This window comes from Varroa jacobsoni, unplaced genomic scaffold, assembly GCF_002532875.2.
Source record: "Varroa jacobsoni isolate VJ856 unplaced genomic scaffold, vjacob_1.0 contig00228, whole genome shotgun sequence".
Classification (NCBI taxonomy): Eukaryota; Metazoa; Arthropoda; class Arachnida; order Mesostigmata; family Varroidae; genus Varroa; species Varroa jacobsoni.
This window is the reverse complement of record NW_019214432.1, coordinates 3,238-136,896: the sequence shown is the minus strand read 5'-3', so window position 1 is coordinate 136,896 and position 133,659 is coordinate 3,238. Positions and strand designations below refer to the sequence as shown.

At 39.7% G+C, this 133,659-nt stretch overlaps 8 protein-coding genes and 1 long non-coding RNA gene across 27 annotated transcripts; 6 read left to right on the top strand and 3 right to left on the bottom strand.

The window, feature by feature from the left end:
* Positions 1 to 12,049: 12,049 nt before the first annotated feature.
* LOC111270976 (glycogen synthase kinase-3-like) lies at positions 12,050 to 20,974 on the top strand. Of its 8 annotated transcripts, none has more exons than XM_086972726.1 (8): positions 12,050 to 12,699; positions 17,002 to 17,034; positions 17,520 to 17,623; positions 18,660 to 18,782; positions 19,031 to 19,195; positions 19,373 to 19,563; positions 19,840 to 20,017; positions 20,107 to 20,215. In XM_086972726.1, the coding sequence occupies exons 3-7, from the start codon at positions 17,540 to 17,542 to the stop codon at positions 19,961 to 19,963; spliced, it is 687 nt and encodes a 228-aa protein (XP_086828852.1). In that variant the 5' UTR covers positions 12,050 to 12,699; positions 17,002 to 17,034; positions 17,520 to 17,539; the 3' UTR covers positions 19,964 to 20,017; positions 20,107 to 20,215. The 8 variants fall into 8 exon arrangements, with proteins under 8 accessions (XP_086828852.1, XP_086828849.1, XP_086828851.1 ...); XM_086972723.1 differs by having other exon boundaries at positions 17,002 to 17,092; XM_086972727.1 differs by lacking the exons at positions 12,050 to 12,699; positions 17,002 to 17,034; positions 19,840 to 20,017 and adding exons at positions 15,897 to 16,733; positions 20,663 to 20,731; positions 20,903 to 20,974 and having other exon boundaries at positions 19,373 to 19,547.
* Positions 13,926 to 15,736, bottom strand: LOC111270977 (uncharacterized). Its single transcript, XR_002686575.2, has 2 exons — positions 15,482 to 15,736; positions 13,926 to 15,175 (listed from the first exon to the last, which is right to left on the bottom strand). It is a non-coding gene; the product is annotated as an uncharacterized LOC111270977 (long non-coding RNA).
* A 2,165-nt stretch (positions 20,975 to 23,139) lies between the features above and the next one.
* ktub (Tub domain-containing protein ktub) lies at positions 23,140 to 25,444 on the top strand. The gene has a single exon (XM_022851472.2). The coding sequence runs from the start codon at positions 23,959 to 23,961 to the stop codon at positions 25,345 to 25,347; it is 1,389 nt and encodes a 462-aa protein (XP_022707207.1). The 5' UTR covers positions 23,140 to 23,958; the 3' UTR covers positions 25,348 to 25,444.
* Positions 25,445 to 36,845: 11,401 nt separating this feature from the next.
* Positions 36,846 to 53,199, top strand: LOC111270970 (uncharacterized). Of its 6 annotated transcripts, none has more exons than XM_086972715.1 (22): positions 36,846 to 36,942; positions 38,118 to 38,231; positions 38,398 to 38,583; positions 38,783 to 38,911; positions 40,067 to 40,201; positions 40,490 to 40,624; positions 41,496 to 41,657; positions 42,036 to 42,359; positions 44,307 to 44,420; positions 45,729 to 45,851; positions 46,957 to 47,172; positions 47,436 to 47,658; positions 47,905 to 47,999; positions 48,172 to 48,315; positions 49,138 to 49,337; positions 49,558 to 49,760; positions 50,418 to 50,644; positions 51,093 to 51,326; positions 51,723 to 51,820; positions 52,166 to 52,463; positions 52,611 to 52,772; positions 53,093 to 53,199. In XM_086972715.1, exons 1-20 carry the CDS (start codon positions 36,931 to 36,933, stop codon positions 52,359 to 52,361), a joined length of 3,270 nt encoding a protein of 1,089 aa, XP_086828841.1. In that variant the 5' UTR covers positions 36,846 to 36,930; the 3' UTR covers positions 52,362 to 52,463; positions 52,611 to 52,772; positions 53,093 to 53,199. The 6 variants fall into 6 exon arrangements, with proteins under 6 accessions (XP_086828841.1, XP_086828844.1, XP_086828843.1 ...); XM_086972718.1 differs by lacking the exon at positions 36,846 to 36,942 and adding an exon at positions 36,955 to 37,218 and having other exon boundaries at positions 52,166 to 52,293; positions 52,611 to 52,725; XM_086972717.1 differs by lacking the exon at positions 36,846 to 36,942 and adding an exon at positions 36,955 to 37,218 and having other exon boundaries at positions 52,166 to 52,293; positions 52,611 to 52,732.
* A 5,053-nt stretch (positions 53,200 to 58,252) lies between these two features.
* Positions 58,253 to 67,936, bottom strand: LOC111270968 (uncharacterized). Of its 4 annotated transcripts, none has more exons than XM_022851467.2 (13): positions 67,818 to 67,936; positions 65,245 to 65,504; positions 64,816 to 64,938; positions 64,186 to 64,554; positions 63,560 to 63,786; positions 62,308 to 62,549; positions 61,770 to 61,870; positions 61,427 to 61,551; positions 60,940 to 61,062; positions 60,512 to 60,647; positions 59,924 to 60,073; positions 59,539 to 59,652; positions 58,253 to 59,373 (listed from the first exon to the last, which is right to left on the bottom strand). In XM_022851467.2, exons 2-13 carry the CDS (start codon positions 65,452 to 65,454, stop codon positions 59,167 to 59,169), a joined length of 2,127 nt encoding a protein of 708 aa, XP_022707202.1. In that variant the 5' UTR covers positions 65,455 to 65,504; positions 67,818 to 67,936; the 3' UTR covers positions 58,253 to 59,166. The 4 variants fall into 4 exon arrangements, with proteins under 4 accessions (XP_022707202.1, XP_022707201.1, XP_022707200.1 ...); XM_022851466.2 differs by having other exon boundaries at positions 65,245 to 65,538; positions 67,823 to 67,935; XM_022851465.2 differs by having other exon boundaries at positions 65,245 to 65,538; positions 67,818 to 67,924.
* Positions 67,937 to 68,209: 273 nt separating this feature from the next.
* Positions 68,210 to 75,567, top strand: Hip14 (palmitoyltransferase Hip14). The gene is made up of 4 exons (XM_022851470.2): positions 68,210 to 68,383; positions 71,122 to 71,241; positions 71,423 to 71,575; positions 71,867 to 75,567. Exons 1-4 carry the CDS (start codon positions 68,366 to 68,368, stop codon positions 73,292 to 73,294), a joined length of 1,719 nt encoding a protein of 572 aa, XP_022707205.1. The 5' UTR covers positions 68,210 to 68,365; the 3' UTR covers positions 73,295 to 75,567.
* A 3,929-nt stretch (positions 75,568 to 79,496) lies between these two features.
* LOC111270965 (uncharacterized) lies at positions 79,497 to 88,416 on the top strand. 3 transcript variants are annotated; one of them, XM_022851462.2, is made up of 6 exons: positions 79,497 to 79,903; positions 81,371 to 81,475; positions 82,240 to 82,315; positions 82,534 to 82,902; positions 83,155 to 83,237; positions 83,682 to 88,416. In XM_022851462.2, the coding sequence occupies exons 1-6, from the start codon at positions 79,875 to 79,877 to the stop codon at positions 87,124 to 87,126; spliced, it is 4,107 nt and encodes a 1,368-aa protein (XP_022707197.1). In that variant the 5' UTR covers positions 79,497 to 79,874; the 3' UTR covers positions 87,127 to 88,416. The 3 variants fall into 3 exon arrangements, with proteins under 3 accessions (XP_022707197.1, XP_022707195.1, XP_086828846.1); XM_022851460.2 differs by having other exon boundaries at positions 82,237 to 82,315; XM_086972720.1 differs by having other exon boundaries at positions 79,498 to 79,903; positions 82,237 to 82,270.
* Positions 88,417 to 89,486: 1,070 nt separating this feature from the next.
* On the bottom strand, positions 89,487 to 121,432 carry LOC111270966 (uncharacterized). 2 transcript variants are annotated; one of them, XM_086972721.1, is made up of 2 exons: positions 121,142 to 121,410; positions 89,487 to 92,784 (listed from the first exon to the last, which is right to left on the bottom strand). In XM_086972721.1, the coding sequence occupies exon 2, from the start codon at positions 92,183 to 92,185 to the stop codon at positions 90,410 to 90,412; it is 1,776 nt and encodes a 591-aa protein (XP_086828847.1). In that variant the 5' UTR covers positions 92,186 to 92,784; positions 121,142 to 121,410; the 3' UTR covers positions 89,487 to 90,409. The 2 variants fall into 2 exon arrangements, 1 of the variants encoding a protein (XP_086828847.1); XR_015315136.1 differs by lacking the exon at positions 89,487 to 92,784 and adding an exon at positions 116,601 to 116,973 and having other exon boundaries at positions 121,142 to 121,432.
* On the top strand, positions 101,923 to 131,683 carry LOC111270967 (uncharacterized). Its single transcript, XM_022851464.2, has 3 exons — positions 101,923 to 103,058; positions 107,695 to 107,835; positions 129,876 to 131,683. Exons 1-3 carry the CDS (start codon positions 102,777 to 102,779, stop codon positions 130,068 to 130,070), a joined length of 618 nt encoding a protein of 205 aa, XP_022707199.1. The 5' UTR covers positions 101,923 to 102,776; the 3' UTR covers positions 130,071 to 131,683.
* The last annotated feature ends 1,976 nt before the right edge of the window (positions 131,684 to 133,659 follow it).

Below are 133,659 nucleotides of genomic sequence, written 5' to 3'. Positions count from 1 at the left end.
TACTCCCGAAAATACCCAGCACTTTTGAAAGCACACATCTTTTCCTGTCCATAGCAAACGCGCATTATAATTAGCGGTCATAATGTCGAGCATTTCTTATCCTACCGAAAATTGAACTAGTTAAAAATTTCGCCTTTTCCTTTAAGTCTGCCAAAACACTTGGTCGTATCGATAAAATTGTTCATTGCAGCCTTCTACACTCGAAACTTGTTCCAGGTTTTCGTTAATTTCACATTTGCGTGGTAGCAAATGACAGAACAACACTCAGCTTTACGCAGATACAGTTCCTAAGTAATTCAACTTTAAAGTTGAAGAATTACAAAAAAAAAAAATAGAACTAGTTATTTTTAGGCAGATGAGTGATTAAAATTGACATTGAACGGTATGCAGATTCTAATTTACAGGGGCAAATCTTTACGTGCTCCATCAAGGTAGTATTCCTCATATAATTGTCGTTTACTTCCCTAAGTGATATGACTGAGCAGGGATTTTTACGAACTACAATCTTCGGCACCATAATATATAAGCTACACATTAAGATATGTTTTGCTTTCTACCATACATCAGCCATTAGTGTGGACTGAGCTCGAGTTTTAAAACGCTCTGTATGTCCATAGACGTAACCATTATAAATCAAAAAAAAAAAAGTGAGAAGATCCTTAAGGAATAACCTTAGAGACCGACAAACTTAGCTGAAGCTCTGTTAGGCATATCCACATTGCCGTATTGCCACGCGTCCAGTAGTTTACAAATAGGCAAAGAATAAACTCGGAAGCATAAAATATGACTTATTTGCCATAAAATTGCAACAGTTGTTTAAACACGTTAGCGAAACAGCTGATGCTAGTTCGCGCCGAGTCACAATCATATTCCTGTTTAAGGCCTCACAAGTTACTCAGGCATTCATAAATTCATTTAGAAAGGCTTCTTGAATTGTAGATTCAGTGTACTCTTCATCAGTTATCAATTTTCTAAGGGGCTTTGATTGAGCTCATACGGAATATCTGATTCGATTGAAATATCAGTAAGTGACCGCCGTTGTCAAAACTGTGAGCAGTTTCCGACTTCCCTCGACAGTATTCTACCCCAAAACGGACCGATGTTCAAAAACGTCTTTACGCGTCTGGTCGATACACGGAAAGACGATGAAGAGATTCCTTACGTTCGATTGTCTGGGTTGATTTTAACTGTCAGACTGATAGGCCCGGCAGGTTCTGAAGTGCGTCGAAGTCTCAGCAGTCGAAAGCTACCAGTGTTAACTGAACGCCAATTAAATCTTTCTGGGTTCCATACTGCTTGGACTTAGATCTCCTAGCTTTGGGTCCTAAGCATAAGTAAGCTCGAGAATATTCTGATATGAAGCCCAAATCGCCTATTTTCAAGTTCTCTTGGCTCTTGTGCCATTTTTACCTTTGAACGAGACAATCTAGTAGAGACTGGCGCTGAAGATCCTTGGAAGAAAATCAAGCGTCAATTGACCAAGTCAATATGCGAATTGGTCATCTCGTGTTAGTTACAACTATAAATTTTGCCACAGAAAATGGCACATTGGAAGTTATTTCAAAACGAAGAAACTCCTACCACCAATAAACGTTTTTCATAAAAGCGTAAGATCCAATCTAGATATGTTCAGGCTGTTGTTCCTCTGCCATTGTTGCTAACAGCCGGATAGGTTATTAAAAACCGTAGTTCTGACAATATGCTACTCACCTTTTACACTTCTTTTTGTGCGTTCTATTTAGAGTTCGGCCCGTGTCTAATTATAGAAATCATTATAAATATTTCTTGAAGCATTCTTACACGAGCTTGATTTATTTATGTATAAAGATGGTCACTGAATAGTAAGCAGGCGAAGCCAAAGGTTTAGATTCAAAACATTAAACATTGTTCTAATTTCCACAGCTGTATGTTGTAGATTTGTGTGGCAATAGCAAAGAGTATGGTATAAGCTTTGGATATGATTGTCTTTCTCATTGAAGTATCACACAGTGTTATCACATAGCTAATCTGATGAAGAACTTTCGAAACCCTGCAGTTCTGTTATAATACAAGGCTTACACGAAGACGCGGAACAAATTCGATTTTTTCGATAGGTCGTATGATTCTTTGTCCCCACCTCGTTCATTGCGATATAAACAGTTCTCTTCGGTGGTCTATGGCAGAAAAATAGATTTTCGACCAACATTAAATGTCTTTTAATGTTCCACGAGGGCGCGCTGATCGATAAGACGCTTGGTATAAGCACTTGATTTGATCGAGATCAAATTTTTTGCGCCTCTGTCAAAGAAAGCAATGGTTCCGAGCCGTCCGCCGGTGACAGAATGGTTTTACGAACCGAAGATCCTACAAAGCTCAGCGTTTATTTCAAAATGATTGAGTTAAAGGAACAGCTCAAGATGCAAATAGATGTCAGCTAAAGATATCTTGCTGAGCAAATTTAATATTCTTTGAAATGTAATGGGCTAAAGATTCACATATATTCTAATGTTTTAACGCTAAATTTGGTTGAAGATTGTAAAATACAAACAGGAAGCGTTAGTTCCCCGTCCTGAACAGTCGGGATCGGCATCATTCTAATACAAAGTTAACGTTTCTATGAGTTGTAGTGAAGTCATTTTTACTCTGCAACCCGATTTTTTTCCAGAAGTTTGTTCAAACCTACATATATATCAGATGTTTTCAAAAGTAAGAAGAACGTCATTAAATAATAAATTAAGTAAAGAAATTCCATATTTTTAGTAAATGACTCATTTTACATGGCTATGTATCTATAAGCTCGGAACTTTTTAGCTGTCCTCGTGTGTTCAGGAACGTTATAAGTTCGCGTATTGGACAATAAACAATTATGGTACCCAAAAATTGGTTGTATTCTATAATATCAATGACTAACATTGTGATTGGTACTGATTGCATTACATATATACGACTAGAGGGCCGCAGTCACATGTCATCTTGAACAATACACATTTATTTCATAATGGCTCTTTTTTCCAAAACCGAAGATAGCTCTGATCAAAAATCATGGCTACCACGCTCTATCGCACAATGGTCCCATTATCAAGTAAAATTGTAGAATGCTCCGAGACAGTAAATAGTAGTAAAATACATTTTTATTCAAACCTTCAATTAGGTTGATAATTATAATAAGATAATGGCACACATGAGCGCAACAAATATGCTACCCTGGTACTACCAATACTATTAGCTCTTGGTAAATCATAGTTCTGAGCTTAACTAAATTTCGAAATTTTCGATAAACTGTTGTCTCCCTTTTTCTGCTACGTGGAATGGGTGACTAAACGCCCTACCGCAACTTCACATGTAGCCTATATGCCGCTGCTCGTTGTAAGTGTCGGTCAACCACCTCAGCAGGTTACTGATGGCGCTCTTTTTTCTGAGCACGTGTCGCCTATTTATCCTTATCTGAAAATACTTTTTATCTCTTATAACAACCCATTGGCCTGATGCGTGTTTGCTGAGCGATTTATATTGTTCTAAAGATCGGAAATGTGAGAAAATAAATGCATAACGTCCACGAATGGGAACTGCCTTCAGTGTCGCAACAGAGTTATCTCCGAAAAAAAAAAAGTCATCAGAGAGCTAAATTGTTGCCCCTAGAATCACAGCGACACCAGACTATTTGGCAGCACATTCGCTTTCTTGTCTCGAACAACAAAAAACTAAAAACAAAATAGGGGCAATCGTCAAATTATACGCAGCAACAGGACAACAGCTGGCCTGACAATAATAACAAGCTAGAAAGTGCAAACATTCGCTAACTCGACCGTAGCAATGCGAATCTGTCCAGCAAGAGGAAAATTAAAACCAACTTTAGAAATTAGACCAGTGATAATTTTATATCCGTATATATGTGCCGAAATGGTAAGTTTTGATGAAATCGGGCGACCGGCTGCCTGTCTCATCATTGATCGAAACGGGCTTAACGTACGTACGACAGAACAATATCATTTGGTATCATTTATATAATAGGAAAATTTTTTTACTGTCGGGGGGACGATGCCTAGGTAACTTATTCCCTACGATTTCCGGAGAAAGCCTTTCGTATTAATTGCTGATTTAATGGGTAGGTAAGAGCATGAAATGCTCCTAATTTGGTAGTTCTACACATTTTGCCGACGCATGCAAATGTTTAGACAAGATAATTGCAAAAACAGTTCGGCTTATACTTTCCAAAAGTAGCTAACATTATACATTTTTCTTTCTCTGATTTTATATTAGTTTATTGATTAATTGTTCGTTACTATTCGGTGAGCAGAATATTATAGGCCTAGAAGTACACATCAGGACATGCGCTTGTTCAGGCTCATGTGTTTATTTCAGGCAGCGGTAACACGTCTTGTCGAATCTCGAGGCCTCATTATTCACAAGGCACGATTGAGGTGTACGTTGAATCTGCCTTGCATTCTGTAACCGCTTCAGATTTGTAGGTTCTCTTCATTCTTGGCTGGCAGCATCCTGAACTGAACATAACGTGATTTACGTACCCGGCGTTACGCTTTTCCGAGCGTCAAATAATTGATTCTGGCCGCTCGATACTTTCGACACTGGCCAATAGCAACGTTGATAGCCTGCGTAGAGGTTTTAATTATGTCGGTTCAGGCCGAAACAGAGAAAGGTTACTGCGGCCAGGTTCTCCCAAACACATAAGTGAGCGAACTGTGTTAGCTTAACCTTGTCAGAGTGTGTGTGTTATTGTTAACGAGCTATTACTTGAAAAGGAAAATGTTATCGGAAGGGTTGCTGAATCCGCAAACTAACTAAACTAGAGAAACAGGATTCGTAATAGTATTCAATAAGTAAGGTCGTTTTATATTTTTCTATAATAGCGTTTTACTCGAAGCAAAGGTTAATTCGCTTGGAAATGATTTTTTCTTTAGTAAGATACATAGTCTTCGACCGAATATCCTTTCTGAAGTGATACTCTATCGAAGTGTGTTACAGGCACATTCTTTCATTGACAATAAGAGGCTAACGTTATTATGCCGTCAATTACTGAATTATGTAATCAATCAATTAGTTCTTTTTTTTTTTTTTTTTTGTTAATTTTATTACAGTTATGTTGAACAACCAAACATTTTATTACTATAATATTGTACTATACCTATAATTAAGCTTCTTCGCAGACGATTCGCCCCTGGCCATGTATGTATAAACGCTAATAACAGTAATCATAATAACAACCACTATATCGAGTTACCGTGATTGGTTATGCTACGTTAGCCAAACGTCACTAGGGAAACACCCAGGGCTTTAGCCACTGGTAGGTTAGGTCCTCGGTCTACGAAGTTTCAAGGTCGCAGCTTGTCGGCGGGCCGATGAAACATAGACGCCGATAGATAATGTACAGGCCTCTAATAGAACAGTAAATGGTGAAAAATGAAGGGAGAGACGCTGATGCTTTTTGTAAACTAAGCGAAAATAGTCTCAGCTTCATTTATAAGTATAGCCACCGTAGAGAATCGATAAAATCTTGGAGGTTCGTAGTTAACATTCTTTCCTTTCATTACCTTCAACTTATTGAACAAAAGCTAAAACCTAGGCATAAACACTTTTATATAGTTGGTCATTTGGATTCTTGTGATGGCATCTTTTTAATTTGGCTCGCGTGTGCAGGTGGCCAAAAATGTATTTACAACGCGTGCGTCGCCCACGTTCGCAACTAAGAATAGCTTTGTTAGCTTCAAAAAGACACCCCATCGCTCACAGATGGTTAACATTTGACTCAGTTAAAAATCAAGATTCTATGTTTAGCAGCATTTGCTATTGAATAGCATGTCTATACAATATTTTTTAGGCTTATGTCGAGAGCAGGCATCGTTGTGCCGTCATAAACCGACGCAGCTAGTCAAGGTGCCGAAGAAAAAAGGTGTGTTCAAGCTACATATTCCTAATACAAGGCCGGTAAAACCATGGCTATACTTCAGCAGACTCCTAACAGGTTAATGATAATCTTCCTAGTCAATTTTCGGATGGACATTTCCTTTACATCATTGCTTATCTTAGCTACAGTATGAGGAGTCCTTGATTGCTGTCGAACCTATATTTTTATTATAAGAAAGTATTTTCAAGTTCCCTGCCAGCGTACCGTTTCAATGTTCTACTGAAATATTTAGTGCAGGACACTTATGAATCAACACAGGTTTTCGAAGCGCTTTGTAAGCAAAACAGATTGCAGAAAAGACGCGTAACACTATAAATAGCTGAATCACAGCATAGGCTAATCGGTGTGCCTGATAGACTGTTTGATTTAATAATAAGGTGTTGCTTCTGAACAAACGAACCGCTCTTTCCTTCGCCAGCATGGAATCGGCCCTCGGCCTACGTTTCGGCGACGTAGTTCAAATCACCAATTGATCGAAATGACGTCCAACAGGCGTAAGCATGTGGCAAACCAGAAACAGCCTCGTCTTTCGAATTGGACCTATTCTTTATTGCTAAATAGTTCTACAATGTAACGCAATGATCTTTTTAGTATCAGTGATCGGCCTGAAGCTGTCAGGCTTGACGAAACTACTTCAAAAAAAATTCACCAGAATGTCTCTTATCGCTTTTTCACCGGTAATTTGAAGGAATTGGCGAAAAGATATCCGAGCAGGCCAAGAATCAAAAACGGACCCTATCGTCAGGATCATCGCAACGGTTAGCTAAAATACTGCGGCAGATAAAAACCGTCACGGAGAATTCTAGATTAGCTTGTCCCGTTGAAAGCCAGTGCACAGGCAGAGTCGTATAAAGACAGTCACGATTTTATCATTAAAGCTCAGAGCGTTGCAGCAGCTTGATTGCGTAATGTAATATAGTATATAGATTGTAATGTAAACGCAAAAAAGACTGTTGTTCTTAACTGTATCGTTCTGCATTAGAATATAACACACGATTTTCTGCATGGTAACGGTTCCATGTCGGTGCCTATACTTTAATTAGATTAATAAATTTTGTCATGTGTACCTAAACGTTTATTTTGACATCTTACTTTCGATTCAAGCAAGACTCGAAGAAATACTCTAGGAATCTTCTCGAGGGTGTATCAAAAATACATAATCTGAAAAAATACAGATCGGTATTCCAAATCGAACATTAAAAATCAACAACAATTTCAACCGCAAAAATCCCACGTAGTATATGGTGTCCTGCAGCACTGCATAAGACTATTAGATACATTGGCAATTTTAGGTTACTTTTACAGGTTGTTCGGACGACCTTGCCGATAGATGAAAAAACCTATAATAATTAACAACACTTTTATCCATGCATCGGATGTGTACGGATGACGGTCACTCGGGTTTATTTGAAATCAGTCCCTGTAACAGCTAATTCGCCGCAATGGGATCTGCACACAGAGGAATAGTCATGTCCTAAAAGTGGCTTGATGCCTCTGTGAATCCGTCGGGACGCCATTTTATCTATTTGAGTTTTTTTTTTAAAGTTCTCACGCAAATATTTACTAGCCGTAGTAACGTTAAAAAATATAGTTCTTTTGACGTATTTATATTATAGTTTGACCGTTTAGTAAAATGATCATCCAGTAATTTCCAGCAAATCGCGAACTTCAATTGATGATCTTTAATGAGTTTCTCTTAACATCTTTGTTAAGATGACCATTTTCGTGCACTTCAAATAGCGTAACAGACATAAAATACGGTGACGTCTTTAAGAAATTAGGAACTTATGATGCTATATGAATATAATGGTCCAAGTTCTTTTTGGTAATATTAAAACTGAAATTTTACTATATGTCACTTTCTTTCGTTGCTTAAAGGGGTAAAAACCCGTCAATGATTATCGCGGTTATGATCTAGTATTCAATTTGACTTGTCCGGAGTGACGGATCGCCGAAGCCCAGACCACGCGTGTATACACACATACGGACGACCGAGTTCCGCTCATAAAATAAACTGATTGCTATTATCTAATATATTTATTATAGGGAAAGCCTAGTGAATGAGTAGTACTTCTAGTACCACTAATAATAACAATTGTAACCGTCCGCAGCCTTTACATTCTTAGCCGGCCCAGGTGTGGTAGGGTTCTCTGGCCAGCAGCTGGACAAAACCTCTGGCGAAAAGAAAAAAACGTTTTCTTTCATGGCCGATAGCTTGTCCTACTGTTCAGGTTCAATGTTATTTGCCTTCGATCAAGAGATCCGACTTCTGATGAGTTTGTAAAGCAAGGTTGCTACACTAACGGCCGCCCAGGAGGCGCTGTAAGCAGTATCGCAAAGTAAGAACGACCTGTGAATATCATAGCAAAGGCCATCGTTCTGTGAGCTGTTGTGCATAAAACGTGATCGATTTAAGTGAAGTCTGGTAATAGAGAGAGGCCGGAGGTACTATGAAAGAGACTAGTTCATTAAGAACCGCTTTCATTTTACCAAACTAATATATGGATAAAGCTGATAACATTGGGCCTTTCAGGTGGAACATGGTATTTTAGCTTTTTCAACGCTGACAGGTGACTATGTGTAGAAATATAGCATGTTTTAGAGTCATCTAAAAATCACAGAGAAAAGTTTGAACCTTATTAAGATTTTAATATGGCTACATATGAGATTAATTTACGTAAAGGCGCGAACCCGGTCATTCCAAAATTTTTTGTCGGGGCCATCATGATATTCAAGGCCGGACGCACGAAAAATGATTCAATGGTCAACATTTTCTTTTTCATTCGTATATAAAATAAGCGGCCGCTCATGGGGGGGGGGGGGTAGTAGTAGAATCTAGAGAGATTTGTTTTAAAATAAATGTTTTGCCACTGTGACTGTTATGATGATAAAGGTCATCAGCTTTTTAGTCCTAATACTCGAAGATCGGTGCCTAACTGGGCACAAAAATTCGCTAAAATTGAAGGGAGCCTTTGCTATCAATTATCACAAAGGTTCGTAAATTCTTCGTATCCGTAAATTTGCTCGAAGCATCTCTATAAATAGTAACCATCCTGGCGTACTATTTCTGAGAAGTAGCGAGTTCAATTAAATGTTTTTGCATCTACTACTAGAACTTAAAAGTTTAGTTTTCTCATTCGATTATAAGGCACTTGATATTCAGCTATATTTCACGTTTATTCTAAAGCGAAACTAAAAATATTGCCTATAAACTAGCCATATTGTAAATATGGCTTATCTAAACTGATTCGTATCTGCATTCAGAAAAAAATCGCTGATTTTATTTTTAAAAAAAAAAACCTAAAAATTAAATTATTTGTGTTCCTGTTGGACACAAAAAAAATGTTATTGTTTTATTAGAAGTGAAGATTAAATTTACTTCAATTTCTATTCGTCTATTTATTCTTCACCGCAAAGGCAAAACTTCTTAAGCGATAATTATTTTTTCGCGATTGTATCGGATACAGTTCAGAGCGCCACGACCCTAAGCCATGATTTAAATTGTATCGTATAGTTAGTTCATACATGGGCAACAGTAAAGCGATACGGTTTTCTTGTTTCCGATTAGAAAACTAATAGCGTCTGCAATATAATAACTAATCAGATTTAAAAATTTGCCGAAACTTTATTTATCAAATCAGACGCCGTTTGTGATCAGACGAAGGTACAATGTAGCAAGGTTTTTTCGTCGGAGTCAAAAGTATAGTTGAAGGCACGCAAGCTACCGTAACATCTGGGTTCGAACCCGGGCATAGATACACGATTCCTGTCACACAGGGAATCAGCCGTTTGATGGAACACCTAACGGCGATACCGCACGAAACACAGATGCTACTGTAATGCGTGTCGTCCGCTGTAGTAAATGCCTTCTTGATGCTTGATTGAAATGCGTCTTGATGGATACGATTCGGTAGGGTAGTCAACGATTACATGTGCAATATCTCATGTCAAAGGTGATTTCTTCGTATTGCTGCATCGAATGTAGGACCGATAAGGTGGCCAACGTTTTTCTACTCTCTCTCTCTCTCTCTCTCTCAACTTTCAATGGATGTTGCCAGCGCTCGTAGTCATGGTCGACACCGATCTGTTTAACAGAATTAACTGTTGGTTTTAGCCCAAACACACTGTTTATGGGTTTAATGCCTTTGCTTTGGACTGTATTGCACAAAATTAGAAAAAAGACGCTTATTGGACTGTTCCTCGCTTAGAGAAATAAACTATGATGATGACTATGTTTAAACTAAGGAGCCAGTGTTGTCCGCTGCATACAGTTATACATGTGCAGCCTGCTGTTACGCTCGAAAATAGAAACAAAGTCATCCAGTGAGCGGGCACATCATCAAAGTTCTGCCTAATTAGCACAATCAATTTTCATGCCTTCTCTTTCGAAGGATGTAAACTGGTTACATTACGGTAGAATTGGGGGAGAACTGTCAAACATGATAGCTTGCACCGTAAATGTGGGCACAAACTGTCACAGTGACTGGGCTGATGATGCAGACCCGCAGATCTCTGCTCTGTTGCCTAAGCTGCTACAAAAGCAAAGGGACTTAGGTGGGGCGCATCTAGGAGTACGAAGCAAATATCAATGGTTAAGCGGCGGAATGTCGTCAGTTGCGTACGGTTTCGATGTATTTGCTGCTGTAGGTTCTATGAGGGGCCTCGCTTGGAGAACAGATGAGATGAAAGAATAGTTACCACTTTATACATACACTGCAGTTGCTTGTTTTCGTATTTTAGACTGATACGATTAAGGCGAAAAGGTACCAAAAAGGAAAAGGAACATTTTTAGGTTAATTTCGAATGTATTTTTTATCTGAATGATTTTTTTCAAGATTTATACTAAAAGAAGTACCCAACAATCAACGGGGCATCGCGTCTAACAGAATTTGCCGATTATCATTATTCTCAGACTCAGGTATGGAGTAACGTTTTGGATGGAAGCATATTCCTTTTATTGCCATCAAAACCTTTATTCGAATTGATATCGTTCAAAACTTTGTCTATCGCAGTATTTAGTTGTTGTAATTTGGGCCTCTCATCGAGAAATGCGTATGCTATAATAATAAGCTGTGTTGTTTTCTTCACAATTAGGCCCTCTCTGCTGAGAAGCCTATATTTCCAGACGATAAAGGTAACCTACTAGGAGTTCCATTGAAGTGGCCGAGTTGGACATCATTTTCACGGAGCAGTACCAGTCAACTCTACCTAAAAATAGATCATTTTTCCTATAAAGATATCGGTGACACTAGCACTATTAGGAGAATAGGACTCACTAGCCATGGTATTACAATACCCTCATTTTTGGATGTTACATAGGACGCCTCAAACCTCTACACTTCACTGTACGACATTGGCAAAATTTACTTCATATTTCAATTGTGATGACATTATATAATATGTCTTAAATAATAATAAAATGCAATTGGGTGAGTTTATGTTCGTTGCGTATTCACTGAAATCAAAGTTGTCTTATGTGGCTACGGTGATACAAGGCAGGATGTGACAAAACATTGCTAGCTGCTGCTACTAAGTTCTATAAATCTCTCTACATTACACTCGTTTTCTTAGAACGAAGTTCCTATGATTACTAGGTAAATCAAAAGTGTTTATGTGGGCTTTTTTTTGTCAACTTTAGTATACAATAGTAGTATTGAAGGAAAACTTCAACTGAAAGCTTACGATTCAATTTTGTCCCTAAAAATAACACGGTACCCTAATCTCAGTTTGCGGTTAGAATATTAAGAACTTCCTTTCCATGTTAAAGAGCCTATTCAAAGTAACGTAGAAGTTTAATTTATCTTGCTATTACGTGCCCTTGTATTCTTGAGCATTTTTACATTTCTTCGCCTAGTAACCTTCATTAATAGATCTATTTCACAAACTGAATGGCCATAAAGAGGAGTTTATCGCTACCTTAAATTAGTAGGTCACTACCTCAACCCTATCAAATTGTCCCATCCCTATCAGTATGGAACAGCATTAACCGTTTAATTAAAACTAAACTCATCAACCTGAGACGAGATCGTCTGCGCGTCGACACACGTTACTTCGTGTTGGGATCGTCGTCCGAAGCAATGCCTAATTATAACGATAGCAGCAGACCTGGAGCTCGGAACATATAAATTCATCGATTGTCCCTATTTGCTATCGAAATTTCCCTCAGTGAAAATAAGCCTCATAATAAGTGCTTTCTAAGCATCCGGAGTCGTCTGCCTCTGGCAGCGTCGGTGTTGGTGCTGCCTTAGTAGCACACTTTCAATACTGCGCGTACTGGTCCGCCTTGCTCTGTACGTTATTTATCCATTTATGGAACGATGCGTCATAGCGTCGTGAACCGACGGGGACGCTGTACTTTGTTTGTAAACAGCTGTTTCTCGTCCTCATCATTTGACTCATTGCCATAGAACAAGACGGGGCTTCGGCGACGACTGCAGTTACGATGGCAGTGCCGTGGATGGACAAGCCAGAACGTCGACATGCACGAATAAGTTATCTGTCTAGCGCGTTCGCTAAGCGTTAGAGGATTCTGCCACACACAGATCCAAGATTATCAGTTTATCAGTTCGAAGTGATCGTCTATTGTGGTTGTTATGGAAGAAGAGAGATAAACCACCTCATGGCTAAAAAAAGGTTGACACTCTTCGAAGGTCATTCTAGCTACAAACGATGTTATTGTTATTACTACAGGAATGAACAAGGCGCGGCAGAAAAGGAGACAGACGTAGGAAAGAATACATATGACATTTACTTCGATGCAGTCATAAAGGCGTAACTGGGGTGCCGACACAGCGTAGGTGCGTGGATTATGTTGTCAGCATTGTAAACTTCTTTGGCGTGGTCTATATGCTTCATTTCATGTATAAAGTAAGAAAGTTTTTGTTTATAAAGGAAGCGAACGATCTCAATCGTCAACTAAATGAAGCCGTCACTGTGTATTTAGACATAAAGGCATAAAGCACTCTCTAGGCGCATCATGTGTATGAATATCAACTAAATACGGAAGTGTGTATTTTAGCTAAGCTTTAGAACAAATGATTCTAAAAGGAACGAACAGTCCTTCTGACGAGACACGAGTGAAGTAAACAATGGCTTCGGACTTGTATGTAGACACATACTAAGAAAAAAGTGGCAGTATTTTTATTTGGATAACGTTGCAGTTAGATCTTTTCTTAAAAGAAGGCCATTACGTTGTTCAAAAACAAGATATATCAGGACATGCATCTGGGTTTTGGCCGATATTTGATTTAAGGCTAAAAACAATTATCTTTTTTCAAGTAAAAGACCCTCGCTAGCACTACATCTAAAAGAAAATTAAATATCTGTACAGTATTTACGAAGGTAACATATAGTCAATAATAACAGTCATCTGAAGCTAAAGAGAGACGACTGGCTTTACACAACCAAGTTGATGGATTCATTTACTGTTGTCCAATAATCTGAAAGGAAGTGTTTATGTAGAACCACAAATAGGCTCTGAAATAGTTCAGGTCCTGCAAAGAAGAAACAGATCAAGCAGCACCGCACGGAAGACCTATCATCTACATGTGTCTAATCGCGAAGCGTCCGATTGACTTACCGCATTGATTAGCGTCTATATTTCCACAATGTAGCAATCAATATTCGTTCTATTCTACCAGAAACAAATTAAGTTCGTTTAATTTATGAGTACCTCGTTAGTTTTCGCGTCATCAGTTGAATATGTTGTATTTCTTATCGTGATAAGAGAGATTATGTATGGCCTATTTGTCCAAACATTAATCTTTATATAGCAGTATGTATAATATGAATTGAAATATACGTGTTTCTAAAAATGAAAAACCAAAATTAAGTAGAATTTCTATTAAAAGATTCACTTGTTAAGTAATGAAAAGATATATACTCAATATTATTTGAATTTAATTGAGTATGTTCCTTTAAATATAACTTGCTTTTAGCCCTCTGCGTTCGTGCGAAGTATATGTGATTAAAAATAGATAAAAACCTCTAACTTCTAACCTGTAGAAGAAAATTCCAGAACATGAAAAGTTCGGCCTCGGGCTCAGTTTCGGCAATTTATTTATTAACTGAAATAAGCAACTTATTTCATATATTTATGTGTTTTTCATTTTCCTATCTTTGTTACTAACCTATTTTTTAAGTTCAGAGTTCTATGCTCTATGACTTTAATGATGGTTTACCGTACTAAGGAGTGGTAACGTTGGCACCACGCCATATCCGACGATGCCTCTTTGGTTGTCCTAGAATAAAACAACTTGTCTCCTAATGATTTTCTTTATGTGTTAGTCGATGCACGTACTTGGCCTGCTCACGAGAGCAGGTCTGTCCGATCGATTACGTTGCGAACTAGTTTTGATGTATATCGTGCAGAATACGTTTTGTATACCTTCCAACCAATGTGATGATCGATTAAAGCCAACCTCCACAACACCCCACCGAATAACTACCACTTCTTGAAGTAACGTTATATGCTAGTAAAAGCAAGTAATGGCTTACTTCGGTCGCATGCTGTTCTCTATACTACGATTGCTAGTACTTTATTGTTCCGTCTACTCCAAGCGTGTTGTTGGGTTACAAGCTATATAGCGGTACCGCGCCGTAACTAATGGCCGTGACCAGCTCTCTAGAGTTTCGAAGGGTTGCTAATAAGCAAGGACACCGGCCTCCACTAGGCCCAAGCAAAGGACGGCCAGGGGAAAACTGAAGTACATACATGCGGCTGCTTTTACTCATTGCCTTACTAATAGCCTTCTCTCGTTTCATATCTCTCAGTGATATTTTAGGCTGTTCTAAATATGTGTGATAATAATAGGAATAGTTTTTATGTACAAATTCAGGAAACACGACGATACGGACTAAGTCGTGTTACATACTGGTCAGTTGCTTGAGTTCGATTTAATGCGAAAGTACAGTTCTTATCGTTTCGAAAACATATTTTAGCAGAATTGAAACCTTAAGTTACCAGTTAATTGATCTTTAACACAAGAACCACTCGGACCGTTTTTTTTTGAAAATCTTACCATTTCGGGAAAGTCTTATCCAGGACAATGACGGAAGAACAAGGATGTTTCTAATTTTTGAAGCTGCTGACTAGCCCCTCTCTCTATTTTCGGGTTATTGGCGGCAATTGTTTTTGGCGCGTGTCATGCGACATCCCGATGGCAGTGACACTTTAGGCGTCGCAGCCAAACTGATACGTCGCAAGAAACCGGTAGGAGGTTCACAGTTTGCTCTGGATCTATCGACCTTTCTAGGTGTAGGTCGTGATCTAGGCTGGAACAAAGTGCAATACGTTTTGTGTGCGATAGACTAAATGTCGGACTACGACAGTAAACTGTTTTGCTATCACTAGTATACACATATATATCTAAGGGTCTGGATTCAAGTATCTATTCTGTGCGCTTTTAAGATTATCGTTTGCCCATGAATACAGATGCACAATTAAGTGAAAAGATACAAAACGTACGGGTCTATGCGAGCTTGCACTGATTCTTCTCATACATTAATTTAAACGTTGGCTATATAGCGTCGATCAATTTAACATGACGCCAAATCAAGTTTATCTTATAGAGATAGTACCTGAATAATGACGAATGATCAATTCGCACGAACTAGGCAAGTACGAGATTGAATCCTAAAATTGGGCAGATTATCGTGTAAGGTGATCGCATTGGTCCATTTGGTTTTTGGATACGGCTTCTTTTTCTCCTCGGTCCTTCCTGATTGCTTATATAGGGCTCCCAATCGTGGTACGACCTTAAGGCAATCCTAAAGAGGCTGCACCAAGGACTTCCATAACAAGAACAGCTGAGAGTCGTCAGCTATGGAGAGAGACCTCTTTGTGTTTACGAGACGGACGTTGTTTCCCTAAATGAATAGAGTGCGACTGTCATCACGTCTACAGATCCTTTAGGTTCAATTCTATATTACCACCATTTCCGATCGGTTAACTGGCGGTAGATATGCATTAAGAATTCAAAAGATGTAACCGACGTTAACGCTAGCTCGAAAGATTACCCAAACACTTGTAACACACATTGTCAGTACGTCTGTAATTGTGCGTCCTGCTGTGATAATTCTACTGAATACCGGAGTCTTGCACACTGCGACCTACCCTCGGTTTCAAAAGTTCGCTTAACTTTTTAGGACATATACAATAATATTGTCGGTAGCGTTTATGATTATGTGAAATTAACCCGCTCTAAAAACATTATGATGACATTAAAAAAAGCCATATCTTTATTGTATTAGTCTGACCTTCCGTTGGTCTTCCGTGTATGATTTGGTTTCACTTCTTTACAACTGCCCTTGACGTTGCAGGATTGCTGGGTAATTTCCAGTAATCTTTATTGATGCTTGGGTTTGTTATCGATTTTCGTGAGCCCTTTACCGTCTCGCTTGCCAGGCAACTATAGTTTCAGAACGTAAAAAAATAAAAGCCCACACTTAAGCGGAATTAACATTTTCTAACTCACTCGATTTTTTTGTATCTTTTATTCATATCGTTTTTAAAGATCACTATATAATTTGCTTAGACGGTATTGAACGATAAATAGTAGCAGATCTGTCAAATGCTCCATGCTTAATTCTGACGAGCTGATCCACTCTGGCCGAATCAGAGCAACCGCTGTCATAAACTATTAAAAAACCATAGGTCACGAACAATACAAGTATGATAACATTAGTTTCTCCGTTACTTTAATATGGTGCTGTGACAGTAGACCTAACATAGAAGTTTGAAGTAAGCTAATTATGGTAGCTTTGGGGATAATCTCGTAGTTAAACTCGACGCGGATATCTCCAAGCGTGGACAAAAACGAAATCATGACTGGTATGTACCAACGCCTCTAAATGCAGATTGTTTGCGGCAGGTTTGACCTGTATTGCTGATATCCGTTTATGTGCAGAGTGGGGCACTTAAGGACACCCCAGACCTTTCTTGTAGGAGAGAACCGCTTTAGAAAGCAACGTTTGTCGATCTGGCCTCTGATTTAGCCTAAACTACCTGAACAGCCGGGCCGTTAGTCATCGCTTTTCGGTCTTGATTGAACCATTGTTTCCCCTGTCAGGCTATATAAAAGCACTTTTTGGTCTCACAGGTGCATTTCCAACAGAGGAATAAGGAGTGCAACGTACGAAGATACGCACGCCTATGGCAATACGCTTAGACACTACACAGTATCGAAATAGGTCAGCTGCGCTAATTTGTTATATACTTGGCCATTTTGAAGCGAACGCCGGTACATAGACAACAAATAAAAACATCATACCGCTTCCACTGATCGTTTAGTCTTAATTTTTATTTAGAAATTTTTGAAATTCGGCATTTCATTGAAAAAGCTGGTCAAGTGACGTAACGAATTGCAATAATGTTGACTAGTTTTACCTTATTACTGACAATCGCACGGTGTGCCCTAATCGTGTGAACATCTTTATTCAACTTAGGAAATACATCCAACTAAGCGGACTTGAAGTGTAAACGATAGCTATGTTTTGAGTTATTGATTTACGGATTAATGCCATCCAATTTTAACTTAATCTCTTAGAATCTCAAGTACGTATACGAGAAAAACATGAAATTAAACACATTTTAAGTGTATGGATGAATTGCTTCTAGAAAATGCAGACGTTGTTAACATGGAGGAAAGCGGATGGAAAGAGGTCGTAGTTAAAAAAAATCCCGGAGGTGAACAAGTAAGGTTGAAGTTTTGTTTTCAGAAGGTAAGTAGCAATAATATTCGCTTAAGTTACCAGGCGGATGTTCGTTCTTATGCTAACCGGTGCCTATAAATATAAGGCGTTATTGGGACAGATTAAAAGTAGGCCAACGATCTATGGATGTTTGTGCTGCGTGTAGTGTTAAAAACTGCTAGGAGAGAAGCGCTGTTCTCAAGGTTTGATATCCACCTGCGTAGCGTAGACGGAAAATATCATTGAGGGATTTTTTTTGAGCAGTTTACTAGAGAAACGCCGTTGTTTTTAACGATGCTATTGCCGAACCCACAAATCTGATCACCGGCTCAGTTGACTACCTTCAGAAATTGCTGATGTACCTACTAGCATAAAGACGGGATCAGTTATGCAAAGGCGAAGTTTCGAACACATTCTTCGAACTTTATTAAAATCAAGTTTTCTTAGACGTCCGGGATCCTTGGGGCGGCTATTCACTGGAGCCAAGTCGTATAGGTTTCACTAAGAAAAACTAGTTGAAGATTAGAACTATCCTTGGTATTATTTTTTCTTTTTATTGTAAAATATTTTGTTGGGGCAGAAAAAGACAAAGCGATAGTTAAAAAGTGATCACTGGTTAACTGTTTGCATATCTCAAAGTTGATAAGCTATTACAATGTCTGTTGCTACCAACTGTCGCTAAAGTCACATCTTCCCTTTGTCTAAAGCTTTTTTTTTTTCTATATCAGTTATTTCAATAAGGATTTGTGCTCATTTTGGCGCATAACCAGCAGATAGCCTTTCCTATTAACAGTTTTCCTATTAATCACAATAGATTTCTCCGAGCTCAACGTTTTGCTCCAACCTACATAATCCAATCTAAAAGAGCATATTCGGAGCGGTGGGGGTGGTTGTTTGGTTTGGTGATACGTTGAACCAGGTAGGCTTAACTTAAGATAGTCATACCCCAATGCTATGTTTACGACTCGTGTACTAATCTAAACGGGTGGTACATTGTTCTGTGGCAATATATTATGCTACTAAAGTTATAAAATAATTTCGATTCTCCGCTAACGTTCTCTGCCAGATTTTAGGACGTGGGACGTTTGGTTCCGTAAGTCGTATACAGACATCAGACGGGGAAATTTTAGCCTTGAAGTCACAGGATATCGACCAAAATTTCATTTCGCGAGAACTCGAAGTTTTAAAGGTATGTTTTATTAGCAGATCTGTTGCGCGAGCAACTATTAATATTAACTGAACATATTAAATTTTCTTTTAATAAAATGCATTTTACGGCAAACATATTAACAGTTGTTTTTCTGAAAGTTAATTCGACCAGCGTCGTTCAGCGGTCCCCATTGACAGGCGAACGAAACTCACATTGGCCCACTTCACATATCGCTCAGTAGACATTTTTAAATGATGTAGAGTAGTTATATGATTATTCCTTGACAGATGATGGACCATCCGAATATCGTGCACCTCAAATACTACTATCTTGAAACTGGTGACGACGTTTTAAAGTTGCACCTCATAATGAACTACATCCAAGAAACATTGCATCGCATTCTCGTGCAATTTCGAAAACGTGCCAAACTGATCCCGCCGGTTTTTATCAAGGTACGTCGTATCGACCCTATACACCGCCTCCAGTATTATTCTGTTCAATTGGCGAAAATCAGCACATCGTGCGTGCACGTATTTCTAGCGTGCTTCTGAGCTGATTTCAATTCGACCCTTTCCTCGTTTACCATTCACTTATTACATGCAATTGCTGTTGTTTTGAGGCGGCTGCAGGTCATCATGCACCAGTTTCTTCGAGCCATTAAATATCTGCACGTCCGAAACATTGCTCATCGGGATCTGAAGCCGTCGAACGTGCTCGTCAATGTTGAAACGGGCCGAGTAAAATTGTGCGATTTCGGTTCTGCCAAAAAGCTCAACTCCAACGAGACGCATATCGCCTACATATGTACGAGGCACTATAGGTATCGAGGAAGAAGGAGTATAACCAACGCTTTTTGACGACAGACTTCTATTAATGATACCGATAGCAGACTTTTTTTTCAGTTAACAACATATCTAGTCCTGGTAACTCATTCGTATCCACAAGTTCAGCGATGCAAATATCAAGTTATTGCTTTTGCCTTACATGACATCTGGTGGCAAAAGCAATGTTAGTCGTTCCACTTGACTAGAAACGTTGCATTTACTGTACATAGCTGAGGTTCTATGCTAAACAAATGGTTTTCGATATATTCTAGAGCGCCCGAGCTAGTCATGGGCTGCACGTCATACACAACGAAAGGTGGACATTTGGTCAGCGGGGCTCATTGTCGCAGAGATGTTTTTGTTACATCCGGTATTCTGTGGAGAGTCGAACCTTGATCAACTTACTGAAATGATCCGAATGCTCGGCACGCCAACCAGGAAAGAGATTAGGTCTGTCGATTTTCAGAAGCTTAAAAACCATATCGGTTTTATAATCTAATCTGATCAGTGGTCATAGCGGGCTGATTGTGCCATTTCAGGGCTCTTCATCCGGCCTTTCCTTCTGGGCTGCCGAAGAAGGAGCCGCTCAGCTGGACAGAGATTCTCGAGCACAAAGTCGAGCCGCAAGCGCTCATCTTGATTTCAATGGTACATTACAAACCATCTTTAATTTTAGGCCGGCCTGTGTTACATTCTTATATTGAAGTTACTAGAGGTGAAACTTCTTAGCACTGCCCGGTGCATCCTTTTATAGCTTGTAACTTAATTTTTGATTATGTCCGTATGCACTGTCGAACTTTGATTTGACTGTTCACTATAGACTATAGAAGAGGTTGAATGGCCGAACATCGATATAATGCGTGCTTCTTATCTGTGTGTTAAACGAAAGAAACGAAGAAGATTTCAAACTAATTCTTATGATACCCATTTTGCAGTTCCTGATCTTTCAGTCTTCTGCTCTGGTTTTTGATTGAGTACTAGCCAGATGCCACTGTGAGATTAACATATCCTGTAATTTGTCTTGCCATTTTAGTACGGTTGGACTACTTACTTACTATGATTCCCATGTCACCTGCGTTGCTTGTTCTTTTTCAGATGGTCCGATACAATCCAACAGAAAGGCTCGATGCTTGGGAAGCTCTGTCCTACAGCTTTTTCAATGAGGTTGGCAGTCTTTATCTTGTACGGGGTATTTCCACGTATAGGAATCGTTGGTTATTGCTATGTTGCGTTAGTGTCTATCAAGTCACCTGCAGGGACCGTGTTTGTCCTGTCACTTAATAATAACTTCATCAATATGTTATATAAGTTAAGTAACAAATGGTATAATTTCAGATCCGCACGAACCGATGCCGCCTACCCTCTGGCAGTTTTGCCACCCCGCTAAATGACTTCACCCCGGAGGAGCTAACGTATATTCCGAGGATAAAGGAACTATTCGATAGATCCGAACCTATCAATATCGCTTTCCAGCACACGAACCCTGTCGCGCAAGCAAATTAGACACGTTGTGCACGTTCGAAGCCATTGGTCCACCAAAGATTTGCCGATCGCCGCTGTGTTCGGCTCACTTATGTTGCTTGTTAGCCGCAGTGGCCCATATTGTAAATTGAAATAGCAGAAATGATATCGCCGATATAAACAAATGAACCATGGTTTTTACCTGCTACACAAATCAGACGGAAAGGTTTACGTTCGCTTACATGAAAATATACGTGACTGAAGTGTAGTTTTATTCATTAACGTTTCCAGCATATTGTGATGATGAATGCTAATTAAAGTAGAAATAAAATACTTGCATTTGAACAAAGAACGCCAGCTGTTTAGAAGCGACTGGGCGGAAACCTGAACAATTCGTCTCAAATGCCGGACAAAAGTTTAACGCGTCTAAAGACTTTGGGTAGACTGTCATATCGTCCGGCGCACGTTCGTTATTATCGATATTTAGTATATCTAACGCTTCCCCTTTTACGGTTGAGCACTGTCTCGCGGAGCTCTCAAACCGGGTACAAAAAGCCGTATTGATCTATTATTATCTCTGCCTTTCATCTGTCGCCGAGGGAACGACGGGAAGGGGGCATTTTATTATGTATGCACGCAGCATCGACTCATACAAATCTGTTTGGTTGATCCAGTAATCGCAAATGTATTGCCTGCAACAATTCCTGAATTATGTCGCAGCCCGGAATTGTTTCAAAAATGCCCATCGATCATATTTTCTCTATATAGTTTGCTCAGGTTGATAAACATAATATCGTTATCGTAGTTTGATACTGAGATGTTGACAAATCCGCATGATGTATGTCGTCACCCGATGTGACCTGCCAGACGGCCCATCTAGACACTTGGTCGCCGTTATATAGCAGGTTCGTAACTAGATGCAACAAACGTATATATATATATGTCTACTATAGACTACACGCTTTAAGTGTCCAGAGAAAAGACAACAAATATATATATATATATATATATAAGTATAAGGTATAAAGAGCGAGTGTTAAACTTCTACATCGCGCATCCTTGACCAACCTGTCGGCGGGATTGCCGGCGCTTCCCATACTATAGTTTAGCAGACGTGAAAATGATAACCGTAGACATTTCAAGCAAGCAGATAGCTAGCACAGGTTGAATTAAAATGCATATCGTATTTGCTTAGTTCAGTTGTCCTGTTGGTCGCAGGCCACCCGACCCAGTAGCAGCAGCTTGTGAGAATTCAAACCATATCCGCAAGCTGATAGTATGGGCCTAAAGAGCATCGGACCATCACCGCCAGCACTGCCACTGTACTGCCTCGACAGGACATGTGAAGTATCTGATCCAACTCCATTGGGTCGAAATCGGCTTTCGGTGTATAAACTGCATTAGCAGCTAAAAGCGCGCCTTGTTACAGATCCGATTGTACGATATTGAGAATCTTGCAGCAATCAACTGCGTCCGAAATACTTCTTTCCACTGCCGTTGTTCTCGTGCTGGCTTTCCTACGGCCGTTACGAAATGTACACCTGTAGTCTGTCTACTATAGACTACACGCTTTAAGTGTCCAGAGAAAAGACAACAGAACTGTTTTCTCTAGTCCGTATCCAATCCATCTAACCCCGTCCATGAGCGAAGATCTAAAGCGACTCCAAGGATACCGACTTCAGCTACTATTGCTAATAGTCTAATATGTGCTTCTGCCGGTGGCGCTCGGCGTGCTATATCCACATACTTCGCTGAAACGTCGACTGAAGGCCGACTCGAACCTTTCGAGAAGGACCATTCTAGAACAATGCTTATTACCGTTCTCTGTTCGACGAAGGCACCGTGTGACCTACTCCACGCGGCCAGCTTTGGAGAAACTAATATTACCATTCAGTGCATGCAGTAGTGATAATGGTACAATTTCGCCGATAGCTGATGCAATGCAGGCACTCGCACAATAGACGCGCTTGCCTTGCCTAATAGCTAGCCTAAGCCGTATATATCTTAACGTGGATGTTGTATAAAACACGAGTTGTCAGTCGACGGATTACTGGCCACCAGCGGCACGGTGGATCTATAAGCATCGACCATAGGCACATCGTGGCCATGGTAACGCCACGCGGATAACACGACGATCCCAACAGTGCATTTACCAGCCGCGCTTCACGGAGCACGAGTCTTGTAGAGAGGGAGTGGATCGCAATAACTAGCTACCTACAGCTTACATCGGTGCCTGCAGGAAAACCTATGCGGTGACGCTGCCAACTAGGCTAAAATTCGACAGAGTGATCGGAAGCGATTGTCGTAGCTGGCATACCGTCGCTCCGCCGCATCGAACCGTGCTCGCGGCGGGCTCTCGTCTACGGCGAGGACACAGCACTCACAGAGCAGACAAACCCACTGAACTACGCTCACTGGACAGCTGATCAACGACACGGAGCGACGCCGACAAACGGAGTGAGCCAACTCGACTGCTGCAACAAAATTCGATACCAATTCGATGCTGATGCAACTGCTCCTTCAAAGTCGGTGATTTGGCTTTTGACATTAACTGTATCTGCTAAATCGGCTGACCGTAGCAGCATTTATGCATTGGATTTTGCCGGAATTGGAGAGTGCATGCGTTAATTGTAGTAGTAGTAGTAGTAGTAGTACAAAACCTAGCGTTTTATGAGTGGTGCAATTCTGCAAAGTAGCAGAACTGCTGTGCAAAGAAAACAATCGCTCTCCTTGTTTTTGTGTTCCGCTTCGTTTCGATACCGCGTATACGTTGTTGCCGGTGTTTCCATTGTCTCGTGGCGTATTAGCCCTTCTTCTTAATGAAGTAAGCAAGTAAATAGGTGTGACTGATAAATGGTAGTGTCGTGACCCGATACATCATCACTGCCTCGATCACTTGTCGGAGTCGGTTCTTCTGAGTCAGCACCGCAATGGACCTTGAAAAGCCTGAACAGCCACAGCTTCCTATGTGGTCACGAGCGTTTAGCTCGACAACGGAATGGAGCTTGCATGTGGATAAAGGTGCTAGTCAGGTCGGACAGGATCCAGGCCGACCAAAAACTGGCTCTGGGGATAAGTTTCAGAGACAACGTGAGCTGCTCGAACAAAAACAAAAGCAAAAACGCTTGCAGAGTGCGACCCTCATCAAGGCCACTGATGGTAGGCGACGACCAATGTCAAGTATGCTGGAACGGCACGCATACGACGGACCCCTCAGGGAAGCTTCTGGTAAAGATGTCGACGAACTCGATTCGGACGGTCAGTGTAAAACAGATGTCAAAACACCAAAAAAACAAAAACAGCCACTAATTTTGGCGAGCAAACCTAAAGAGTTAGAACTTGATCGAAACAGGAATTCGCCAGAAGAAGAAGTTCTCGAGAACCGGCCAGTAACTCATAATCCCTGGAGGAGATCATCGTCGGTGCTATCTCTGGATACACCTTCGGAATGTCGAATGGCGCAGGTCCACGACGCGGCAGGTACAAACATGCTGATGCCGGGTGACTCACAGGCATTTGAACGAGAAGATATTGGTACACTTGAAGAAATACTGCTTAAAAGCACGTTCGACTTCGTTCATGCCCCTTGCCCCAAGGGAGTGACTGTGAAATGTCGCATTACTCGTGACAAAAAAGGTGTTGATCGAGGACTTTACCCTACTTACTATTTGCATCTGGAACGAGCTGACAAGAAGCTCTTCCTGTTAGCTGGCCGCAAACGAAAGAAAAGTGCTACATCAAATTATCTCATATCAGTGGATCCGACAGATCTATCGCGAAATGGCGAGTCGTTTATAGGCAAACTCCGCTCAAACCTTTTCGGCACATCTTTCACTGTATTCGACGGAGGAGATAATCCGAAAAGAAGCTCGCATAAGGACCACGCCCGAAGTGAAATCGCAGCCGTCGTCTACGACACGAACGTGTTGGGTTTTAAGGGACCTCGGAAAATGACCGTGCTAATACCGATCGTCGACGAAGCGACGGAACGTAATAGCGTTCGGCCGACGTCGGACAGTGAAAGTCTGATTGAACGCTTCAAGACTGGACGCCTAGAAAATGTGCTCCGTTTAAGCAACAAGCAACCGGTATGGAACGAGGATACGCAAAGTTACGTGCTCAACTTTCATGGACGGGTCACCCAAGCGTCGGTGAAGAATTTCCAGCTGGTGCACGACAAGGACGTGGAAACGATTATAATGCAGTTCGGACGGGTGACGGAAGACCACTTCTCAATGGACTACAGCTATCCACTGTGCGCTCTGCAGGCGTTTGCCATAGCACTAAGTTCGTTTGACTCGAAACTTGCGTGCGAGTAGTGAGTGCCAACATGACTTGGAAGGGCAGGCAAGCTTCATGTTGACTGATTAGGTAGTCACAAAAACAAAAATGTTTTCAACGATATTATTATACAAAGACACAGATAAGAAGATATAGATTGACACATGACAAAGTGAGGCCTTGTCTATGATTATTTCGGTCCTGAAAATAAAAAAAATTCTGTTTTTACAGAAACGCGAGTTTACTTACAAAACTCAACATAACGTACAGAGAGCAACTGAAGCAAGAGAAGGATTTTGATAAGAATAGAAACACTTAAATTGCTTTTTTCATTTCATTTAGAGGACCTGTATGAGGGTCGAATACGGCAAACGGAAAAATGCAGCAGCCATTGCATCATAGTGTAAGGATACATTATCCTTGTGGGGGGAGGGGGGGGGTCCTAATTGATTTCCTGGATTCTGATATTAGTAAGCACTAAGCGACAGCGTTAGGAAGACGTAACGTTGAACAGTCGAAGAAATATTGGCCATTTTTAAGGCAAAAGTGTTTTAATTTCTTCTTTACATTCTAAGATAACATAGCTTAACGAAATATGCATTATTTGAGCAACGACCTTCTGCCGTTTTCCTGGTAACACTCTATCTTTGTATATCTTTGTAGAACCCCTGTGAATTCTGGGCGAAAAAACAGTGATAAACGATTTTTGCCTACTTTCGTTGAAACCAGATGAGCACCCCTGCAGGGACCGAAACAGGTGATAGTCTGATAACGCTAGCTGGACGCATTTAAAATTTCCATCGAATTCCTATTAATTTTTGGCGTTTAAAAAAATGGCTAAAGATGTATCGGGTCTGGAATTGTCGTGGTTAAACGTGACGCACTGTTCATTCGTTGATTCACATGAATTATTTTCAATAGTTTGTTGTGATCTTGTTACCTATCGACGGTAAAGGTCTGAGTCTATGGGTTTGCCAGACGGCAGCCACTGATAATACGCTTTCAAACCCACATACACAGCATTATTGCCTTTTTTGACGTCCGTCTGAACCTTACCAAAGAAATACTTAATAATATTTATCATAATCTGTCATTAGCCTTCAGAAATGCGTGACTTCACTACGCTGCATTAAAGATGGAAATATGATTGGGTAAGTAATCCTGTATCAATTCGTCTGCTGCTAGTTAGACATCTGACGTTTTTTTTCGGACGAAGATGGTGACAAAATCTTCGGACTTCCGTTAATCATATCCATAAGTCGACCCGGCTCCACTTTCGCAATATTTGGTCAAGTTTTTTTTTCTCTAATTAATCAGTTACTACGAAAAGCGTTATCCGCCGAGAAATCTCCATAACCGAAGCCGCAGAATTCTCTTTGTTGTGAGAGGAAACAAATTTTTATAGATCACTTATTTTCAAGGCGCTTTAGCTTACGTCTGAGTAACGGTACTCCAACAAGTCTAGCATAGGCCATATTCCAGCTTTTAAACAACACCAGCGCCGTGGAGCCTTCAAAGCGATCCTACTAGAAAAACGAATCGTACTTTTTCTAGCAGGATCGCTTCGTACATCTGAGAAGCGAACCTACGATACGCAAGATTTCTTCCTAGGTTACCCAAAAAAAGTTAGCCTAAATAAATTCACAAGCGTGATAGAGATATCGATAACATTTTTCTTTGTGAAAGCACCGCCGTGAATCTAAGCGACCTAGTAGACTTACTTAAATATATTGAAGCTGTTCGTAGCTGATTCATTGAACAATCGCATGGCTTCTTTGGAACGAACTGCGAGAGGCTCCGAATGAGACCATGGGTCATATAATGCGCCTGCTGTACCTTCGTCAATCGCGGTCTTAAATCAAAAGCTTACTCAGTGCACACAAATATATCTTGACCGTAATTGCTCGTACGTATCTACCGCAAGTTCGACTCTCTTGAAGGTTATATATAATGTAATTGCCCAGCCTTTGCTGTATACGTCAGCATTCGAAAGCACAAGTCTCTCATGGATGTATGTTCAAGTTCCACGGACTCAATCTATAATTATCGACCACTGCCATAGGCTACCGAACTGCCTTTTTATCCGGCAGCCTTTAAGAATAGTTCTGACTTGGTTTGTGTGACCGCTTTGGTCTATCGTAAACGTGCTGCCATATTTCGTTAGACCTTTAGTACGACTGTATGACAACAACAACAACAACTTCATTTTATTGCTCATATAGAATGCATGAGCCGTATAGAGGTATGGTGGACTGCGACAGTTCCTGCACCTGTCCTGTAAACGCAATACTTTTTAGTAAGCGTAGCGGATAGTTGGCCAGGGCGGCAGTAAACGCACCAGGAAGCCTCGTCAAACACTGCCCCGAACGGATGATGTAGAATGATAAGCTCTATTGTAGGCCTTCAGGATAAGGTAATATGGAAGACGTATTTCCAATGAATTTCGTTACTACGTAATGCATTTTGTTGTTAACAAAAGGTACTTATTTCTATTCGATTTTCGAAAAGATACACACGACGTTATAATTTTTCACGCTCGTCATATTGTCTCAGTGACACATATAATTGCCCATCTCAAACGAAATTCCCGAAGGCAGACGCTACCAGTTATTTCATCGAATTCTGACTGTAACCGATCTGCGTTTGGTGGTGCTGTATTGTTGAGTAACGCAAGTTAATATTGTAATACTGTTTAGTTTCAAGGTTCGAAGATCAATACCAAGTTTATCTTAAGTTAGCTATAGAATGAAATTACTATTCAGCTGACCTGGACCGTGTACGACTTACGCAGATGGGTAGCCTCAATAGACGCACAGTAAACCCTAGAAGACGTAATTCGGCAAGGACATTCATTGGAATTGCCGTTGAGATGTACTCGAAACGCCGTTCGCAATTAGGTACGATTGGCCTGATCTGAAACACGAACCTTACGACGACTAACAAACAATATATATACTGAGTATATATATTAAACCGATAGTATACCGAGTTAAGTTGAAACTTTTTTCATATGTTCCGAATTTCAGCTATCAGATATCTCCGTCTGATTTCTAACTGATTACTTATCCCTTTCCGTTTAAGATAACACGTCATGTAGATAAATTAACTGTCCCATACCCCCCTCGGCTTGGGCTATTTTAACTCTGGATACCGTGGTTTTACCCGGCTACTGCCGTAACGTCGTGCTACTGCATTATTCAGCTAGATTAAGTTAAGTAATTCTTCGAATTACTACTGTTTGTATAATCATTTTTACCGCAAAAAAAAAAACAAATTATTTCTTTTCCCGTTGCAGAACATATTCTTAGAAACAGCTTTCGGAAATCATATGGACTGGTTGGTACCAACCTCATTAAACTGCGTATCGCTAATTTAATGATATTTTCGAAGATCAGACGTACACTCACGATTTGCTGCCGTTGACAAACTTCAAACAAGTGTTGGTGCTCAGACATAAATGGAGTAAGCACTTTACTAATGCAACAGCTTGTGGACCTCAATATCATCTGCTGCGTCTGTGCGTATCATATGAACCGCTCTGTCTCTCGACGTTAGAAACGGTATCGCTATAAGATACATCCGGGTTCTTGATTGGCATCTAGCTGTGAAACGGGGTCAGTCTACAAAATTAATGCCAGTTCATGACTTATATAAGGCACCCTCCGTTCGATAAATTGAGCGGCACATCGCTAAATGGGCATCGCACTACAAAACAGGAAATAACTCTTTCCTGTCAATGCTGTATATATCGGGGGCGTTTGAGCGAAACCCTAGCTGGGGTAAAGTGAGCGAACAAGAAGCACGTCTCAGAGAAAATGTATCGCCCCGATAAGAAAATTCAACATATATCGACAAGTGAGTTTCTCTCAACATTGTTTACAGTACAAAATGAATTATGTTAAATACACAAATTTTTCGAAAGAGGCTTATTTTCAGGGGCATTCATAATCATAGCATGTGCTCACGTAAAGTAGGTTGCTGGCTGTAGCCAATCCGTCGGTTGCAGGAAACATGCTGAAGACTCCGAAAACACAATCAAATATATTATATACAGCCTTATTACATTATTATTATTATTATTATAAAAGCAAGGAGATAATTTCGAAGTCGAGTTGCGACCTAGGTAGATTTGTGCACTTTTTTTCGACACGAAGAAGTTTAGGAACGTATACATATACGTTCGTTAATCTAACTAGGTAAATTCGAGCTAGAAAAATTTATACGATACACGCGATGAATAGGCTTGATCGAATTTTATCGTACTGTATCTTCCATGGGGTGTATGTAATGCAGCCTCCTTCCGGTGCTAACGTCGTCTACGAGGTACGTAGAACATGACAACAAGATGAGGCCACCAAGAGGTTCCGTAGGCAAAATTGAAGGAAGTATAGCATAGGCAGCTAGAATCGCGAAGTATTAGACTCTGAGAGAAACTAACAAAGATTCAACTCTCGAAAAGTCAGCCTCCAATATTACATGCGTACATTATGTGTTTGACTGCGCCTAGATTGATCGAAAAAAACTTATACAAAATATTGTGGTAAAAGTTTTTCTCAAGATCTTAACTTGATAAAGGCCTATTTTCTATAAGCATGTGCAAACCCGATCAGTCTTTTTAATCTAAGCTTCTTTAAAAAAGCTTTGAATCTGCTTAAGGAGGAGTAGGATGCTCGAGCTTGCTTTGATACCTGTGAAATCGAGTTTGATTTGATCGCGAATTTCATCTAAATATTAGAAAAAAAAATGCAGATCACTGCCATTTTAGACCCGGATTTTTTTTTCTAATTTTAGGCTACAGTTCATGTGCTACAGGAATGTTATAGATCGCGTAGTTACCGAAATCGCAAAATTGGTAGCCTGGTCAATTAGACGGCTGGAAGTTCATCGATTTTCAGTGAAAGCCGAAGTGGTCAGCGCCAATGAAGTGTACGCGTTAAAAGGCTACCATTACGCCTAAGAGTTACAACGTTTCATTATGTACTAATCATAATTTATAAACAAGGAATATAGAAACACAACTACGGAAGGGGCACTTGTGCATACTTTCAAGCATCTTCCACTCCTGAGCCTGAATTCAAGTCGGTATTAATAGGAAGCGCTAAATTAGTTGGTAGTAACTAAGGTGTATCTTCCACTGGGCACTTGGTACCAAATATTACACGAATCATGTTGGTGCGGCTGCTATCGGGCTTAAAATACTGTTGTAGATCTAAAAACGTAATAGTTTTGTAAATCAATAAAGGAGGAGAGAATTACAAAAAGTGAATATTTATTTACATTTTTAAAACCCAAATAAACCTCATGTTTTAGATAATAAACCCAAACATCCTCATGTTTTAGATTCGACGCACGCAAAATCTATACTGAAAATTATTGGCATATTTATTGAGACATATTAAATCATCAGTAACACGTCCGGATGCCCTGAAGATTTGGGTGCAGTACTAAACATGGGGGACCGCCGAATAATAAAGTAAGCAACTTGACTCCTTTTACCTTGCTTTTTTTTTTATCTCATTTGAATTAAATCAGATTGCTAAGTTCAACGGCCATCAAAGACAAATCGACTCCTTATAATATCGCACGTAAAAGGTGACTAATCAACATTAAATCACTTAGAATTGACAACAGATTGATTACTAAGCTTTGTTGAAAGTACAAAATGAGACAAATAGGATTTTCCCACAAACCCTAACATTATTTTATGTTTAGCGGGTCTGCTTTAGGCCATTACGGTCTCGGCGGGTAATCAAGTCTGATAATGCTAATAGTGATTTCTAATCAATCAATCCTTACAACCTACCTAGTTAATTGTTTTGAACTATAACAAGCGCTTCCTTTGTGCTCAGGTATGTTGGTTTCCAGTTCTGGCTTTGGCAAAAGGCCAATAAGGCCAAAAATGGTCCGCACTGCTTTGCTACAGGGACCGAGCGACCGTTACAGTGAGCATCATTAGAAACTACCGTCCGAGTCGAACTCTTGAGTACCGCTTTCTCTTAAGTCTTATTCGAATGAGTGGTTGCGGTCAATTGCTGCAGTCGCTGCCCTCAGCGACTAGCTGATCGCCCCCGGGGCGATCGGGGTCGAGTTACACGAAAGTTCAATATCTTCTATTGACCTTTGTCGCAGGCGTCGACTGGTAGGATTCTCATAGCCGTTAATGATCTATAGAGGTAGTAGGTTCGTTTCAGTAGGAATGTAAGTCTCATTATACCGGCCACTAGCTGGAATAAATACGCAAACTCCTCGTAGACTAGTAGCCATAACAGCTTCATATCTTGTTTAAACTTTACTCTTCGTTGGGTTTCGTCCACAGCGTTGTAGGCCAACCATTGCACCCGCGACTACAAATGAAAATCTGGCGAAGGGTAGCACTCTGTTGAAAGAAAGCTAGAAACGCTTTATGCTACAAAGCTAACGAAATTATCGGATACAAACAGTATTGATTAAGTAGGAATATTTCGTCGGAGGGTCTATTCCATTAGCAGGGTTATGGTAGCGAACGGATTCTAGCATTGCTAGATGGATGGCTTTGAATCAACCGGACGTAGTTGCAAAGATAAACGAAGTCATTTAAGATGACCATTTGCTTATCTCTAGTTCTCAAATATAGTCTCGGTAATGGCGAGGTGGGTAACCTGTTTACTTGCTAAACTTAAGGGACGCATGGTGCTCTGGGTTTGAATTCGAGTTTCGTTCGTGCCGACAGCCAGTCGTTTGACGGAATGTCTAATGCCAGCACCGGACGTACAACTCAAAATATTTAAATCTCTGGGATAGAATCTATATTGTTTGACTGGTCAATAACCTATACGTATGTTAATAATGGCTATTTATCAATAACATTTTACTAGAGCTTTCGATACATGCAGGTGGTTTTCGTGATTCGCTATGTAGATACGACCATGGTCACCTCACCTCGTGATCGTAGTTCTCTTATAAGAACAAAAACTTTGTTCTCATAAATAACTCTAATTTTTATAACATTTTTTGCACTTACGGATTTTTCTAACTTAGAGATTCATCACACCACAATTCCAAGTTCACTACCTATTTGTATCGATCAGGTTATAGCACCTTATTTTACAGGTGTTCCACAGAGATATCGCTGTTAGCTACGTGGCCACCGACGAATATATAAATTATAATACATACGAAAGAACAAAGCATTCAATGAATGAAACAGGCCTGTGCGGACACTGGTTATAACTAAAAGGCTATAATGAAGAAGTGCCGGACCGGTTTTAAAAAGATATCTGTTTTTTTGGGCGATATTTGACCGTGTTTCAAATAGATTTTTAAGTGTAGGTAACGGCTTATCTGTTTGACAATATTTTGTGTTGTGTTGTCCATATAAAGACTTAGATGCGGCAGGTTCTGTAGGCCCGACGTTCCGCCTTACCTTTGGAACAGGTTCTCTCAGTAGGAAGTTTCACTCGATTTAAATGTCGCTCCCGTAGTTCAAATTGATAGAAACATTTTCTAAAACTGAGTGTCTGTCAACGGCTAAGAAAGTGGCCTTTGACGGTTATTATCGTATCCGATGCTATGGGCAATAATAGTTTATGATTCCTCCTGAAGTGAGGTTGTATATAAACCCATTATATTACCCCTTTTCGTCAGAGTAAGACATTGTTGTGATTTCACAGTGCTAAACCTCTTTCGTCAATCCAGTGAAAATGGCGACCTTATACGCTACGCTACTAGTTTCCTTTGCTTCAACCGTACGTGTACAGAACTTTATCGCAGCCATAACTTCTATTGCAACTTACAGCCGAACTCCGACATTCTATGTCCAAAGCATAAATAGCGTTCAACGGTTAAAACAGCCCTATGCTGATATCAGCATCATTGATACTTATCGCGATTGCAAATAATCCCGTTTGTCAACAATATTTTACGATCTTGCTACTGCTAAAAGTATCACAGATAGCAGCCAAACCGATCGAAAAGGGGTTGTGTTCCCCACCACTTCCTGCATTCGTTCCATCCTTTCCCTACCGTTAGTGTTACGGCACCGTCGGATATGAAACACTCTACGAGTCGCCGACTCGTTGTCCGCATCATGCTTTCGATATTCTTCGATCATTATTCATACATTGTTATCAATTCCTTCATTCTCTCGTTTGCTTGCTGCATGACAATGGAAGGCGGGCAGGCGTAGGCCCCTAGGGCAGCACTTGCTGCCATGGTGCCAGAACCAGTTCGGGCTTTTGAAAAGCGGTATATTCGTTAGCGAGATTCAATATGTGAGCACTACTGGGTGCGAAATGGCGAAACGCGATGACTAAGTCTGCATTGAAACTCATGCAGGCTTGTGTTCTAAGAAATCGAATGTTGGCTAGGTCGGCCATGTGGACGAATGTTATGTTTCGTATCGCCACCATCATGTAAACGTAAATAGGCAGTGGACATTCCTATCAACAGAATCCATTCGATTCGTGAGCTTTAACCAGTTTAAAAAGGGGACGAACATTAAAGAAAGGGCATTGAGACAAATGGGAGAGACCGCAAAATATATGAAACGCCTCAACAGCTGTTCAGTCGCATAGGCACTGCTGAACCGCTGCAACAATGGGATCCCCTCTTTGTCTGAACTCCGCCATCAAAACATAGGTCTCGCAATGGGTCTTACACAGGCTTGAATGCCAGCCTGTAGCAGCCCTAACAAAGGCTTCGGATTTTGAGCTCGCTATTGAATTCGTCTAAAAGCCATCCACTGAGTAGAATGTACTTTGTTGTAACGGCATCCTGCACCAAGTCATTTCCCTGTTGAAGCGTGCGAATTAGGGGGCTGCTCATGACTGGCAGCACCGACAGCCAAACTACACGGATCATATCGTTGATGGTAAGCTATAGTAGATCTGTCCATCCTAACGTCCTGTCAGCTGTTGACCAGCATACAGGCACCTACCTAAGTCGTCGAAGCTTTGGTTTTCTAAGACTGATGAATACGTAAACTCAAAGGGCTATGGGTGTTACTAGCTCTGTTTCGTGGCCCTTCTGTCTATCTGCTAGTCAATTAGTTATCTAGTCATATCTATTCTACATAATAAATTTTTTTTGCAAGCAGTATCCTGTTTTTTAGGTTTATACTCGCGCTTGAATGCGCAAGACGCAAGACACCTGGAAATTTATACTATCAAACAGGATACCATCTAACGACAGTGGCGATCAATCTTTTAGTCTGACTACAATAAACAAAAATCTATGTATGGCTGGTTACATATAATGCGGGTCATTGACCACACTATCAATATAGTTAGTGTACTGCAGTTAAGCCGAGTATATTCAAAAGGACGGATAGGAAAATACGAGAATTTCTAAGTTTAAGATACAGTTCATTTAAGCGAGAATTCACCTTCAGGCTATCAAATGATCAAAGACTTATTGCCTCTTCATGACTTAACAAAGCTTCACCGTATTTATTTTTGGCTGGCCTCAGACGTATGTCAGCTCAATGTCGATTAGTTTGATAGAATCAGCGAGCTATATTTTTAGAGTTTCCAGCTAAGTGCGATAAGTATGATATTCTTATATCAAGAACTTGAAGATAATTGGTTAAACATAATAACTTTGCACAAGATCAAGGTCGACTATTTCGTGCATACAAACAAAGCTTCCAACATTGTGGAGTGTGACTTAGTCGGTATCGTCGAATTGCTAGCCTTCCTCACGTGATCAAGCGCATCGACCATTCCGTACAATATATAACAATACTGCTGAACATGCAGCAATCCTAAACAATAGAACTATAAAGAAGGATGCTTATTTCACAAAAAAATGTTCTTAAAACCCCTTCTTTGTTTACTGCACTCCTGTTTGGATGAAACTGTCGTTCAGTTAGCCTAACGGTCATATAGATTGCAAAGGCTTTAATGAAACACTGCAGGCTTAAGCTGACGAATTATAACGACTAAAAAATATAGATCCTCTCTAAAATTCATTCGGTCCTTCGAATCTGTACCTGACAGGGATGACGTGTTCTTCTTCTTCTTTTTCTTCTTCTCGTGTAAGAATCATAAACTATTGGTTGGGAACGCCTGGCCAGCAGGAAGTTCCCGCAGTTGGGCTTATGCATTTGCCACTGGCAATATTGGTTCCGCACGCTCCTACTTCTATTTAAAATGCGAGTACGAGTACTACTTTCTCTATAACGAAGGAGCAGTATAGAACTGGTTTCACCGAACCATTCAACAAAGATTTCAAGTAGAAGCTGTGCACTACATACACGAAAGGTGGTAGAGTTCCAAAAACGTGCTAGGCAATAACGGATTGCGTAACTCATAATTTATGTATTACCTCTAGTTTGCTCTATTGGCAAATCTCATTATGTTAAAAGTCAATCATAGATAGTACCTACAAATGACGAACATGTAAAGAATAAATGTAGATCTAGAATTGACTGGGGAGATAGACCCAATAATTTTTCGGTTTCGTAATAAATATCACTGGTTTCGGATAAGAAGTTTGAAACATTTAGCCATCTGATGCAAGGCCAATATCGTTTGGAAGGTAAAATCTGAAAACGTATTTATTTTGTGAGGGTGTGCAGATATAGAAGCTAACACTTATACATCAGAGCTTCATTGACTATGTAATTGCATTGATTTTCCGCCTTCAAGATTATACAATACAGTAGAATTAGTAAATCTATGGTTAATGCCAATTGTTTGTACCCTTTACAAATACCCTTTACCTTCGCCTCTGCAATACTCTGACAACAAAACTGAAATACCGTAAATATGGTTATTTGTTTTAAGATTATAGGCAATTGCAGATCCCAACTTTTATGCGTAATATATTGCGTACCGGCTTAAAGAATTAGTAGGATATTGCACTGGGACGGTCTTGCAAATGCTTATGCCACATAGAATTTTCGAAATACTGCCTCAGCGTGCCTCGTTCCCCAATAAACTCGCTTGCTTGATAAACAGAAAATGACTAGATCGAGAAAGACAAAATCATAATAGGAGTGAAAGAAACGGCTGTTAGTGATATGCTCGGTTTCCGGTCGAAGTACATAACCGTATCATATACAATTTTTTGACCGAGAAAAAGGAAATTTACCAAACTGGCTAGGTGCACCTCATGTTTTTTTTGTTTGTTACCTTAAGTCTTGTGTAAACGTAGGCTAGAGCCAATGCCCTACCTACTGTCCTGAAGACGTTTACGGTATTCGTCTACAAGTTAGGCCAGGTAGCACGATACACGAATACCGCATACATAAAGTAGTTGATTTGCCCTTCTCCATCAGCAGCGCAATGGTTTCAATATACCTATTATGACCCGCTAAAACGGTGATCTTTCATTTGTCTCAAAACGCCTTACGCTACGGTACGCCGCTCTCATTTGTAATAGAAATATATATATCAATTACAGAATAGGGTATCTCCGTAGAGCATGCCTAATGTACGTGAAGGCACAAAATGTTTATGAAACGAATCACAATTTCACTTCGCTACTATAGGAAATCCTTCAGCAGCTAACGAAAACAATAGCCAGTGCTGACGACAAGTACCAGAAATGTGGCCCTATAACGATTATCTCAGTAAACAACTAGGATAACGATAGTTAGAATGATTCTTTAAGTTACTGAGGCTGCCTATGAATTCTTTACAATGAAAAACGAGGTAAGTGAATTGATAACAGGGCGTTGGCACCATCATCGCGTACACGTTCTAGTTAGCCAAACCACAAAAGAACTTATGTACATCTACTGCATTGTTTATGCGTAGCATAAATGAAGATGCAGCGTTGAATCTGTGGCGTTCGAATGGCGTGTTTTCTGCCCTTGTTTTGTTGTCAGCTAATCAAATTACAAATATGAGACGCCATTGTCAACGAAGTCCCATAAATATTGGCAGGCAGCAAAAAGCTAATAAAGAATGGATATAAGTATCTCCGTGGTGAGTCCGTTCTTCTGATTATCGGTTGTCCTAATTAGAAAATGCCTTCTACTTTAGGTCCTTTGTGCACTGCTATAATTGAACGTATCTTGTGCAAAGTGGAACCCCTTTACCCTGAATATGGGCGTCTACGACCCCACTACCCTAGAGAGGAAAAAAATACCATAGTTATTACATTTTTTAACCTTATATGAGTATATATACCTCCATGATTACTGTATGGATATATATATATATATATATATATATATATATCTATACAGTAATAATTGACGTGCGTTCCTTATTTACTGGAGATGAGACTACGCGGAACGCCTACTCGCTTAGTCGCATAAAAATAAAGACTGGCATTTTTCGAAGAGTAATAACCATTCAACACAAACTAGAAAACATTAAGATTGAGGATGTGTAGAATACAATAAATATAGAAACCCCTGTTTATAGATTGTGCTTGTAAGCAGAGGCATCAGACAAGACGTGGCGTAGGCTTCCGACAATGGAAATATTGATAGGTTAAACATAGGATATGGCGAAGATAAGAGGGCGCAATTAGCTCAATCCTTAGCAGACGGTAATCCCACAGTAGCGGAAAGAATATAGTATAATACGTTCAATGAGAGTGACATTTTACAATGATTATAATATTGATTTTTATTAACTATCACTCGGGACGACGACACAATAAACAAGCCTACAAATATCCATTCAACTCAGAGGCCTTGACTTTTATAACAGAATGTCAATGAAAATGTAACTGAAGAGTATACCTACTTTACCCAATGAATCGCAAACACTTCTTATTATTGCACTGCATTACTATAAGGATGCGTATTCGTTGGACGCGAAGGCACGTTTGTCTCTAGATAAAGTTAAAGAGCAAACTGTTGGATAATTTACAGAAATCTGAAGATCCCAAGGCGCCTTTACGGAAAGCCGAAAATGCAAAGCGTGATTCAGGCAAAAGCAAAAAAAAGAAAAAAGCCAGGGACGCAAAACAGAAGCAACTTGAAGCGGTTCGTATTTCGGACACGTTTGTTTTTTGTTTTTGTTTCTTTCTACCAACAACATTTGTGTAATTAGTTAAGATATCCGTGTTATGGTGCTTGTCCAGATAACGATATATCATTGGTACGGATAAACGCTAAAGAGTTATCAAAAGGTGCGCTGCTTTACTTGTAGAAAATGGCAGATCCCAAGTTAGCACCCGGCAAAGACAAGACTGAAGACAAAACCAAGCCTAAAAAAGACAACGGACAATTTAAAAAATATGGTCATCTTGAGTTGGATGGATCGTTCACGGCACAGCAACCCAGAAACATCAAATTGGCAGCTGATGCACGGAAGATTGACATGTCAATTGAACAGGTTAGTGGATCGCTTCCTATGAGTTAGTGCGGGGAATTGATCCCAACTGTCAGATCGTTTTAAAATGGCTTCAAAAAAACACAGCGCCTATTCATGATATTAAATGTGGGAAATTATTGATACAATTTCAACATGGACATGTGAAAAGCGTAAATGAGAGAGACCTGGTTACCTTTAAAAACCGACTATTGAATTTCAGACGGCAGCAAATGTTGAGCTGGCAAGTCGTCCAAAACTTGATTCTCCAAAGCAGAAACCCCAGGCTAAGGATTTGGGAAAAATGCTGAGCAGTAACCTGAAGCAATTCAGGCAGAGAAAAGGAGAATTCGTACGTCCTTCCCACTTGTATCCAGTATATGTTAAGATTACTATATTATGGTTGTGAGATAAATCGTTTCGAAATAGATAACTATTAATTAATTATTAGTATGACTTCGCTCGGTGTTTGAGAGTTTACTTTCCCTTCTTTTAATTGTTGGTATATTCAAACGTGGCGAAATGATGGGCTATCGCATCGTTCGCCTCATGTTGAACTTGAATTGATGCTCTGAATTATAACAGCGCGTCTTCGAAATGTAGACTTTACATAGGCAAAAAGACCAATTTGTTACATGGATCGAAATAACAGAAACAGGCAAATCAGAGTGGAACGAGAAAAGTATGACTTCTCCAGTAAAATATTTATAGTACGACGTTGCCGTTCCTAATTTTTGCCTCGTTGATCGTGTGCTCCACATGCTTATATTGTTTGTAAATTGCAAATTTGTAAATTCACGAATATCAGACGAAGACACAGATAAGTCATACATAATACATGAGAACACCTTAGATTGTTTAGAGCACTACAATTTTATGCATTAGACGATTTGGATGTATACTTTCATTATATACTAAATTTAAAACAGGGTCATCACTTAACAAAAAAATAGTAAAATTGAATTTCCATTTCGAAACGTTTTTACCCTAGAAAAAAATACTGAAAAAACACGACGTCTTTAATGCTCCGAATAATATTTAACGAAATTTAAACGAGTAACAACCATAAAGTGTAAACGACTTAAAGGACCCAACATTAGTCAGTCAGATATACGATTAAAAAAATAGTAACTTTTAGCACATGTGCGTTTTCAAAGCTGTATGACTGCCCGAAAAGTTAGGGTAGTTATAAATACATTAGATTTAATGGACTTTTTTCATGAGCGGCAAGGCCGATCTCGTATATGGCAATAACCAAGTAGAGTGATAAGGGAAACGTACCGCTAACCAATGTTAGTTGAATCCGATGCATTTTGCGAAGACGAGGTTTTGCTGCTAATTACAAAGGGGTAAACAGCATAGCTTTGATATATACGATACAGCCTGGGCTCATATCCTATCCATGGATCGTTAAGTACGATAATTTTGAGAGAATTCTGAGATCACACGACCTTTGCTAAAGTGCAGACCATTGCTTAAATCTCAAAAGTTACCTCATACTTGGCAGATTAAACTTGAACCTGCGTCTAAAAGACTCAGCCATCAGGAATCACAAGGTCATCTTGACAGCAAGCCTGATCGAACGGAGATGCGATCTTCGACCTTAGGTTCAAACGGCGCAAGGAAAGAAGCAGTGGAAGTGGCAAGTTTATTTAGATTAAATTTTGTAAAAATGCCTGACAGATTGTTCATTTTAAAGTGCGTATAGTGTTCGCGTGAAAGTTTAGAGGGTAACGTATCTGCATGCTAATCTTAGAAATACATGGTAGTATAGGTTCGAATCCGTTTGTAAACACGTGGTTCGTTCCTTGCTGGGAGCCAGCTGTCTAATGGAATACATAACGGTCGGCTTAAGGCACGAAACGAAACGAAAGTACGTGTTTAAGGCGGTGTACCACGAGCGAAAAACGAAGGATTTATCGAATTTCAGGAACCCGCAGGTTCGAAACCGGTTTCGCAAAGGCTCATATCTCCAGTAGTGGCCTCCACTAATAAGCAAGAACAGCCAGATGATTCAGCTGGGAAGAAAAAAAAAGTTAAAGGACAACCGAAGTTGGAAGATCAGGTATGTCTAAGAAAATTTAGCAGAGAAAATGAGAAAGGGAGAGAGAACATCTGGGTTGCATTAAGCAAAATTGAGATCAACATTTATTTATCTATATCAAATAGACATTACACGTTGTGGCACGCAAGCTGTTCCAGAAAATGATTTGGGGTGCTTAAATGAGATCTTAAGTTCCTCCTAAGTTCTTAAAATGAAAAGGAGCAATCTTTTGCGAGGACTGTAGGTCTGTGATTCATTAATATGAATTAACACGTGACCATTGGAATTTTTAAATAAGACAGAAAGGTACAGATATATTTAAAACACTGGTTCTATTTCGTTCGAGTCTATTGCAAAGATGACAAGTTGCATACAGTTGTACCCAGTTGAAACTTCTCTATCCGCCCCAAATTTTCAGGACCATCGCGAAAAATACCTATTCATTCTATTTAAAGGGCTCAGAAACAGAAGAATTCGAGAGACTCAAAGATCAATATGTGATGTGGTCTAGGTTTAAAACCCTCACATCTTGTTTCGTGTTTGGGGAAAGCTATGTGAAAACCATATGCTTAAAAACAATAATGACAAACGTAGATGTCTGGAATATAAAATGTTTTGAATGATTTAGTATATTTGCACACGTCAAGTGCGATTCCATATATCTCCTTATGTGTATGTATATGAATATGGGATTGCAATTACGAAAAAAATTATAATCGTAGAATTTTTAAAATAACTAGAATTTCTCGTAGGTAGTTGGCTTCGTGTTTTCTCTGTGCAGAGTGTCAGATTTTCTTTCAGTTTTTAGTATTGGTAAACTTATTTCGTTTATCGGATTTCTTAAACATTGTTTCTTCTTTAATCCGTATTGTTGCAATTCTTTGAATTTCAGAAGATACCTATTCTACACCCAATTCAGCTGAGGTTTGGAATACCACCAAAACAAACCTTTGGAAAATCGCAGGTATCCAGCATATCTGCACAGAAGGAGGGTAGAATAGTTAATGGAAGTCCAACAAAAGAAAAAGCTAGTGATCAAAAACAAATACTTTCGGTAAGCTCTCGCATAGACAACATAGATTAAAAAGCCTTTTTAAACAGACAGGGTAACGATCCTGCCACTGATAAGTCTTACACAGAGCAATTAATGTAACTTTATGACGCAATTATAGTCGCAAATTAAGTGCTTTTTTTCTCTTTAGGATCGCGCACATCGAACCGAACTAGTTTTTGCGTTTGTTCCTTAGTTAGTAACTTCAGTTAGTCCAGTAAATATAGATGGCTTCATGAATCGAACTCTCGGAAAACCTCTAAGCAGAATAAATCTGTCTCGTATCCATAAACTTTTGTCCTTAAGACAAGATCGACAGAACTATTTTTTTCTTTCCTTAATCAAAGGTAAGTCTAAGAAGAAATGTTATTTTGTTTTCAGAAAACACCACATCCCAAAGAAGCTTCAGGCAAAGATTTAATCGAAAAGAAACGTGATATAAAAAAAGAGCGCGAGCCATTATTGAAGATTCTAGGACGAAATGAGGCTCAGCCAATTGGACCAATCGAAAATAACAAAGACATACAAGAGAAACAGCAACAGCAGCAGCAACAGCAACAACAACAGCAGCAACAACAACAGCAACAACAACAACAGCAACAACAACAACAACAACAACAACAAAAACAACAACAACAACAACAAAAACAACAACAGCAACAGCAACCGCAGCAGCAGCAGCAACAACGGATTCCATTGAAAACGGTATGCATTTGAGGATCAGTTAGCACTAACAAACCGGTAATGGATTGCAAAGGACTAAAGCAAACAACAGCGGATAATGTTTTTGAGAAATTATACAAATAGCTTCTTAAGAAAATAATCCAGCTCCGGTTTTAATGTTTCGGACTTCTGGCGTTTGCATACAGTCAGGGTAGAGCATTGTACAAATCTCTTCCCAAAACTGGCCTTCTAATTAAAGGTAGAGCTTTCCAACCTGGAATAAAATAGGACAAACATGGCCTTTAGTGATTCATATTTTATGAAGTGCTAGGATTGGTACTAATGTTTACGAATAGTATTACAATATGGTCAAGATTCGTTAATTTAACCAAACCGAATCCGGTCAAATATTGTTTGAAAAAATTGCGGGCAGTTGTGTTTATATGTAAAAGAAAACGTATCGGGAGCTACTATGGGCAAAATTTGTAAATAATATGAATACCGAGCATCGCCGGTGTATCTGGACTTCGATATAAAACGACTATTTACGAAATTTCAAACGAAAACCTGACTATCTTTGAACTCGTAAATATGATAGCCCTCTTTTTTGGTAATTCTACTTTTTTTTTTGTTTTTTTTTTGCAAAAATTTCCCTTTTTGGGAGAAAAATTGGAAACGGAAGGTCTACAAGGGATATCTAAAAGCTCGCTAGCCGTGTCAAAAATGTGACGAAATGTTCTTATCCTAAAGAGGAAAAAGAATTTTCCAACCAGGAACAATGAAATTTACATATATACGCATTTTGCAAGAATATCCTATAACTTAGCAAATTCAAACGGTTAGCTGCTTTCAATTGCAAACTCTTTTCTTAAAAAGAGTCTTCTCAAAGACTACTGGTTACTGAAATGAGAAAAAATAGAGCTGCGGTACAGCCCTCGAATAAATGACATAAGCTAATGACTAATTTAGGTTAAAGCCTGTAAACTTGGGAGCGGAGTTAAAACGAATCATGAATGAAGGACGACTAGGTTTCTTATTTTCTAGACACAAGGAATAAACGAAAAGTAGTTTAAATCTCACATCGATATAGTCATAAGGATCCCTTTAACGAAAAGGAGTAGCAGGAAAATCTACTATTTATAATAGAAAGAGGAGTCAAGCGTTAAAATAACTGTCAATAAGATAAAACTCCCGCAATAGAGCTGTGATCTAGCAACGAGGAGAGCTCGTCAATTTTAATACTTTTTTTTTTTAATAGATAACTTTTTTGTGAATTGGTAAGGTTCCGAGTAGCAATGATTGATGGTCGCGGTGTCAGTTTCACAAATGCCTAATTTTTAGGTAATAAACGTTGCTACAACAAGCTTACCTTTAAAATTTTGATAACTGAATTTTCATAAGGTACCTAAAGGTACCCTTAATAAATAATCGCACACTTAATAAAACATTATTAAAAATTTAATAACTTTCATGATCAGGGTATCGTGATTTTTGTTTGCTGACGATCTAATGTTTGATTCAATATAAAAGTAACGCTTCGGTGCATCTATGCCAAGCGCCCCTCTCAGGTACTTTTACAATAGTCATTTTGCATTGAAATATGTGCCGATAGTTGTCGTATTCAAAACTTTTACGTACGACTTATTATCACAACTTCGAAACTATTCAAAAAAGTAGCATCTTTTTAATGAATTCTTTGGGAATGTCAGATATTAATTCATGTAGTAGAAAAGCAAGTTTTGATTTTTGAAGCACAATCTTTAAAAAAGAGGTTGTGCTTGACATCTAAGGCGTAATTGTTGTTTTAGGGCGTCAATAGCCATATTGACGCCCTAAAGAAAGAATTTTGCATCAGGTTTGAGGAAATATTGTTTTGGGCCACGTACAGCAACCTAAGCGATCTGAAAAGTCATCAAATGACTCTTTATTTAGCTGACCTTCTTAGCAATATCGAAAATAAGTTATCATATAAAGAGACGTTTGTTGCAGGAAATTGAGGATATCGCCAAGGGACATAAAATCGGTGAACGTCACCCAAAAGCATACCTAGAAAAACCGGCCTGGCCGAAACTGATAGAGGGCATTCCTGCAAATAACGAGAAAGTACGTGGAGTCTTAAGTTCATCCAGCCATTTTTTTGCAAACTCTAAGAACCTTTTACCACCAATAATATCCCTCAAGCTTTTTGGTGATATACAGCAGCAGGCGCATATTTAGGCATGCACCCTAGATTAGATTTAGTTACCTGTTAGTAACATTGTTAATACGAGGAGCTTTTTGTAACAGTTCACTTTGGGAACTAATAAATGGGCTCTGATCTAAACGAATTCAGGCAGCTTCTATAATTGCCACTGGGCCATTTAATAACGTAGAGCTTTCTCTTTGCCTCGGGAAGGTGATCTAATCTAACTGACAACAATCGAAACATCACTGTCCTGTTTGTCCACAAAACAAGATACCCGAAATAGGAACAAAAGCACAAATTAGTAGTGCAGATCATTAGAACTGCGAGGAATTGGTTTATCCTGCAATAAGCATACTTTTAATGCCTGAAACATTGAGGTTTGTAATTTTGCATCAATGGGTCAGGCCACTTGTGAACAATTTCGACGTTGATCCATGAGCCCTCTCATTCGTTCATCTTCTCAAGAACGTGACGATGATTATTATTATTATTATTATTATTATAAAAACAAAACTATACTGTTTATACTTGTTGAGATTAGTACGTACCTTTATTTGTATTGTAAGTTTATTGCATAAATACTTACTGCTCTTTAGTTGCTGGTACTGTTGTTTCATGGAGTCTACTTGGGTTCAGGTTTGTCAGACAGCGACACTTCAAAGATAGATTTTCAGAATAAATAGTACATGTCTTCCAGCTCCAAGTTTGCCAGAAATTACACTTCTGCTAGAAAGTACACAAAAGTATACGCCATTCATCATTGTGCCGTTATGTTTTGTTTGACTTTGTTTGAAAGGTCCACGTTTTTTACTCTTTTTTCCGTACTTTTTATTTATGGAAAAAGAACACGCCGATTGTCCGCTTTCTCAAAACTGTCAAGAAGCATTTCTTCCATTTTATCTATGACACTTACAAAAATAAAACTGAATAATCAATGGTTGAAATAAAGACCATTCTTTTGTCAAAAGGTGGCCAGAATCGACCGTAACAAATAAAAAACAACAAGCGAAGAGCACATGGCTACTCACAAATTACACTCACGGTTAAAGCAAAAAAACTTTTCTCTATATCATCCATTTCTGTCCCGGGTTACAGTACCCCATAATTCCATTAATCTAAGACGCTGAATACGCAATTTCAGTAGTCATTTTAATGAGGTATATTGATACAGACACACATCAAGTTGCTTGATTTCGATATTCTCTTTATAATCACATTTTCAACAGGAAGTTAAGCCAGGACGCGTTATCGCGCCACAAGCAGACTTGGACAAGCCTCTCGTCGATGACGTGGATGTTTTAGCGCCGATAGCTAACAGCAAACGTGTGCGAAAACGACCGTCGGGACAGGTAATATACCCAAACAATTTAGAGAAATATAAGAGATTTAATCATATTTGGGTTTAGAGATTCAATTATATTATGGTTAACTTCTTAATGGAAGCAGACTTGCGCGATCTTCACGTTTGTCCACATTCTGAATTTGGTTGTCGAAAAGGATTGAAATTAAACCCTATTTTGGAATTCGTTTCAGAACGGATAACCCGCTTGTGACGGATACCAGGCAACCTTTCAGTTCTAAATCTTGTTGCTTTAACCGCGAAAATTGCAAATAGTATTTATTGTCTTTTAGAAGCTTTTAGAAAGAACACTGGAAAAAGCAAAGGGTCGAAGGGCTAAGACGGCATCTCGACGAAAAATAATACCTATGCCTTGATTTGTTTTGAGTTGTCTTAACGAGCTATACAGAGAGGCAATGTGTAATCAGGCGTGGTGACCACGAAACCAGGAATTATGGATGTAACAAATTACTAAATCACGAGTAGAGCACGCTTATCGGAAACTTTATTGACAGTATGAATCGTGGGCACATTCTCAATAATGCTGATTTGAATCACGTGTATCATTACGCTTGAAGCTTAAAGCGTTCTACGTATGGAAAAATAGATTTACAGTAGAAAAACTGCATTGTACAACGAGAAAAATCTTACAATTGTCGAAAAAGCAGTTCGTACAACATGATACGAATCAATATGGAACAAAGAGGCGGGTTGGCGTGGCCGCTAAATGCATATCTATAAGAGTGCGTTGCCATGGTAACCACAACCAACACACATGCAGTCACAGTAGTTCTAAAATTATTATCAAATATTAATGCATCGAAACATAGCGAATGTCAAAAAAAAAAATAAGGTATCATCAAGGTTACTAGCTGTTTGTATAATTGCCATGCTGTGGCCAGACAAATCCCAAAAAAAAAAGTCCCAATGGGAGCAGTTCCTTGCAGCTATACCTGACACAATGATACCGAATTGCTAATACAGGGTGAATTACTAGTAATGTTAAACACATCAATAGGAAACATCCTCTCCTAATACGGTATCACTGCTTTTCGTAGTATATATATATATATGGATCAACCTGACAAGAATTACAATTAGATGTCATGTTGCAGGGCTCCCCGAAAAAACAGGATGTTGTAAAAAATCAAAAGGTACCTGTGGGCAAAGTCAGTTCCGAACAGCCTTCTTCACTTGCGGGGCGTCCCATATCAGCAGACACACTGAAGCATTTTACGGTGAATGGGGTGAAGCATCCTGCCACTAAGGCGTTGGAGCAGTCAGTACTTAAAACGCCGGGGCGTCGTCGGCGCCGAAGGGTGCAAACGCAAGTAATTTTTTTTTATCGCTAGAGAATACATTTTGAAAGTTTAAAGGGAAACAATTTTGGGTGTCGACGTCGATTGCTGGTAACTGTATCGTTCAGTGCTCGTAGCAATAGGATAGTTGTGATAGAAGTACTATTGTTATTAATTTACGATGCAGTACGAAAAATAGCTGAACAGTAAGTATCACACAATAGGTGTCGCTCGAGTAATGGTCACTTTAGCTCAGTACGTTAATGAAATATTATTTCGTTGTCGAAATGATCAAGGGTATTGGTTTTCTACATGGATTCCTGTTCTCTTTGATATTCATATTCGCCCTGGCATTCTACTACCCCAAATACTTACCAGCGCGACTGAGAGGGGACACGATCGAACCAGACGAGGATGACACAGATACAAGAATAATGCCAGACCTAATACCACCCCATTCTCCTTCACTAAATACGCCGAACGGACTGCCAGTTATTGTGGTCGGAGGAGGATTAAGCGGTGAGTGTGAATTTGTCTTAAGATACCAATGCATCTAATGACTGTCGCTTTTCCTATATATATAGAGTAGTGGTGGTGCATGTACTCATAATAATTGATGTGTCAACACAAAGCCTATTAGTGTTTTTGAATTTTTAACCCGCTTTCATAATGTTCGAAAAAAAAACTCGGATCATCAAATTCCTTGTAGATAATTATAATAATAATAATAAAAGATATTATAACTTGACTATCTCGGGCTTACAGGCCTTAGCGCTGCCCGCCAGCTGATGAAGATGGGTCGAGAGTTCCTAGTTATCGAGGCTAGAGATCGAGTCGGTGGTACGATTCGTTCACAGGAGGTATCAATAGATTACGTATGCTTAAATCGAGAAAAAAAATAATTGTTTTTTTTTTTATCTTAAACAAATGTGTTGCCATGATTTAGTCGTTGCAGCTTACGCTTATTTACCTGATTCCGATAGAGACATAACAGAAGTCGTGTGAGTAAAATAAAAATGCTTTCTGATCTAGTTTAAAGGATTTGGAATTATGGATTACGGGGGCTCGTATATAGGCCCAAACCAGACACATATTCGGAGAGTCATTGAAGAGCTGGCTCTTGGAGGCTTACTCTACAAGGTTTACGACAAAGACAAAGATGTCTACTTTGTTAGGGTAGGTTTACGGTATGTCGTGTTTGTCTTGCTTAAATCTGGTAGTTTAAGGAGGGTTTAATCTGAGGGTTATGTACTAAGGATCTGAAGGTTATACTGGAATAATTGATAATCTTAAAAAATATATATTGAAAACTGTATATTTTTTCATAGTCCGAATGTTCAGTATTCAAAAAACTAAACATTTCTAAAATGTTCAAAACAAAGTCGAATATATGCATTATTACAAGGGAATAGGCGACAGAGGATAGAACTCATGACCTCACATAATCGTTTGCCCATCGAAATCATCTCGTTGGTTTCTAAGGTATATTTTTTCAATCTTCATTTATTAATCTTGTATTCCTAAGGGTCACTAAATACACAGCCCTGTCAGTAGCGTATGCCTTAGAAGCGATTTTACCGATCTACAAAATCGTCTCGTCTCTGTATATATGTATCTGTACATAATCAGATAATGTTCAGCGCTGAAACGGGTCAAACGTGGGTGAACGCCTTCCAGCAAAAATCTTTTTTTTTTTTTGTCTACAAGTCTTGCTAGATTTATTTCAAATCTAATGCACCTACCTGTTTTAGTAACAAAGTAAAGAATTAGAACTTTTCCTATTACTGCAAGCTGGTGCTTTGCAAAAGAAAACATCGTTATACAAAGGGTAATTTATTATTCACCCGAAAATGGTTATCTTGAAAATATGAAGTGGTCTTTTTATTAACGGGACAGGCCAAATAGCCACCTGCCATACTATAGTTTAGCTTTCCTTGTCACTGTAACATTCAGTAAGGTAAATTAATAAGAGAATTAAAAGCAGAATCGTATTTATAGGGAAAGCGATACGTGACTGAACAGAAGTTCCGGCCTAAGTTTGCTAACTCAACGGTGGAGAAAGATGTACTCACATTTTTCTCACTATTTGAAAAGTACGCGGCGGAAGTTCCTCTTGAAAAACCTTGGGAGGCTCCTAGAGCTCATGAATGGGATTATCAAACGGTGAAACAATTCATTGTGGAGAATTGCAAAACCAAGTACGGTAAACTGTTATTCACAGAATCTCAAGCTCATTTCTCCGACACAGTCTTTGTTTACGTCTTATAAATAAACGACCGCCGCTGATCAGACTGTTTTTCCTTTTCCGCTGTGAAATAATCGATAGTTGACTTTCTTCTAATACATGTCTCTACTACAAGAACAAAAGCCACCTTTTCTGGTACTTTATTTCCACTGTGTATAACCTCCGCTTTTTAGTGAGTGTCGTGACCTCGGAACCTGGTATATTCAAGTTAATATGGCCTGCGAACCATTTGAAATTTCTCTTCTATATGCATTATGGATTGCTCGACAATCCGAAGGACTGGAACATCTAACGGCAGTTACCGGTGGCGCACAAGAAATGAAGCTCCTTGGGGGTATGCAGAAACTTCCTGAAGCGATGGCCGCCTCTCTTAAATGTACGTGTGTACTTGAGAGTTAACGCTGATAGGTATAAACTGATAAGTACATACTATGGTTTTAAAAACGATATTCTATAGAATAACAGCATACGCAAAAGGAATATCCGAAGAAATATTTGAACTGGTCGCTTAGTGGTGATCCTTATTCGCCCTATGCACACATGCCCGACACTCGTTTGACTAAGTACTCACTAATCGCGTTGTTTTAATCGGGCCTACCTTGGTACGCGCGAATGGACAGCACGGCACATTTGTAACATTCTCTCGTTGTTGGAAGCATGCGAAATTATTTAGCCTAAAGCAACGACCCATAATCTTGTATCTCATTAAGACGTGCGAAGGTTTCAGGGTAGTATCCTGGATAGAACATGCATTTTTCATATACCATTCAACGAACAAAAATCGGCTGGAACAGATTGATTCTCTTTATTATATAATAAAATGGACTGAAAATGGAAGTCGATAGACGTGTTGATGAAAAGGTGGTCAAGTGTTCACTCCTAAGTACTCCGATTAAAAAATAAGCTTCGTTTGTCTTCGGAGATCGCCTGCACGCGAGTCAGACGATGCATATGTTATTACATTGCTACCTAATTGGCAGTCAGTAATGTATGAAGTCGCACGTGTAATCAAACTTCTCTATTAACTTTTTAGGGCGCGTGAAACTGAAATGTCCTGTAGTGTCGATAACACACGGTTCAACTGCCGTCCACGTTGTATGTGAAGATGGCAGGAACTTTATGGGATCGCATGCAATATTAGCCATGTCTCCACATTTGATGACGAAGATTCATTTTCGACCCTCTGTTGGGTCCCACAGGATTCAACTTCAGCAGAGGATGCCCATGGGCTCCGCTTGGAAAGTTCAGCTTTACTACAAGGTGAGCGCATGATTTCAGATGTGTTGCTTCGTATATATTATAATGGCTATCTGGCGTAATATAATCCTCAGTAAAACACCTTTCAAAGCATTTTTTTCTATGCCACTCGCTCCTGTAATTTGTCTTCATTAAACAAGTGTGTTTCTATGTGCTAGCGGTAAAAGCTCTACGTGCTTATTACATCTATGTGTATGGAAGTTTTCTATTTCGTGGAAACATCTCACAACAGGGAAAAGAAAGAAACGCAGATTTTAAACCTGGATCCTAAATATAACAACTTATATAGTTCGTTTACCAAGACCCTTTATCAAATACACTACCATTGTGAGTATAGATAAATTTTGATATCGTACCGTACGATAGCTGAACAATTTGCGCATGATAATTTTGAAAAATAACGACATCGATGTGAATGACTAGTTCTCGTTTGCAATGAATCACATTGAAGGAGACGTTCTGGAGGTCGATGGGCTTCTCTGGAGCTATCGAAATAATGTCCGATCAAGAAGACTACGTGACGTCGATACTTGACGACAGCAAACCTGATTGTAGCTGTCCATCTCTGACCGGATTCGTCGTTGGCGACAAAGCCCGTAAATTTCTCAATGAAAAATGGGAAACGCGGCGAGACAACTTTGTTACGACCATTGCCAAAGCATTCAATTCAACACTTGCTTACAATGTTGGTATCATTAGTTTTAATTGAGCTATCATCACATGTTATATGTTGGAGCAATCTATTCGCAATGCGTTAACGTACTTGCCTACATATGGTACTACGTTCGTACTTCAAAACTATGCTCGTCACATAGTCCGACCGCTATTTGCAATACTCCGTCGTCTGCCGACATTGTCAGTCAATGAACATCAACTAATGATTAGAGTCATAGTTGTCGATCAAGATAACTAATGATAGTTTCCGAAGTGTGTGACCTCGCAAGTGAGATCATTGTTACTCTGCATGAAGTTGATCAAAAACACCAAAGCGGTCACCCTTCACATCTATTTGAAGTTAATTTTGTTCGCCCACTACAACACCGCTATTGCAGCTGTTATACAGGATGGCTATTCTTTTCAGTTTACTAAATACGAAGAACACAACTGGATGAACGACGAATATTCAGGCGGTTGTTATTCAAGTTTGATGCCGCCAGGTGTATTAACCACTTTTAAAAGGTAAAACCGCACCAGGATCACGTAAATAAAAGCCCTACAAGTGCAATAGGACAACGATTTCATGCATGATTATCAGTGCATTTAGCCCCGAGTTCTAAATTCTACTGTATTATTATTAGTATAAATTATGAGTTATTATTAATAAATCAATTAATTAAAGGTGTTATTACAAATAATAATAGATCTTCCTTGAATTATAAGTACCAGAACGGTCACAGAGGCTTAACGACTCAACAACTAACTTTCGTCTCCATCTCAAGTCAGAAATGTCGATAATGATTTGGCCCTTGGTAACTATAAATATTACGATGTATGTAACAACAAATTTATATTTTACTCCTTCAGCGTTCTGAGCGACCCAATTGGACAGATTCATTACGCCGGAAGCGATACGGCGACGGAATGGTTGGGCTTCATGAGTGGGGCAATTATGGCTGGCGAACGAGCCGCCAAGGAAATCATCATAAGCGAAGGTGCAAATAACACTTTGTCGACTAAGGCAACTGCTGTTGATTACTGTTGTGCCGAAACAAACCATTAGCCCTGCTGCCGTAGTCCTCAGTCCTACAGTCACCCGGGCGGCCACTACAGCCAAGATGAAATCAACGGCTAAAACAATAACAGCAACGACGATTCACCGAAGGTGCGGGGGAAGGGGGGGAGGGGAGGGGAATATATTAGTCACAGTCAAGAAAGTAACAGTTTTGCGACCCCAAACAATGACCAGTATCAGCAACAGTGCCAATCGTAACGCTCAGAGAAATGACGGCTAACCTTCAAACGTTCACAGGTGGTAAAGACAGCCCCACGATGTCGCAATAATGACCTTTTCATAGTAAACGAAATGACCACTTACTCTGGGTGAGACAACAGGACACACTGGATTCTCAACAGCAACAGCAATTGTGCGTCGTAAGTTCACAGAGCATTCGGAGACTAGACACGGTGTTCAGTAAGTGAATCCGTTGTTCCGTGCCCCACATCACTCGCTGAGTGTCCGCTTGCAGCTTCTTGTAATCCTATGGCGTTGCAATATATCTACTGTACACTCCGCCTGATTATGTTCGCCTTTGTGTTTATTAATCTCGTCGTGCAGTATCGCATTAGCTCACAGCTTGTTTAAATTTGGTACATCTGCTACGTATAACTTGTGCAAGATCTCAGTCTAGCCAGATATAGGTCTTATTGAAAGACCAAACTCATTTCGTTCAGAAAATATTTCTTCCATTAATTCATAACAGTATACTTACCATTTTCAATATTTCGTTACAGCGTGCGGATGTGTTTCGAAAGACCATAAAGCTGGCCATATACATATTTGGGTGAACAAATCAAACATTTTCGATACAACAAGTTGAAATAAAATTTTACGTTTTCAATTTTGAATATTTTCACTTTAGTCAGCGGGCGTTTGGTAAAATGGACCTGTTTGATAAAGCCTAAAAAAGTTGGATAACTTAAGCACCTTTATGCACCTTACGCGGCGTCATCCAATACGCCGACAGATATGTGTGGTGAAATGTCCGTTTTGTCGAGCGCAGACGCGTCGAAAATACGTTCGAGGGACCATACGAGCGCGCCATCTATATCATTAGCATTTTCTGTGCTTCTATACCTCTTAAATACCGCGGTAACACCATGTTCTATTCTGGGTTATTTTGATCTCGAAAGCTTGCTAGAATAGTACGCGACTGCCAACTACTACATGATGCGCGTGATAAAATATTAGAAAAGCTGTATAGCAACCATAAACACCTGATCAGGTAAGAGGCTATCGATCACTACAGAATCATAAGTCTTAAATGAGGAAATGGCAATAAGAGTGAAATATAATAAACGTTTAAATCTTCTACAATAAAAATTGTTTGTGTCCTTATGTTAAAACGAATAACCGATTTCTAAAATATATAGATTTAAAAGCTTTTTTTTTAATAATAATAACTTTGAACGCATGATGCGATGTTCGACGTGTCGAAAAAAAAATGCTTTCCTTATGAATAGTTCGTCTATGTGCCCCCTATCACTAACGCAGTAATTATGTATATACTGAGTTGTCAGAAAGTTAGGATTTTTTGATTTTGCAGCTAATAAATTTTGGATAACACCACTGAATTAAATATGCGCTATTTTAATTGGTGATTTTTTGCCATTTTTCTGGAAAGGCCATCATTTCACTGCTGTGGAACTTACGTGGTTTCTGAGCAAACAATTATGGCAATTGATAAAGAGAAGGATATATGTGATTTGAAATTGTCGTAATAGAAGACGATGCCTTTCCTCTCCTATTTTTTCGGTCAGTTTTTTAAATGGGTTTCCATTTGTGTTGACAACAAAGCCCCAAATAAATAATTTCGCCAAGCGGCAGTAACAAAATGCACGACTGGTTTCCGCTCCCAGAAAATTATATGCAGTTACCGGTTTTGGCGTCAGCCTGAACTTTTGTACATTAGTGTTGTAATCGCAAATTGAACTACGGTCGATGAGTCCTTTTTGGGTCGCCGATTCGTGTCGACCACGAACCTCGAGTTTCCTTTTGTAGCCAATTCAAATGGTCTAAAACTGTTTAGTTCCTTGGCAATGTTGTAGCTGGTCACGTGTCAGCCTTGCGCGTGTTCCATGGACCTTTTTTGGAATTAGCAGACAATTACGACGAGGATTTTTTGCATTAAAATTTCCGAAACGAAAACGAGAGAACCATCTTCGCGCCGATACTTTTACCATGCATTTTTTTATATGCTTGTGAAGCATTTATGCGTTTATCACGATAAAACTGTGAAACATAGCGAATACACAAGTTTCATCCCTGTTCAAGATGCTCTATTTTGAATCTGTATGAACGCATCCTAACTATTTTGGCCCATCAGCTACTGCTAAGTCTCAGCTTTCAAATGATACCAATTCCGATCTGATACGGATGTAATACAATCTAGTTAAAAAAAAAAAAAATCAGTCAATACTTTATCGCTCATGGTACATCGAGCGACACACTGATCGAGCAGTTTGATGTGTCGCTTTATATTACGCTTCGGTTTATTGTTAAACATATCCATTTGTTCTTTCAGGCCTACTTCGCTTTAATGCTTGCTTTAAATCTTGTAACTGCCCAGTTTCTCCGTAGGTTAAAAGTGCTATTATAAGCATTCTGCGTTTATACATTCTTTTGTAAGTCTTCGTATACTGTTATGTTGTAGTATTTTTTCTTTAACCTCCAAAAAAAAAAAAAGATATCAACACGATTCGTTCCAATTGTGTTGACACGTATGCTATACGAGTACACAGTGAAAACTTCTGGACAATTCCCCTGCACATCTTCAACAAAAACACTGCTGCATTTTAACCCGCGACGGGTATTACGTCTTAATGCAAGGGAAACAAATCAAAATGTGGTTTTCGTTAAGATGGCACCAACAAACATACGGGATCTAGTAAAAGCTTTACTATAGACTGAAAAGCATTGTGGCCGCCTGGCGAAAACGGATGCAAGACACCTCAGGCCGCGAGTTTGATTGTCAATGGTTATTATAATGAGTGCGTATAGACGTTATATCGAAAAGTTGCCTAGTAGGTTTATCTATCCAATGTAGATGCCACACTTCCCTAGCGATAACTGCGCTCTATAAACGTAATATGTGCTCGTGCTACTATTGGTAGCGTTATGTAAATTACCGCCACGCCAATTACCAATTTCTTTCGACATTCTGCTGAGCTCGCTCCGGTCTGTCTTGTCGACAACCGTTTAAGAAGCTTACCATCGTATTCAGGAAAACATGTTTATCGGGATTTAGTACTTGGGTTTGGTTGGATGCAAACTTGTGTAGTAATCTAGCAAAGTGTGTCACTCCTTCACAACGACATAACGAAGCTCTTCCGGTATAATGCAACCCTGCTAATTGCTGCATGAAATATAAATTCCACTGGTACTTTTATTATTATTATTATTTTATTATTACTGGATTATTGATCCAGTACTTATCATGACTGAAATAAATTCCGGTGGCTTTTCCAGTCGGCGTGCTTTTCTTAATGAACCATCCACTTAATAAAACGCGCAGATTGCGAATCAGGTGAACAGTGTATTATTCCAGTTCACAGTTTAAATCATCCAATTTTCTCTAAGCTGCTTGAAGGTTATGATGATCCTGTATTGTGGCTGAGAAGCTTCTAGCAAAGGAATGTTCTACATTATACTACCTTATATTCATCTGTATTCAAAACAAGCTTAATTAAACATGCGAAGAGCATTAATCACGAAAGTGATATTAACCAAACACCCGTATATTACGTGTGTTTGAAATTAAGTAGACAAACTACTGAACTTGAGCATATCAATAAGAAGAGAAAAACAAGCATTTAAATAAGATTATCATAATAGCTGAGAGTGAACTTAAATTAAACCTATTTCCAATTCTTATGATTTCCACAATAAGAGACGAAGTATTCTCTTAGTTTATTTACCTCTCCTTTACAGTCGCTGAGCAAGGGGACGTCTTCGGACCCCTAAATTTAGATAACACATTTTTTCTGAATTATAGACAGTGCTCTCTGAGGTAATGTAAGGGATTTAAGGGTAATTTAAGGGTAAAGACGAATGGGATCACCAAACGACGACTACTCGTCTTTCCGAATGAGACTGAGGGCGTGAATGATAATTATAGATATGATTGATAGTAGAAACAGACCCGGTACAAAAACCGTAGCAATCATCTGATGCATTTCAGCTAGACCCAATCCCGTTCTAAAGCTCTATTAATGACCACTGTAAAGAAAAAAAAAATTTCTAGCTAAAAACAAAAATTAGAAAACGGTACTCGCGTTTGGACAAACCTAGCATTTTACTTTCTTTGTCAGATCAGGCCATGTTGTGCTTCACGAAAAAGCTTCACCGAAGCGCTTTTGCTATCTTTCATGTCTATCATAATTAAATACACTTATTAGTATTTTATATAGTTGAACTAAGTTAACAAGATATACAGTGCCGTTAAATATTATTTTCTGTTGTTATCTTTGTTGTCTGTTTATTTGGAGTATTAATATGATGGCCGTTCTTAATGCACGTTAATGTTTGCTAACTTTTCTGCTTCTTCTCCTCAATAGATGCCACGTTCCAAGCAAACGGCACTGCGAAGTAAATCGAGCCTGCAAGACGCTTGAGACTTCAGCATTCCATGTCTTGTGATCTACTCATCAAGCTGAAGGTACGAGAGGTTACCACCAGAGGAACACAAAGGACGAAAGAAGGGTAATCCTTGTCGAATGTGATGATTGCTGATACACTCGACGATGTACGATTTTACCTATTCAATACACTAATTGCTAAAGCGCAGATCAATCTGCGCAGATGAAGCAGTTGGAAAAAAGAGTAACACGACTGTTTCAAGCTGATTTTTTTATGATTTCAATTGTGTGAATCGTATGAAATATTATGTAGCATCATTATCCACTTCCAGTTAGTTCATAACTGATAGCTTGAATATAAATATATAGTGTAAATGATACTAAAAAGAGAACGGGTATGTTTAATGTATATCGCACATTTTAATTTGACTGTAAAACTCTTCGATCAAATACTATAATGCGAATAATTGTATTCGTTGTACGGCGGTTGTTCCTTTGTCTTGATGACCCCTGGCGTCAGAATACATTTTTCGCAGGTAAGGGACAACCGCTGGCCGATCTATAAACATGCTTTTAAATTCTCTATGCGGAACTTGACTAGTAAACTAATCGCTGGTCTATGATCCGTGCACTACCAACTATCGTACCCTATTAATGTAATAATTCATTAAATAATTTATTTCGGAGGTAGCGAGACACTCTAGGATTGGTCAGGTTACATCGGCATGGAGCGCTAATGGTTGGAGAACGAACAGATGAACATTTGCTCGTATAGCTACATATTATTTTGAAGATGGGTCAAAATTAAACTTGACTCCGAACTGAATTAGTGGCCCTTGGCATTTAGTCACAGATCAATGCGACTGATTCGACTAATATTTATTCGTTAATGATTTTATGGGGTTACTTCGTATTCGATAATCATAGTTGTTATTGTTCAGATTCATAACAAACGAGAAACTGTATGTTTTAAAATTTGATTTGTTGAGGAATTAATTTACCACGTATCGTAGTCGTGCATAAATCGCGTTTCAACGTTATGCACAAGATCATTGGACCAGCATTTGAATAAAGTTAATCGGGTAACTTTCACAAATTGCAATTATCAACTATTGTTTTCAAAATTAATGGTTTTAGTACTACTGACTCCAAACACGAAACAAGCGTGTCTATTTCAAAATGTTAGCTTTTTAATTCAGGATTATTAAAAAGTTCAGCTTTTGGTCCAGGAGAGACTCTATGCTTAAAACATATAATATTCGATTTTCTATATAAATATTTCTCTATAAGATTTTAAAGGTATGATGGAATAAAAGCTTTACGAAGTAGACATCAAAATTTATTTTTGTCCATATCTGGTATTTTTTTCACTTGGTTTAGCTCAATGGAAATTTCTTAATGATTAAACCGATTAACTAAGCGCTCTCTACAGATAAAGCTGTTTGCAACGTATCATCTTCTGTCTTTATCAAAATTTCCAAGTTAGTGGTTCCATATTGGCATTTGAATTTATTACTCGCTTTGGCATTAATGTATTAATTACATAATATTATCTCGCATATTAATTATTTTCGTCCTCAATAAACATTTAAGCCTAATGTTACACACATGCCGTTGGAGGTGCCGGCCACATTCTGTACAACATGCACTCCCAATAGAATTGTTACTGATCTTGAATTACCACAACGTCTATTTGTCTGGTAGCTTTATCGTGTCTTATTTAGAAAATTTGATATGGGATTTCTTCCACCTAATTACCTTCCGGTAACTGTGCGTTCAACAAAGTTAATGAGATCCTTAGTGTGCTATGGTTACAACCGTGTTGTTAATAAAGTGAAGCACATTTTTGCCCCTTACAATATCTAGCCTCGCAAGATAAAACGTTTCGTTCATTTATTAACATTGAGCTTATCAACTCGCTCGACTGGAACGAAAATGTCTTAGCTCGGGACTTGAAGAGTTCCTAAATAAATTTATTACTAGCACAGATATGCACAATTACGTCATTTCGTTAGTTCAAAGTTGAAAAAAATTAAACCTTTGCCGAGTGCGACTTTGTCTATATACTTGCATCACTTCCAATGTTTCTCTTGGTGAAATCAATTGTGAGTACTCGGTATAACTGTCGAAATTAAACGCGGCTGATAGCTTGATTAGCCGGCTGATGATAGACACTTTGCGGTATACGACAGAGGTACAGATAAGAAAGTACTGCCCTAACGTGGCGCTCTTCAAGATTTTGGCCTCGATGAGTCGGCAAAATTCTGTACTCTGATAAACACAATGTCACCTGGTTCAGCAACATTGACTGGCGACTCTGGCGGACTTATAATCTCTTCATCTGCCCGCTCGACACTGACGTCGATATCCACAGGAACTACCTCAGCTTCGGTCAGTTCCGCCTTTAACTTGTCCTGTCTGTGCTTATCCCAGCGCGCCTAAAACAAATTGAAAGGAAAAAATTGTAGTAACGCAGAAAATCCCTAGATTTATTTTATGAAGGATTTATAAAGTTCCGTTCCATCTAAAAAACAGTGTATAGGAAACATAATATAATTAAATACAATAGGGGAATGATAGGTTGCGAAGGAAACTTGACTTACCTTGATCCAGGGTTTTTTAGATCCCCTCTTTCGCCGAAAACTAATATCTTTACGCTTCTTTTTGGTATTGACGTCATCAAAATCAACCATAGGTTTCACTTCAGGAACTTCGATCTAATTTTGCACCACGCCAATAATCGCATAGATAAGGAAGAAAACCAATGTTCTACTATTAGTTAGGCTGACGTCGAAAAAATTTGGTTTTAATTAAAATCGTTGTTAAAAGAGAAATTTCGAAAGGGTAAAAAAAATAATTGCTTGAAACAACAATAACTCTCGCATTAAATTTGGATCACGATAAATTGCTACATATAATTATTACCATTAGCCCTTAACTGAGCCTACAAAATCACACATACTTTAAAATAAACAAACAAACCCATACCTTAGTCATTAAAAATGGTAATGTAAATACAGCATTGAAATGCTTCTCGAAATCGGCAAACGCGGGCTCGTTCTCGATTTGCTCCTCTATCCAAGAGATAACAGTAGGGTCAAGTGGTTCTTCTTCATTTTTCAGATTCTCAATGAAAACCTACTCAGATTGTTAGGTTCATAGTTGACGTTAGTATCTTCGCTATTAAAGGATACGTTTAACGAGATGGCTATAGACGGAGTAACACTTGCGCTGAAGCGGTGTTACTACCGTACGGAAATACATAAACAATACTTTTACGTAGAGTCATATATTTCGAAGACCATTCAGCCAGCCCAGAAGAAAAAAGGTCTAGTAAAAAAACAGAGTTTTTGTTATAAATATTCTAGCTAGACTAAGTCGTTCCTATTTTAACGCATAGGTACTTTTTCACATTGTCATCATTTGCAGCCACCCTGGACAAATTGAAATATTAGCGACCCTTAAAACCTAATAAACTAACAAGCAACTCTTAGCGATTTTATAGCCACTCGTCACAAGTTTTGCGACCTCTTCTCCTAGCCGCGAAACGCCTGTTGTCACTTGAAGTTTCTTTACCTGGGCTGCGGACAACGATGAAGTTGTGGACATTAAAAGACCGCACTCTATTGCTCGCTCGAGCTCTGCCACTGCTTCAATTCGTTTTTCCACTACCGTGAAACTTGGCCCAGCTGTCACAGGTTCGGAGTCCATTCTAAAAGGGCGGGAGGCGGAGGGGTACACATTCAAGGTCGTTTATTATTCAAACAGTGCGATAAGCCTACATCAATGTTACCTAAGCTCACGAACTATATTTGGTATTTACGAACACGAAGACTGTATTGTTATGCATGTCCCAGCAACATGAATGGCACGCACCATAGTAGCATAATACATATAGATTTTGTTTTAACTATTGATTCTGTTTCCAGCGAGAAACGCAGTAGATACACTAATACAGTATTTACCATACGGAAAGTAGTATACCCCTATATACCCCTACTTACCCAAGGATTTTCTTTTCTATAACAGACTGCATCAACGGGAAGATTACCTCTCCACCTGGGAATCTCACAGGTTTTGGTAGCGGCGCTTGAGGAGCAAGCAGCTGCGATATTTGGTGATCTAGCCTACAATGAAAATATATTTCGGCTGTCAAAAATGGTTACTGTATAATGTGTTCATAGCCCAGGTCATTCCATTCGACCCAAATAAAAATAGAAATGCCAAATATATATGTTGGATGAATGAATAATCATTCAGGTTTACGTCCATATAATAGTTATTCAAAGGTAGACTGCTATACCTGACTCTGCCGAAAAAGCGGCTTTGTATACGAAGTTCATGCTTACGCCACAATGTCTTCAAAACTAACGGCCATTCAGTTGAATTCAAAATATATTTGCCATGATCAGACATAAAAGCAGCATAGGTAAAACGTTCCAATTGCATGCTTTGTCTACCTCTTAAAAAGTAAAAAAACAGGATAATTACCTATCGGAGACTGCCAAGCTTCTCTTGCTTGAATCAATCAGGTTGTAGATATTTCTTGCGACTTTCAGCGAGACTCTCTGTAGTTCTCCCACGCAATCATCTTTGTAAAATACGCTCATTTGCACCTGCCAAAACCATAATCGAAATGCAATGACTATATTATTAATGACTATTATAACCTGTACTAATTTACGTCTTGTCAAATTAAATATTCCATAGTACAATAAGAATTGCAGAGATAGAATACCCTTAAAAATGGATGCAAAATAAAAATAATAACAAATAATCAAAATAAAATTAGAAAAAAAACTCTTGAAAAGCAACGAAAAAAACTGAAACTTACTTTACTCATGACGGAAATGAGAGCCGATAACATCCATGGGATCATTGTTTGTTTGCAGCGCCTTATTGGCAGTGGAACGCGAGTGTCTGAAGCTTTCATATCTGAAATACAATTGTTAGCCCCAAAAGACATGTGTAACCAATATCGCGAATAAAAGGATAAATTGTCTTCACATGTAGAGAAACAAAAGAGGAGAGAAACAAAAATCATTATCGATTTAATAAAAAAGTAGTTCAAATTCTAAACCAGAGCCAACTAAACGGCCATCTGTCTATGGCATGCCTAATGGATACAACATATTTAAATGTTGCGACGCAGTATAAAGAAAATATGATTGTACTTCTTAAAAAAATTCTTGCTCCATAAAAATACGTCGCATCACTGAGTGGAAACCAGTTTCTAGTTGTCTCAAGCAGGAAACACCCAAATATATATTATTATATTTTCACATATAGAATGATAATTTGGTCTTTGCAATTAAACCTTTGTTCTGGAAATAAGAATACAGAAAAATTAAGTTTAGTTTTAGAGCACCCACTTTCCAGATGTCGTATGGCCGTTTGCAAGGAAGTAGCCCCAAGGAGGTATTCGATCCTTCCTGCCGCCTGACCTGCCGTGCGAGCTGTATAGTGCGTTCTCATGCAACGGCTGACCTGTGACCAGTTGCACATGCCCCTATACAGATATATACTTAGCAAAAGGAGTACATCGTCCTCAAGGCGCCATCGACATCGCATCCGGCACGCTGCTGCCTCGATACGACGGGTCACACGTACCTGGCTAATAATACAATAGAAGACAACATACGGCATCTTTATGAATCTTTACCCGAATGTCAGTTCAGCTAGACGTATTAAAGCCAACAATACTGCGGTAATGTTTTGAATTTGAACAAATTATTGGTTACATCAGTTATTGGCTATTGGTTAAAGTTTTGATTAGACCTACGATATATACAAATAAAGGGCAATAATAATAAGCATAACTAGCTTTTTATCAGCTCTCATATTTGATTCAGCCACGTACGTTCGAAACCCTTTACTCAGTATTTTTTCGAAGTACTGCCAAACAAAACCCTTCATCCAAAACATGACACTGGATTTTCTTTACTCTTAAGTTTTTGCAGTCTGAATACTTGAAAATCATGGCAGCAAATAATCATTATAATTATAGATGAATATAAAAATATACTAGTGTGTTAATATATTGCATTTGTACTATCCCATTGTTTATTAGTTACTGTCCTATGGAGTCGGCATTCTCTTTGCAAACTGCTGGCGAGAACAGTTGAGCTGATTATTGCCCTTAAGGTGATGCGTCACATGTATGAGAAGTCATACACCTAGAAAGCTACTGAACACATCTTACAAGTCTCTTACTAAAATGCCTCAATCTCCATTGCTATTGGAGTGAGTCGCTATGTGTCATTGAGATTAGCGCGTTACTGCATCTCCTTTGCCGTCGATCGATTTATACTCAATTCATTTAGCATTCCGAACCGTTCCGATGAATGAACCAGGCCAATATGCATTAAACAGTTACGCTTCATATTAAGCAATTGCCATAAGGCCTAGGCGATATAATTATACTAGCTAACCCCATATAATAATGCCCTTTGTCTCAACAAGAAAACCATGTAGAATTAACAAACATTCAATGTGATATCAAGTTGTCGAGAAGAGGAGATACCACTGGAAATGTTCTATGCGATTAAAAACACAGTTTTAATTTAAGTAAAAATAACACCTAAACAAGAAACGTCTTGAAATCGTCTTGGAACCGTAGCGTACCTGAACGTGTTCAGCTCTTTGCCAATTCGTAACCAAGGCACGTAGTCGCGAGTTCTTAATTTACTGTACAGTTGCCAGACCTCTCCATCACTTAGAATATTAGCAGACTGGTTTTTCTGCCCAAGATAAAGTTCCCAACATTGTACAACGTGTTTGTTGCATGCAGCAGCTATCGCTTCCCAATCAGGCGGGTACGACGGGGAATTCTTGATCATTTCGTCCATTTTCTGAAAATAAATTTGAAAAGCATAGAGACAGAATTAAATGTGTTATCATGTGGCTTGTAGTATTTAGGAAGGTTTTGTCAGTAGCGAGCGTACCCAAAAAGGTTGTCTAGCAAGCACTTCGGGTAACATTTTTATTTTTGACGGCGGTTTTACGGTTTCTTTTGGTGAAGTTTTATTGATTGTATTTAGTATATGCATATCAGGAAAAATGTGGGCAATGTTGTAGCTTATTTCGACGCAGTACATGTAAATTAGGATTCAAAATATGGTAAGTAAAAAGCAAAAGTGACAACCCTGGCCGTATATCGGTGACCAAGATCTTACTAAAAAAAAAATCAAATCTCTCATCATTTTATAATATGGTGTAGTCCAGTATCCAGTGGCTCTGCTTGAACTAACCGTGAGATTGACGTTGTCCCATTGGGGCAAGCTGATGTTTGGCCAAACGAGGTTCTCCCAAATAAGTTCGAGGTCTCGGTCTCCCCTGCGACCAGCGAAGTCAATGACTGCTATACACAGCCAATCTACCCTTTCGTTGTTTCGATACTTCCTTAGCAGGTCAATTTTTCGCATATTTTGTATCTCGTTCAGCTGTTCGCTGATGCGCAACAGTTCACTGTTGACATCGGAGTTTTCGCAAGTCTCCAATTGCTCCTCAAGCTTGGCCTTTTTGGCCAAAAGTCTCGACACCACTTGACGTTTAACCGACACAAAGACACTTTCTTCAAGTCGAAGTAAATCTTTTGCTACCCATTTTTTACTAAGAGACTGAAAAACACAATATAGCTTATAGGATAGTACACAATTTTCGACAAAGATGAACACTAGCACAGATTAGGTAAATATCTTAAAATAATCAACAAATGTATACGCGGAACAGTAGGATAGTAGTTTTTTTGTAGAGCTATGTGCTCTGCTAGTTCATATAAATAGTTCAAGTAAAGGGAATTAAACAACTGACACGCACTAACTCCATAACTAATCTGGTTAAATCATCGCTTCACAATTTGATTTTTCGTCAATACTTACCAAATTTCTGATGCCCAGGCGGTCTTTAACAACTTTCTCTTCCGAAGGCGGAGGCAGCCTATCTTGTTCGTCGAAGAAATACGGAAAACGGAACGCACGGCATGTTATTTTATGATTTTGGGCCTGTAATAAAGCAACCATTTTCGATTAACTAACTTTTCTGATATAAGCCAATTACTCCGACCATGCTTGGATGAAATGCCATATTACGCAGCACTATAACTCCAATCGTGTCTGGTCGTTGTACTAGGTCAACCGCTTATAACAGGTCATTTGACTAATATAAACTATAATTATTAACACATTAATATGACTGTGGATGATATGATATGAATATATAAAATTGCTGTGATATTACAAAAAGCCAATGCCATATTTTACCTCTTTCTAAAGAAATTCGTAATATAATGTAGGCCGTCTGTATAATACCTGTATGGAAAGTATCTGCTCGGCTTCGTCTTGTAGCATCTCGTTCTCCATGAGAATTGTCTCCAGTTCATTAATGAGCCCTTGAACCAAATCTTGGTAAGCGAGATTGAGTTCAAGAAGCGATTGTAATGTCACAGGAACATCGGGTAACGGTGACGGCGCTACCAGCGACGAGGGACATTCTGACGGAGCCGTCGAAGCTACTGCCATTGCTTAAGCGCAGTTGCGCCAGAGGCGACAATAGGCCGGGCCTAGAGAAGCTGACACGGGAAAATGGAAATACACGTTTCGCACCTACCAGGTAAGTAGTTCATTAGTCGCATTGCCTTGTTCAACGAATTGTGCACAGATATTACCCATGAACAAATTTATTAAAGGCTGAATTGATAATGTCGAATTGATAATGCATAATTGACTTAGTACATAAGAAAACAAAATCAATCATACAGTAGTTTCGAAACCTGATATAAAACTCCGGTTGTTGCGGCTAATACATCGCCAATCACGCGGACGTGAACATATCCTTGGAAAATCACTTGCCGGGGATTTTTCAATAAATGTATATCTATGGAGGACAATTAGTTAAATTTCCCAACGCATTTGTTCAAACCAGTGCAATAGAAAGAAAAATATACCAGTATATCTGGCAAAGACCCTTCTATTATGTGGCTAAAACAGCTTCAAGTATATTTATTTCACAGAAGATATCAAATGAAAACACTTGTGAAGTTGGACCATATACTCCCTCTACAAGAGCCAGAGGTGAAGCCAATGATTGCGAGCGAAGAAGTCAGTCATTCAACAAAACTGAAAAGAAAATGCTTTTCTGTTCAGAAAGGACTATGATTATGGCTAGAAGTCGATGCTTTATAATCATCTATTGCAAGGTCACGAAGGTCAAATATTATGATTCGTCTACCATAGGTCCACACCAAAGTTCGATTACGTAGTGCGCGGTCGACTTTTGTGTAGCACAAATACTGGCATATCTACAACTTGCATTTTGGTTTCGAAAAGAAGAGGAGCAGTGACAATGCGGGCACTGCTCTTTAAAGACTATATAACCATCATGGTTATGCACGACTTTGATAAAAATATCTATTTATGGTAAATTTTCGTCCACGACCATGATTATTTGCAACGTGGTGCATACATCGAACATTTTGTTTCATCCGAACGGTGCGTTGTGCCGATAAAGTCGTCAAAACTCTTTCCACAAACAATAACATGTGACACCTTATTGACAATACCGACACGTGGTGCAGTGAGTAAGAAGCTATGATACCTTAGTTTAACCTGTACGGTATACATATTAGTACTGAGCTGAGTTGTACTCTGACGCCGTTTGGTTCTTTTCATTTCTGTGACATCGATCATATCGATGACATCTTGTTCTATATACGCTCGAAATGTAATGATTCATACAACTTCACTTCTTCCTGATCTATATAGCTTCCAGGATTATAAGTGCATCTTCTTTTATATATGGCAAACTTGAAAGTGATACTGTTTGTACACAGTGTACTTAGAAGAGAATTAAAAACGACGATAAAAACGAGAAACTTATCAATGACACAATGTGCAAACGAAAATTAGAAATATAAAAAGGAGTGCAATTTGCCTATATTCTTACAATCCTCTCAGTAAGTCTGCTGGCATAAAACATAACGGTGTAATACAAATAATAAAATTAATGCTTAATGTAACGCAATCAATATAACCCATTTTCGATTGCGTCTAAGTTAATGCACAGTGGTGATATAATTTCTGTTTAATGCACCAAAGCAGACGATTTCAGTTTTAGGTGTCAATGTAAATCCCGCCAGTTTTTGCGATAATATCCAAAAACGAAGTAACAAACTTACATTAACATTAGCTGATCTACAGCGTACCGAATTATCTAGCAATGAGTGTCACCAAATCGATACAGATCGCCTATTGGTCTATGATAGCCGAAATGTAAGGTGAAATTGTCTTGCAAAATTGTGAAGTCTCGATATATCATCAAACTGAAATCGATATGCCGAAACAACCTTATAGAGCATCGCACTTTTAAGCAAGCCCACTGTATCGTAAGACTTGATTCTAATTTGTATTATGAACAGACTTACGCTAATTACCCACTCTACAGAACTATTACGCATATTTATGCCCTATGTGTCACAGGCTGCTATACTTTATTTTCTTTATGGTAAGGTTTGCAAAGTCAAAAAAGGAAATAGTCAAGCTCAAAAAATTAATTAGTGTTGATATCTATGGACAAAACACTGTCTTCTACCAGTATTTTCTTGCATACTGTATTTGAATCGGCGTAGTGCCCTTTGAGTGGTACGTTTTGCAAAAACAAAGAAATATCCCTGATACAGAATGGCGCGACCTTTAGTGGTCTTTTTATAAGGCTTTACATTTCAATACTGAAAAGTACAGCTGCGAAGAACTGACCTCTTGTATCACCACAATATTTGAACATTTGAGTACATGCATAACAAGCCAATAGCTGTTTAACGTGGTCATTTAACTGGCCAACACTTCGTAGCATAATATAGACGTCAGTTGAGAAAACTGTTACTCACAATACCTTACGGGTCCTTAGCCGCCAGTTGTAATGTAAAGTATAACAGCAAATCACGAATTTATCACCGGAGGAACAGCTGCACAATAAATTGCAGAGTTTTGTTCCATCGAAGCAACTGCTTTCCCCTTTTAGCCCGCCCAACTGCAAGTACATTAATACTCGGAATCGCACCATTTTGAGGGTTGAAATCTTACTAGTTATAAGCTATATTAGTATAATCATGCTAAACATCTGTGAAGCATAGTGGTCACGATATCTACTGAAATTCGATTTAGCAGAAACAATATGATAATCTTAAAGTATTGGAGGTGCAATGTTTTGACTGATTTAGCACTGTCCGCGTTCCGCAGAATATCGCTTTGTATGTTGTGGTATCACACTGCTCTCCAGGGAATGGGGCTGCTATAGTGTGACAGGCGAACACGGGCAGCTACCTGTGTGGCGTAAAGGCCTGCGAAATTTCGCCTGCAGCCAATTTGCTATTGCTTGGCTGCCATCCGCTTTCCATGTCACGGTTTCGACACAGTTCTATGCCCCGATGTGACCATGATCTCTCGTGAAAAGGTGGGTAGAATCTCCGAACGCTCGATGCAGGGTGTAGTGAGGTGTACCTAGTGCTTTGTAGTCGGTGGTCAACGACAGTGAATGGGGAGTTGTCGTCGTAGGGGTTTTGTATGAACGTAGTCCGGACTTCGAGGACTATTGTGTGCCTAGGGAGGAATTAAAAGAAGACATTTTGCTTGGGTGTTAGTGAAGGGCCGTGCAATGTGGCCAACATTATAAGAACACCCTCCTAGAGAAGTTGATTCATTGTTACATATTGAATTGATAGTACCCCGCGATAAAGAACGGCGGTGGTACATTTTGCGTGAGGTGAATTAATCGATGCGTTCAAGCCCGTTTTCATCTGTACTGCAGAATGGTATGATGCCAAGTTGTATCTACGGAGTCATCCCATTTAGGATGACGTCCAGTGTCTGTGTTTCTATCGATCGGTGCTACTTATACTCACTGTTGTAACACGAATTGTAATTATTCTATACAAAGTCATAATATGTCAAAAAAAAATGCGGACGCATGTGACATGGTGCATGGACATGTGACAGGTATCCAGCGATCTTAGTCGACGTTGAATTTATAACGAAACTAGTGCAATATTATCTTTGTCGATATTCTAGGACGACTTACAGGAGAGCACTATACTACAAGTTACGTAAAAGTACTTACTGGTATTTCCATTGATGGAAATCTAAAATAGCTTAAGCCGAGCATTGTGGTATGATGTTCTTTGTCGCAGTTGCTCTCTGTCTTCTTAATACAGGATTGGGTGTTCGTTCGGAAACAAACACGACAATTTGCGCGGAGCCGTCAGGTCAAGTTATTCTGGATGTTTGCTTCGTGAAGTTAATAACGTAGATTATATATCGCTGACGGAGACTGCGTGTCATTAAAATTCATATTGTTTGATTATTATCTTCATAAATTAATGATGCTAACTGATCAAACTAGTTAAATATGTATATATGTCGGCTCCGTAGTGAAAGCAAGAATTCTCGTTGGTCGTTGCCTGATCTACTTCGAAATCGCTAACGTGAACAGGGCAAACTGGCGAAAAATTTCAGCAGAACCAATCGTTTGGCGCGCGTTCCAAGAATTGAAAGACTTTGCATGCTTTTTTTAGGAAAGCTATCTTGTTATTGTGTCTGTATGTGTGTTATCAGCCTAAAAAACGCTTTAAAAGTGGCGCCATCTTCAAAACATTTTAAAATGCAATCTATAGCTAGTTTGTCAGCACAATATATAATAATCATTCTACTTAGATTTTATATTTGGCTGTATTTATACAAGAAACCCTTTAGTTCACATAAATTGTATGCCGTGTTTTCAAAGAGGTATAGATTATGCTCAGCACTTCGCTTGGTAATGATTGCCTTATGCGCCGCACATAGGATAATTTTCGGCTCAACTAAGCAACATGTATATAGTTGAAATGTAACTGTAAATGTAACGATCTAATAAATATTTACACATCAGGTGGTCTCTATACTTCCACCGAACATAGTCCGCTGTGTGATAACCTGAGGGAAAAAACTGTGTCGCTTAATTAAAAACTAGACCGCTTCGAGCGTAATAGAGTAAATCGAGCCATATTCGGTACACTGAAGCACACATTATAGTTAGCACAAATTCCGCTGGTCCCAATGCTGTAGCTTTTTTAATTTTTTTCACCATTTCGCATATTAGATCCAGCATGGGATAGTTATACTATTTATAGGATTAACCCGTATTATAGAACTAAAGGATACGATTGAACCTCCCGTTGGTATTTGTGTCGAAAGGCGCCCATTATACAAACATCCAGATACTGGGTCTTACCGTTCTTAGTGCGTTCATTCAGTGTAGTTCTTATATATTCTTGCACGACTGAGTAAGTCAATCGCCATACAAAAGGGCCCATTTCATTATAATAAATACTATTACTTTAAAGTCTACAAAGGTGAGATGTGCCTAGAAATGTCGTGTCGCTGTACTTCCACCGAAGTGAGCTGCAAGACATGATATATATGTATATATATATATATAAACACCTGTATCTAACCGCAGCAATTAATGGTCTAAAATGTGCGTCGGAAAATGTGTAATTATGCAGAGATACAATATATAATGAGTTCTAAATCTTTCTTACCAAATTAAAGAAATTGTGGCAGCCTGGCTATTTGTTGTCCTGGCCAAGTGAGTTTTATTAGAGGTAATGCTAAAAATTGAATTTTGTGGGCGTGACTGCCTCATGGAAAACAATCAATTCTTTAAAACGAGTTCTATATTTGTTACGGGATACTTCCTTTGTGTGATCCAAATACAAAAATTGAAAAGTACCTATTGAAAGATCTGTTTATAGTCAGGCATTATCAGGCAGATCCTTAGAAAAAAAAAGTACAGATACATTTTTACATCACTAATTAGCTGTAAAAGTCACAAACGCTTTCCAAGCTCCAAGTTCAAATGCTTTTCGCTATGGCTCTTTATGTCAAAAGACACACTCAGTAATGAAGCTTATGATTAACGCTTGTTAAGCCTTTACTCAGTTTATGGCATTTGGTGATTTCCCTCATTTCGCAAGTGGTTTCTATCCGCCAATTCTTTCTAATAATTGACGTTTTTGCTTTACAATGAAGGGGCTCCTTTATTTTCAAATATTTAATTAGTTATAGCATGTGTAGGCTGTCAGATCGAGATAATACTTTTCAGAACATACAATAAATCAGCCAAAATGTTCTCTCTTGTTATGTTTCGATTTGTAGATGGTGACCGACGGGGAGGGTGCATCCTTCGATATTGTCAAGGCCACTCAATATGGAGTGCTTTCGCGCGTTAGACAACTCGTTGAAGAGGAGGGGCATGGCGTCAATGAACGTGATTGTGTCAGTACAATTAATTTGTATCGTTTCAAATTGCTGTTGCTGTTTTTTCTAGTCTGTATAAATATTTATTGTCTTTTTAATTTGTTATTTTAGTAAAAATGCTGACAAATTTGTTATCCTGTCAATTACTGTAGGTGACGACTATTGCTTATTTTATTGCTCCTTTGTCACCATCATTTAGGAAAATGTTACTCTGCTGCACTGGGCTGCCATCAACAATCGATTGGAACTTGTACATTACCTTGTGAGTCGAGGCGCTATCGTGGATGCAATTGGAGGAGAGCTTGAGTCCACTCCATTGCAATGGGCTGTCCGGCAGGGTCACCTATCGATGGTACGCATTACGCCTTCCATAAAACAGCATTTTTACTGATGTTGGAATGAAATGTAGTTAATTTAACCCTGTCGTATTTTGCAGATGCATCACTATTATAGCAATTGATTTTAGGTGAACTAAGTGACAAGAAGAGCTGCTGAAGAATTAAAACGTTTTAAATGATGAGAAATTTATTTTTAAATATAAATGTTGTACGTTTGTGTCATGGACAAGCGTACCTTCATTCCATAATTTAGAAACCAACTTGTATGCAAATGGTGCAAATTTCTTTATTATATGTACTTCTAGGTGGTGCTTTTGATGAAGTATGGAGCTAATCCAACGCTACGCGATGGCGAAGGTTGTTCATGTATCCATTTAGCTGCTCAGTTTGGTCATACACCGATCGTCGCTTACCTCGTTGCGAAGGGGGTTAATATCAACTTGGAGGACAAGAATGGCATGACGGCGCTAATGTGGTCAACATACCGTGTACAGACCTCAGCAGACCCCACCCGCCTGCTACTTACTCTGGGGGCTAGTCATTCAATGAGCGACCGCGTCCATAAGAATACGCCATTACACTGGGCGGTATACGCTAAGAATTTGACCGCCCTCACTCAGTTGGTCAAAATGGGCGCCGACGTGAGCGCCGAAAACGCTCAGGGGACAACACCCAAACAAATGGCGGCCAATAGCAATCAAACGTTTCTGCTCAACAAACTGCAGCAAGCCGAACAACCAAAGACGATCTGCAAAATCCCGCGTGACAAACTCCTCAATCAGTGGCTAGTAATGTGTGTGCCGTTTTTCGGGTTCGTTGCCATCGGCAGCATCTTGCAAAGCGAGTTACCAGCTATACTCAAGGTTCTGGCATTAATGATGACTATCATAGCGGGAGGGACGTTAACGAAGTACCTTTGCATGGACTACCTACCAGTGTGTACGTATCTGGCGACTAAGTTTTGGATGTATGTCACTTGGTTTCTGGAGTTTGCAAAGTACGTCCGGCTTGAGGTAAACATGCTGTTTATCTTCTGCTCGGCCGGGCTCTTCTACAACTTTTGGAGATCGTGGCGAGCTGATCCGGGCATTATACCAAAGGATCGGGACCATCAGTTTCGAACGATTATCGAGCTATCCGAACGTGATGGTTTCGACGCAACGTTATTTTGCAGCTCGTGCCTGGTTCGCAAGCCGCTCCGTTCCAAGCATTGCTCAATCTGTGACTGCTGTGTAGCCCGATTCGACCACCACTGTCCGTGGGTGGCAAACTGTATCGGGGCAAAGAATCATAAAAATTTTATGCTGTACCTCTTCTTTCTCTGTATCATGTTATCGTTCGTCTGGTACGCTTTGTACGAATACTTTACAGGCCGCAATTACAAACTACATAATGGCGAAGCCAGCACCCTTACCGTAATGAGCGAATCAGGCTGGGTGTCCTGGGTAATGGCCAACACGTTACTACACTCGATCTGGGTATGGTGTCTGTTTTGGTGCCAGATGTACCAAATCGTCGTGCTTGGTATGACGACGAACGAGCGAATTAATTGTAGTAGGTATAGCCATTTTAGTCGCGATCCACGCGGCAACGTGGTTTCACCATTCTCGCGAAAAAGCATGTGGAATAATTTTGCCGACTTCTTCGATATCGGTCGTACACGAACGGATTGGACGAAAGTGCATACTCTTGAGGAGGCCGAGTATCCGTTACTGGGAAACGAAGAGGTGTGAGTATAGCAGAGGTCCGACTCTGGGAACAATTGAGATCAAACTCAGATACAGGAAGAAGTCAGGGAACAAGAGATGCAGGTTGACATAGCTAATGGTACGTTTACGCCTGCGTGAAGTAGCTTTACTGAAAAGGCACAAAGATGTTGACTACATCAACAGCAGCAGCAACAACGACAATATCAGCCGTATTGGTTATCAGGACGCAGCGTTGATAAGAAGCCGGAAAAGGCGATTGAGGTATCAGGGATCTGCGCAGATTTGTGCTATTGGCGATGGCCATTGTTAACGATCGCATCTTCCAGCTAACTTAGCGCGATGCTCAAAGGATGCGGCTGGCGCCCGAGTCGGACCAACACCCCATCACCGAATGACACCAGGTTCGACTGGCAGCAACAACAGCGAGGTTACCGCAGCTATCTGGTGGTTTACCCTTCACCTCATTACAGTGCAGTGACGTTGCGATACCAACGGCTATTTAGCGGGGTGATGGAAGTGGTGAACTCGCCTAATGACAATGGCCGCCGGTGTCTCGTTGCACACCGTTGGCAGCAGCTCGATTCGCACACCAAGATATGCAATAGATAAGTAATTCGCACCAGGTGCAGTGTTGTGCGTACCTTAGATTCGAAATGTGCGACACCCGAGATGTGTACTTCACTGGCAGTTATGCAGAACAACAAGCATTGACGTCGGGAGGAACGACCCCAACATCTCGTGATGAATAGTATATCAGAACTAAATGCTGTTTCTTCTCATTTTGATGCTTTCCCGCTATCGGCAATGACTGTCTCGCGGTGCTTGTGTTGAGGAAAAAGCTAAGCTTTCCAAGTTGTCGAATGCATTGAAATACTCGAGTTGACGCATTCCATTTCCATGATCATATAATGGAAAAAGCGTGTTTCGTTTTGTTTATTTTACTATTACTTCAATCTTTAAACTTATCTAAACAACAGTAATTTGGTTCTTTCTTTGGCGAAACCTTTATTAAAAGAAACATCAGATATCATCATTCGATAGAACTTGACCCTGTTTAGGAATCACCTCTGCTTAAGAAAAATCATAGGGATAAATGCAGAGATTTCATTGAAAAAAATATTCCTGTTATTAAATAGTAAGTTAGGCTAGCACGGTTGATTGCTAATATTTGGTAGCCGTACTGTAGATTTTCGTTTTTTAAAGGACAGAAGTGGGCACAAGTATTGATGGTAAAGGCGTTACATAGAGTAAAAGAGGGATACAAATATAGAATAAAGCCCATTTCTCCATCTAATCGCAAATTTTTAGTAATAAATTATATATAATACATGATAATAAAAGGTCTAGCTATAAACACGTATATATAATTCTATGCGGTTCACTCTAACTGCAAGGTATATTCGCACACAGGCACAGATACCCAGGTGTTGTACATAGTTGAACTTATAATATTATAAGATTAAAGCTCTTACACGAAAGCGTATAAAACACATGAACACGAGAGTCAGGGAAAAACGTACGAATGACAGAGACAAAATAAGAAAGACACATAATTTGCAAACGAAGTGAGGTAAAAAAGAAAGTGAACAGCTAGGCCTGGGATATAGTCGTGTGCATAAGAGTCAGAGAAGTATTTTTTATTTATTATTAAGTGACTTCACGTCGCAATGAACATACGCTGTTGTTTGCCCACTTCATAAAGCGAAAATTTTGTAAACTGTAGGACGAGGATTACCGGTGAGATCGACTTAAGCTGGTAAAAAGAGCTAAACTGACAATAATTATAATATATATATATATATATATACATATATATATATATATATATATAACAATAATGAGATGTCGATACAGAGTTCAATTTAAATATGCTTCACAACGCGCATACAAAAGATAGGAAGTTAAATTACACGTAGCTTTTATGTAAATATATATAAATTGCATACAGATACAAACACAATTTACACGTGTGCAAAAGGAGAAGTGACAGTGAAATTAATTGATAACTGAAACAAAGGGAAGGAGACGAATGCAAACGCCAATTTAAGAATGAAAATAAAAAGGCTGATTAAGAATTTTAAGCGATGAAAAACGATATGGGCACGAAAGCGCGTAAGGGGGCAAATTCGTAGAGATAGTAATTGTGAATTAAGGAGTTTGTATATATTGTTCAATAAACACGAAAACTACTAAATAGAAACCCTAACAATAATTACATTAACATCGGCACGTCAGCAATATGGAGTGTCCTTATTTTCGTGCTTTTATCTATTTATCGCTTTTTTACGGTAGATTAATCATAGTGTTCATTATTTCACATAGTTGTTATAAATGAGGCCTATCATTTAGCCTATATAATGTTCATATAATGATGTTAGAATTTACAATGTGCATTCAGAGCTTTATGGGTTCTACTTGATTTAAGTTTGATTAGTGAATTAATTTGCAATGAGTCGTGTTTAGAAGAAAGTAATCTGGGATGAATTAAAAGCATATACACATACACACAGCAAATCTGTATTAAGGAAGTAGGTATTGTGGGTGGCTTTTGCAAAGATACAGCTATGAAGTTCCGGACGAAAGAAGTTTCCACGTTCGTGTCTACCGAAGAAGCCGTTCTACAGGGTTGTCAAAAAATTGTCGTATGCGGGTATTCATTACGACGAGCGTAATTCAACAACTCCTAAAACTATTTTGATTCTTAGGTCAAGCATAGATTATAATTTTTGCTAGGGGGAGATCATCAAATAAAAAAAAAATGTTATTAAATTTCCGCGAGTAAAGAAACCCAAAATAAAAATGCAATTTAATTTTAGCCTAAAAATTTTTCTTAGGAGCAGCTTCACAGTGACCATTTGAAAGGCGCGGCTAGCATATTCACAAGGGTAAATCTGACTCATCTTCGGGAAAGAATAATCGTCGGTAGAAAACTGCTGCTACATGGGACAACGTTTTTGGAAGCTTATTCACCTGTTCTAGTTAAACAGCATGGATTTCGCTCAACTTTCTGCACTTTCACGGCATACAACATATATCATGAGGTGCACCGTGTCCGTCGTCCGGCCCTGCGCCGTGTTCGTACAATTAAAACTGCATTTAATATTTCAGTAAAACTTGCGCAATAGAGGGTTCCTCAGAATGTACTTCTTTGGATTAGAACAATTCTACAAGGAAACACGATTATCGTAAACCATAAAGTGGCCTAGTTTGAACCGTTCGTCTAATCAACTGGGGTAACACACACAGAGTGAAAACTTGAATCCACCGCTTTTCTCTTTGCTGCTAAATGATTCGTCCTTTCGTGTTCAGGATCTAACGGGATACGCAAAAATGGTGCTTTACGCTTACGTTTTGGTTATCCTTGAACGAAATTGATTTTATGTCCAGCAAGCGCTCGTAAAGTTCTTGTCATACATGAATGAGGCGGGACTGGCGATCAGGGTGGACAAGAAGTAGAATATGAAGTCTCGCCGCAGAGGAGGCCTTGTTGCTACTGGCACATTCTACGTAGACAGAAGGGCTTTGAAGTACGTCACCAGTCTCAAATACCAAAATGTGATTTTACCTACAAACAGTCAAGCTTTTCACGAGCACATCGCGGACAGAGTAAGATGACCTATCTTCAAGCTCTCCTTACAGACGGTCCTCTCTTTTTGGAATTAGTGTGACCTCAATAACCTCCTACCGGATCCAGGTATTGTTGAAACATCTTTCGTCAACTTAACTCAAGAACTCGACCGGATAAAAGCGTTTCTTAAAGGCGCCATAGCGCGCCATTGCTCTTCATCGAACAGGTACGCGTTTTTTTAGGCGACAAACTGTGATTTATAGATGACCTGAAACACAAATTTAAATTTCACTAGCCTTTCTTATTTAAACGTTATCAGTGCTGGGAGAGCAAGATGGCGGAAGTCGATACCGAATCTTATAACACGAGGACGATAGTCCGTGAAACGTGGAGGGGGCAAACAAGATTAACCGACACATAGTTCGACGTTTTGCAACAGATGGGTTTCACTGTATACTAGGTTTTCATTTGTTATACGTTACGTGCGTCTCTGCAAGATGGTGCAGTGTGGTAGCAATCTCTCTGGGCAGGTACATCAATTCCCTATTCCTATTCCCAATTAATAATTATCAATTTCTTACGTTTATACAATGTAATCGTGCTTTTGTACATATATAATATCTATGACATTTCGTTGGCAAAATCAAGATTTTATGCTCATAAAAAAGAAAAAGTATATTTACTGTCAACCCTAGTTCACCAGTCAAGGTTTCCAGCCGAAATAGTCAAGTATCCAAAGCTGAGCCCCCGCGAACAAAATTTTAATAAAGGGAAGTACGTTTGAAAGCTTCTGATACAACAACAACTATTCGTAACGGCCAACTGAATTACAGTAGATAACACAAAACAGGGTGATTGATGACATTGTATTGAGAACAATAAGTTCTTGTCTTAATGAAGTTTTTATTACTATTTATTAAAAAAAATTAAAAATTAAGTTTTAATGGTTTTTGATGTGATCGAAAGTGAGCTTCTTATCTTCTGTTCATTTTAGACAAATAAGAATGAACCTGCAAAGTAGGTTGAATTTTTTTGAACAAACAACGAGATCATTCTATTTTTGCAACTCTCATTGAAATTAAAGTGTTATATCCTTAGTGAAATATTTATGTGTGTTCGTGGATGGTGGCACCAAGGTTCTGTTCTAAATTTGACAATGACAATGTGTATTTCTAATTAGATTACTCGTCTAGATTCAACCAGATTTAATACCTGTGAACGATGCTTACACTAATCGTATGGTAATAGCTAATATGGCGCACCCGTGAATCATAAAAACATGAAAAGCCCAGCTGTCAATAATAGCGTCATGTGGTTTATTTTTATTATGATGTGTCATGCGCTTCACCCTCGAAACTTAGTAAGAAGCGTAATTAAGTAAGACATTTAGTAAAAACATGTATACAGGGTACGGCACGTAAATTAAGATAAACTTAGGCCGGCAGTTTGTTGTAGCAGAAAAAAGCCCGCTCTTCTTCTGAAGGTAAAAAGCTATACATCATTTTTAAGATTGGAGTGTTAATGAAATATTGTCGCACTGGACGGATCTCCGAAATCATTTTTCAGATTGAAATTGATATAATTGTTTGCCAGTTCTTATGAGGTTTTTTAAAACTTCGAGAAAGGTTTTATGAGTTAAACCGGAAAACCCTCAGTAGATCCTAATTTTAAGTTTATTAAAATGGATTATTTGGATTACTGGAGATTAACGATCATTCTGGCGAATTGTCATATGAGTCGTCCAAATAAGTTCCAACAATTTAGTACGTTTTCAAGCTTTTCGGTACTTTTAAGTTTCTGCATTTTTGGGAATTTTTGAAGCCTATTAATATAAAATTTAATTCCGTTGGTTTTTTTATGCACAGATTATCTAAGCGACATTTGATGAGTTTACATTTACCAATCTTGCTCAACACGATGAATTGTGATTTTATTGAACAAATATAATTGCTAGGAACGGCACATCTAGCGCGTGTAAATTTGTTTTTCAACGTCTATTTCTAAGTAAAACAAAAAAAGTCCTTTTTTAGGTGCCGTAGCTTGTATTATAAATAAGTATATATCTATATATATATATATATATATATACACGGTACAATTTAATTGTACAAAAAAAAACAATACAATTAAAACTTTTGTTATCTAGTGTTAATCTGTACGAGTTTTTAGTCTTAAGCGTTTCTTTTAAAAAGTAATTAATTCGTAGTGAGGAAAAACAAAATTGTGGTCATTCAGTTCTCTCTAATCCGAGAAAATCATTTCACACGGTTTTCCTCGGTATTATCTGCAGAAGTTCTGCAAATTAATAGTAAGAACCAGTAACACGATTCCCGCTCTTTCCACATGGTATCTGCCTTCCCATTCAAACAGCGTTAAAATCGATTATTATTATTATTATTATTATTATTAACATTTGACAATAAACTGAGACTGAAGTTGCAAAAACATCGAACGAATACAGTTTATACTACTGTTTAATACTGGTCGCCATATGGATTAGAATACCTTCATTTCATACGTTGTAAGCCATAATATGTCATCAGTATAGGGAGATAGGTTGAGGAAAAGTGTTATAAATGCATTGTTGTTATTCTTATGTCAGCCTGATATATAAATCTGTATGTCTGTGTGACTGTTTTATTGTCAGTTTTGTAAACAACGAAGATATAGCTTGGCTCCATAAGTTAAGAGTGGTAAACGTGACCGAAGAACATTTTATACAGCGACAGCCCCCAGAGGAAGTTTTGCCTCTAATTGATATCCGCCATCTGCGTGGAATATACCGATAGATCGTTCCATAGAGATAAAAGCATTGGTAGCACCAGCTTTGTCATATTAACCAAGTGTCTTGCTTTGAACGTGCGTCCATTGTCCAAACATCACGTCACGTTCAGCGATCGTCAGCGACAGCGGCATTTCATACGAGATTGCCAATCTTGTCGTTATTCTCGAATCGCCCGCATTGTCGGGTGCGTTCTCTAGTCGAAGACTCGGTCGATAGTAAAGAAGTGGTTTTTCCAAATAATCTTTGAGGAAATGGGGAAACCAGCAAAGCCTAAGGCCAAGTAGGTCTAATGTTTCACTTAATAATAATATTTCGTTAAAAACAACTTTTGACAATAGTAATGCTTTTTGATTACGACTAGGGTGCTTACTAATGTGCCATCAAATGTATAAGTAGGCAAACGATTTATTATCATTATTAACATCTTCATTCCTTAATGAAACGCTAACGGTAAATTTAACACGCTAAATTTGGTATAAACTTACTGATATAAACAACCTTTTATGCTAAGCTTCGTTTGTGTCATTTTTACCGACCTGAATCTTCGTGACCGTCGTCGGCTGTTTAGGCAGACCGTGCTGTGTATATTACCTGATCCCGTAGACCACTAGGTCAACGTAGTGTAATAAATGTAGTTGTTTTCACCCTGATACGTTAACAGTTTACCATTGTTAGAGCACAGGCTATCATAGGCATTCGATTGTTAAGAACTTCATGGCTATTTTTGCTTGTAATTTGTGATGTTTTGTTTACTGATATTCAAGCGTTACATGTCGAAGAAAAACATACTGTACTGTTATCGTTGTTTTGTTTCAAATATAAAAGTAAAATCTTTACTTTTAGTTCGGACTTGGAAAATTGGGTGTGTCGACTGACAAAGGAACAACATTTTCGGCTTTTTTACTGAATCACACCGGAGATAAGACGTCGCTGAGACAACTCCGAATAGGAGCGGCGGCGTGTGTAACAAGGACTTCATCGTTGAGAGCATTGAAAATGGCTGAAGAACGCACTACACGAAAATTATTCTGAGCATCTTTTATAAAGGCTTATTGTTAGATGAGTCTATGTAACTTAGCTACAGTCTGAATGCAGTTTGTGGGTTTTTTTCCAAAACTGTTCAACGGTACTACTCAGTTGGCATCGTTTATTCACTGCGTTTTTGATTCGCGTATTGATTTTTCGGAGCTGGGACTCGTTTCCATGACTTGCACAGTCGTCTGAGCAGATGAAGGGCTTTGTGGAAATGTGTGACACTAGGGCGTAAGCAAACGAAAATTGAAAATGACACAAGAATTGAGTAAGATTGTTTTTACATACTTAGGAAATAGTAGACTAAGTAGACTATGAACTAGACTAATATTAAGTCGCTCCCTGAGGCTCTTGAGCGTAAAACAAAATTTTTGCAAAAAATCTAGTTAAAGTTAACATAATACTTCTTGTGTGAAGCAGTGCGGAAGAATATCATCAGATCTGTGGCTGCAATGTTAAGTTTAGCATGAATAGCAAAGTACTTAGGGTAGTTCTTCAGTACTACGTAATATCAGTAAAGTTAGTTTGTTTTCAGTTATATGCGGTATGTTGCTATTTATACTTGACTACTGTATGAAGCCAAAAAAATTATATATATAATTTTTTTGGCTTCATACAATAGTCAAATATATATATATATATATATATATAATCTGCTGGAAACAATGTAAACAAATCTTCTAAATTAATGCACGTATAAATTCAATGGTTTCAGGACCGCTCAGGTCGACGTGCCTTCGACGAACAAGATTGGAAAAATTTACAAGAATACTGTAAGAAAAGTAAAGAAGACGCAACTTAACAAAGGCAAGCAAAATGCGTACGTATTATAGCACTTTTTGAAAAAGGTTTACTAATTATTGTTGCATTTTTTCTCCGCGTACAAGGATTCTATTCATTTTCAGCGGGGCAGCCTTGGCCTGAGGGCATTGAGACTCGTTACGGACACGTCTAGCAAATGCGTAAGGCCACCACAAAACGCAGTGAATAACAAATACCATTACCTAGGCAACGTTAGTGGTATGCAAAAACGGTTTATAAATAAAACGATATTTAAATATATTTTTTTTTCAAGCTATAAATGACGTCTGCCTTTGGAGATTCTACATTCATGTATATTAGCATGTAACGTGGCCAAAGCTGTCATTTTTGGTTTGTTATGAAACCATACCAACTTGGTGTGCGGTTGTCGATGACATTTGCTGAATTTCTGTCGGATTTTTGCGGCTATTCGTTCGATATGACGCTTGCTTGAATTTCTGACGTTAGGACAAATTAATTTCGATTTGCAATCACTTTTTATTTATTGTTTACCAGACATTAGGGGCAAGCGGTTTCGTTCGCGTATTTGGCTAGACATAATTAATTACCTCTCATTTAAACTGACAGCTGAAAATACCGAGTTACTTTCCGATACGCAGGTAGTAGAGGTGACCTGTACGAACGAATAGACTAAACGAGAAAAACGCAGAGAACCCTCATTGTTGCTGTGGACCTCCATTGTAGCGATAAGCGTCTGGCAGCCTCGCATCGTTCTGTGTTACTAATTCTTAGCTATGCGTGTGGTTGTTTTGTTCTTAGCAGCAAAACATCAGCGACGAACGTCATTGGTCATGTGAGTGGATTCACTGTTACAAGAATAAGTCCACGTGCTAAGAAGGTGTGTTTATTGTTTGTGAAACGGAGCCAATTACTTGCCGAACTACCCTTCTTGAGCAATTCTACACTCTGTGTGCCCTTACTCCATCAGTTAAGGTCCTGCTTTGATGCAAACTCGTGAATGTCGATTCATAAATGTCTAAGAACTCTTCATTATATTAGTAGATGTTGATATAGTGTCAGTAAATTGTCGATTGTGTGCGCACCATTTTTCAATAGACACTAGAAACAGCGGGAGGCGATGCCCAGTTGTCCCGAGAACCTTGCACATCTACTAAACACGTGACATTTGCTGAGTCTCCGAATATTCGCGAAAATAAAGCTGACACTGTGAAGGCTGTGGGAAAGGTTACAGCGGCAGCTTCCCAAAGTACAATATCACGACTTGCGGCTCGAACGTTTTCTGCTCGCGGTTCACCCTCAATCGAATCTCCTATCAATGAAGCCGATGCTCACCTCCCTAAAAAACGAAAAAAGGCCACCAGTGTACATATTGAGGACGCTGACGTACGAAAGTCGACAACTGCAATCAGGCGGATTTCTGTTGATTCAACCCCTAGAAGAATTTTTGAGACTCCTAAGCTACAAGTGAGTTTCTAATTAGCCTCGTTAGTTCTGAAAGATTAAATAGAAAAAAAATCAAGATCAATCTATTTGCGAGTTTCGGATAGGATAACCAATCCTATAGTATCCAAAAGTATAAAAAATGCCATATTGTCGAGCAAACCATTTTGAATTACCGTGAGACACTCCCGTCGTGGGGCCTGTAAATTTCGTTAATCAGCCTAATTTGAATTCGTACATGATCAAACATACGCTCTTCACCTTACTTGATTACAGAACTCTCTCGAAAAGTCGGACTCTCACAGCGATAGCGCCAATGTTTCCAATTATCGGCGTAGGGTATACGCGAAGGGCACTCCGTAAGTTTTTTTTTGCGACAGACCTTAGCACTGCTGTTTTTGCATCGCCTAAATGACCTTCTAGGCTAGGAACCTCAATTCGAGCAGGGTATAAAGACAGAGAAGAGAACAAATTTGACTATATTCGTCCCTTTTTCTATTTCTATATATATATTATATTTCTATATAAGTAGAATTTCCTTTTCTATTTATGAAGCATTCAAAAAAGAAAGATGTCGTTTTCCTATTTACGACATCCAAATACTCTGGACTAGATGCATTCTAGGGCCTTTACAGAATCAGACGGAATTTAGGTTAATTTTCAATTGTCGAGTGAGCTATGTTGTGCAATGTTGGGCGCATACGAGCTATTCAAAATTGCTGAACTGACCATAGTACCGCGTTTGATTCGTCCGCTAATCCAGTACTAACATTTAAATTTACTTGGTGGATTCTGTACTGCAGTTGCGGCAATCTACTATGCATTGATCCTTTAGACGATGAAGATGACCAACTTAATGGTTTTGCTGTAGAGAATGCAATGGAGAATCCCGAAGTTGTAGTGGGTAAGATGTCGTTAGAGAAAAAGTTCTATGAAGATCCTTTGGAGGCTTGTGCAACAAGCAGCGAAACATTGTGCCCATCTGGGTCATCCCGTTCGGCTACATCACTGCGTCGTACACTCAGTCCTTCCAGTGGCAGCAGCTTTCGGAAAATTGATTCAGAGAAGCGATACAGCTTACCAGTTGCAGCAGATGAAATAGAAATGCCCAATGCCTTTTCGAAAATCAAGCCCACATTGTGGACCAAACAGGATTTATCGGCTAATACCCGTATTGTGCGACCTAACTTCCAGCAAGACGAACAAAGGATCGCTTTGGAAATGGTATCGACTAATTCGGCTACTCCTTTTGCAGAGGCGATATGTGCTCCGGCGAAGTATGATCTCGTCGGTAATGGCGATTATGCACCAACTTCAATGATGGAAGCAGACAAAGCGGATACCTCTCCCGTGACCCGATGGTCGAGTGAAGCCGATTCAAAGTGGGCTGCGCTTACAGCAATAGAGCCTCATATCGATATTTCCAGCGACACAAAAGTGATGCAAGAATGTCCAGAGCGTGTCTCCAAGAATTACAAGCTGAATAATTGCTATCAAGGACGTCAGCCAAAACAAAACTTTCCCGAGAACTCTCCATCCAGTGAAATCGAAAATAACAAACATAGTGATTCTCCATTGGGATCTCACTCCGCTGTGAAGATACCTAAAAAGCACGAACGGCGACCAAGCTTTATTGTTCCTCCAGCCGATCAGCAGCTCAGAAGCGGCGCCAATGGACCAGAAGTTGGTAGCATTGATCACTTGGATATAATGGCTGCCGGAACCATAAAAGCAGAGAGCTACTGCGACGCTACAGAAGAAGTTGAACTTGAGGACCGTTCTCGAACACTTAACGATATATCAACAGATGGCGATGTATATGACGATCATGGGGAAAGGACATTAAATGAAAGCCTCGCTAACTTGCCGCCAGATGAAGACGAGAAGCAACCGCGTCTTTCAGATAACCCGAGCGACCCGACGTCTGAGATAGATCTCAAGCTCGAAGAACCGACTGAAGAAGATCATGCAACTTTACAGCCAGTCGGGCAGCAAGTAGGTCTAGCTGTCGAGCGTTCACCTGGTAAAAACGCGGGAGCAATGGCGGAAGGCACTAGAAACGACGAGGATTTAATGAGTCCGGGTTCGCCGGCAAACTTTTTGGCTGCACGACCAGAAAGTGATATCGTGGAATCAACTCCAGATCATATTGCCAACATATTAACGAATAATTCTGATGTATTCTCGAGAGTCAGGATGGATCTAAGTGATGACGAGGTGCGAAAAACTACGCATAGCATTGTCGACCAAGTAGTAAAATTAGACGAATACGAACATAGTCATTCTGTAAGCATGGAACCAAAAGTGATACATCAAGCGAGGCATACTACCTTGAGCGAGATCATGCAGGTTGCAGATTCTAAACCATCTGTCAGCTCCGAAGCAGCTTGTATGACTTCGGAATTCTCACATTCTTCTAAAATGGTTGACGTCTTCAAGCAGCGGAGGTCACAAATCATACTCGATGAGGAAGAGCCTATGGAAACATCGGTCCTTCTCACTCCGGTTGTCTCTGGCAATAATATGCGTGTAGAGCAAGATAGTCCTTTGAGTAGGACTAACACGGGCATTTTGAAAGTTCCAGGTGCAAGTAGCCAGGCTGATATTTCGAGCGCATCGCAAATATCTAATCCACTTACCGTAAAAGCCTTGATACATGTGATCGAGGCTTCAGAGAATCAAGAAAAGTCAAAAAAAGACGCGTCGAGTTTCGTGATTGCATGCGACTATTCTAGTACAGAGAACAAAAGTACTAAAAAGTTAAGTACGAAAGCGTCGTATGGTACAAAACCAAATGAAGATATAGAAGAGACCTTTCCTACAGAATCTTCAGCTTCGAAGTCTTGTGAGTCTGAAGAGCCAATAGAAGAAGTTCAGCCTGCCAAAAACATTGACCTGGAGTCTATTTTGAATTCCCCTGACAGCATTGTAAGTTCCGAAGCCACGTCTGATTCTGGGCCTTTGAACAAAAACGAGGTTCAGGTAGCTTTAACAAAATCCAAGGCAACCCTTGATAATGAAGACGATGAGGATTCTGAAAGTGACTCTTCTTCCGATCAGCTGTCTAAAGTCTTAAATGTCACTGAAAAACACAGTAAGACAAGGACAGAGAAGGCAGGTTCAATGGTCACTGAACTTAGTACTCAAGATGAAAACACTGAGCAGGATGTGTTGACATCACCGCTTGATAGTTTAAACCGTAGTGAAAATCCTCGCAAGGATGATACGTCCATCGGAGCATTCGGTTTGAACGAGGGTACTGCAGAATCAACGGTCGAGTCCGAGATTGTCGGTACAAGCATCAAGGGCAAGGTAGATACAGAGAAGCCTATATGCGATTCTCCGCAAGATTCGTCGGCTGTAACAAACGAGGTTGAGCCAGGATCTGGTTCTGAAAAGTTGCATAAAATTGCAGAGGAGCTTCGAAGTGAAACCGCTACGAAAGCTTTGCCCCATCAGGAAACTGTGCGAAACGAGTTGATTGAAGAACATTCTGCAAGGGCATACGTAAATGCAGATCCGCCGAAGCAGTCTGTCATAAAAAAAGCCCTTCGTGAAGATTCTGTTGCAGTGGATAGTGCTCCTCGACTAGTGGATGAGAAAGGCAGTTTGCGCAAGATGAGAGCGCAAGTTTTAGAAAATGATGAAACCTCTCCAGAGAAAAAGAATGTTAATCCATTAAAAGACGAAGAAACAGCCGTTACTGGAGTCGTAGCGGACGAGACACCCGCTAACGTCGACACAGAAGTGGAGACTACTTATCTCACTCCTCGGCAGCCGCCAAGAGTGACGAGATCTACACGAAGTAAAGCCAGAACTCCAGCGCTAGCGAAGACCCCAAGCACTTCGACTGCTTCTGAACGATCTTATCAGGTGTCTCAAACAGACGCCGAGCCGCCAGGTTCTCTCGAACAAATGACACCATCCACTACGAAGCTCACTTCGAAAGCGAAGGCAACACCGTCCTCTACTCGAAATAGCAAAGTAAATGATGATAACGCGGTCGTAAGGGAACCATCAAACAAAATTAAAGAACCCACTCGAGCAGCTCGCGCATCGAGAATACCGGCCCGTTCGGGTGCCGCGTTAGCTGTAAATACAGTGGAGACGGCGGACGGGCCAATGACACCTCGGAGAAGTGCACGCCACGCAAAAGCAGCAGCATTGCTTCCAACAGCGGAGGGTAACGGGGCCCGCAAAAACACCTCCAAGAGAGAATCCCATAACGTGACAAGGTCAAAGAAATGACAGTTTTTCCCCTGTAGATATATACGTACGCACATATGTATAGAATAATTTACACATAATGAAAATTTTGTATTAACCGTGACAAGGGCATGAGATTATTTTAGCTAGAGCTGAACTAATTAAGTGTATGAGGACGCAAGAAATTATTCGTCTTTGCAAACTCAATTTGGCACCAAAGTATCTAAGCTAGGCGATCGTTTTTCACAATGCCATTTACTATCGGTTGTAAAACGGAGATACGTGAATAAATAGCCATGAAGCAAAACATTCGTTGTATAAATCTTTCAGCCGCTATATAACAAAAAATTTGACTCTTGAGACTCAGAATTAATGTTTCTTAATATATATATATATATATACGTATAGCTTCGAGTTTGTGGGTGGGTGGGTGAGCGTGTCGAGTGTGACATCGTCATGAGCGAATTAAAATTGACTGCACATATCTTGGTCGGAGGTGAACCGCAGCTATGCGTGGTACTACGTGTGGTGTCTTCAATGAAAGTTCAAATACCCGTTAAGCTCCGTGGACGGTAGTGATACAGTAAGTGCTTTCCGAAGATCCAAGCTCATGTGTTTAATCCACTTCGCAAACCAGTTATGTTATAAAATGAAGAAAAAGCAACATTGCTTAGTGTATAAATACATATGTATATACGTACATGTGTATATTTATATACGAACTTCTCTATTATGGCTCGTATGCGGTGAACGATGATTGCCAACAAGGTTTTGTTGTCAGTTTTGCACTATTTCAAATCGTCAATATGGCGCAGTCGTAGATGCGTCCTGCGAACATTATGTTCTAGTTATGATTAATGATATTGGGGAATTGAAATTAATGTAAGAGTATAATTACCTACATTTAAAAATAGTCACAGTACAGTCTAAGAGCTCTAAAGAGTAGTTCGCACTTTTGCTGTTCTGGAAGCATTCTACATGCTTTAAAATATCTCGATTTCACGAAAAACGTGGATAAGGATACCTAGTGACATTGTAGTATAAAAATAATATTATATATAATTGGAGATTTGTGTGGAATACCGTATCGTATGTTTGCAGTGATTATTATTGTAAATATAGCCCATTTCATTGATGGTTGTTATATTTTATGATCTCAAAACAATAGAGAGAAGATGCTTTCTGTAAAAATGTCTACCCTCTGCTGTAATAAATACGCGAACAATCCATATTCACTTATAGGTTACTACGGTTTTTATAAGTTCTTTCAATTTACTTATTTAGTTCTTGAGAAGAAATAAAGAAGTTGACGTGTTTTATTCAAAGACAAAAGCCTCCTCTGTACGGTAAAAAATGACATGTGAGAACTGCTAATTCACTCATACGTTACTACCAATTTATTCAATATAATTAAGTGTGTTAGGATTATGTGGCCTTCTCCTAGATCATGATGTGACTGTTTACGATTCGGGCGTACCGGCTTCCACATTTAAGGATGAGAAAAATTTTAAAAATTTAATTGTAAGCTATAACACAGTGGTCAAGTCTTATTGTTGATGAAACAATGATAATAAGCATTGTTATACAAGAAAAGATTACCTCAGCGAATGCCAAGGTGGTATTTCCTTGTATAGTCCGAATATCTGAAAAGTGGTGGGCAATATTACTTATGTACATTGTTCAACGCCAGAAGTTCAAGTTTTAATCATCTACAGAGTTCAGTTATATATACATGTACCCGCTTGATTCATTCGTATAAACACAGAACTTAATGAGAGCGGGGATATATACGGGACCTGGGGCCATTACGTTTCTCTCCCGTAAACGAACGTTGGTTTACAATTTTAATACCGTTAAACCTTTCGCCATCTTTAGATGCACACGAATTTCCAACTATATGCAGTTCGATTTCCTAGATTGTCTATTTGACCAAATTTTAAACGTTAAATATTTCAAATTGTATTATTATTATTCTATCGAAGTTCAGCTGGAAGATAAACAGGCCAAATGAACACTTTTGATTTTTTACCATACGCGTAAATTATTATTAAACATCGTATTTTCTAGCTATACCACAGCTCTTCCTAGGAAGAAAAACGTTTTCCCTTAACTTTGTTGAATGACTGGGAATCATTGGTAGCCAATGTTGCCTTCACATTTGGGTCGTATAACCCCACCTTGTAGACCTTTATAAACCAACGGCATAAATGTCTTCTCCTGATGTTTTTTTTTCGAAAATAAACAAAATTATAGTAAGCCCAATGGAGCCACACAATAGAAGAATATCTTTCGCGTATTCTGATATCAGTTAGTTGTTTTCGATGCCGTTAATGGCCTTCCCTGAGCAAATTTTGACTCATATAATCTCATCTTCTCACACGTATGCTAAAAAATACCATATATTGACAGTGGCGTCTGTAGCAACTTTATTTGTCAGACTTTCGCTTAAACGGGCATATTCTACAAAAACAAAAATACAGTTGCTCCAATGGAACAGAGATTATAATATCAACAACGCTATTCGCTATTGTGGTCACAGTTGTATACCCTATATACATATATTTCAACAGCTTTCCGTGAACCATTTTTGAATCATCATTGCTATAGCCATTATCATCGTTCATTACTCATGGGATAGGTATAATACAGTGAAAATGGCAAATAGTGGACCTCGATTTCCAAATCTTTTTGACCGTATCGTTCGTCTGTAATATGCGGTAGTGTCGTCTAGTGGTCATCCAGCGAATCCTTGAGGAAGCCATCTTCCCCACCGCCACTTTGCCAAACGCTAAATAGGGTCAAGACTGATTGCTATTGCGATAGATCGGCTCCAACACACACTCACGCAATGCATTCCGCCGCTTCACTCGTAACGATCAATTTTAATATTTCCAATGTACTACCAAGCACTTAACAAACAGTTAATAGGGTACGCGGTGAAACAGTACGACACCATTCTGGTATAACGACGAGGTCGTTCTATCGCTAAGCACAATACTGTCCTTCTTTTCGGTCCTACCCGTTCGTATATGGTTCTATTTTTCAGCAACCATCATATACAACTACGAGACGAAAATTAAAGTACAATAGACACAATGCAACAATGCTATCAATATTCACAAGCTTTAGATCCTACATAATGTTCTACAAATGGTGTTAAGTGTATTGGTGTTATATAGAGACAACCTTCCTCGTCTCAAGCACAGGCTTGTGTCCAGTATTGCTTGTAATCGTCTCTGGTGCCTGCCATGTGTTGACAAATGGACGATAATTTTTTTACGCCGGAAACGCACAAACTGTGTGTATATCCCTCCGGCCGTCCTGCTTACATATTAAACACTTTCCAGTACCGCGTCACCTTTCGACCGCGGGGCTCGACGTGAAATTCAAGAATTACATCGTTCGGGTCATTCCAGAGAATCTTTCGAACATCATCTTCTAACGCAAACGTGTCTTTTGTAGATATCGTGGGCACGAGTTTCGTCGAGACAAGCAGTTTTTGCTGAAACATGTGATTGCAGCCAGGACAGCCATCCAGGGAACTACAACATGGCTCCAGTTTAGCTAGTACCTTTGCCTCGTGGTTAAGGTACGCTACAAGACTGTTCAGTTCGATAGGCTGCTGATCTTGAACGAACACCTTCCAGCGGGAGTTCGACGATGCCTCTTCAAGTCGACGATTGTCTTGTATTTTCGAGATGCTTATAAACGAGTTCATCCGACTTGGCGAGTCTGGTGCGAGTCGTTCTGTCATCCTTTCGCTGCAGTTGCACGGCTCCGGTGGTTCAATCGGGACACAGGTGCGACCATCGCAGCGGGTCGCGAATGGCGTCACCCGTGGTTTCTCTTCCTTCTCGTAGTCAGATAGTTCCAGCACTTCTTCCTCGTCGTCGACAGGCGTTGGTGTGGTTGTGAGAGTCTTCGAAGTCACTTCAAATAGACTCTTCACCCCACTTGCGAGACCCTCGAAAAAGCTGGGTGCAGTGGTGGTTGTTGAGTGGTCCTCGTCGCTCGCCATTTCTGTATGAGCGTCGAGCTCGTCACGCTGAGAACGAAGTCTGTACTTCGATGAAAATACCTCTTTAAGTCTACGCGGAAGTTGTCCATCGATACCAGTGTAGTTGACACTAACATTTCTAGTTATATTGGGGCCCATTATCGAAGGCCTAACTACGGGGATTTTCGCAGCTCTAACGTCGTTTGGTGTCGAGAGAGCTTGTAAAAGTGCATCAATATTATGCGGGCTATTCCGAGGAGGCAATGTTGTTACCTGTATCCGATACCTTAGGTGTCTTTTACCGACATCTCTACCCTTTAATAAAGCATCTAGAGTGGCATTAACACGATTAGTTCGATTTTTTTTCTGGGTATCATCTTCTTCGATGGTCTCCTCAACGGTCTCTTCAGACTCATCCTCAGTGGTCTCCTCGCTCGAGCTCTCAGAACTCGTCGGATCTTGTAACGCGCTTAAGGCCGACTTCAGCTTAAGATCCACTTTAGGTTTGCTCTTGTACGCAAAATGGATCTTTTGAGGTTCCACGTAATCTTGAATATATGATGAAATCATCAAATAATCAGATAAGACCTTCTCACTCTTCTGCAATTCACCGTATATGACAAAAAAGTATTTCATGCAAAAGTTGCGTACGCTTCTTCGGCCACGATATATCCGACGCAGCGAGCTCCGTCTCTCACGATTGACTCCGTCGGAAAGGATAAACAACGTCATCGTATTGTTATACGTACACGGCACGTCCTCTTTCATTAGGAGGCGATTTCGTGCCCGATGCGCTCGTTGCGGCAAAAACTGCTGATGCATCTTCGGCAAACCAGACCCGCCTTTCCACGCTGGCGAGGCGCGATCCATGACATGCATCGAGAAGCACACGACCGCAAACGTAAATAGCATCGTATTGAGAATTACGAGCACAATGGCACACCTTGTCCGAATTGTGATCATCCCTTGCCTAGAAGTCCGTTGGGATGCTTTGCACGAACGGGTTGGCTTACTTGCAGTGTGACCTGAGCCTTTTACTGCTGGATTTTCTCCGACCCTAACTCTCGAATAGAGAGACGACAACAGTTTAAGCAATGGCAACATCCCGCATTGCGGCGCACCTCCACACAGCAGCAGGGATCGGCGCTAGATGACACGAATAGGCCGCTCTCCGCAATTCTATTTTCCTAAAATTGCTTGATTCGGTTAGGGCCTGAAGGCTGGTCGCATGCGCAAAGGCGTAGGGTGAGGAGATGAAGCAAATTAGCTAGTGCCTGATATATTTCGAAATGGCTTCGGGTCTATAAGCCATTAGGTTGGCCTATAACGTTTTGTCGGTCAACGGCTGGCCGTTAGCACTTTTTATGTTTTTTAGCACGTTTACGTTATGATACTGGTGCCGTTATGCGATTATTTTTGGTATAGGCCGCGATGCAGACGTGATTCTCTTGCTGCTATGTCATTCGTGGACCTCGAAAAGAAGGGCCTGTGGACCACCATCAACATGCCGTGAACAGAAGGCACAGCGGATCGCCGTCAAAATAGGAACCATCGCCGGGCCGTTAGCCTAAAGAGGTGGCGAGAAGACCTGAGTGGGCCTCAAGATAGAAGGGAAATCCCCATCATAGTAGCGATCGGTGGTTGTCGCTGGTTGTTTGACGGCAACAAGAGAAACGCGAATATCGTTTTCGATTATCTATCAACTGTAAAGAAAAGAAAGATCACACGAAAACACGTATTGAAGAGGATATGCTCTATACCGACGCGTGATACTGCGCGCCTTGATCTATAATACTGCCTAGCCATGAACGGTCATATGCAGTGACGAGAAGAAGAACTACAAAACTTGTCAACTTTAACTTATCGACACCAACTACTGAAACAGCGGAAGTGCCTTTAAACGTAGACACGAAGTCCAGTAACTTGGCTAAACAGGTCATTAATGGACGCGTAATAATGTGGCACTGTACGTGTGAAACATACCCAACTGACTATTCCCACTGAGGAAGATCTGGGCCATACCAGGTGAAGTAGGACACACATGCGCACATACGAGTTTCGTTCGAATATCAGCAGGTGATGATCAACAGGTGGCTCGTGGTCGATATACCGCAGTAATACATCACTGTACTTCAGTGAGCAACACGTCATCACTGCTAACAGATATCTATGACGCCTTCTTGTTAGTACTGTCGCGTATGAGCACGTGATTTGACCTACTTCGTCGGTTATCTTTCCTTATTATGATTGGTTGATGTCATATTTTGTTTATTGTTCAGCATGAATGAAAATGGCCGTATAACATCATGTTGGTGGCCGCGCTACAAAAGTCGGCCGGTCAGCCTAACGTATTAGCTGCAATTGCGACAAGTGCAGCTGTTCCACCAGCTTGGGCTATCAGTCATTCGAGTCAAGCGAGATATGTTACAGTTGTTGGCATTTTGAGTGTGACTGATATCACAGAATGAATATAACGTTGAGTTCAACGGCATAAACACTTGAATATCTTAACAGAACGAAACGTTTTAAAACATAGAAAAAAACGATATTTGCTCAATTAAGTTCGATACGCATAAACTAGGAATATTTTGCGAGGGACAGATATTTATAATTTCCAAATAATATACCCCGTTTTACATCCTTCACGGATCGGTTCGCACGAACAAGAAAATACCATATGCAACTTTATTTTTCGGGAGAAGAAAGGGGCCACTAACTAATTATTGGTTTAAATAGAACTAAAAAAAATATGTGGAAATTTCAAAACGCTAAACTAGGTGGCTGCACAAGGGTAAATTTGACCTCCTGAACTCCAGGCCTCGAACAGGTTCTTGAAAAAGCTCGTACGCACTTCAAAATAATCATAGTAGCCTAAGTATGCCGCAGTCCATTCATAGAGTAAAGCTAACACTTTCTATCTCTAGATAGATCTATAGGAAAAATACACCTATCCGAATCGCGCATACAATGCTCCTGAAATCACACGGTGCATAAGGGCCCCTTAATATCACTCTTATAATCTATCACATTGCAAACAGAGTCGAAATATAATGCTAGGTTACCGACCTGGCGTAATCGATTGATAGAGACATAAGGCCGTCTTCGACGAGACGCAGGACGTTGATGATAAGTAAGACGCTAGGATGTTGTGGAGAGCGTTTGCATGGCATATACCGTTCACGGGTGCTAACCCTCAAAAAGATATATCCAAGTTGTGTATGTAAGGTATTAGTTCAATAGCATTACTAAATGGTTTTAGATTTCGTAGGGCTTTTGTAGACATGAATTTAATTATAGACGTTTGATGTGTGTTTGGCTAATTGGGTATGCGTTTTGGGACTCTTCCGCATAAAACCTATCGTCGTATCCAGACAGCTCCACAGTATCCTTCATTTGACTTCAAAGTTTCCGCACCGAAAGTTTTTACGAAACTTAGTGTTTACAATCTATTTCTACGTTTTATTTTTAGAAATTACTACGAGCGTCATACCCTATAATACGACAACGTTCGTGGTCTTTTATAGGACCCTCAGTTCGAGTGAAGCGGTGCCTTCAATCGCCCGGCGTTACTCAAAAATAGTCTGGAAACTTCACTAATTACCATGCTGATTCAGTCTGGTAAGTGGCTTGCCATCTGCTTTCTGTGCCTATGAAACAACTTGCTTTCGTGCGTACCCTACCGATCAGCATCTGTTTTCATTTGGGCCCAGACCCTTTGTGACGTACATACACATCTATACATAACTCTCTATCAAACATTTATTGGACAATACTTGTACAGTTGACGAAGACAAGTGGAAAGTTGAAGACGAATCGAACCGCATTCTATGGTACGTTTATCATTACCTTTGAACAAACATCTAGGATTTCCGGTTATAGCTGATGCGTTCATAGGGCGAAGGCAATGGTTTATATAGGACGATCTTGAATCGGAGTCAATTCTCTAGGAGGCGATAAAGTTCAATGAAGTGATGATATCCCTCGTAAAACAACGACGCACCGCTTTCGTTTACTACGAAAAATTAAAATGAGTGAAAGAATGATTTGACAGATATCACTTTAGGATTTATGTGCTTGTTTGAAAAACCACGACCTAATTAATAAATTCCGACTTCAGTTTAATTTTAACCCATCATACCTTTTACCAGCCTAGTTGTATTTGTAAAAAATCAAGACTCTTCTATATAGACTCATCGAAACGAGCTTCATTTTTCGAGCGTAGTAACGTAACATACTTTTCGTAGAGCTCAATCGAGCATCCTTTTAAACTTTTGAGATAAGCGACTTGTTGGCTAGGTCAGTTATTGACACTCACGACGAGTACTCGAAGTAACCAGCATCGGCGACCATACACACTTAACGTTGACGAAAGAAGCATTACGTCTTATTAGCAGATGTTGCTATCCCATCAAACAGTGGTACTCCGCAATCCAATTGTAAAAAACGCTTCATTTACTGAACACCACCATCTTCTCAAGTATGAACTTAAAACTTTTAAAACAGTCTGTATACAGGGTGCTTGAAAAGTTGTCGTGCAGTCAGCTTTTTATAAAAGGTTAAAGAGGTTATCTGTGTTTTGAACACCTCAATATGCGTTGAACCTTGTGTCTGCTATAGTTAATCAAACCTGGAAAGGCCGAGGTGTTTAGAAACTGAACGGGGCTGACAAAAATACTCGAATTTCCGAGCGTTTTTTCTCTCTCTCGACTATCAAAAGCCCACAACAAAGCAGCTTTAAATTTGTTCAATCTACTACACTAGAACTACACTAAAGGACTTGTAGCGGATCCAGACATGACTACTATTTGGCTTGAGCAGATCGCGAATACCATTGATAGTGACGGTATTGAAGCTACCTTTTCCGAAACTGTCAACGGCAGCGCATGGGACAATCGACGAAGTAACGGTGGATCTCTACAGGTAGATAGTAAACTAATATGAGGTTGATAAAGAAACGAATCGGTGACAAGCATGCATGTTGAAGCCATGAAAAATGTCCTATCTCTTTGCAACACGTTTTAGTCGTACAGGCTTCACTTGGCGTGCTGTACCAAAAGTCACCTACAGGGAATAGGACGTACATTAACGTACTCAGCGCTAACAATTGATTGGTGACTGCGTGTCTATCTTCATATTGTATATCATAGCGGGAATTTTCACTAATAATGTTTTCTGTATCAGCGGCAACGTAACGAGCGAATTTAGCAACTGATGTTCCGCTGTTGTCGTCTTGATATCCGATAAAAGTATGTAGATATAATTGTCGGCAAGGGGTCCTTCGGTTCGGCGATCTAGTTTGAATAGAATTATAAATAAAAACAACCATTCTCTTGAATAATATCTTCATAGGGCACGCAAAATACTTTCATATACTCGAAGGCCTGTAAGTAATTATTGAGTCCTATAGTTTTCCTTATAGATATGATTAAGTATAATTCACTGGGATTTTTGCTTATAGATAAATCTATATAGTATCGTAACGAAGCCCGGCCGATTTTCTAGCTCCCACCAAAGGTAATCTGGACTGTCTCGAGCCACTTGAAAATACACAGCAATAATTGAACAAGATCAACAGAGGTGAGCGTTACGGAAGTGACCAGCAGAAGTTGTAAAAGAAAATTGATTCTAGATAACAGGTAGTGCAGAATTCATAGGGTCATAGCCCATAACCAAACCCGTTTTAGTTAGAACAGCAGCAGATACAACGACCGGTTTACGCGATGGTCTAAGCTATTTTGGCGAAATATTTGAATAGGTGAAATATTTCGAAGTCCTATTTCAGTGAAGTGCACATCTTCGAATCGACCGAAGCGCCACCATTCCAAGTACTTGTTAGCATAATTCTAAACGCTTAAAGAAAAAGGCATGTACGTCAGACGCGAAACCAGCATGACGCCTAAATCAACACATAACTGGACACTATCAATCAGGCCACACTATGGCGAAACGTTCCTATAAATAATTTTCATATACGAATTTAATGCTAAATAAACCAACATCTCGCTGTCAGGCACCAAGTAACAAAAATAGAATTTTTTTGAAAGAAATATTCGAATACATAAGAATAACTATTTATTATGCTATAAGGGATGGCGTCGGGGCTATAGCTGAGAGTCGATACGAAGGCAACCTCAAGCTCAGCACTTGAACCTTGTACTATAACCCTCTACGCCGTGTATAAACTTCACTAATTAATCGATCAAAATCAATGTATATATGATGTATTTATACGATATACGAAATGAGCGATTCTTGTTTATTTGTTTTCAGTTTAATTCAGAGCGCCCATATACGCCACTCACGACCCATCCCATAGATAGTCACATCTTAATGCCTTTCACAGATCGGATTGAATACATGACTATTCTGGCCATTACATGATAGCCTGGATAGATATTTCGAAATTTAGGGTTGGTGCAAGCGTTAATTGTGGTGCTTCAGGCAGCAATACGAGCTTATCCGGACAGCCATAAAAGAACATGTTCGCTATCATTGGCGCAGCTACAGTTTTCATGAATGCAAGGAAAAACCTTATTCACAGTACCATCGCCCATCATTTCCTGAATAATCAGGACAGGATTAGTCTACCCTATATTTGCAGCCGTCTTTAATATATCACAGTGCTTTGACAAGGTCAGTGATGTTTTTCCTGCAGATTGTTTGATGCGTCTGCGATTCAGCTAAGTCACTTTGGCGACTTCAGCTCACGCCTCGCCGTGCGATACTGCAGACTGCCTATTCCTATATCTGTTTGCAACTATTTGCGCTCTCCGTTTCAGCCTCTGTTACTGCTATTGCTATGTTTTTTCCTTTATCCACGGAACCGAACTGAAAAAGTTCGCAGTGTCGTGGAATCGAGTGACCCGAGCCGGTTGAAGGCAGAGACACCGAACGCGATCTAGTTGCTTGATCAGTTGGGCGGTCATTAGCTGTTTGAAGCAGCGTGGGTTCGAAACCGACTGAGTGAAAAACTGGGCATGACAACACGTTCCAGCTGATTCCACGCACCGTCAGGGCAAGCGGTTTCGCGGTTTTCGCCAGCAGACAATGGTAACAACAAGAATTTTACTCTGTATGTGAGTCAAACTGGGTATTCATTGTGGATATCTGAGCGAGAAATGAGCTTTGCCTGTGCGCCGACTGTGTGAGCTTCAATGTCTTCGCGCCGAGGAAAATCAATGTTAAATTCGTGCGAGCGACTGCCTGTCTAACGCAAGTCTGCTTCAACTCTGAAGATTCAGTTGAAGTATTAGACTCTGACGCAATAGCCGTAGCAGTAATAGTGACCCGTTGGGAATCTACGTGCAGCAGTGCCTGGCCAGCTCGTATCGATGATCGCTAGAACACTGCGTTCGTTTTATGCGACTGCGAACAACAGTTAGTTTTCACGTTACACCAATAAACTGTTTAGCACACCTCTGGAGTACACCAGATCAGAGAGTTATTGAAGTCGAACGGGTATGTCGGTACAGGGTCCATCAGCGGCCATAACATCGACGACGACAACAACAGCAGCTCAAAGGGAATCACTTCAAAATCGTCTTCCCCCGTGATCGTCGCTCAGCGTAACGCGACTTCTTGATGCCGATGGTATGGGATCAATAAGGTAATTAGAAATAACCAGTGATCTATTTAAAAAGCGCAATATATACTATGTTGTATGAGATAGCTTCTAAATCGGAGCATCGGTGCGAGGAAAAAAAACTGTAACTTAAAGCGGAATCATTCGAAGTAAGGCTGTAAATTGGGATATAGATTGGTCTGTTTCATTGCGGCGGCCAGTAGTAAACGATGCAGAAGCCCATGCGAAACGCACCTTCCGTTTTCCGCGAGGCGCTTGGCATTTTTGAGTTACTGAAGCATGTAATATTTAACAAATAATATCAGATATTTCGCTTTTATTTGACGTTGTTTTTGTTTGTCGTTAATTTTTTTGCTTTGTTTTAGTTTAAAAGAAAGTCGGTTCCTTCTTGCACCGGGAATTATTGTGGTTGCGACGGCAGATAGATGAAGACAAGTGTGAGCAGTGATCATAGAGAAAGATTGCCGTGATTGTACAAGTTTTGTCCCTCTTGTCGTGTCCCACTAAAACACTATGAGACGCTCCTTTTTTTTTTTGTTACCCCATTGTTTGCTGTGGCCCACTACGCGTAAGCAACGGTCCCGTTGCTGCTTTCTAAAAATTACGCGCGATTTTGTACTACCGGTCCTATCGGAGTAGTAATCGCAGTTGTCCTCAAAGGTTGCAGGTAAAATACAACCTCACTTGTTTTTGATGTTGTGTCTTTGCCGAGAGTACTGCCATGCACCGTCATCCATAAATGGTGTTTTTAACCTGTAGACATTTACAGGCAGATAGGATTCCGTCATTTATTATTTGTCATTTGCTCAGTTATGAAATTATTCGCAATCTTACATACTAACATTAACTATTCAGTCAAAAACACCACAAGCAATTTCAAACATACATCCTACCATGGCTATTTCCAACGGCGATAAGCGAATTTTCCAAATAAATGTCGACATTTTGTTTTAGCCACGTTATATTGACCGCAACAAACAGATGCAGAACCCCTCTATAGTAGTCGCGAGGCAACACCTTTTTTTTATGGATGTTGCCTCATTGATTCCTCCTACGCTCGCGCATTGTACGAGATAATGAATCATGGAACACTTGATTTCCGCCAATATAGCCAATTGTGCCTGTTGTGTCATAAATAATCTTCGATCTACTGCGACACTACGAATGAGAGATTTCGGAAAACATCTGAAGATAATAATATCTATGCACAAAGATGCATTCAGAAAGAACCAGCTAGATATCTCCTCGCAATTATCTCAACGACAGGATAGTGTGCCTGCTTAGATTGTGCAGAACATAGATTGATGAAGCGTCAAAAAAACGCCGCGCATCAGGGGGACAATTACTAACTTCAGTGAAATAGTTTGTGTTATTTTCTTTGAAGTTTAATTAACACCGAATTCTTTTTTATAGTCATCTACCTGTATGATGATGACGATTATGATTACTATTTGTATGGTTGTCACAGAATAGATCTAGGGCTAATTTAGAGAAAATCAACGAGAAAACATTGGAACAAAGATAACCAATTTTCGCTATTCAGTTAATGGCCAATATATGACTCATTGCGTTTCATTTGCTTGTTGGGCCACATATAGGGGAACGTACCGTTAGCATTGATATTGTATTCCCTGATAACAGTCTACATGTACCTAAAGAATAAAACGTTAGCTCTGAAAGCCTTTTGTAAACCTACGCACCCAAATATGATACGTTGATTTCCAATATGATGTACGTAAAAAGGATCTATTCGAGAAACGGCGAGATATCTCCTCATAGTTATCAATGCATAAACACACTGCGACGCGATAAATTGGTGTTATAATCGCCCATCCTAGTATATGTATGTTTGCATATGTCTTTTACGTAATGCAAACGTACATTACGTCACCAGTAGCGGCTTATTTGGCCTAACTGTACAGGCGATGCCATGTTCATGTAGAGCATCGAAGCGTCCTTACTACTAAACGGACGGGTTACGGTATATGTTGGTGCAATTTCATTAAAAGGAAAACAATGATTTTCGTTCATAGAATCGTAAGCCACTTTTGCACGACACAACGGAGCGCCCGCTCTTCCCTCTTCTGAAGGCCACGTTATGTTACCGTAATATCGATGCTGATCGAAATTTTCTTTGATAGTATATGTGTGATCGTCATCTTATTTCGCTGGGCCGTGTTTTCGCCACTTTGTAGTTGACAGTAAAGAGGATCGTGCCGAGGCGTTCTGTACCGCGCTAGATGTTGGGTTGCATCCGATAAGGGAGTACGTTCTCGGACAGCGAATCCGTGTCGCTAACGGATTGGTAATTTTTACAAGTATTTTACTGCAGCAGGGGATCTAAATACTTACAAACAGCGCGTGTACAAAATGAGCAATACAAAGAGATGTATCATGCGTTTGGCGACTGATGCTAGCGGGTTGCAATCCTAAAGCTTACCGCTTAAACGACCCTCTTGTACGCTTTTTATTCGTATTACGTGTCTCGGTTATAATAACTTGAGATACTCGCTTTTGCTGTACATGCTCAACCTTGTCTTTGTTTTGAATCAGATCGCTCAAGTGCCAGGAGTTCGAGGAAAGGACACTACTTTTTCGGGCAGGAAGTTCGGATTGCGAAAGCAATTCTAACTAAGGCCCAAAATACATCTGCCACGGGTAAACAGAACGTGCAGAAAATTCCTGCATGCGAGTTGAGTTTGTGAAAGTTTTACGTCAGTAAAATAATGTTGGTTTCCACAGCAAACCATTAGCACATTGGGCTAGATTAGAAAAAAACATGCAGGACAGCCTGTCTTACTCGTTACAGACCCAAAATGCCGCTTGGTCAATTACCCACTTTTTAATAAAGGAGCTTTTGAATTATATTTCTCAGTTCTTGAATAGAGCTTATCTGATTCTTAAGTCATAGATAGATAGGCACACGACCCGTTCCCTTAAACATCTTCAAGTTTACCACTGCTATAACGTTTGATTCTTGCAGATATAGCTTAATAAATATGAAATCGAAAAAAAAAACAAAACTGCTACACATTCAATTGATCTCGCTATCTCTCCCATTCATTCAAGGGTTACACAGCCATACTTTTTTATCATCAGCTATCATCAAGGCTATCTGCATTATCAGTTGATTATTCAGCTATGTCTACGATTAGATTTTTCTTTCCATGACAGTAACATGTAATAGTCACCTCGCGCGTCATCGACGTGTTTCCTTTCTTTCTCTTGTTTTCGATTCTAAACCAGGACACGATGACTAGTTACCATCTGTTACCTGAAGCCTGCAGCCTCCTAGCTCAGTAAGTCTACCGACAGCAGCCGCGTCAGCATCAGCCCACCAACGAATCCATCGTAGGCTATTGCATTTATTGACTCGAAACGTCGTCAGAGAAGCGCCGTCGGCTCGCTTGCGTCTAATAGTACTTATCTGTTGCGGTCTGAAGATCACGCCGCCGTTATAGCAGCTATTGCCTGCTGCTTATGTTGCCGGACCGCGGTTCGTCCCTTGGACATGAGCTGTTGTGAGCTGCATTTACAGACAGTTATACGGACACGCTGATCCGCGCACATCCCATGACAGTGCGGCGATATAGAAAGATAGAGGGGCGTTCGAACGGAGCCATATTGGCGGAAAGGGGCAGTTCAACTCGCGCCGGCTTTCACTTGCTCTTTACGTTCGCAGGTTAAAACCACGGGCAGTGAGGCGCGCCGTTATAGTTCTGCACACGGCAAAACCATTCCGAACCACGTTTAACCGATAAAAACAACCAAGTCAAATAGCAGATTGAATGGATTGATCACAGGTGCATGCGACCTCAAACTCAGGCGTGTCTATCTGCTTTGAGCTATTGTTAATGATAGGGGCCATTACATAGAGAAATTACCAAGTAGACGAGTGCACGCGAAAATTAAGGGCAACAATATTCGAAAACCGACAGCAACTCGTGTGTATGCCAGTGACGTTCGCATGTACGTGACAGTGTCATAGTCGAAAAGGAAACTGTTTCGTAGTGAAGCCCTTCTTTGGAGTACCATCGAGTCAGTGCTTTGTGTAGCAGAAGCTGCTGTGTAGTAGAAACACATTAACGGCCATTGAGTGCTCTGTCGGGAAACATGCTGTGCCGTTTCATAGCACCGCTCTTGCAGCTCTTAGTGGAGGTCCTTGCTAAAACGTACCTGACGCAGCACCCTGTGCTCGCAGGCCATTATGAGCCAGAAGTGGTAAAAGTGGTTCACAAAGTTGTACCGGTATTTCATCCAATTCCCGTACCGAAACCTTATCCGGTACACAAGGTTGTGCCAGTTCCCCATATCATCAGAGTGCCTCACCCAGTCGCGGTACCGTACAAAATGCCCGTCGTCAAAAAAATACCGAAAATAGTACATATGCCCAAGGTATCGTAAATCTTTGTCCTAAGCCCTCGAAATAAAATCTATCTCGAAATAAATAAGTATAATAATAATGGGATCGATGAAGTTCAGGTGAAGTGTGTAGTAATCTAGAGCAGGCTTCGACGATAAACAAGCGCGTTTACGAATCGAAGGGTATTATGCAGCACGACGTGTATAGCCAAGGTTTAAATTGTGCAAATTAGAGTACCGTAAGATAGAAATACCATTACTGAAGCTTTAGCAATCCAAAACCCAACGTTTAATATATAAACCGTTTAGTTGCGTAGACAGCAAAACACCACTATACAGACGGTCAAGGTTCAGAGTTCCAACACCCATGTTTATAGATTGAAACTAATATATTTCTAGTCACAGAGTTTTAATTAGCGGCATTAAACACAATAGTTGGCCTCACTCCTGTGACATTCACCACTGTATTCGACAGTCATGTGATAAGACGTTGAAGTCCCGCCGTCAGTTATGGCGTATGGATTTATGATGTCCTTCCGAGTCGAGGGAGACGACAATACTTGTGAAGACGCTTTCACTAACGAACTTATACATCGAGCACAGCGTTTAACGATTGAGCAATCGAAGACCCACCTGTGAAAGCTGCCAATATGAGTCATAAAGTCGAGACATAGCGTTCCTCCAGGCATATTTACTTGCCCTATTGCGTCTTAGATAGCCGATCTCCAATGTAAGAGCCATAACACTGTCCTGAGTTACAGTACCGTTAAACAAATGCGTTCAAATCCTCATGGGGAGAATACGGACGTCGTAAGCGCACGTAATGCGCTAACTTTACTACGATTCTATCACGTAATCAATCATTCAATAAGTGCAATTCACTTGGTGGAGCAGATTCTGCCGATAAGGCCTTTAAAAGTAAAACAAAGCTCTAGCGTTCGTCGAGTTTTTACGTCTAGTACCGCTCCTAATCATCGCTTCAGACGGCTGGCTCCTCTCCACTAGAGACAAGCAGCGCGTACATAACTAGAAGGTCTCAAACCCAGATCACCTGGTGTCATTAAATTTAGTAGGCAAGTCCATTACCACTGTGACAAAACGAGGATATCTCTAGCATCTATAGTATACTGAGAACGGGTTCTACCAAAAAAGCGACTGGTCCTCCTGTGAAGAAAGCCTCGCATAGGTTATGGCTTCAATTTCTATAGAGGAGTTCTGCTATGTCTTTTATTGATCTTTGACATATGCAGTACCAATGAGTTCCCACTAATATCACCCTGGCCATGTTCGACGACAATACCGTAATCGCGTTCGAAATTCTTATTTTGTTGTCTTGCCGACGCTCCTCTGCTTGCTTGCTTGCTTGCATTCATTCCTTGGATGATTTTATGCAAGTTGAATGAGTCGCTTGTTTGAAACATCGTTGCCACTGATCGCTCCTGGCTGTTAGTCTTTTTTTCGTCATGAACGACGATGAAAATCCTTCTGTCGCATCTTCACAGGTGTAGAGGGAATTGAGTAATGGTATAATGGGGTCGAAACAGAGTATCGATCTTCTATCGAATCATATAGGGGTAAGGCATACGGGATGAAATCAGCGCACGTTCCGTACCTCACAGGGGTGTGCCGCCAAGTATTAGGTACAGTCAAATTACCCTTAGCGAAGGCTATAGGCCAATTAGAAATATGCCATTAAACGATTATGTAAATTTTAAATAGCGTTCGACTGTAAAGGTGTATATTGGAGCACTTCACACCGTAACTACTCGGATGCGCTCATTCGTACGTAATGGATACATCCGAGTAGTTCAGCCATGTCGATGAATGAGCTGGTTGTATCTTCATTGGTGTACATATTTTGTCGAAATTTAGTATATATTATATAGGACAAACTTCATGCGATACGATTGATCTCATAATAGAAACTCAAACAGGGGACGGAGCTATCGATTTACATGCGCATATTTATCAACGCGCCCCATATTCCTGGTATAGAATACACTTACAAATGTGCCCATTGGCAGCCTGCATAACCTTATGTAGGATTATTAGTAGGCAGACGCGCTTGGATAGAGTAACAGAAACAGTAGTCAATTATATGTTATACGTGAGTTAATGTCGCTGGGAAGGGCAAAAAACAATTTTATCAAAAAATTGCTATACAGCCAACTTTATTTAAGTAGTGTTTGAAAGCCTGTTGCAAAGGTAGGGTGAAAGATACTGGCGTCGACTGATACGTACCAATGCTCAACACCGCGTTTCCGAGAAATGATAAAATCAGACATAGTACGTAAACATTTTGGAGCGTTTGCACTCAGTATTTTAGAATATATATATATATATATATATATATATATATATACCGTTTTTTTGCTGGATATATTCGAATAACGCAGATTTCTCACTTGCACCCTGTGAACTGTAATGAACATCGCAGAATTACGATGTTTACGAATTCGATTGAGCACTTCTTCGAACCGGAGTAATAATAGCCGTATAAAAAAACTTATCTTTTTATAAGTGTTCGATGCAACTAGAAAAACTGCTGTAGGGGCAAAAATCGCCTTCGGAGTACTTCTTACTTTCACCCCAAGTATATTTGGACTTGCTCGTTTAAAGTGATTCTATATAATTGTCGACAATTGTCTCTAATTTAGTAGAAGTGTAGTATAGATAATGTAATAGAGCTATACAGATCAGAGCTGAAAACACCTGTTGTTTTGCCTTTCGGAATGGCCTGAATTTGGCCCTTAGCAAGACACTCTTTATGTCTAAGGTTTTCAAATAACGGCAGCATTATTTGAACTGACGAAAGATATTGTCAATTCAAAAGGTATCGAATTTTACTAAAGAATGCACGCTGTGGTACCGCGGTTTCCTTAACAATCATATCGGATATGTATTTATTTTTATAAGTCATTTTCGAAACTATTATATGCCTTTTGACAATTAACCTAGAGTAAATGTTAGGTCCATTTTAGCTGAGCATCTTAATGCTCTAACGAAAATCTAGGACATAATTTTCCCATGTTGATATGTTAATAGCGTTATTTATGGGAAACGCCCTCAAGATGCCGACAATGTTGGAACAACGCGCCTATTTAGTAGGTCCACAGAAGCCTAAAGAGCTAGAAACGCAGCAGTTGTGGAGTCCAGAAATCAAAATCTAAAATAAATATATTGAGTCTTACGTCGATTTGCTCTAAACATAGCTTTCATAAATTCGTTAAATATTCAGTGGCCTTAAGATTCGAATGTAAGCTTACTAGGCAGGGCTTTTCACACTTTCATAGCTTAGCACCTATATCTAGTCTACACATCATCGTAGAAGTGGATCTACAATATACGTAACTGAATCACCTAATTATATGAGCAGATCCCAAGCTAACCTCACGCGCGTCAGAAGAACAGAGAAGTGGATTCTAAATTACAAAACTTAAGTTACAAAAAACATTTCATATATGAAACTAGACCTTAACAAGTAACGGATGAACAGACGAATGTGCTTTTATTTTCACTGTCTAAATGTGTAAGTATTATATAGCTGTTTCGTCCCTTGGGCTGAAAGCTTTATTGAGTTTTTTCAATTCCCAGAGCATAAGTACAGATAGAAGCGTTGAAGTCGTTCCAACTTTCCGCTTGGTAGAATAAGTTTCGGAATTGAAATTTATGTTTCCATTTGATAGTTTTCATCTTACTTGGTTTGTACTTCACACCTCAGATATCGTGTCCCTTCTATATTAATGCTAAAATGGAAAAATTTGAAATTCTCAAAATCATGTTTACCGGTAGGGGGCGTCTGGGTCAAGTTATTCGAAATAGTTCATGGTGGTGCTAGTGATCATGTATTCTACACAAATATATGGCTAGCATAAAAGCGAGAACCTTGTGAAAAAAATGGAGTTCGATCTGTGGATGCATTCATTCAAATTTGTTCATCTTTAACCCGCTTATATTTATTGTTGTTGATGTATTAATGTAATGCGCCAAGGGCATACACCCAGATCACTGCTAATTTTAGTGACGACTATGAAAATAAAGAGATCCTTTCAACGGAACTAAGCTACATCGTATCATCTATTATACAATATCATTTTATTGCTAAATCTACAATAATGATGGGAAAAAAGACTACAGTATGCCAGGAAACAGGCGAAAATATGCGAACTTAAACGCCCCAGCGCAATCGATTGTCGTCGTAGATTATGGGATAGTTGAGCTCATACGGTGTATTCTTAACCTTAAAATTTCAAGTGTAACGCAAATATCAAAAATTGTACAAGAATTCAATTCGTTCAATTGTATGACACTAAATGTGCGCGTTTTTTTTTAACATTTTAAATAATACAAATAAACATATACCTAACCACTGAAAATGATATCCTTTTTGTTTATAAGCAGCAACCCAAATACGCTCACATCCGATCTGTGGGTTTAGCGTTTAAAAAGCATTATTCTTTCGATTCATGCTTGTATAAACAGTAGACGAATCGTAAGTAACTGATGATAAATTTTTGTGCTTACTTATCATAGATGCCTTGGAAAGTTTTGTAGCAATTTGTACTACGTTTTCACGTATATCATTAACTTAGTTTTTTAGTTTTTCTTACATCAGTGCCTTATGCCAACTTCAGTTTCTCACTCACCTGCTCAATCAACTCAATTTCAGGTTGTCTACATCCCGAAACCCTTCCCGGTCCCGCATCACGTCCTGCTTCCGGTTCATGTTCCAGTGTACAAAGACGTACCTGTGCCAATTTACAAACATGTTCCTGTGCCAGTTACCAAGCACGTTCCCGTTCCCGTCAAGGTACATTGCTAAGGTTGATTCGAAGTTGAATTTTAGTCTATCATGGTATCGAAGACCTTTTGCTATCGTTGTCCAGTTGGCTTCTACACAGCCTAAACAATTGGTCAAAGAACATCGCCTGAGGTGAACGAAGCATGTCCACTCAGTTCTATCTGGTTTTAGACTAGTTAGTTCTCGTTCAGCAGTCGATTAGGGAAAGAGTTTAGCTCGACTGCTGTAAGAAGCGTGTTAAACAGGTGGCGCTTGTGTGTAAACTAGGATCTCCCGCCTACTACAGCTGACTTCTCTAGTCCCTAGCCAAAAACTGCACAATTAAAATTACGTCAACACACATTGTCAGCTTCTCGATAATCGAGTCCCAGTCACCATGTAACATCCTTGAACTAATGCTACTGAATGGCGTGTCAGCGACTGAATGTTACGTACCATATATGCGCCTATAATCCGTACAATAAAGTCTACGAATGGGTAGACCCATTGGACACAACCATCGCATTACGTATAACCTCAAAAAACAACAGCTGCATCAAAAAAAGAAATAAAGTTCTATCCGAACTTCGCTTTTACAGCATGAACGAGACAACAAACCTCTTTTCATATCAATTAAAGCACTGGTAACGTCAATTTACTCTAGACTGTCTGACTTCCTTATGTATAATATGTGATATATATGGAACACGCTGAATGGCCCGTGACATGACCATCTGTAACGCTCTCAGGCGTGGAGTGCCTCTTCGCGATAGCTCGAACTAAACCTAAAATTGCCTACTTTAATCTTAACCCTTAACGTGATTAATAATACTGCTTTTGCAAGGGCGCTTGATAAAAAAGGGGAGGGGGAAGCTGTCTGTTATTTAGAATGTAACATACAAACGACTAGAAAATATAATATTTTTCTAGCCGTTGCACTAGAAGGATGTAGATATTTTATGAAAGCTTCCGGACATTTCGTGAACTATCTTTGCAAACGATTCTATCATATAATTTCAAATAATAATAATCAGCACGCACCCGCAGAGATATAGAACAACCTGAAGCTGTTAATAAGCTGTGCTGAAGTTGTTTATTTGGGAGCCATATTGCCAAACTGTACGTTGTCATCCTTTCTGTGAATTTTAAGTATTTTTAATTTCTATTTAATTCTAATTTTTAAGTGAATTTTAATTTCTAGTAAGATTAAACTTAAGAAGAGTCAGCTCAAACGAGATCGTTAAGTATACGTAATATGTGCTATTGGTATAGCTATTCCCACCGTTTTTCAAGACCTGATGTTTGATTTTTTGATGACATCTCTAGTTTGTATAAGAACTAGTTCAGATTCTTGGCTAGTCAAGGTATCCTGACAAATAGTTGTCAAAACAAATTTATCGATGAGTAAGTAACATATTCTAATATATGTGTAAATAGCTAAGTTGATATTCCACTTATTCGTAAACGTTTCAATTTCACAAAAGTTGAATTATGCAAGTAAAACTTTTGATGCAATTAAAACAATTTATCGCCAATGCAAGGTATCACAGAACTCAGTTCGACTTTGGCCTTCAGTGCCCAAAGGGACAAGGACCATCCAAGGACAAGGACCAAGAATATACGTATATATGATAAAGTTCTTAGACTAAAAAGTAGTTTTGAACAATATCAGTCTAGTATGCATTTCCTAATTGCGTAAGTTGCCAATTGAGATATTGGTCGTCAATGAATTTTCTGTTCGTCTTAGATCTCATTTCATCGACTAGGCCTACTCTAAAAATTGTCTAGATCCGTGAGCTGGGATGAAGTATTGCCACGACCTGCAATTGCCTATTCAATCCAGTTCGGTCGAATCGAGTGAAGGGTCTCCAGGAAGACCTGCACGCATTGGACAACGTTCGTACTGCTAATATCTGGCAAATGCCATCACCGTAAAAAAGCGCGCGTCGTTTCCGCAGCGGTAGCAGTTGTTGAACAACGATGATTTTAGTGATGCTTTTGCCCATTCGGTGTAACGGAACATCATGTATATATGTCTATATCCTCGTTAGGACAAATATTATCTTTGCTGACAAACGCTTTGTATACACAGTCAGGTTCTCAAAAACATCTACCTTCTTCAGGTTGAAATGTGACTCTCTAAAGGTACAACGACCTTTTCGCTAATATGACTTAGTGAGTGGAGCAACAATTTTTTTATTTTAATAATGCACGCTTACCTATGGATGCATACTTACATATGTATTTTGCACATACTGCTTATTTAAGGAACAGGTTAAAAATAGATTTTTTGACAGAATTCAGAATGTACTAAAAACAGTTGCGCTGAGCTTAGATGTAAATAAGTGAAGTAGTTGACTGAATCGTCAGTTCAGCTGATGATTTTTGCTAAAAGTCTTATATGTATCTATATAACATTCGCTTTAGTCAGAGTTAAACAGCGAAACGCAAACCGCCACTCTTGTTCCAGCAGCTTTCCATTCTAACGGCAATTGCCGGCGATATGTGTCGTCCGCTCGCCATTATCTGATAAGATTCTAAAACTAAGCGATAACAGGAGATTAGAGAAACTAAAATCAATAAAATCAACTGAATTCATCCCTATGACAACGGCCATCTGGGACACAACCTTGAATATCTTTCCAACCCTTTTTTTGGTCAGGTTCCTTCCTTCTTATTAGCAACCAACCTGTTTTTAGCTTTTTCTCTTCGTTTCAGTTCTTTTAGTCGATAGTTTTGGTGTGCGTGGTAGCAGTGTAGCCATGTTTACTAATGTTAGCTTTACAGAACCCTATGGCGACCGATATTTTTGGCTGCGTTTTTTTCCACCAGCTCTATCCTGCTTGCCGCTTAAAATCAAATGTTATTTTAACGCAGGTAGCGCTCTATCTTACTGAGACAGATAGTTAGCAAGTGATATATGTGTAGAGGCTACTACCTATTTCCTAGGAACGACATGGGCTGCCTTCGTAGACAAATTAGTGTCGACGGAGGGATAATCTAAACAACACGATTCACTTAAGAATTGCATTAATTAGTAGTGGGTACGTTAAACTTGTCATCACCGAGCAAACACATTCCGTTGCATGTTTGGCCGCGGAGGCGCTTGGCGGTTTACGGAGCATCACATCGGCCGCTGGGCGCTTCTTTGCGCTGAAAAGGGGAAGAAATAGGTAGAAGCCGGAAAAGTGAGAGGCAAATGTAGGAAAGGAGGATCAGAGAAGGTTAGAGGTGAAAGAAGAGGTTCGAGATTTGAGAGCATCCATGGATAAAGTATGAAGGCAAGAATTTTTGCCATTAAAGACAAAAAAATCAAGGCTCCAAATTCAGTTCCCCTCCCTGCTTGTCCGCCACGCAGCCACCAACAAGCGAAATAAAGAAGAATGATCATGTTAATGAGAAATCTTATGTTAGACGAAAGAAAGTGTTATTGCCACCGTCATAGGTTGCCCTCGGCTACTTCTTGAGGATCTGGTGAGACAGCTGAGAGTCTACCTATAAGGGCTTCAAGGTATTTATTCCCCTATATTTCACCGGTCACAGGCCTGCAGTAAGTGTAGTCAAAACCATTAACCGACACCTTCTGCGAATTGGCATCTCCTATCGATGTCAGACGTATCAGCTAATTAAGATTACTGGTACCATAGGTATTCGGTACATTTCATGCAATGCATAAAATCTTCAAGGTTTACAGACCCCGCCTGGGCTATTAGAGCCAATTCTATAGAAACTATAGACTGTAAGAAAAATGATGCTCAAGGTAGCTGAATTCATAAGGAGAGCTGTGACACAGCAGATATTTGGAGCGATTCGATCGACTTCTACCATTAATGCGTATGAATTTATAATACTAGTCTATGCACCTTAGCCTGGGACAAATGATTTCGTGCGAACTTTACCTTATCACTATTATGATCATAGATGAATTGGCCGAAGCTGGGCTTCAATCCTTTGATGTGAACCTCAGTAAGGTCCTTAAGTAACTCACTGTATTCTATGCTATTGTCGATGATTTTTTTCTAATGCATTACCCTCGCTAACAAATGATGATATTTAATGTGCAATTTTTACAACAATTATTTTTTTAAAGACTTTGCAAGAGACAAGTTACTCCTATTCATAAGCTATTTATGGATACATTAAAATTTTTTTCTAACTATTTACGACTTTTAACATTGTGCCCAGCCAATTACCGCGTATGCGTCAGGCCTAACAAAAAGTTGCGGCTCTAATCATAGCGTAGGCATATCAAGAACGGACGATCATATCAGAATTACCACTGATTTGAAGTGCTGTAAATAAGACGAAACAAGAAGTTATTATTACGGAAAGCCTGAATGTCTCACCAACAGAATAAACAGAACTAAATTATAGCGAAGTGCGACGCTGATCAAAGACGACCAAGAGAAGGAATACGATGTCTTTGGTATTTGGTGATGCCTATGGTGGGAAGCGTAATGTGTTACTGCACCACTGATCACAAATTGGCCGCCTTTCGTTCCAATCCATTACGTGGGTTAAGCATAGGGTATGACATCGCTTCCACAGTATGGTTTCTTTATCCTGCAATTTTTACTTATATTTTATAGATTATCTATATCTTTGTTCGTTCTGGGCGATTGTTATAGGGTCCTTATGAGTGGAATCACAATCGTGCTATTTATTGTCGTTTATTGAAACTCTCTTCCACAAAATGCATTGTAATGGCTACGTTCAATCGTGTGTAACAAATCTTATCGCTGCATATCTGGACGTACGTAACTGGTCGTTCACGCACGTGCGAAGAGAATCAACTTTTCTTCGTGGACTATTTTTTGCAAAAATAAAGGTGGGAAATATCTGGTGCTACTTCGTAAGTTTTTACTTTTGTACACTTGTAACTTTGTTTTAACTTTGTTTACACTTGTAATTGTGTGGTTGGACTTTTTCTTCTGCAGACTTCTAGTAATTTGTTTCATGTAGAGGAAATGTCAATATTGCAGCGCAAAAAACAACGGATGTTTTCCCTTGTACAAAATTTAGACGAAACAAAAACATAACTTGCCCATGGACAAGCGCAAACATTACATTGATAAGCCAATTGCGTGATTAAGCGATTACCAGTTAACAGGGAATAATTGTAAAATCCTTTCCTTGATAATTTTCTGCGCCCACCACATTAGGCAAACTAGGACGACATGTCTTCGCAGCTCTTTTAACCGCCACAACGGATTCCCATAGCACACATATGTATAATGCTTCAAACAAGGCAGACAAAAGTCGTCATCGACCGCTGCTATAGCTCAAAGCAGAGAAGCTTTATTCCAAATGGTCCTTTATGTCCAATAACTCTATGAGGCTCATATATGACATGCCTTCCCCGGCATACACAGTAGTAAGCTGTTCTCGCTGTGATTGCTTCGATCATTCTGGCCTGACAGCAAAAATGGGAAAAAAATTTACTCTCCGCATTGGTCTCGATTTCCCAACCCTGAACCTCGTCTTAGTATTCAAATTTAATTGGGGGCCCTTGTTCGATCAGCGGCAGTATGAACGAAGTTTAGTTAGAGTTGTCATAGGTAATATGGGGCAGAAAGCTACTCGATGCGCGTTGGCTAACGATCGAGATACTTTAGGCAAAATATCACAAGTCGATCACAAGGAAAATTATGGTAAAGACAACACCGGACACGAAAAGGCGGAAAAGAAGATCGTTAATGAACCGTACCTGTTTGTGGAGTAGTACTAATAGAAGTGCTTTGTCAAGTTTCTAGCTGTCCCAGTAGTCTGTCTATAATTAAACAATGGAAAATAGACATACAAGCGAAAACGCTATGAAAATATCGAATAGATGGAGGATATTCAGGCTCATTTAAAAACATGCCGACTTCTCATTCTCTCATAGGTATATGCCTTTCGAGCAACTAGACAAGGCGCGTCCGGCCTTTTTAGACAACGGTTTGTGTGTGGTTTCGAATTGTTCGCGACGATATTGTGAAAAAAATTGTAAAGTTTTATATATCTGTCTTTCTAATGTGGCCTGTAAGATATCACACGTATCATATCTATGTGGCATAGGCGCACACAGAAGACTGGTCTTTCAGAAATGGTTTAGAAGCAAAACACATTAGCTGTTTGGCTAGAGAAGGCGCGCAGCATTTCAAAAGAGACGGTGTTAGGAGTTTTTAGCGGAGCGTTTGCGACCAAGGACTCCGCTATATTTGGATGTTGTTTGTATAAGGCCTTTTTAAATGGTCACCCCCTTTTAGGCCCATAACTCTAAAATATCAAAACGAGAATTATTACCAAGCTAACTACGAGCATGTCTGCAGCCCCCGAAGCAACTTCCCTTTTGCGATATGGGCCGGTTCGCTTTCAAATATAGTTAATCGCAGAAAAACAACAAGCCGCTTAAACTAAAAGCAGCACAAACGTCTCCGCAGTTTTGTTCTTGTTATATAGTTGTGCTTATTTCCTGAGCGGCACACTTGTTCTTTCCTCGTTCTGCTTTAGTTCCCCCTGAAACATCCTCCATACATTGCTGTCTATCCATTCGTCATTTACTATGCAACAGCTGAACCGTGCATACTTGACAGACATCAATTGGTCTTGTTAGAAATCAATTCATATTGCGGGGTTTGATCATCGTGTCATTGTGGCCACTACCGCCTAGGACGCCTGCAACGCCATGTTCCTTAGCGTTTCGCTACGAAAAGTTGGCTTTTCATGAATCAGATGCTTTTCGTGAATATTGACGCTGATGGATAGCGGCTTCGACTTTTAAACAGCAGCTACAGTGTAGCGGCAGCCACCAGCTACAAGCGTCTCGTTTATAAAATACGGTTTAGCTTTATTTGAATTTCGTCCATTTATGCGTGTTCGCTCATGTCGTGCAAGTGAAGCTTAGAATATACCATAATGGAGCACGAGTAGACAATGGCTTTTCTTAAACACTCACATCGTGATCAGGCAGCTAGGACGGCGATACGGCTGCACCGCATGCAGAGATTTTTCGTGCTGAATTTTCCTTTTACACACCGCAGCATTCACAACGATCGTTCATTATTGCTCTTCCGGTAGCATGTTATTGTATATGAAGCTCGGTCGACTTTTAGCCCAAGCACATGCAAATGCCCAATGTGCATACACATAATAACACGATAGATTTGTGCTTCAAACGAAGGAAGACACTTGAGGTTTCCTTCTATGTTTCTTATTTTCAGTACTTGACGAGCCAATCAAAAAATATTTTGGCTTTTTTCTTGTATGGGAATAAGCCCTTGTATCGTGTATGTTAGAAGAACATGAATGAACGATGCTAAAAAAAAACTCAAGCTTCTACAATATTGACCGGAGATACAAGAGAATCTGAGCTTGGACTGCAGGATAGCCTGATAAAGGAAAACAAATGATCCTCGACTGTTTTCAGCCAAGACGAATATATGAAAACAATGCCTGATTTGACGGTATATGCCTGACGGTATATCCATTCTAAATACTGTTGTGCGTGACATGTAACGTTCATTTTAGTAAAGCATTAGTAAATTCCAATCATTGCAGAAATTTACAATAACAAATGATGTATTTTGAAAACAAGCAGACAGCTTGCTCGGCAATCCATTCGGTACCCGCCAATCTGGTGCAGAAGGCGCGTCGTCCTATGTGAGATCTAGGTACTACACATCTCTCAAAGAGAAAGTTTGACGACAGCATTTTTCTTTGGATAATATTGAGATACTTGAATCCACCATACGATTTGAGAGACTTTTAGATTTACGTTAATTGTCTTTTGTAACAATACAAAATTATGATCGCGTGGAACTGACTGTAAACATTATGGATCTTCGATTGTGACATAGAAGGAAAATCAGCGAATGTCGCCGATGAGTCGTTGCTCGCACGGTACCGGCATACGACACACATTATTCTTATACTAGAAATAAAGTACGAAAAATCGCATATCATTAAAAGCTAAAGCTTATTATCTGGCCAAGCGAGAGATGCGTCATTAGCAAACTGAGAGCAAAGCGAGAATGTGAGACCTTTTATTGAGCTCGCCAGATCTACTTTTTACCGTAGCCGATCGTGCAAATAAATATCTAATGGTCGATGGGGTGTGCTTATATCCGGTTGAAATGGACGCTAGATACACGAGTCTGATCAGTGTTGGCGACGAGGGTTGGACGCTCTCGTACTGCACGTACCCCAGTGCCAAATGACAGCCATGGCGTGAGATTTGCAGGGGATCAATCCTATGAATGACCGTTTTTGTTAGATATCAGTGCTCAGTGACCAATTTTTATCTTTTCTTTCTGTATCTAATAGCAGGAAACAGTGCACTATACAACTGAATTAGTATAATTCATATAATTATTTCTGTCCCAGCAAAAGCCGTATGCGAATGAATTGCTCGAGTTTTGCCGCTAACCTAACCTGGTTTAGTCGATGGAGACGCATTAAGCCTAATTAGGTCATCATTGCTATTAGATGATAAATTTGAGCGGCTGTCTCGCAATAATAATAAAAATAATTTGTTTTATTACCGTAGTTTTAAGCGTAACACCGCATCCGTTTGTAGTATTAGATTAAGGTAGCGCTGTTTTAATCAGAGTGCTGTTTTATATCAACCAAGAAAATGAACGTCGATCTGTTCTCCAGAACGACTGCCCTCTATAATTAGGCTGTTTTTAGTGAAAATTAGCATAAGGAATATCCCCTTGTTCTTTAATGATACGTCACCCTACATCGTCTACCTGGCATTAAGCGATAACACTGTAAGCGATATCCTAGCCTTCCTTTAATGAATGAACACGATATTACTTCTATGTAGATATTTATTATAGCGTGCTATGTGGAGTAAGATAGTTGCTGTGTGCCCATATGGATTCGTGGAAACGTTCGAATGGAATCGTTTTCCTTTCCCCCTATCGTCCCGTTAAGAAGGCGACATCCAAAAGGGCCGGGGCGGCCACAGTGGCATCAGTCTACTGTGCTGTTCTAAAAATATTTCTGTGTCTATACCTTGGATGAATCGCGCTGTTGCCCTGCCATTATCGTTGTCCTTTTCGAATGTGTTTTGCGTCCGACTCCTTCAGGCGCGCCTTCATTTCGGCTCATTTATTGTCCTGTGTGGATATATGTGTGCCTGTGTGCGCGACGGCAGAATGCTGAAAACGAATTTCGCTGTCTCTAGAACAGCACCCAGGAAATAAGCAGATGGGAGATCCATTATTGTGATATATATAGATATATATACATATATTTGCAGAGGTGGGGGAATGAAAAGGTCTTTTTGACTATCCGTCGAAGCTCCCGCCGCGCAAAACCGAAGTACAGCCAAGTTGGAACGCCGGGTAGCCGTTGCTGTTCTGACTGCAACCAATGTTAATTAGGGGGCTGTGTAGCTACGAAAGTTACGGATATTTACAGAATTTCGGACTTGTTTCATAATTCCGCCAGAAACAGTACAATGTTAGCAGAGCGACCGAGGAGGTCGTTATCATAGCGGCATTCATTAGACTCTAGGTCGGAATGCTAAGCACCAAAGGCAGTCTTCCTATTCGAGTCAACTACGTGTTTTAATTACGTTTTTTTTGTGAACGCAGTTAAAACTAGCGCTTTACCCGCTTCCTACATAGTGTGGCCTGTGTCCGTAGAATTTTGCATTACCCGCCGGTGATTAACGATGGTTAATAGTAAAACTCCAGTAAAATACATTTATAGCCATAGTTGCAGACACATTATCGATCCATCATTAACTTAAACCTTAAAAACAATTAATTGTTCAACTTTGCCAGCTAAAGGATGGCTGCTACCATTTTTTACCGAGATTAATAGAGTACTGAATTATAAAGGAATTGCTGCCGCAAAAAAGAGTCCTTATAAAATCATAGAAAGGTCGGATGAGGAGCACTTCATCTAAATAGCCAGAGGGCATTGAAATACAAACCGGACTGCACTGGGTAAGGGATAACTGTAGCTGTGATCCCGACTTAAGGTCAGGAACTTGGATCAGCCTGCGGCTAACTCTGGAATTGTATGATTATATATATATATATATATATATATATAGACTGTGTTATTCAAATGTTTTACAGTTTGCACTGGTCACAGAGTTACTGCAGCACGACAACAATTATTCGTGTCGAAATTGTCCGATATGTCAACTGTGCGTTAATAAAAGGCCCCCCTTTGAGTCAGTTGTTGGGATATGTCCAACCACACGACGTCTCTATTAAGAATCTCGCTTGATAGTTTTTAGTAGAAGCAATGCTTTCGATACCTTACAACAACAATTAAGCAACAACTATCGGCTGTAATTTCCTATCGAAATATGTGCCATATATATTGAAAGCGAATAATTTACGCTGTTCCTTTATTGTCGTCACGTGCCCAGGGGGAGATTTGTCGTCATTCATTACATGCACGATAACGGCAGCGACCTCTAGCGTCGACAACAGAGCCATGATAGTTGAAGGTTGTTGCGATTTGGCTGGGTGGCAAGAGCCGCGTTGCAGGGGGGCCAATATCTTGTTAAAAACCCCCCAAAAAAAAACACAAATTTATCAAGGGTTCATTGTACTGAGTGACGATGGTGATAATGATGCGCTTGAATATTCTGTGTGCGTCGGTAAATGTGAAGCAAATTTTCCGTTAAACGCCAAACCGGCAATTTGAAGTCAATCGAACAGTGACGAATTAAATAGGTGGGTTAGTGGGTCTGCGACGATCGCTTGGCCTGGTCATCAGTTCTGCGCCAACACTGATGGTCTGTTATAATGTCACTGGCTCGTCTATCGTTATTAGCGCTGCCATAAATTTCAAGGTGCGTGTTCAAAAAAGCTGGAATAGGAATCTGCGACGTCTTGCTATGATATTTGGGAAAACATTAAAGGGTGCAGCAGTAACGTATTTGCCTATTAATCGAAGAAAAAGATTGGTCTCGACTTGAAAGCAGGCGCAGGTATACTTCGTCAGCACTAAATCTATATTTTGAAACACTTATTAGCTGTTGTAGTAGCAGAATTTATTTTCTAGGCCAATTTGTTGTTGCGCTCCTAACGAGTGAAATTGAATGGGACATTAATTTTAACTCGATCTACGAATAATTCTTTGAAGGTCGTTCCTCTACTTCTACCGTCCTAAGAAAATGGTAATTTGCCTTTATTGAGAAGAAGCCCCGTTCAGTCCTTATCGATCAATAAGCCGATTGTCAGATCGGCTCGAACAACCGTTTCGGCTGGCTATTTATTACAAAAATACTTTTTTGTATTTCACAATTCGCACGTGGACCACATCCGCCAACCGTCGATAGCAGATCTGCATTCTGCGATCTTTTTTTCATTTAAATCAAAAAATTTAAAATCAAACTACGCTCGACATAGGGGAACGCTAATGAAGTATCCACTTTGTTGGTGGATACTTCAAGTGGACCTTCCGTGTACGGCTTCGCGTATATAGCGTACGCATGTCTGGGAGCGTGTGGAGACATTATCGATATATTGCCAGATTGGTGGGTCGCTCCATGCAATAATTAAGTGAACGACGAAATCTGGCATAAAATTGACGTGTGCAGACTTGAACGGCAAGTCTATTTTTACCGTTCGGTAACAAAGGGAAAATCCTCGATTACTGTGCTGAATTCTATGCTTCCATGGGTTCTAGGGGAATGGATTAACGAAGCGTTTACCGCTTGCTGTTGTTTTTTCGGTCGATTAAATGGCAAAATAGGCTTAAATAGGCAAAAAAATGCCAGCATCAAGCAACTATTTGACAACGGCGTGCAATTTCAACATAGAAATAAAATAACCCAGAATAGAATCCCTGCAGATTCTGCTGCAGTAGTAGTCTGAACATCACTTTTACAAAATCCCATAAGAATCCCTTCTGTGGCCTGTTACGTGTTTGACTGCTTACCTCCATACACATACAGCCCAGTGATTATGAAGAGCTGTTCGAGCTGCGCATCCGAAACGTGGAAGCTCTCGAAAGCATGTTTGATTTGACGGCGTCTACTTGCTTACATATTCTGCCCTAAAAGTGAGCGTTCTAATTAAAATCTCTAAGCTTATGATCATTATTCGATGAAGAGCTTACAGAACTTCATCTTTGTAGCGTACGATGATAGCCTTTCTTTTCGAACAATTTCTTAGAGCTTGATTTGCCCTTACTCGCGGATGGGCAAGGGCATCTAAGAGCATCTAAGGAATAGTCATTAATTTCAGTTTTTCTCGTCTTGAATGTAATTGTGTTCTGGGCTGAGAAACCTGCTAAAAAAAAATTAATTCAACATTCGTCCTCCGACGAACTTAATACGAACGCTACAGCTTCGATTAGTGAACAGTCGACAGGTTCGCGTAGTTACACGATCGGAGAAACAGTAGTTTCACGACCACTACAACAGCATCGTTTTCGGAAGAAGTATACACATATACATTTGTATTATAATACAATTTCGCAAACGAGAAATACACACGTTCAGCGGGGGTCTGGCGTGAATTATCTCTATTTTTCTCTTTGTCTGTCATGGTATAACTTAGGCAAGTTTCTTAATTTTCCTCTGTACGTTTGCTACGTTACAATGCACAAGTACGAGAAATAATACTTGTTTGATTAGTTCACAACAGACTTCTCATCTTTAACGCTTCCAAACCGCTTAGCTCGGTGCTTCCTTTGGCTCTATTGCATAAATACTTTCTGTTATACCTGAGCATTACGACCATTTCTAGTGTGCACAGCCCTACATAGTACCCAATGATTACATGCGTCCTTAAAACGCTAGGCTCGAAAAAAGCTGTGGAAGCACACGGACAGCTTCCGTCGCAAACTCAGCACGCTGATCAACAACAGAGGAAAGTAACATTGATTACCCGCTACAATTCTGAGTTCCGTTTTGACCGTACCCCAGTGGCAGCAAAAGACAATTCCTACCTAAATACACGTTAAAAGTTGTAGAGCGTTCCAATATTCTACGCAATTCATAAGCTATTTGCAGGAGTAAAAAGGGAATGCCACAGTTCCCTGTGGACTCGACGCTACTCCACAGAAGTTCACCTGTTGTTGTTGCTTGTCATACTTAGCACTTCAGATATTTCTGCCGATATTCATTCAGACATCGAGACCTACCCTAAATATATTCATATTGAAGAGTTACTCACAAATGATTAACGTCGATGACCAACAACGTAACCATTAAAAACGCACGTGTTAACACAAACTGATTTGTTGGCACCACTATTAACAAGTTAAGTAAAACAAAGATGTGTTACCTGCTGAGTTCTAGTCTAAATCAAAAACAATATTTAAAAATTTAGTGAATAAACACAACCGAAAAGGGCAAAATACCGTTTATACTTGCCTTTTTGTGCTCGTTGTCGCAATAGGCGTCGACATTATGGCTGCTGTCGTCCACTTGGTACGTAACGCTAATCGGATAGTAATAGATATCCATATGTTCTATTCTTGGTTGCCTGAAAAGATTTTTATCCGAAAGAGCTGCGAAACGTGAGGCGGCTTATGGAGCGCATTCGCATCGCTACATTTAGGGGTTCCAAGCGTCGTATTCTGATAATAAACGACAGGGCGAGCTAAGCAGCCACGGTACTCCGAATGGTAGGCTTGCACGGGATGATCTTTTCCTTTTACGCTTCCGGCGCACGCTCAATCAAAGAAAGCTGATTGGTAGAACTGATTCCGTCACCTATTATTGGCATCGCCGACCCGCAAAGATGCCAAGCAGTAGATCGATAAACGAACAGGCCATTGAGGCATGCCGAAGGGGCAATCTGAACCGCGTTGCTGACCGTGCCATTGATACTGCCAATAACGGCCTTAGCCTCAAACTTGCGTCTAGGTTATACAGTAACAGATTACAGCCTTTGCTTCTATATCATTTATTCGAAATGATATAATAATTGTTACGATCTGAAAAAAAACTTAGTAGCTTAGATACGGAGATGGAGAGAAGCATAGAAGACGAACTCACGCATTACGGCTACTTCGCTTGCATGTTATAACTTCCTTTATTCAACGTTACTGACTTTCGACAGCTAATTACACTGTGCTGCAGGCAGTGTGATTATATAGGATAGGAACTTATGTCGTTTTTGCCGCGCGTGTCAGATAATAATTGTCATAAGTTAAGCTCGTACACTGCCGTTCTCTAGTTAAGTTCGTAGTTAGACGCCCAAGTAAGCGGGGCTAACTGCCAACAACGTGCGTAAACGAAAATGTTTAGTTGACCTTCGGGACCTAAGAAAATATGCAAATTAAAACACGACGAAGGAAAGTTATTGACGTCGAAGAAGTGGATTGTATATAACCCACGATCTCAAACTAGGAAATGCTGAAGTTTTCAAAACTAGCTGTAACGGGTTCGATTGTTTCTAGCATGTAGAAAATTTAAGTCAGTACTAAGAAAAGTAGAGAACTTTCCCGTAAATGTTATTGTTGCTAAATCGCATAGGTCTGCTTATATTAGGTTGCAAATAAACTCAGCTGGCCATCCGTCTAGTCTGCGTCAATACAACTGACCTTGCTAGCTCAAACAATCCTCCATCAGTTGTGTCCGATGGGACAGGTAGCCATAACAGAAGCTTTCATCAATTTCGCTTACCGAGATGTGCACTTTGGCGCAATTTCCATACCCCTTTGGTAGCAGCGAACGAATACTGCCCTGATATATCCGCCGTCGGAAAAGCCATACACAACTCTATGCCAATTTCTCAATAAACAATTATACCACATATTACATATTTAATCAGCTTCCTCAATGGCGGTGCAGGGCATGGTCCGATCGTTTGCAACGCTTATCATTTATCTGAGGCGAACAGCCCAGCAAATTATGTAGCCATACAAGAAAACGTGACAAATTGCCCTTCAACGTCGCAAAAACTTCTACTATATAACGTATAATATATATATATATATATATATATATATTATACGTTAATTAAAAGTTGTGCTTGAGCTAGGATCGTGTGAGATACTCGATCGACTATTGAGTATGAGCTGGACAAGTGGGAGATAGACAGGTATATATTTATGACATTTGTCTACCCATTCTAGAGTGAAATTATGAAGCAAAATGCGTTCATACATATACTTTAGATAACAGTCTATAACGAATATAAAACAAAATAGCTTATTTCCTTTACATCGATAATATATTAGATGTGATGGTGACTGATTTGTACTGGTCGAATGTTCAATTCCACTATGATTATATGAGGTTGTTGTTTCGTTTTCAATAAGTTACATACGGCAAAAGGTCAAAGTTTCATCTCAAGCGCGAAATTTACTGAATGTTTCGTTCTGTCCTTTAAAGTTTTCGGGCAAACATTTAATAATTACCCCCTTTGAAAACTCTTTTGACTACTTGCATACAGTTTTCAGGCTATTTCAAGTTACTTTTCACGCCTTGCCAGAGCAGCCGGAATGTTTAAAAAATAACATTTATTCATTCTTAACATATGTGGTCATTTGTGCAATATAGTTAAGAAGCAATCAGCTCTGAAATGTTTAAGCCACTGAAAGTAATTGTCCGAAACACCCTTTTCCTTAGACAAAACGCGTAGGCCGTTTATGTTAATGAATACGAATAGTGATACAGATCGTACTCTAAACATTACCTTTTTTGTCCATCTCATCTAATAAACCTGCTATCACCACACCTAAGCCCAACTTTTCGTTTTTTACTTTTTAAATGAAATTATTTCTTAGATTATATTGTTATGGCTGTTGTCAATCAGAGCTACAAGCAGCGAAAGCATGCAATTAGTAGCCAAAAGACATAGTATCTAAATCTCCTGTGCCCTTTATATTAGGCAGATAGCTGCTTGCGGAGAAAAGTTACGAATTCAACGTATTCGCTTTTGCAAGCTACTGCCGCAACAATAAAAACAACAATGAAGGAGCAGAAGTTACATCTCTCGAAAAAACAACAGAAAGATCTATATCAGCTCGGTCTATTAGTGTCGACGCTTATACTGCCGTAGGCGCCCTTGTCACCAAAGGCTGTTCGTTAACAGGTGGAGGAACAGCGGTTGGACTAAAAGGTCAAAGTAGGTATCAAGTCGAGGATGTTTGTCCGTGCTAACAAAATGGTACTGAAGACAGCCCGTGCGAAGTAACGCAGAGATCAAGGTGACAACAAATAGGAAGCAGTTGTGCCAATAAATAATCAGAATGAGCTGTGTGGCATTCCTCTCTTGCGGCATTTCCTCGCAAGCAAACAAATCCTTACGAAAGTAACTCGAAGTGTATGATTAAAGCGATGGAAAAAACTGTACCTGCCAAGCGTTGTGTCGGCGGTTCTGCTGAAGCTGCTAAAAAGATAGGTACTAACAGTCCTTTCGCACTTGCTTCTGGAAAACAACTCTGTTCGATGAAGGTGGGGCAAACTGCACGCAATCAACCTAGCGTCCTATACACACACACATAAACAATTATCTATTGACATTGCGACGGATGCGTGGAATCGAGGTGAGCTGTTACACTCCAACGGTTCGGCAACGTCAAAAGGAATCAGCGGACCATGAATCGGACAATGTTGCCGCGAACCCAAATTGCATCACTGTCTTGGGGACTACGGGTCGACATTTGGCGGGCGGTCCGAAATTACTTTGTTGTCGACATTATTCTTGTCGTTGATCTTACATGCACTGAAGCCCTCACTTCAACAATAGCGATTGCTATCGTAACCACGATAGTCGTTACTTCATTGCTTTTCTGCGTTCGGACCCAGTAACAACGACAACGCCGAAATACTACCGGCAGCCATATCTGTCCCCTGCTGCCATATCTCGCGTGGAAAAGTCGTGCAGAGCTGCGGAGGAAAACGAGGTAAAGGAACCACAGTTCTATCGAGTCTCTGTTGCTGTGCCAAAGCCGAGCAGGATAACGTTTATGGCTGACAACTGAGGATATCTGAGAGATCAGAAAGCGAATTTTCCTTGGTGGCATTCCTGCGCCGTTGCGGGCTATTGCGGGTAAACTGGGTTGATCAAATAAATCGGACAGGGTCACTAGCTATACAATACGTATGGGTGATACTGCTGGCTCCATTAGCCGTGATAATTTAGTAGAAACTCGATATGAAGTCCATAGTTGGCTAGCTACAACAGCTGTGGCAACTGCTTAAAGAGGCGCCAGCAATTCAAGGCTGTTTCGGCTCCGTTCGCAGCAGTGGAAGAGATTCTGGTCGCGGTGCAACTCGTTCGCTTTCGCCGACAAAAGCAGGACAAAGTCGAAGACCGGGATCGCCACCGAAATAAGCTGGGCAGAGGGGAGCTAGAGGGGTTGTTTTCGACAGGACAGTTGGTCCGTATATTTGCGTAGATAGGTTTAATGCTTCTAGCGGACGCTAGTGTGATTAGGATTCATACGTGGAGGTGTCAAGTGCTGGACTGACACATCGGCACCAACTGTTACTTTTGTTTTGGACGCCATTAATGATAGAGTTGCATTGAGGACTCCCATGGATGCGAAAAATACATCAAACTAACAAAAATAAGTATAAATCTCAAAAGGACAGCTAGCTAAAAGAAATTAGTAGACAGAACTGTAGCATATGTTTGAGATCCACAATGATGGCTAACGATTTATATATATAAAATCATATTATAAGTTAGGTGGGCGTCGATATATGGTTCAGGTAATTTTAGCCTCAGCGCAGCGCTAAATGGTCAATTGCAACTCTGGCGGAGTGATTTTTGCTTCGTATATTTATAAAAGCGACCTCGAATATTAAATTGAAAGCCCTTCAGGGTAAATTACTCACATCCAGACAATTTCATGAAGTAGGCAGACGATTTCATAGGCTAACGCCAAGATGGACGATTTCGCATGTGTAGATCCATCACAGGATCGTGTAACTCACAAGTATAAGAGAAACAATACTTAGAAGAGAGCAAACGTTTCAGTCGACTGAACCCTCACCGAAGGCGTGCGTAAAGAAAATTTGAAGAAACCTAGGTCTTACGAAAGCTGCGAAACCTGTAAACGTTATTAATCTCTACGAAGGAGCTCGAAATCTAGCTTGCAGCATCGTCGAACAGACTATGGAAAACCAAACACGAAAGTTCAACATCCGCCAATGATCCATCTGGGACTCGATCCGGCTTAACTTACCAGACACCGCATGATTGAAGCTCTATGAAATTGTTTCTCGGATTGAAAAAGTAGATTAAAGGGAAAAAAACTATAAGTCCACCAGCACATTACAAGTTAACCCCATCATAACGCACGGCAGTTGAAGACAACATGGGATGACCTAATTTAAAAAGCCAACGTAACCAAACAATTGTTGTTTATAACAGACTGTCACAATGAATTATCAGTATGGAAACTACAACCTGCCACTAACAAAAGAACATTTCGGTTTAATGGAGATCTACATTAGCACATGACGCCCTAATGGTCGTTAAGAAAGTAAACCCGGAAGCTCTAGTCTTAGCTATAATAAACAGCACAATGTATAAGAAGAGCTGATGTTAGTTACAGTTCCGCTCGGTGAGGCGCTTTCCAGCGTGAGATAACAGTGATGACACTCTAATATGAATTTCGATGACAAGAAATCGTTTGGACTTCTCTAGCAATTGACATCGAACCCCTTTGAAAGGAACCCCATAACAACTGAATCTATTTTTTTTTTCAATAAATCCAAAATTTAATTGGCTAGCTGCTTAATAGACGATATGAACCGCACCGAAAACGATTCTAAAATAACCAACAGCTGAGTCGAGCCTAGAAGCTCGATCTGTCCCCTTATACCACCTACCACGAAACAAAATCGCAGCTATGGTGAAATATGGAGAAATTCAAGATGATATTTTGTGTTTACATTCAGAGCTCAGGGTAATCCAGCCGTGAGCAAATGTATTAATCCCAAACCTCGTTCGACGAATAGAAATGATCTATACTTTAGAAGGTAGAACTATCTTCCAGTAGCAATATTGTCTAAAGTTATGGAAGACATTAGACACAACGTCACTTATAGCGGTTAGCTTTCTATCGTAGCGCCCCAAAGGCGTACTGCACAGATCTTACGCACACGCTATTAGTAATAATGGTTGCTATTAGATTCTACCTAGAAAGAGTCTGTGTCTGTCTGCTAGTCTACTAACTTAGGAGGTTTTTCTGACAGAATATTTTGATAATCCCCAGCTAACTTTAAGTACGGTAGCTCTATTTTTTGACTATTTGCTTGCCCATTGTTAAGAGAGTGACTTCTATATTACGAAACAGTCTTTTTTTTTCTGTAATCTCTACAGGATAGATACAGGATTAGGTTTTAACTTGATCATATTTCAATTTTTCATATCGAGTGGTATCCAGATGTCGTTCCCGGAAGCAGTAGCGAATTGGTTATGTATTTCGATTCAAAGGCTTATGGGTTATTACGTAAGAGAGCAAGCCGATTACACCAGGGTAACGAGGCTGTACGGACACTTTAAGGCGTTACTAAGTAGCAGAGCAGTCTCAACCCACTGGGTCCACACATTGGCTAGAGTTGAAGTTTGGCAAATGCTCAGCAACAGACTGGCGCCACACACAAGTCTGAGGGCCTAGCTTAATATATACAGGTGGAGCAAGAACAGCTGTATCAAAATAGATTTAATGAAACAACGGGGATTGGCAAAACGGGAATATAGAATAATTGCAACCGGTAAAGGTTTCGTTAAATTAACGAGCGGCAAAAAACAGCTTAGCCTAGTTACTAATAGACCTGTTTAGGTTTACACAACTGCACAAAAAATTAGAGAAGTGATTGTAATCGATAGTATTGGGAAAGAAACTATTGGTTCTTGTCATCTTAGACCATAGTTCAGATCAATATTTTGAATATTTTACCAGCGGAAGTGTTTCTCCCATCGACCTATGGACACTTATAGAGTCACAATATAATTGAAAAGCATACGCAGTATTTATTGTGAACGACGTTCGCTACTTGTACCGAAACTGTCCTCAAACTATAGACTATTTCGTCAACTGGAGACGAGTTCTGCGGCTTGAAAGCATATGTTTTCTATATAGGTTTATGGCTGGCACCCATCTGGAGGTATGTCAGGCGGAATTATGAAAAAATATTAGGTATAACTGGCCCCACCTTATCAGAAAGGTCCCACAGATCGGTCCCATGCCGAGTTACGCGTGTGCTCAACAGTTGTTTTTGTGCTTACAATATCGACGTTCCCTTTTACCCCTGTACCCTCAACACAATAAAGCTGGAACCTGACTTAACCTATATCGCGATAGAGTATCACATTGGGGAACAATAATGCGTACCCGATTGCTTAACTACATAATCCTATCAATTAGCCGTAAGTGAAGTTTTTCTTTTTTTTTTTTTTAAGAATAATATATTGTTTTATCTGGGCTCGGCGAATCACTGTACAAAACTGAACTTTTTAAATGCGCTTCAATGACCTACTAGGGATTTCACTGCGAATAAAAAAATACTTGCAGTAGTGAACATAAGAGTCATGGTCATGAGTGGCCCTGTTCAACATTGCGCAGAACTGAGTCATCTTAAATGTGCGTTAATAGACCCTGATCAGAGATTTTTCTTTTACAGACCTTCCATCTAACATTTCGTAGTCGAAAATCTGAATCTTTAAGTGGCTTTTCAAACTCGTGTTTGCGCTCAAACAGAGCTGACACACAGCTGCTCTGAGAAATATATATCACCTGGTGTAAATAATAAAAGAGAAAATAATAGATTAAGATCGTGCATTTCTTCACAGGCTATAATTGCGAGAAAAATAGAACCGGCAAAAACATTTATTTAAGATTATGAAATTCAAGAGCAGTGGCAAATTTTGTCTGGCAACAGCTGTAAAAGCTAGTGACCATGGTAAAGGCAAACGCCTAAAGTGCTAAAACATTCGGAATGACGCCAATATCTAGGTTTTCAAAATCGGCTTAATTGTTATTATTACCGTGTTTATTCGTATGTGTGTGAACTACCTTTTATCTATAGTGAGTATTTGAGGTATTGTATGATTAGATATGATCATAACGTTTACCAGAGAGGTCCTCGTTAAGTAATCGACCTACCTGGACATCTTCAATGCGTTTGTAATACGCGATAGCTTTCATACGTGCATTGTGCTGTCTCTGCAAACGATACATATAACGGCGGAAGTATCAAAGATGGACGAACTCCATACTCGCCAACATGCCGAACTGTTTACAGTTATATATAGAAAAACAACATATCGAAGAATATGGACAATTCGAAATGATCCGTGTCGCTTAGTTTATAAACCTTATCACGGTTGTATTCCATACAAGAGTCCGCTTCGATTCTTTAGAGTACAACAACGCTTGAACAAGTTGAAGACGTCATGGCAGACAGTGTACCGATGATAGCCGCGTAAGGGCAGTGGGGTTGCCAGTTGACTTCATCTCCGACGCTTTTCTGTTACTGCTGGTGTTAGCATTTTAAGCTCTCACAATTAGAAGCAGCAGCGGCATTGTTACCACATGACGCGTGTCTCTGGCTAGCCTAATTCTCTACCCGCGATAGATTAATATATGTTACGCTGTCACCTGTGCTACGACGCGCACACAAAAAACGACGCCCACCCAACGACGTACACACAGACGAATAAGTTAACCCATTTACCAAAAGGAAGACAGACCTCAATCAGATTTGCTCCGTCACTATCTACCTGTACATTTAGCAATTCGTTTGTTGTCGGCCAGGGTTTAACATGGGAGCTGGCTTCTCCTATAGTACTGCCGCCACCTGAGCCACAATATTTTCTATATATATTTCAGTCATACCGACTCATTTGTTAGTAGTATTTATAGAATACAGTGGTGTTATGCCCACCTACAAACGCATACATGTATGATTGTTTTCTCCCGCAGTGACCCAACTGAGTATGAGCAAAAGTAGCTTAGTTGTGTCATACTTCTCAGAGATGGGTGTGCAGATCCCTATATTATTGTGACTTGAGCAGACGTAAGAATAACAATGGACAAATCAATAATTAACAATGATATTAGAGTAATAATATCTACTGAATAGTGCTTCTTATAATGATCTTTTCTTGTTAACCCGTTGTTTCGCTTCCATGTTCCAGGTGCCTAAATATGTGCTGGTCCCGATCCACAAGGTCATTCATGTTCCTCAGCCTGTTGCAGTTCCCGTGAAGGTCCCTGTCTTCAAAGAGATTGTTGTTAAAAAGCCTGTCGAGGTTTCAGTCCCCGTCTATATTAAGAAGCACAAATATCAAAGTCATGGATATAGTGGCTATGGTGACAATCACCAATGGTAAAACCGGACTGTAACCCGGGTAGCTAAGTATTGGTAACACACGAATACACAGACCTCGCTGGTACATTATCGCTCAACTATTGAATAAACAACAGCGATAACACGGCTAAACGGGCGACCTCCTTTGATATTCTGTAATTAATAAAGATGAAAGCGGATTGTTAATTCTACATGATTGAATGACGGGGAGGTTTTATAAATATACATGCTGAAATTGATGTTTAGCAAGCAGCGTTAAACATCTGTTTGTGTTACAGAGGCCCAGAATAGGGACACGCATAAACACACACGATAATAACAATAAGCTTCTAGAGTGCTATGTACACTTGATTATCAGCAAATGAAAAACAATAGAACTTCTGTAATAGCCTTACAATCATAGGAAGTGCACATCGTCGTTGTTGTACCGACATTTTGCTATATATATATAATGTGCCTTGGAAAATTTGACGTTCTGTTCCTGACCAGTGATCTATTTCCTTCAACGGTACAAAAAACAACTTATTACTGACGGATTCTATTATGGTTGATTATAATACTAAATTATCTTATCACCTGCATCATTAAATTAAGCGTAATTCCAGTGCACAAAACAAGTGATGCTATTTAGGCCGTTTCTAAGGCTCTCTGTTATTCGGGATCAAGTTAAAGTGAGGCTGCGTAAACACGCACGAGAGGGCATAACAAGCTATCGTTACAAGCATCATAAGTGATTTTTGCTACGGGTTATTCTAATGTCCTGAAAAAAAGTCTCTAATGCGTGAAAGTACACGAGTGTCTAGCAGCGGAGGACATCCATCCAATCTAACCCGTCACAAAAGCCTTGCCGTACGATACGTAATCGTGTTGGAGTGGAACCGCTGGCGCAAGATGTGTTTCGACTCTAACCGTTAAGTTGTATCCACGACACGGTGGTAAGTTATCAGTGGCCGCTATAGGCCCTGTCTAATTGACGGCCGGATTTAGTTGTTGTTAGTGTGAAATGAAGGACAGCTTTCTGCTAATTGTTCTTTCTATCTTTGTCGATACCATTGTTACGATGAGGATGGTTGAATGCATGGTGTCTGATCGTTGCCTGTTTCCTGCACACAAGCCATGTATTGTTATTAATAATAATAATATTATTTGTATTTACTTGACAAGTATATAGTACAATATAGCATTTTGATTTGCTGACAATTGTTTCCTCAACTGGACCACAACTAGCTGATCGTGAATCTTAATAATTATTAGTCAGGAATTCATTTTGAATAAAGAATGGAAAAGGAGTTGATGACGAAAATGCAAAGCATTACAGGAAGCATCGAAAAGGAAGCGTGCCTTATGCTTTTGGTCGCGGTTTGTTGACAAAAATCAAATCTCTATTGTTTTTTGTATGTTTAATGAGGACAGTAACTGCAATCTAGTGTGTGTATATATACTGTACATTTAGGCGCCAAGTTGCGCAATTTATAGGGCGCCATGAGAGCGTCCTTAGAGCAAGCGACACCGCTATTGAAATCGCGTTAAAACTATAGTTCTGTTAATAGTAATTAAAACTTTATTGATTATGAGAACAACATAAACATATTAAAAATAAACATAAATAATTTGTGTTATTAATTTGGCAATTATTGCAATTTACTTCGAAGTTTCGTGCATGTCATGTCACTGAGTCCGCAAAAACCGGTAATGTCTCGCGGTAAACTGATGAAGACTTATGGCGCTACCACTTGTGGTGGAAGGTTTTTGCATTACAGTTACATAAAGTGATGATCTATTAGTTTGAAGTTCTGTAACTTGGGCATCAAAAAATGTTCAGTCCCTGAAACTGTTCATTTAGCGATAAAAAAGGAACAACATTTGTGGCATCTTTGGGTCAAAGAATTAGCCTTCACTGCAACTCCAACGCTTCAGATGCAGTTACGGTGGGTGCTTTTTCATGAAGGACGAATGCCGAAAAAAAACTTCATTATTGCATAATTTCGCTTGCATCTTGCCCTTCTTTCCTAACTACCTCATGCCATTGCTCAGACAGAGTCCGTAGATCGTGTAAGTTTCCCTGATACCCTATTGCTTCCATCTTGAGAATTACCAACACAACGCATTAAGCTCCTCCAAAGCTTCTTCTAGATAAAACCAGTGCGTAGATGCGATGGATCGTCTATTTACTTCATGTCGCAAATACCAGCATCTCAATATATAGTAATATCACAGTCAAAATCGATATTTACGATAAAAATGAGTTATCCCTACCCGCTTCGCCAATTGATTTTCGCCAGTAGGAGGCACAGACCCCAAGGAGCATTCTGACAATATGCATATCTTATATCAAAGCTACCATAGTTTAATATGATTTTTCGATAGCCGTCTTCGCACTAAAGATGGAAAATCTCAAAAAAGAGAAAAAGCACGACAAATTCCATTATTCTCGGTACGCCGCACATATTTAACAAAATAGAGAAAAAAAAAGCCAATAGAAAAGCGACCGGCCCTATGACGACAAAAACTAGTGGCAACATTGTTTGCAAAGGTCTCATAATTAACGAACGCCACGCATGACCAGCTACAAAACTTATTACCCACATTTGCCATCATTTAGTCTTATGGAGGGCAGAGAATTCCATGATTCTACCACAAAATGGAACAACGTACGCACTCTATTGTAAAGATAGACTGGTTTATACGCGTTGGCATTTTCTGCCTGAAAACGGAACCGTCTGGCGAACGTCCTAACGATGGCACCGGATGTGAGGCTGAACGCCCTTCAATGCCCGACTGTACAGCATACTAGAAAAAAAAACATTGCGGTTTCACATGGATCGTTCTGAAATAGCATTTCATAGCACGAAAAGTTACTCCAATAGATTAATATTTTTTTCCTTCCAGCTGAAAGGGGGGGGGGGGGTCTTCTTTGAGTTTATTCGCCAGGGTCTTGTTATAGTTTCGTTGAATCGGCAATTTTCAATAGTTTGTTGAAGCACAGTACAGTACTGTCGTGTGCCGATAAGAGCACACAACTGAACTGGTCGCTGGAACAGGTTTTTTAAGGTAGGCCGCGTGTCTAGTGTTTGAGTCGCTTTACTGGGATCCAGTTGGGCGGTTAAATGGACCTTCTATGGATGCCTTCAAAAAAACTTCTGATTCATCCGCGTAATCAAATCTATTATCATTTGGCTCTGTAAAGTTAAGGACTAACGTACATTGCTTCGTTTAGAATTGGCTAAACACTTATTATATTACAAATTAATTACAAGCACAAATATTAGAGCCACTATGGAGACTATCAAATATTAAGTCAGGTCTTTATTCTTCAATACGCTCTAAGCCTTTCAAAATTTTTAATTAGATAATAGAGGCTTTAGTTGTAACTTAATATATATTAAGAAAATGTTAAATGATTACAGGTTTGTCTATCGCTTTTACTCAGTGTATGTATTTTACACCGATAAGCAGCTAACAGAAACACGTGATTAGGCATCTTTAGGCTTATAATCGTACGCTACCCATTCTTTCTTCCTAACGGACTAACTGCTAAACGCATTTCTCTGTCCCAATTTCTCTCAACTCAATATAAAAATCTTTGTGAGTATTCGGCGTGCCCGTGCTCC

Excerpts from the sequence above, each read along its gene's own strand:
- LOC111270976 (XM_022851474.2), top strand. Across the intron at positions 17,624-18,659 it reads TGAAGTTTTGTTTTCAGAAG|ATTTTAGGACGTGGGACGTT; the intron begins GTAAGTAGCAAT and ends GTTCTCTGCCAG. Across the intron at positions 18,783-19,030 it reads GAGAACTCGAAGTTTTAAAG|ATGATGGACCATCCGAATAT; the intron begins GTATGTTTTATT and ends ATTCCTTGACAG.
- ktub (XM_022851472.2), top strand. The coding sequence starts at position 23,959 with ATGGACCTTGAAAAGCCTGAACAGCCACAGCTTCCTATGTGGTCACGA.
- LOC111270970 (XM_086972714.1), top strand. The coding sequence starts at position 37,198 with ATGGATATAAGTATCTCCGTG. Across the intron at positions 42,360-44,306 it reads AACGGATTCCATTGAAAACG|GAAATTGAGGATATCGCCAA; the intron begins GTATGCATTTGA and ends CGTTTGTTGCAG. Across the intron at positions 47,659-47,904 it reads GGTCGGAGGAGGATTAAGCG|GCCTTAGCGCTGCCCGCCAG; the intron begins GTGAGTGTGAAT and ends TCGGGCTTACAG.
- LOC111270968 (XM_022851467.2), bottom strand. The coding sequence starts at position 65,454 with ATGGCAGTAGCTTCGACGGCTCCGTCAGAATGTCCCTCGTCGCTGGTA. Across the intron at positions 63,787-64,185 it reads GGGACAACGTCAATCTCACG|AAAATGGACGAAATGATCAA; the intron begins GTTAGTTCAAGC and ends ATTTATTTTCAG. Across the intron at positions 59,374-59,538 it reads CTAAAAAACCCTGGATCAAG|GCGCGCTGGGATAAGCACAG; the intron begins GTAAGTCAAGTT and ends AATTTGTTTTAG.
- Hip14 (XM_022851470.2), top strand. Across the intron at positions 71,242-71,422 it reads GCGTCAATGAACGTGATTGT|GAAAATGTTACTCTGCTGCA; the intron begins GTCAGTACAATT and ends ACCATCATTTAG. Across the intron at positions 71,576-71,866 it reads GGCAGGGTCACCTATCGATG|GTGGTGCTTTTGATGAAGTA; the intron begins GTACGCATTACG and ends ATGTACTTCTAG.
- LOC111270965 (XM_022851460.2), top strand. The coding sequence starts at position 79,875 with ATGGGGAAACCAGCAAAGCCTAAGGCCAA. Across the intron at positions 81,476-82,236 it reads AACAAAGGCAAGCAAAATGC|CAGCAAAACATCAGCGACGA; the intron begins GTACGTATTATA and ends TTTTGTTCTTAG. Across the intron at positions 83,238-83,681 it reads GTATACGCGAAGGGCACTCC|TTGCGGCAATCTACTATGCA; the intron begins GTAAGTTTTTTT and ends TCTGTACTGCAG.
- LOC111270966 (XM_086972721.1), bottom strand. The coding sequence starts at position 92,185 with ATGTTGCCATTGCTTAAACTGTTGTCGTCTCTCTATTCGAGAGTTAGG.
- LOC111270967 (XM_022851464.2), top strand. The coding sequence starts at position 102,777 with ATGCTGTGCCGTTTCATAGCACCGCTCTTGCAGCTCTTAGTGGAGGTC. Across the intron at positions 103,059-107,694 it reads AAATAGTACATATGCCCAAG|GTTGTCTACATCCCGAAACC; the intron begins GTATCGTAAATC and ends ACTCAATTTCAG. Across the intron at positions 107,836-129,875 it reads ACGTTCCCGTTCCCGTCAAG|GTGCCTAAATATGTGCTGGT; the intron begins GTACATTGCTAA and ends TCCATGTTCCAG.